Source organism: Corvus cornix, chromosome 14 (assembly GCF_000738735.6).
Source record: "Corvus cornix cornix isolate S_Up_H32 chromosome 14, ASM73873v5, whole genome shotgun sequence".
Lineage (NCBI taxonomy): Eukaryota > Metazoa > Chordata > Aves > Passeriformes > Corvidae > Corvus > Corvus cornix.
This window is the reverse complement of record NC_046344.1, coordinates 10098190-10216407: the sequence shown is the minus strand read 5'-3', so window position 1 is coordinate 10216407 and position 118218 is coordinate 10098190. Positions and strand designations below refer to the sequence as shown.

General features: G+C 40.1%; 2 protein-coding genes across 3 annotated transcripts; both read right to left on the bottom strand.

Moving 5' to 3' along the window:
- Window positions 1-2768: 2768 nt before the first annotated feature.
- On the bottom strand, window positions 2769-78106 carry LOC104684974. Its single transcript, XM_019281641.3, has 72 exons — window positions 78062-78106; window positions 77226-77386; window positions 76181-76251; window positions 74035-74200; window positions 72996-73133; window positions 71997-72186; window positions 70814-70941; window positions 65642-65745; window positions 63982-64147; window positions 63562-63744; window positions 62696-62848; window positions 61261-61405; window positions 59658-59816; window positions 58787-58905; window positions 57480-57761; window positions 56315-56470; window positions 55680-55864; window positions 54718-54900; window positions 53254-53345; window positions 52903-53072; window positions 52456-52615; window positions 51320-51399; window positions 50616-50796; window positions 49429-49584; window positions 48380-48513; window positions 48108-48266; window positions 47346-47526; window positions 46683-46894; window positions 45942-46130; window positions 44930-45069; window positions 43390-43552; window positions 43192-43278; window positions 42560-42694; window positions 42044-42163; window positions 41290-41507; window positions 39460-39653; window positions 37986-38288; window positions 37065-37285; window positions 35921-36082; window positions 35624-35701; window positions 34913-35263; window positions 33980-34336; window positions 32631-32981; window positions 31601-31732; window positions 30803-30952; window positions 30239-30355; window positions 29387-29560; window positions 28458-28665; window positions 27284-27450; window positions 25806-25918; window positions 24835-24916; window positions 24501-24638; window positions 23667-23829; window positions 22847-22968; window positions 21337-21477; window positions 20204-20317; window positions 19689-19817; window positions 19046-19207; window positions 17201-17365; window positions 15954-16119; window positions 14462-14646; window positions 13821-13913; window positions 13335-13539; window positions 12233-12420; window positions 11444-11541; window positions 10878-11062; window positions 9632-9834; window positions 9018-9207; window positions 8269-8378; window positions 6453-6572; window positions 5932-6071; window positions 2769-3763 (listed from the first exon to the last, which is right to left on the bottom strand). Exons 2-72 carry the CDS (start codon window positions 77235-77237, stop codon window positions 3748-3750), a joined length of 11310 nt encoding a protein of 3769 aa, XP_019137186.3. The 5' UTR covers window positions 77238-77386; window positions 78062-78106; the 3' UTR covers window positions 2769-3747.
- Window positions 78107-86252: 8146 nt separating this feature from the next.
- On the bottom strand, window positions 86253-96377 carry LITAF (lipopolysaccharide induced TNF factor). Of its 2 annotated transcripts, none has more exons than XM_010392215.3 (4): window positions 96065-96377; window positions 89793-89978; window positions 89240-89396; window positions 86253-88938 (listed from the first exon to the last, which is right to left on the bottom strand). In XM_010392215.3, exons 2-4 carry the CDS (start codon window positions 89971-89973, stop codon window positions 88830-88832), a joined length of 447 nt encoding a protein of 148 aa, XP_010390517.1. In that variant the 5' UTR covers window positions 89974-89978; window positions 96065-96377; the 3' UTR covers window positions 86253-88829. The 2 variants fall into 2 exon arrangements, with proteins under 2 accessions (XP_010390517.1, XP_039416249.1); XM_039560315.1 differs by lacking the exon at window positions 96065-96377 and adding an exon at window positions 93955-94062.
- Window positions 96378-118218: the final 21841 nt, after the last annotated feature.

Genomic DNA, 118218 nt, shown 5'->3' with positions numbered 1-118218 from the left:
AGGTTTTCAAAGCATGTGGAAACTAGCTAGTGTCCTTTAAAGATTGCAGACTAAAGACTGGATTTCAGAGTACAATTCCAGTCTTGACTTTGGTATTCCAAACCAGACCACATCACAGACAGCTGGGTAGTGGAAATCCTGTGCTCTGAGATCCTGCTGATGAAATGCCAAAACATACAGGGATAAAGAATTTTGGTAGTCTGGGTTAATGTGTTCTGGAAAAAATCCACTTGTGGAGTGCTGTAGCCTTTCAGAAATAATCCATGTGTTCAGCATATTGGTTGGCAGCTGGTTCATATTAAAAATTATTTTCCTAGGAATTCAAAGCAAAAGACACTTGTAACTGGCGTGAGTGTTGTGCTCTAAACAAAAGACTGCTGGAGATGGCTTTGACTCACAGCTCAGCTGTGCTTCACCTAATGAGAGGCTGCTTATGGATGTTGGTGGCTGTTTAAGGCTGGGCTGAAGGGTCTTCTCTCTGGATTTCCACAGTTTGGCATTGTAGGGCTCTACTGCGTACTGGAAATTCTCCCTTTTCCTCACCTTGTATCTCAACTTCTGCAGTAGAGCATGGGTTTGTGATTTTTGTTGCTATTGTACAGCAGAGCATGTAACTGAGAAGTTACAGGATAAGGGGCCTCTCTAGCCCTGTGTTGAGGAGGAGGAAGTCAAAGCTGGGCTCTTGTTACATCTGTTTTGGGGTTAATTTGGTGTAGTATGCAGAAATTCTGTGAACTTTATAGACCTTGGGGGTTCTGTATAAAGAACATGTTAGAGGTGAGTTGAAGGCACTAAAACTACACTGGGAAGAATGACTGAACTTACCTGTGCTCTGTGAGGACAGCTGATGTGGGCTGGTGTGTTCAAAGTGCTCTTACAGCAGGAGTTAAAGAGGGAGAAATTCCTGTGTGTTGTGTGATGGGAGATCTTGATACGTGAAATGGACATTATGTTATTTGCCATATGACAGCATAGTTTATATACTGCATTACCTGCATCTGAGGCATAAACATGTTGGATTACTTCAATAATGTGCTGCATTGTCAGTAGTTATGTACTAGAAGTTTAGCCCTGATAAAGCCAGGGCTAGTGCAGAGAAAAAAGCCAGTTTTGAAATACAGAAGCTGATGGACTGACCTGATAAATGCTTCAGTCAGATACTTTCAGGCTGTTTCTTTTCCAGAGGTTCACATCCATGAGAAATCACAAAGGTCTCAGTCAGCCTGAGGGATGTTTTGTGTACAGCTGGCACAGTGCCCTGCAGGGAGACTGCTGTCCCTCCCTCCAGGTACATCTGGAATGGGCTTCCCCACATCCCTGTCTGTCACTTGGCTGTTGTGTTTGCTGATAGGAGCTGCCATCTCTCCTCTGTTAGGTGGGAGGGTGATATGTTAGCTCCAGTTTTTAATTCCCAAGATGAGACATTACCATGCAGTAAATAAGACACACTTAAAAATTGTTTGGCTGGATCGTTTCATTGGTTCATTAAAGGTTTTACACAGTTCAGTTGAAGAACCCTGTGGCCTGTGACACTGCTGTGGTTGTGGGCAGGTATTGGGTGAACAACTGTGACAGAGCACTAGCCTTTACATTAACAGCAGCAGTCTGGCAGGGAGCAAAGGCACAGCTGCCAGTGCAGAAACATGGAGGTAAGACCTTGTTCATGGCAGCTATAAATCAGTGCTAAATTCCAATTATGAACATGATGTTGAACACTTCATTTAACTATGGGGTTGGTGGGGTTTTTTTCCTCCCTGGCCCCCAGGGGTGGCTCTGTTAGCCCTGCTCCATGTAAGTGGTGCCTTGTGCATGCCCTGTATGCAGGCAGGTGCCCTGCATCCGCAGGGTGTCTGGGCTGGCCCACAGGGTCAGCAGGGTCTCCAGCTGGCTCATGGCTCCAGGGTAGGAGTGGGGCTGGGTCTGGCCCCTGCAGAGCTTCAGGACTTGAGGTGTGTCTGGGGGCCTGTTAAAGTTCTTGCCTCTCTGGACTATCTAGACAGGAACTATGCACATCCAGAACCTGGGAACAGCTCAGAGATATGGAACAACTGGGCTGAGCGAAGTGGCTGTAGTTTAAAATGTTTATTCGTGGTTAAATGGATTCCTTATCACCAGTGATAAGTTATATGCAGCTTGTAGGAGACCTGGTGTCTGCATCCAGCTCAGTGTTGCTGTCTGCAGTATTTAGTTTAATTCCTGTATTTCTATATTGCTGACTGAGCTCTTCTGAATCCTTTCCTCTACTTGCTGATGTTTTTCTTTGTTCCTGAAGCTGTCACCTCAAGACTTTTCAGAGGTGTTTGGTGTGCTTAGTTGGGCAGTGAAGTGACATTCAGTGACTGGAGAGAAAATGATGTGGTTTTTTTAATCAGTAACTGGTATAAATATTTTTATAAATTATAGAAATATATGAAATATTTTAGGAATATTTCATACAATTTTGGTTTCATTACAAGGGCGCAGGTATAAAATTATTACAGAGGAAGACTTGATTTCTACTGTGTTTTATACAGCACCATCTGATGTGTGTGTGAATCCTAAAAATGGCAGGATTTTTTCCTGACTAGTGTAGGAATCGTGTTTTAATTTGTATCAAGCTAGAGAGTGAGTGTTCAGAAAGTGAGTGCAGCTGCAAGCAGTGTACATGAGGCAAGAGGCAGCTGCTGATTTTGTCTATGAGCCATTCAAACCCAGCCAGTCCCAACTCTCCAGGTCCGTACAACTTTGTTATTACGAATAATCAATAAAAATGTGTTCCAGCATAAAAATAAGGCAGTCAAATGTTTATTAGCATGATGTCATAGTTCAGAACACCATTATTTCAGTGTTTGCATATTATGCAAAGACATTGGATGGATTTTGCAGTGTTACCTTTTATCAAGGAATAGCTGCATTGCAGGCACTGTGTGGAGAAAGGTAATGCAATTTTTTGATCAAGTGACCTACAGTACAGAAAGTGATTTGACAGATGAGATGGCTGTAACACCTTAATGTTACTTTATGGGTGGGGTAGGTATTGGTCACCTTTTCCCAACACATCAACTGACTGCTGACAAGGGGGTTCTAAAGACACAAAGGGAACGTGTGAAACTGGTGCACAGAAACCAAGAAGGCTGTTTCTCATTTAACAGTGTATACATTAATAAGGGAAAAATCAACCAGCATAAAAATGAGAAAATTATTAACTGCTTTCCATTATTTAACCATCTTATTTCTATCTTAGCCTTCTTAAGTGTTGGAGCACTTGGAAAAAAAAAAAAAAAATGTAACTTTCTCCAGAACCACTGAACAGTGGAGTTTCATTTCTGGAGAAAAAAGAAGTCAGCATCTCTGCTGACTCAAAGCTGATAATGCTGCTTTTACAAAGTAGTCCACTTGTACTAATCTGAGCTGGAGGAGAGCTTGTCTCAGCTTTTCAGTGTATTTGTGCTATGGTTCAAGGCTTGTGGAGAGGCAGTTTTGCCACTGAATGGGAGAATTCTTTTAGAGTAACTGATACTTCATGTCCAGTTTGTTTTGGTTGATTATAGTTTCTGTACTGAAATAATTGCTCTTGCCCTCAGGGGTTCTGGGTGGAAGGCTTTCCTTTTATACTATATATACTTTATGATATTTACAGTTAACACTAATGCATTCCCACTTCTACTGTTCTCTCTCTATTCTTGCCTCTAGCTTGTCTACCTAAAATAACTGTTCTGCTTTGGGTGCTGAAAGGGTTCTTCCATCTTCAGAGCTGGTATCTGCTATTCAGAACTGGCTCAAGCTGAAAATGAAGAAGAGATGAAGTCCAGGTAAATAAAGTACAAGTCATGTGTAATGCAACCTCTCATTACAATGAAATGCAAAAAATCTATGAAGGGAAAAATAGCATCAGATATATTTATGATATCAAAAAACTGTGGGGAAAGTACTCCAGCATTTTTAGATATGGTTTTATCTTAGATCGCTGAACTGAAATAAAGATGTGAGGTTCTCTCATATTTGATAAATTCACATTTAGGAGGAAAAGGGCAGCATTATTTCTAAAGTTTATGAGGTCTGGGTAGTTCAGCTATTCAGTGGAACATCCTTGATAAGCATGAATTTCTAAGAAATAGTGCAAAGGAAATTTCTGCTGACAGCCACTTTCTGTTTTGCTCTCATGACCGTAGCTGGTTATCAGTTACTGTGCATGAGTAACCCAACCATTACAGACTCTTTCACTGTGTCAAAACTAATTCTCCCTTAGTTTGGTCTGTTCAACTTCCTTCTCTTTAGAGTGTTTACATATTTAGAGACTTAACTCATGTCTTTCCTCAGCCCTTCCATTTTTTCCCCAGGACTGTTCTCAACTCGTTCACAATTTAAGTAAAACATGATGTCCAAAACTGGATACATAAAATAAGCTAGATAGAGAAGAAGTATTTCTTATCTTAAATATGTTTATTCACATGTACATCCCCAATGTACTTTGCTTCTTTAATAGTGTGTTCTCATTAACTGAGCTTGTGATCCACCTTCATTCCAATCTTTTTCCTCAGAAATGAGATAATGTAAACTGGCAGCATTAGCTGACTTCAATCATTCAGCTACCAGGCTATTCCCAAACCTTATTGTCTGAATACTGAATATTGTGTTGATTCACATTTAACAAAATTTGTCTCTGTATTTCATATTTATATGTTGAGAGCTAAAACCACTCACTGCCTACAGGATGCTACCCAGAAATGTCCTGATCATCTACTGCTTAGGAGCTGAGTGAACTGAACAGCTCGGGCAGATACTGACATGCGGCGTTGTTGCAGCATGTGGGAGTGTGATGTGATGCACTTACACATACAGTGAGTGTTCTTTTTTTAGGTTTTTATTTTATGGCCAACAAATCCATCTACAAATACTACTCCCTTCCTCAATGGGTAAGAAATCAGCTAATAATTGTAGATTTTTAAGGCATACTACAAATGGGTTTGTAGGCATCAGCTCACTCTTTTGAGATAGTAGTGAGTTTACAAATGCAAATAAATAATGCTAAGTCTTAGCAAAGCATGGAGCATAAAAGGAGTAAACACAGAAGTGCTTCATTTCAAGCAAAAGCATAATTGGCTCTTCTGCATGATCCTTCCATTTATTTGGTGTAAATGTTCCCACTGCAGTCTTGTAAAAGTATGGAAAATATGGTAAGTTACTACTTGGGCAAGAGTATCAATAATGCAACTCCAGTTAGCAGCACACATGGCTCCAGTGACTTTTGGAGAAGGAACTGTGCTGTTCTGCAGCAATGTGCAGTGCAGCAGTGTGTGCACTTTCACTGAAACGTGAGGCTCTGTAATGAATTTGTACAATAACTACAGATGTGGGCAAGGATTGTAATGACAAAAATTTGAAGCAACTGCTACTGCTCCATTCAGGCTTTTCATCTTCCTTAGCTGTATTCTGGGAATCCACTTAAAACTGCAGTCTGGCTGACAGCTGCGTTAAAACACAAGTATTGATAATCTGGGTATTCGAGGTTGAAAACATAGACAAATTTCATTATTAGAAGCTGAAAAGTACAAAAATGTCTCTTGAGTATTTTGTGTCTGTATAATATGTATTGTTGTTAATGTGACTCCCAAATGCATTATTCAGACCAAAAAAAGATGGAACTAGAAATAGTATCCAAGAGGAGAAGCTCCTAGGGACATCACACAGTATTCTGCAGGTATCCTTCTGCCTCTTTTACACAGCAGATTGGGATGAAGTAAGAAAGGCAGTACAGAATGTGCAGTGGATGGGCTCTGGTGTGCTGCTGAGTGAACAGCAGGAAGGGGAGGTAGCCAAGAAGAACACTTTGGGAATAGGATCAGTTTTGCTCATGCCCACAGAGTCACATTCATTAGCTTTGTTTTCTCATGTGTTCTTGAATTGCAGACATGCAAGTACTGGAGCAATGCAGTCAGAAATGAAACTTACCACTGTGGAGGGATTTCCACAGGGACAAAATTCCGGTTGCACAAATGAACAAAAGCTGCTGCTATGGTGCAGGCAGCCCCCAAGGCTGGGGAGTCACAGGTGTCCTGTGTACACATGGTGTAGAATGGCTCGGGCTCCACCTGGGCAAAAAGGGATGAGTTAGGGGAGCAGGGGGACCTACAGGTAAATCCAGAGGTTGGGGTTGTGTCCCCTTGCTCCTGCCTACTTAGGACCATTCATAAACCTTTATTCCCTTCCTAGCAGTGAGGAGGTTATTTCTGTTTCCATATTCTAGACCTATATCCTAAAGAGTAGTGCAGTCATGCCACTACTCTGTGGATGTCAAAAACTTCCCTTTATATTTATGATGATAAAACCACCTTTTTTTCTATCTGGATTGCTGTTTGTTTACTTCTAAAGTTCTCTGCAACTAAACTTCCATATCCTTGCAATGGTTATGTGTCTTCCTTGGAAGAATGACACATAATTAAGACAGTGCTTCTAGCTGAAGTTCTACTTACAACTTTGAAGCAGTTCCTAAGAAGTGAATGTGGTTCTTCAAAAAACACTTTACAGATGTTTTGCTTCTCTGTAATTGGACATGGCTTCTCTTTCTTTGGTGCAAGACTGCACTTGTTCACCTGAGAAAACAGAATTACGGAAGTTGGTGGATTTGGGGTTTTTTTTACATACATCAGGGTCGTAGGACAAGTTCTTCAGATATCCAGTGTGAGCTGGTTTGAAGAAAGATATGGGCAGCTCAGTACTGTGCTCTAATGTTTATTGTTCATTACTGTTGAGAGGCACTTTGCAGATTAGCCAGTTTCCTTTTCCTATTGATTCTGTTACTCGCTGAAGGATTTTGCTGTGTAGTTGCTGACTTAGAAGGCAGTTGGCTAGTTCTCTTTTCAAAGTTGTGCTTTTACTAGCTCTTTCTGATGGAGAAAAAAAACTTCAGATCCTTGTTGGGTTGGTCAAAGGTAAAGGTGGCTTTCAAAAAAAAACAACAAAACTACACCACCAAAAAGTTTTAAGCAAGTGTAAATTGTAGTTACTTTAGTTACTAAGGAAAATGAACTGACCGTTTAATCTGTGCTAACCCTCATCCTGCAGAAGTGAGACACTCAGTCCCCTTCTGTTGTGCAGCCCTGGCCTTGTGATGGTGGAGCTCTGCTGATGTCCTTTGCAAGGTCACTGTGTGACAAAGGCTGGGATAAAGCTCCTAGGAGCCAGTCAGAGTTTACAGTTCAGTGTAAACCCTTCCAATCAGTAGTGCAAGTGCAGCCATTCTGCCCCGAACGAAGGGCACTCAGGACTGCCCTGCTTCTATATGACACTAAATTTCTTATGTATTGCTTTTAATGGATTATTTTGTTCAATGTCTCTGGGGAACTTTTCCATTTTTAGGAATATATTAGAAATTAATATTTCTAGCAATTAAGAAAATTGTGGCTATGGTCAGTCACATTGTGATCCTGCCTCATTATTAACAAACATAGGCTGCAAGCTCATGAACTGTATCTCTGCAACAGCAAGAAGTAGTACAAGATACTTGAAGCAATTATCTCTTTTACAGTAAAGCACTGACATAAAGCAGAAAATGAGATTTCTGTTCCCAAAACTCGGACATCTTCTGTGAAACAGGATAAATGGAACAGTCACAAAATCTTTGTGGTAATAAGATGCTGCTTCCTTTTCTTTTTGGTAATAGATTTGTACAAGGGATTTAGAGGATCCTGTCAACATGGCTTGAGAGCACGTTAAGGCTACTTTTCTTGGTTGGTTGCATTCACAAATGGTTCTGTACAACTGCACGTTTGTGTATTTAGATTATCTTCAGCTGATGACAGAGTACATGAAGTAAGCAGAGGTATAATGTTACTGGTATAAAATTGTTACAGCAAAACAAAGAGGCTCAACATACCCACCTAGAACTAACAGCTCTAAAGAAAACTTCAAATTGTGGCCTGAGTGATGAACATACAGATTTGGCCGAGACCTGATAGCACCGTCCCTGCATTCCAGGAAGAGGTGCTTTAAGGAGGAAAACATCAAAGATACTTGGCTCCAACTTCAGTTTCTTGTGAAAGCAGCAGCAGGAGCCACCTCTGTGTTTTACCTTACCACATAGGCCAAAAATATTCAATGCCTATTTATGGGGAATTCTTAAACAGTTTTTAGCAAATTTGTGCAACCTCTTCCCTGGTTAGACACAAAACAATACAGTGTGCTGCTGTTTTCACTATCGAGCTTTAGTTCATCTAAGCCAACCAAGTGTGTCAGACATTGCCCTCTGTGCTCAGCAGCTCTGCACACAGAAGCCCCTCAGTTCATTACCTGCCAGCTGTGTGTGAACTCCTGCACATTGTCAGTGAAGGAACCATTAGGCACCATCCATTCATTTCCAGCTTCATTATCATTGGTACCAAAAAGCCCAGCTGAAATACCTGGGAGGAAATTAAAATGGAATAAAATAGGAGTTGTCCAGAGTAGGTGCAGGAGAATTACAGCAGCTGTCTCTGGGCTCTGATTATTCTGTCCAGCAGGGCTCAGCTCTAGTGTGGAAGAGGGGAAGCTGCCCAGCCTGCATTGCCATCTCATGTCTCAGCTGGTCATGGGCTTCTCCTGAGCATACCAAGACATCAGATCCATTCTCTGGTAATCTTTGGGGGGTGAGTTTTAGAATAGTGTGGGGTACATGGATAGGAATGCATTCCAAGTATACCAAAAGGCCTGTGAGGTTTTAGGCGTCCCTCTGTAGCTGTCTTGCAGGTCTGGCAAGCTAAGCCTGCTCTAGAGCAGATCTCTCAGCCGGGGTTTGGGGCTGGGCTGACTGCAGTACCTCTGCCTCTGCTTTCTGTCTGCTTTATTGCATTGAATCAACAGTAAAATAGAACTTGTTGTTCTTACTGGAATGGTGCATTCCATGCTCTAGATGGCAATTACTGGGAATGCCTAGGGCCATTTCCAGGGTGTGTATAAATGGAGAAAAACAAGTGAAGGACTGCACAGATGCTGGTACTACTGATCATACAGATAATTCAGAGATAGCAAAAATTATGAACAGCTGTATGATTGATACTCACCGTGGTGCCACCCAGCCAGAGTGACAGTACAGAGATCATACTGAAAGTCACAAGAAACAGAAACTCCTTTGTGATTAGATATTTCTATTTTGTTGGTTCCTCGCCTTGAATTCATGGTACTATTTTCAAGGGATTGATCCAGTACTTGGCAGTTCTCTTCCGTAAAGGAGAAGTTATACATCTTGGATATCTGTTTTAAAATGAAAATGCAATTTCAAATCTGTCATAGTGTAAGTTCAGTCACAGGCAAACACAGTCTGGATTTGCATGTGGGATGAGGCCAACTTAGTCCAGAATTACGGGAATAAGAACGGGGTTGTGTTAAACTTCCGAAAGAGCAGAAAGCGCAAAGCCTCCCTCACTGCCATTCTTTTAGGCCATGTCAGAGGAAAGTTGAAAAGTTTCTTTCATACACAGAGAGCAAAGAGGCAGCCCTTGAGTTAAGGGTTTTGCTTTGACGAGGTATTTTCTTTTTAAGAAGTGGTTACTTTAAAGCCCTTGTCTGAGAGTGCTTCTGATCTATGTTTTGAGAATTAATATTTTAAAAACTTCTTTTTTGTCGGTTGAAGGAAATTTCTGCCAAAAATAAAAAATGTTTGACTTGCTCTTCCTACCTTTAGTCGTGGGTAGATACTCATCACAGTCTGGTTCATCTTCACATACAGTGATCTTGAGTTCCTAGTTTCCTCATTTAGTATTACAGTGAAAGCATTGTGAACAAAATCCTTGGCAAGAAGTACACTGCACTTTGATGCCAAATCATACATTTTTCCATCAAAAGTCACAAGATGCTTGGTCCCCACTAACATAGCATGATCTGGAGAATGGCATTTCAGAAGAAACATCAGTGAGTTTTCCACAGAGCAGTAAATGCTGTGCATACTGCAACACACACAGCTTCTTGCTGGCATATTCTTAAAATAATTTCTCAACTTATTATTACACCGACATTACTACACTTACATTTTAATTAGTTACACTGTAGTTGCTCTGCAACAAAACTTTCTCAGAAACAAAGCAATTTCATTATTTATTTTTTGTTATAGATTTAACTGAGTGCTGTAAAACTTCGATAAACTTGAATTGGTATTCAAAGCTCATCTTGATTTATCATTATACGACTTGATAGTCATATTTATAAACACACACACACTATACATTCTTATGCAGAAAAAACAAGAATATTGTCTCCAAAAACGACCCTTCCAAAACAGTGCATCAAACAGCTGCAGTCCAGGAAATTCTGCTGATCATCACTCCCCTGATTTGGTCACTAGGACCTACTCAGCCTGCTGTTGTGTCTCTGTCTCTGGGGAGGAAACCATTAAAAAGGGTTTTCTGGAAAAGCCATTCTCTTTAAGGGACAGTTGGGACTGTTAGTGCATTCCTTTAGCTTTTAGCAATACTTTTACAGGCAGTACTGTCTCTGAAGTTTTGGTAGGGCTGAGCTTGCTCATCCTAAAGGCAGCAGAGGTCAAGGCACCAGTTTCCAAGCTTCTCTGCCAGGACACAGAGCCAACAGGTATGACTGGCACTGAACCGTAGTATCAACTCACAGGAGCATATGGATAAGGCAATAAATGACACTTGCTGATTTCTAGTCTCGAGAGTAGAAGTGTAAGAAGTTGCAAAATTTGCATGAATATTAAGTAGAGCAGTGTTACTGCATGTCAGCTTTGCCCAGAGTGTTGCTCTTACACATACCATCACTGTCTTACAAGAAAGACTATGTAAGTTTATAGGAAAATTATTAATAACCATCTCTATGTAAACTACTATTCCAAATATGATTTTTAAAATAAAGAATTAAGTGGAAATAGACCCAGGTACAAAACAAAGCAGCACTTTGAAAGGGCTTACGTTCAAAGGGGCTCTCCATCATCCTCCGTTTGAATCTATAGTACTCTGCAAGGATGTTGAGATTGTAGAGGTCTTGCAGAGGCCTCATTAGTTTTTCTCCAATGAGGTAAGTAGTAACATTTGCCAGCTGCAGGGACAGGTCTGCTTTAGGCAGTACTGGCAGTTTTCCTGCCACGGAACAGTTCCTGTAGAATACGAAGAGAACACCCCTTACCTGCTGAACTGATGAAATGCTATTGCATTATTATTAGAAATGTGGAAGTGAAATATTCATAAGAACTGTAGTCTGCTTAGAACAGCAAAACACAACCCTACTCTGGCCAAGAGCTGCACTGCCCCAGGCCATCTCAGGCCACTTATCAGTTACTGATAGCCTGTTTGCTGCCCAGTAGGGCCTGGCAGCCAACAGAAATAAACATTAGGATGTGATGTGCCCAAAGCAAAGAGTGGTTGGGTGGCTGTCCAGAACCCTCAGCTGCAGACTGACAGGAAGACTAACTGTGCACATACCCATTTAGAACACTGCCCAGAGCAGGGATCCTGCAAAAACACCAGTTACCAGTTACCTGGGTGAAAAACTGTACAGGTTCAGCAAGGGCTTCCGAATCTTCCTCACAGCTCTGGAAAACATGGCCTCTGCCCACCTGAGCACCTGCTGCGTAGCCTGTTGAAGAGTCAAGAGATTATAAAACAAATTTCAGTATGGCTTCAGGGCAGGGTCAGTACTTGCAGGTGAGTTTTAAATAAATGTGAAATTCTGCTTTAGTCTCTCTTGCATTTGTCACCTGCCAACCAGCATCTTGTCATGTAGAGGTTAATATCCAGAGGACAGACTCTAGTCACAATACCAACAAATAATGGACAGAAATATATTCTTCCCAAATAACATTACTTAAAGTATACCAATGCTTCACTAAGTTAATGTGCTTCAGTAGCTTGGAAAAGACTGGTATCTTTATTAATATCAATTTACCTCATGATATATCTTTTTTGCTTTTCATTTCAACTAGAAGAGCCCAGATTTATTTGTACAGTTTATTGGAATCACAATTCCTCCTCTCTATTGAAGCAAAGTAAAAACTACATGGATGACAGATTACTGCTACTGTGATTTCAACCAGAACTAGTAAAACAACCTCTCCTCTAGCTGGAAAAGTACTCTTTGAAAGCAGGGACAAATATTGCAAGAACAGTAAATCAGCTGTGCACAGGCTTATTATGTGGCAAGATAACCATACTATTTCAATAAACAAAAATAGTTAACTTTTCTGTGTAGCCGTAGTTCAAATCTGAGACTTAAATTTGTGGGCCTTGTCTTTCAAACCATTAAAAATGGAGAACTGAGTTATACCAACCATATCCAAGCTTGCTTTCACAACCTTTAATGCCACCTGGATTGATTCCATTAGCCACACATCTTTTAAAATCTTGGGCAAGAAAGCCTGGATTTTCTTCATGTGCTCTTCTGTCTTCTCTTTCCAGACTTCATCCAGTGGCTTCAAGGTTACATCGTAGTAGGCGTCCTTCAAAGTTGCTAATGGCTCTGAAGCAAACACATTAATGAGACAAACCTTTCCTGGTTTGGTACAAAGTGGCTGTTTGCTTGTTTGTTTCCACCCAATTTCCAGCATAAGTGCAGGAGGGGCACAGAAAAATGGAAGAGGCAGCTGTGTTTCCATGGCAGTCAGGCACATTGCACAGCTGTGAACTCAAAGAGGCATTTAGCTCTAACCCTGACCCCCCTACAAATACATTGCTGCTGTCCAAAAGGAACATAAGGGATGCTCTGCAATGTGCCTCCATCAGAGCTGTACTGCACAAACTGCACCTGCTGAGCAACAGGACAGTTTGGTCACAACTGATTTCAAGCATGGTGTATCAACTAAATCCAGCCTTTGAGTGGGAAGTGCCTGAAGCTAAGTGGCTCAAAGTGAGTTTTTACCCTTGTGAGAAATGAAGGTTCTTGCAGCTAAATTCCAGCTGACCACCTTTCTCAAAAGTTTCCATATGGGCCACAGTCCAGCTGAACAGTGAATTAGTGGCTACTGGATAGGCTTGGAAAAAACCAGATCAAGTGAAATCCAATTAGTACAAGCATTAAAAACTCAAGGATGGATATGAACAGCCCTTTGGGAGGAAAGGCTTGCCAGGGGACTGTTAGCAGAAATACTTCAGCTTGGGAATTAAGGGCTCGGTTCTCATCATGTATAACTCAGCCTCCTATGACCAAGAAAAAGCCTCACCACTGATTTCATTAGAAAGGTGCTCACAGAGAGCCTTTTTAGAGCTTATTGCATCAAGGCTCACACTCTGTACACTGAGAGCCAAGGTCAGCACTTTTTCCTAAATCAAAATAGAAAACCTTGTGCTGTTCAGTATGTTTCATGGTTTACAGTCAAGTTTGGTTTGCCCTGCACTGACATTGCCCCTATTCTTGCTTTGCACTGTTTTGCTTACTTTGTAATTCATTCAGCATTTGCTGGACAATGTCTTGAATTTTCTCCAGATAAAGCGGGATCTTTCTTCTCAGAACGTGCCCAATGCCACTTTGCTTCCACGCCTGGGTGACAGCTCTACCCACACTGTGCAGGAATGCTGCTGCCCTTTGCAAGGCCGCTGAAGGCCAGCCAGCTGCTTCAGACAGGAAACCAACATGCTGCACCTACAGTGGTTCCAAAAAAGAAGCAATTTCAAAACACACAGTGATCTCAAGCAAAGCTTTGACTTCATTGCAAGGCAATTCTGACTCCACAGTGTTGGTGCAGAGATACAGGATCTCCACCATAAAACATGGGTTTTGTCTCTGTATAGTTACAGGTCAGCACAGGAGTAATCATTGAAATGTTTGAGCAAAACAAAACAGCCACAGGCAATATAACAATGTTTAATTAACACTGCATGAACACTTCATGGTGTTTTCACAGATTATGTACAGATACTTACTGATCTCCTGAATCTCCACAGGTTTCCATCAAACTTCTTTATCTTCTCTATCAGTTTGGCTTTCAAAAGGCTCCCAATTTCATTAAGCTTGTTCTGTGAGAAGATTATTAAAACCTTGAATTCATTAACTTAAAATTGCTTGTGCTGGATCCAAATCATTCAAAGTTTGTACTAGTTTAAATGCCAGTAAACAGCCACAGTAGCCTCGTCTTAAGGGAAACAACTTCTGCATTATGCAGTGGATAGACATGGGAACAGAAAAGTCAAACCATGAAAAGCAAAAAGCAACCCCCAAACAGAGTATGTGAAACCCTATTAAAAGTGAAAGTACATTCAGGATTCTAATCATTAGTTTTGTAACCAACACGCTGAGCAGTTACTGCTGCTCTCACTTTATTTCCTTACCCTCCTCAGAGGACTCACCCTTTAGAAGAGGGTCCTGTATTTTCTATCTCTAGGCATGGCTGAACTTCTTAATTCTCACCATCAACGTGAATAATTTAAAAATTGCATAATTTTTCCTGGTTACTCACCAAGATTCACACCTGAAGCCTACATGGAAGGTGCTCCACCAAAATGACAAAATCAAATAATATTCTGGGAAAATCACGCTGCAGTTAACAGCCACTCAAGGGTCTCACCTCAGCCTTAAGAACTGGATCTCCACATCCATGCACTAGAAAACTCAAGCTTCCATTAGCGGCTGCTAGAGCCACTTGTCCGACGTTTTCCTGCCTTTCACCATTGATGCTGAGATAGGTGTTAATGACAGCCATTTGTTGCCCATCAGAACAAGCACTGACTTCCATTCCTTCTTCCAAATCCCCTTAGGTAATGAAAAGAGCACTTCATTTACAGGAACAACGCTGACAGGCATTGTTTCAAAGCCAGCTTTTAATTACTTAGGTGATCAATCAGAATTGGAGTGTGTTAAGTGTGGAGGAAAAAAAACCAAAACACAAGAGATAAACAGGAGAAAATTAGATCAGTGTCAGGGTCTGATCCGCCTCTTCTGTGTGGCTTGTGAATGAATTACAAATACAGATTCTCTATTGCAAAGGAAGCACTGGATTAATGTAAATCTAAATCTCTCAGTCACACTGATTTACAGGCCTTTTTTTCTACTTTAGTCTTCACTGTCCCTTGTTGCAGATGTTTCAAAATTGCTCAGCCCTTAAATGAAGGCCTGTCAGTTCCACCCAGCACACACACAAGTAATTTCTACAGAAGCACTGATGAGCATAAACAAATGGTTGGCAAAGTGCACATAGAATCTGGGTTGAGAGAGCTGAGTTGAGTCATTTCTACAGACTTCTGACTTCAGTGATTCACAAACTAATGGTCCTAATCTCAAAAACCTCATAGCACTTACAGGTGAAGACATGAACATGAGAGAAACTCCCCTGCAGAAGTGTGGGATGGCAAATCCGTAAGTGAAACAACGGCTGGGATTGTCAGCAATACGAGTTTGAGACAACTGGGATGCCACCAAATCTACTTGGTTTGCACTCAACTGTAATGTAGCTGAAATGTGGATGAGCCCCACCTCTTGCAGCTCATTTCACCTAACTCACTAACACTAATTAGGCACAACTTGAACCAACAGCCGTTTTTACCTCTCTGTTGTCAGTCAGAGCTGACTGCTGTGAGACCATCCCCTGCAGCCAGTGGTTGCACACATCCCACTTCACACATCCCAGCTGTTCCAGCATGTGCTACAGTCAGTCTTGGGAGGTGCCTCCTCTCATTTCCTTTATTGAATATGGAATGTAATGATTGTCTTAAGGCATACAACTTTAAGATGGCTAAACCAAGAGGAAATTAATCCTATCTTTTGTTACCATCTATTGTAATCATATGAAAATGTCTCCCAAACTGACCTTTGTAACAAATTTTAAGCTTCAGCTTTTCTTTATCTGAAAGACCATAGCTTGAATGAACTGAGCTAGCTCAGCACTAGAGACAGGGCCTTTCTTCCTGTCTCTTCATAGCAATGACACACATAGCTGGGAGTCACAAAATAGCTCCAGTTGGAAGGGATGCATAAGGATCATCATGTCCAGCTCCCTGCTCTTTGCAGGATGACCTAAAACTAAGTCCTGTGGCTGAGAGCATTGTCAGTGAGATACGTACCTTTCAGATAGCCCATGTAGTACTGAAAACACTCCTTGTCTTTTGAAGCAGCTATTTTTACTTTCTCTTTCTGATCAATAATCCCCTCCACCAGGATTTGGCTCTGGACAGATGAGGAAGCAGCAGTTCCTGTCAGGCCTAGCGAAATATCTTCAAAGGCTCTTAACTGCAGCCATAAAGGAAAAACATTTATTCAAAGCCACTGTACAGAATTAATGATCGTTCAGAGATGGTGCTCAAATATCGTGCTTCCCACAAAAGGGTAAGTGGTGAGGGAAGTGTTTCCCAGTGCTTGTGCACTATGCCGGAGTTACACTAAGAGAGGCACAAGCATCAGAGTGACTGGCCCAGGAGCTGAATGACTGGATAGCACAAGGCTTGTGGACAAATTTTTAATGAAAGCAATGAAAGAAACATAATGTCCCAGTCAGCTTTCTGTGAGGTTGCTAATTTGTGCCGTTTATTCCAAAACACAGAATAAAGCAAGCTCATGCAGAGCGGCTGATACTTGTTTCATCTCCCTCCTCTCTAAAGAGAGAGACATGGAAAAATAATTTAGTATTTGTTACTGATTAAATCATCATAATAATTTTGTTAAGGGGTGGTCTATTGTCTCAGTGCCTGACTATCCACATTCCTGCTAATGAAAAGTTTGGATAGTGCTGACCCCATTAGTTTTCTGCCTCACTCTGTTGTCTCCATCTGCCTCTCCACCATATTGATTTCACAGGAAATTAAAAACAAATGCAAAATTGGGGGAAGGGGGTAGAGAAAAAGGAAGATATTTTTCTCGGAATGAGCATCATATGAGCTGTTCTGTGCCTTTTTTAGTTCTTTTTTTGCCAGTTCTTTTTTCTGGCAAATGATGCTTTGTGTAAGCATTGTATTTTGTTTCCCTCTTCTGACAAGGTGAAAACCCCATACCTCACACAACAGAGCAGTTACGCTGAAGGGAAGTTATAACAGCACACAGCCTCTTAAAATTGATACACTCCACTAGAAACACGCTTACTACATTTGTGACAGCTCTGCAAAGAACTAATGTTGGTGCTTTCCTTTGTATGTCGGTCACACCACATGGACACTGCCTAACTGCTGCTTTAGAGACAGCACTAAAGAAACCAGGAGTGTTTTGTGTTGCCTGCTGTTTTACAGTCACTGCCTGCACCTGATCCGTTTGGGAGATAGATGGCAGCAGGCCTTTAAAAACCAAACCCCAGTGCAAGTAAAATAAAATAGAAACTCACTTCAATTTCCAAAGAATAATTCTTCACATCAGCAGTGCTCTGATTCTTTATGGATACTCCAATCAACCCCTCATCTCTCCCGTGACCAGCAAGGTGGAATCTGCCCTCTGACTGCAAAATGATGTCATCTTTGTTGAGCTGGTGCTTTCCAGATAAAACAATTACCTAAGTATGCACAAAAAAGGTGTTAAAGATTCCAAATTCTTCCAGACAAATGGGCTCTACTTTGAGTACTGAGAAGTTGTACAGTGACAACATTTCTCATGAAATTACAGCATGAACAAAACTTGTAGTTTCAGAAACCAGCACATCCTCCTGCTCCTCACAGCACTGTCTTCATTACAGCTTCAGTTTCTGTGCTATAACAAAGCATGTTCTGTGATTACAGCTGAAGACCAGAGGAACAGTTGCAAGAGAACTGTATTTTGTTAAAATGTCCAATGTTTTTGCTCCTACATTTCTCAGCTACTCTAGCCAGACATTTTGATAAAGTTGGGGGTGCATGGGAGGTGAGGTGAATATTGTCCTGGTTTCAACTGGGATAGAGTTAATTTCTTCTCAATAGCTGGCACAGTGCTGAGTTTTGGATTTGGAATGGGAATGGGGTTGGTTATACACAGATATTTTGTGTTTTGCTCAGTTGTGTTTATCCTAAGTCAAGGAGACTGATGTGCGTTTGTCTCCTGCTCTGCCAGTGAGGAGGTGCACAAAAGCACAGCTGGGACAGATGACCCAACCTGGCCGAAGGTATATTCCACACCACAGAATATCATGTCCAGTACATAAACTGGGGGGAGTTACCCAGAAGGGGCAAATCTGGGTTTGGGAAGGGGGGTCTGGCATCAGGCAGCAGGTGATGAGCAATTGTGTTGTGCATCACTTTGTTTAGTGTTTTTCCTTTTTGTTATTACCACTACTACTACTACTGGTAGTAGTATTAACTATTATTATTGTATTTTACTTTGTTTTCAATTATTAAACTGTTCTTATCTCAACATACAAGTTTCACTTTTGATTGTCCTCCCCATTCCACAGGGAGGAGAGAGAGAGAGGGGGTTGAGTGAGTGTCTGTGGTGCTTAATTTCCAGCTGGGCCTAAACCATGATGCCTTTGAAGAGGTGGTCCAAAAATACAGAGGCACCTGCTTCTGGAGTGGCTTGCATATACATTCTTTGCATTATAGGCAGGTCCTATCACACCTTGGTCTGGGAAAAAGTTTTCCTGTTGCTAACAAAGTGTGACCTGCTCTGACAGTAAATAAGGAAACCAAGATGTGTTTCAGCCACTGGAAACTCGAGAGAAACATTTATTGCAAGTTCCAAGTTCTGTGTTTGTTGTGAGTCTCTACAAGCAGCTCTGAGGTCCAGCATGTGCCTAAGGAAGATCATAGATGGGCCTTCAGTTTATGTGTGTAATAGAAAAATAAGGTTATGTTACAGTTCAAAAATCCATCAACTACCAGCAGAGCAATCATAAAAACCAGCAAACTTTTACCCACAGGGGAAGGAAAGCACTTTACTCCTCTCTAGTTTTCTTTTTGATCACTTATGAGCCTGTTTTGGTATTCCCCAGAAACGTGAAATTAAAAGACTTCTGAAAGAGGAAGAGGAAAGAAAGAACATGGAGGAAGTGAGGTTTACAACCATAAAAGGACGTATAGAATACACTACAGTGGCAAACAGAGCCTTTCTGCCTCAGTCCCTCAAAAGACACTGTTTATTTATTTGTTTAAGTTACAGAAGTATGGTAATTCTTGTGAAGAGTTGCAGCTGAGGAAAACTAAGTCTCCAAATGAGCAATTACATTTAGAGTGAAGTAAGTTCAATGTGTTTATGTCAAACTTACATTTGGAAGGTCACAGAACTCAAAGCTTGTATAGTAATCCAGGCAAGAGCAGTAGTTTGTTTCTATTTTACTCAGAATCTTCTGTTTGGTACATGGGGTCAGGAAAATATTTTCCAGAACAGCTTCTAACTGAAACTTATCAGGATACAAGAGTTGATTTCTCTGCAATGAACCAAGAAAACAAAGTTAAAAGATGACAGCAGGATCTTAGACACTCCTTGGAACCCACTCATCCCATCCCCAGGCTGGCTTTTGTTATTCCAGTAGCTTCAGGATTTTAATGTAACATTTCCAAAACATAACATTTCCACTTGACAATGTTTTGGCTTATCAGCTTTGTTACTGGTCCCTGTCCTACAAGGTTTGCAAATTTACTGCACAGGTGAGGCCTCTAGTTTGTAAGAGCCCTTTCTTTCTTAACTATCCTCCATTTAGCTTTCTTCCTGTGTAGAGAGATATGTAAACGGTAAAGTGAAATAATGTATCTCACCGAAAATGGTGCTCTACAGAAGCTTTCTTAAAATCCACTCAACATTACCTCTAAAATCAAAATAATTTCTCATCTACTGAGAACAGCTTCCATGAAAATGGTGAGTCAACAGATACAAGTATCTGTCAGATACAAATAACTGCCTTCTCTTACCTCATATGTGAAATTGTGTTTGAATTTTTTGTCATCCCAGTTCAGATTGAGGTATTCATTAAATAATGTAGGTCTTTGCTCGAGAGACCCGCATGCATGCAGGTGTTCCACGCTTACTATTCTCTGAAGCTGGAAAAGTGGAAAAAATTGACACATATAAGTAATTTTTTAAAAGAAGTATTCAGTATATCCTAGGGCAATAGGTTTCCTGGGCAAAAACACACCCTGTGAGAACCTCTGGATGGTCTATACCCATAAAACACTGCTTCAGTCTCTCCCAAGAAACCTAAGGGGCTGACAGGTCTGTCCTCAGGGAAAGCTGCTGCCCAAGTACAACCATGTCTGACAACATGAAACAGAATTTTTCACAGGGTTTATTTTTCTTCCTCTGAGACACAAAATGGTTGACTTCAAGGCTTTCATATGGTAACAAGTACAGAAAAAAAGTCATTCTGTGAGGACTGAACACAGGAATTTGGCTACACTCATCCGTTCCAAGGCTGCAAAACTCATACCTGACCTGCAGTGAGTGTCACACAGCCACCCCAGGCAGTGATGTCCATCCTGGATTTATCCTCCAGGCTCAGCTGGAGGTGAGCAGGCTGCCCAGCATTTCCTGAGACCTGCAGCTGAAAGCAGAGAAAGATTTGTCCAGCAGCAAGACTAGAACCAGCAGAATGACCCCCATCCAGTGGAAGAAAACAGAGCCACAGTGAAAGCTGTGACAGATCCATGTTAAAACTCAGTGGAAATCTGTGGCCTGGAAGCTCCAAACCTGAGACAAACACAGGGAAGCTACACTTCCACAACCAAGGCCATGGAAGGCTTTTGTTACCCTCTCTGGAAGCTGCCTGGGGTCTGTCATGCAAAGCAATTAATGGCACAACTGCAATAATGACCCTACAAGAGAATTTATTCCTCTGAATACGATTCTGGAACCATCCTGAGTGTTGTGCAAACACCCCTGAGCACCAAAGGGCTTCAGATGAACAAACACTGCACTGCTGGCACAGCTTATTGCTGAAAGTCTTCAGCCTCAGCAGCTGCAATGATCCACACAGTGCAGTCAGATGGAAATTATACTGTAGTATTTGATCTTGAAGGATGGTTTGTGGAGTTCCTCCTCCTCTTTTTCCCTACATGTGCTTTGCAAGTGCACTTCACAACTATATTTTAAAGCCTCTCTAGCCATGTACATTTTCACATTTGTGTTGCAATTTCCTCTACATTCCTCCAAAAATTTACATTTTCTTCACAGGGGTATCAAAGGGTTTCTGGTTTGGTTTTGTTTGTTGTGGGGTTTTTTTGTTGTTGTTGTTTTTCTTGTGTGTGCAAACTAGGAGTTTGTTCATTGCTTTATGGACCAAATTTGCCTCATTTTCATCGCTTGGCTGGTTCCTGTGCACTTCTGTGTTCCTCCCATCCAAAATGGGTCAATGCTGAAAGTGCAAGACTGTCAGCTAGGAACAGTTATACTTAAAAAGGGAAACAGTGCTGGTGGTTTGGACACAAGGGAATAACAGCACTTGGTGCTCTTTACATTTTTCAGGATGATATCTGGTTCTGCAATTCTCAGGGGTGAAAGGCACACTCACAGTAAATGCAGCATCACAGCTGTGTATTTTGCAGCCCAGTCTCATGATCTCACCTGCTGGTTGTACTTTCTGCCCCTTCTTTCTGACAGAGAATGCACCTCCAGTTGCTTCAGAGTGTAATTAAATGGGTGCACAGCAGTGGCTCTGTAGCTTGTCCAGTGTCTTCCAAACTTCAGAGAAGACGACACTGATAGCTGATCAATATCAACAGATGGAAAAGGAACTTGTGAAATAAAACACGTCTCACATACTGACCTCAAACATGCAGCCAGTAAGATTTCCCTGTACCTTGTCCTCAGAATAATTATGTGCACAATAAAGACCTTTCTGAAGTAGTGAGGAAAGTTAATGTTCAAACTAGGACAATTCTTGCTACTTGAATTCTCTGCATAGCACAGCTCAAAGCAGAACTATTCTCTGTATTTTACTAAAATCACGAACAATGCTTAAGTTTGTTGGGGCTTAATTTTGGTCTTATCTTTAGGCACTGCAGGCTGCACTGCCACAGAGTCATTAAACACAGCTTACAAAGTTAAAGCACAAGAAAAAGACATTTGGTTCATTAGGAACTAAATTCTCTTATGTTGTTGAGAGCAAAATATTTTTGTGGTAATTTAGATAGTGGTGGCATTTAAATAGTTGTGGTAATTTAAGTAATAGTAAAAAAACCCTACTGCTAAAGTAAATTTTGGAATTTTAACACTTTTTAAAGAAATCAAGAAATTCTGTGCTCTTTGCAGGCACATTTATGTTTATGTATGGTAGCATATTTTATACATTGTCTTCTATCTTTCCACTATTCAGAAAATAATGTAATACTCAGCCAAGATGCTGTTAGCAGCAAGTCAGAAAACTGTCCCCACTTAACATCCGGAAATCAACCTACCCCAAGTTCTTCTAGTTCTGTCTTTTATATTTTTAAAGAATACTGCTGACTTACTTTAAGAAAACAAAGACTGGTTTCAACTGTTCCATATTTGTCAGTCTTGCTAATAAAGAGGAGAGTGAAAGAATGAAATACAAAAGAGTTTTGACTGAATTAGTAAAGTTGAAAATGCTAAGCAAGGTCTGTGTATGGTATGTACCCCCTTCTGTGCGGGTAAATATTATTCTGTGGGGGTAAATATTCTGTGGGGGTATTATACCCATGCAACAAGTTCTTTATCCTTTTTGATCTCAACTAATGCTCACACTCGCTCACTTGTCTTAGATTTTCTTTGTCCCTAAGCTGCTTTAAGCATGACATTTGTGCTGTTCTTTCCACCTACTCTCAGAGGCCTTTACCCAGTGCTTTGAAGTTTATGCATTTCATTACCTTTGGTTAAGCAGCAAGGTGTGGGGTTACTGCAAACAAAAAAATAGTATGGCCTGAAAATACTTCCTACAAGAATATCAGCTGCTCATCTTTCATAGTCAGAACTTTGTATATATCCAAGAAGGGGGATAGTTTGCCTTATAGTTGAATTCCCTGACTTGCTTAGTGCCTTTTTTAATTAAGAAAACCCCAAAACTCTTGAGATTCCTGTCATTCTCCTGACATTTATTTGCTCTGGGCCACTGTACCTTGTCCTTCTCATTCCAAACAACAGTAAGATCATCCCGGTGACTGCGTGCCGAATGTTTCACATATAAGTTGACCCTGGCATACCATGGAAAAGGGATGGAGAGAGGATGGAGAAGTTCCACTACAAGGAAAACAAACAAGTAAGATTTCCCACCAGGAATCATGACCATTCCCAGGACATTTTCCCACAGGCAGCAGGACATCCCTTGGTTCCCAGGGAAACACGGTCTCTGCTCATACACACACACCCCCCAACCCAGCAGCCACAATGACTTCAGTGTGCTGATATCTGCCCAACATGTAAGTGAAAACAGGAACCTTCTCCCTATTTACCAGCAAAACAGGAGTTACCTGCAATAATCAGAAGATTGACAGCTACACCCAGAGCAACTTCAGCAACAACAGCCAGGGAAGTAATTTGTGTAAAACTGAGATGGCCTCACATTGGAAGGGGAACAGCCTACAACACTCAAACCAGTAAGTGCAGTTATCTTCTCTGTTTTCAGATCATAAAGCCTCAACATAAGGGTTTAAAACCTCAAGGTAGCAGCCAGTGTGACCAGTGCTCCCTGCAGTACCCAGTACTTTAATTTTATGTTCCATATTCACAAAGCAGGAAGACTGTTCTGAAGTTGACATTTCTAACAGCCAGACCTATAATGAATTTAAAGCAAATAAGACCTTAGAAGCCCTAAATTGAAACCAGGATTGAAACCCTTTGAACGTGCATTTTGAATATGTATTTTGAAATCAGATTTATGTAGTTTATTTTATTTTATAGTCTGCTTTGAATACTTGTAAAAGAATTGAGAAACCTACCCTGAATGCCATGACCTCCAGGCAGCTTTGGGAAGAGTCCAGTGTAAGTGCCTGTTAGCTTTATCTCTTTGCCATCCCACAGGGCAATGTGCCTCAGCAGACGTGTTCTGTTGCCTTTTTGGTAAATTGTCATAAATACAAGTTGCCTTGGAAGAATTTTAAACTAAAAATAAAAGAGGGAAAACATTAAACCCCAAGTTCTCTGAGAAGTTGAAAACCTAAGTGTAATTTTGGTACCCCAAAGTCCTGTGGAGTCTGTAGGAATGTGTTTTTATAGGTTCTAGTACAATGATACTCTAAGCCCACTATTCTCATACAAGCAACTATTCATTTCTACTTGTCTTCATTTCTACAGAAAGTCATCTTTACAAATGATGGAATGTACATAAACAACTGAGTATTCCCTTTACAACAGTCTTTGATTATTATACAGTTTTTCTTTTATCTCACAGAACAATTCTTACAATATCAAGAGTCCCACTATTACAGAATAAATCCAGCAGACAGCACAAACAACAATAGGTATTGTGACATCTTTTCATATTTAGAAAAAGAAATGTGTGATACCTGTATAATAAAAACTGGCAATTGTTCAGTTTGTAACACATTATTTTTCTTATTCCCTATAAATCCTATATGTGTGCTCCATCTATAGGAGCAAACAAATATGAACTCAAACTAATCCACAATCAAATGTTTGCTCATGCTACTGGAGAAATCAAGGGCTGAACACCTCACACAGCAGGAGCTGCGTTTGCCCTTCACTGCTTGGCAGCCACCCCCTGAGTGCCCTCCTGTCACAGCCTGCCTTTGCCATCATTGGGTGGTACCAACCTGGGCCATGGTCTGTGCCACTTCAATGGCATTACTGTAGCTGGCTCCAGTGAAAGTTAGGTTTGCTGAAATATTGAAATCCCTTTTTTCCATCCTGAGGTGGAGTTTGCCTTTTGCTTCACTCATATCATAATTTACCTTTTCATGTTCCCATTAAATTTAAAAAAAAAAAAAAAAAGAAAAAAGAAAAAACTGGGATTGTTAACATCTTTAAATACAGGAACATCCTCAACAATAACGAAAATGTTAGAGACCCTAGTACTAGAAATAAAGCAGCTTGATTCCTAAAATACTTTGCAGTGATGTATGCAATGGATTACTTGCAGATAGTTACCTTAGAAGACACTTCTGCTGCACAGGGGAAGTACGGTAGAAAGAAGGGATGAGTCTGGAGTGCTTTTATATTCAACTCTTCACTAAAGGGAAGAAATGAACTTTTGTTCAACACTGTATCAGAAGGTCCACTCTGGCTGGCAGCACAAGTTCATCTGAGTTAGCTCCAAGTCTGCCACAGCTTTTAGAGTTACAAACAGCAGTGCCTTCCATTGAACACAGCCAGCTCCCAGTTTTTGATGCATTCACACAAAATTACCACCTCTGAGCTCAATAAAAAAATCTGTGTATGCATCCCAGGGACAAAATGTAGCCCACTGGAGCAGAAATTACTTTGCCATAGCAAATGCCTCAGCTTTTTAAAAATGAGAAAGGTATGTTGGAATCTGACTTTGGAAGCACTGTCATGGTTTACAAACTTAGAATTTACAATTCTCAGAGATTTTAACAGAACTTACAACACCTCTCAATGCAAAGGTTTTTTGCTAGAAACTTAAGAAATATCTGAAATACCCCAAGGCTGAAAATATCAACCTATTAAACACCCTTTAAAGCCTACAGTTTTGTGCAGATACAGCCATAATGATACCAACTTAGCAAACCAAGGCTCCATAATTTTACAAGTTTCAACTGTGCCAAAACAATTTAATCAATTATGTCAACTTAAGTTACATTTTTAAGTACTTGTCTGGCTCAGGCCTAGAGTTTTATGGACTCTTCCACTGTCTGCTCCGTGGATGCAGTGTGGGCAGGCAGAGAGACAGGCATGTCCCAAGCTGTGAGGGGAGGAATCTGTCTGCAGCCCTTTAGAAACTCCCTGAGGTTTACAGACTGTTTGGTGTGACTACTCACTTAACCCAGGTTTTGTTATCCATTTCACCAGTGATTTGGTGATTAATACAGTAACTGTTTTCCATGGAATCAAAGTGGCCTAATGACATTTTTTTATAGTGCTCAGAATGACCCTTTTACCCTTGCTGGTCTTTTTTTCTACTGATGGAAAAGGAGAAGTTTGTGTGTTGTTCATAGGTCAGCCTCAGAGCTCCTTCGGTTTCATTTTCAGTCATGACTTCTTGAATTGTTATCTGTGGAGGGGGAAAATAAACAAATCACATGCCATAACTTCTACCCATCATTTAACTTACTTAAAATCATTATCTTGACTGAAGTTTATCTTCCAGACAGGCCTTCTGGATGCTTCCTAGATGTAAACCAAAAGCCTCAAGAAAGGTTTTCCTTTTTTTTTTTTTTTTTTTGTATTTTTCCATAGCTACTCATTTGCATTATTGACAAATATTAGTGTTACTTTCAATGTACCCTTATCTGGTTTAAGTCTAAAGCTACTGGTTCTTGTTTACGTCTCCCCCACTCTCATTTTTCATATACTAGAAAGAAATTGCCTTTTCTCCTTCATTTTTTTTTCTTTTTAAAGAAACAGATGGGGCTCCACAATTTTTTTTTCTCCAGGGCATTTTCTTCCTCCCACAGCTGCTGCATCATCTACAGCTTTATCCTGAAAATGCTAAAGAATCCCTCTGGGAAAGATGAGGGCCGTCTACACCACTTCAATATCAACACTGTCTGTGGGAACAGTAATTTCTGAAGTCCCCTGGTTATACTCATACCTTATACATGAATAAGGCACCTCAAGAATTACCATCTCTGCTTTTATTTTTTTTTTTCATTCAAACATTTAGAGGATAAAAGACATTTCACTAAATATTAATGGAAAAGAAGCCGTGAAAGTGTCTTATACCTTTCAGTAAAATGCTAGCATTAAATATACCTTTGAAACACTGATACTTAATATTCAGGTTTAATATTGATCTAATGTTTATGTTCAGGAAAGTTGACCTTTACTCTTGCATCCTTAGCTACATGTCCTGTTATTTGAAGAGAAGGTGGTGGATCATTTGGAAGTGTTTTTCTGTGTACTACCCTTCAAAAGGGAAGGAAACATTTCAATTAATACTTCTTTCTCCCAAGGGATAAACAGGTACAGCCTTTGTTGATCCTATCAAGTAGTTTGGAATATACATCTACTTCTGTTTATTCAACACTGAAGCATTTTACATATTTGTGCTACGAGTGGTTTAACCAAGCCAAGGAGCTCTCTAGGTATGAAGGACAGCTGTTTTCTACCAAAAGTTCTTTCTACTTTTGTGAGCCCTTTTGGTTGCAAAGTGACAGTAAACATGTGCCTTCCTGAAAAGATTAACCCTGAAACCAGGGATTTCAGGTACCTGACCAGGTTCCTTGGAAACAGACCACTAGCTTTGTACTTAAGTTAAACTAGGATTCAGATAAATTGGGCCAGGTCAGCTCTCAGCTGCACTTGCATAAACCTGGAGTAATTTTACTGAGCCCACTGGAAGTGTTCTGGATTAATGCAAATGTACCTCAAGTGACAGCTTGAATCAAAGCACAGCAAAAGTTCTGTGGTGCGTTACCTTAAAAAAGAAGGGAAGTCCCAGGTGATGGAAAAGTGATACTGAGTGCTTTACCTCTGCCATGAACACAAATATACCAAAGAGTTCAGAGTCTGTGTCAACATCCACAGTCACAGCTACATCTTTCTCGTCATACTGGATTTCACAGATAGTCTTGGCTTTGTTTTCTATATAGAAGGGACAAAACAGTGCCAATTTGAGCAGCTAATTTTTGAGAAATTTCAGTTCTGCCTGCATAAAATCAATCCAGCCAGCTTTTGGGTTAATACATTCATCAAGACAGTCATCATTCAGCATTACAAAAACTTTGGCCTATGGTTGAAGAAGGGCAGAGTTTTTCTGGATGTCCTTGAATTTTGTCCTTACAAAGTCTTGTGGTAACAGAGCTTGTGTACCCACATCCAGTGTTAAGTGGCAAGTCATTTCCTGTCAGGAATGTGTTTGTGCAGCTAGAGCTGACTAATCCATACAGCCAACTGCATCCCTGGCCTGTAGCAGCCTCTTCCAGGGAAGAGCTCTGAGCTGTTCTGACCTCCACTGACTCCTTTGGTTCCAGCTACAGCAACTCAACAATGTCCAAAGAGCGTGACCTGAAGGCCTTCCCCCACTTTCCTACCAGCTTTTCATTTTTGAAAAGGAAAATATGAGACTGCTAAAAAGATAAAAATGAGATGAGAGATGTGAAACCCCCCCCAAATTCTTTATGATAAGACAAAACCCACAGAAATGAATGCAATCACATGGTGACTGTGGCTGTCCTGAGAGCAACCTCTCATCTTGCTGCTTTTTTTCTGAGTGGGTGCAAGGAGATGATGCCACTCACACTAGTATTGATTCAGTGCCTGCTAACCTCAGTAATTCCTGCCCTTTGGTGCTCTCACTGTTGTTGAGTTTTCTTCAAACATGAATGTATTCCCCTGGGGGCATTTAAGGTACCTGATCACAGTGTAAGAGGGATATGCAGGTAGGATTTATGCCAGGGCAAGCTTTGAGGGTAGACTGGCTTCATCAGCTAATCACAGATACACTTTCAGAATGACAATTTTACTTACAAACAAGATAAAACTTCTTTTTAGGTACTACCAGGAAATCTTAGTTTGTAGCTGTTGAAGGAACAGCTAAAACATCCTCAAAGAGCTATTATAGAATAAAAAAATTCCTGGCAGGTACCCACCTGATTTCTGTAAACTGAGAATCAAGTTGATTGCCTTAGGGTAGCCAGATGCTTGGAGAACCTCACTGCTGTGCACACTCTGGCAGAAGATATCCACTTGGTGGCCAACATAATAGGAGTTTATTACGTATGTCATTGATGTTTCTCCAGCTGCAATGTGCACATATCTCTCTTGAGTAGTGGTTCTCCCTTGAAAAACCACATCTACCTAGAAAATTACATGTAGATATAAGTTCTCAAAACAATATTTAAATACTATTTAATCTTGAGACAGGAGAAAATGGAAGTGAAAGAAAATTCTTTAGTCTATACTTATGTCAAAACCTGTCCATTAACAAAATGTATCTTGGCCTTTCATTAATCATCCTTGACTTTCCAGTATGAAGCTCATTCAACCGAATGAATGTCAAGCCATGCCAGCCTCACTGATCTATATCAAATTCTCATGAGGTTCTCTTTTATCCTACAAACACAACTTCCTTTATATAAAAGATACTTAACCTACACCTACTGACAGTATTTATCAGATAGTAGGTACTCCAATACTCCCCTGAAAATAGCACCCAAGGAAATACTTCTTTAAGTATAAAATTCCCATTAAAGAGCACAGGAGCACTATTCCAGTCCCTGGTGCAATGTGCTCAAGCTATTCTCCTGTAGAGTTACTGTATCAACAATACCCAGTCTACTAACCCTAATCAGAATGGAAGAACCTCATTCAGAAAGCAGTCAAGAAGAAATTTTCCATTTCAGTAGTTCAGGTTTTAGCCATCCACAGTTTTTAAATATCAGAAAATGTCAGCTTCCATCCTGTACCTTATGAAATGGTAGTTTTTATTCAAGCCACGGGCTTGAATTACATCATTATCCAGGACAATAATTGTAATTTTTAAAAAAACCAAAACAAAACAACAAAACCACCAAACTACCTGTAAAGTTGATGGGATTCTGGCTTGTAGCAGCCATGGCAAAGTGTGATGGAAGTTCCCTGTTATGTTGGTACTTGTTTCAAACTCCTGGATTTGTCCTTCAAGAGTTGTTAAGTGAGCGCCATAAAGTACTTTCAAACTAAAGCTCCTGGTCACTTTGAGGTTCAAGACAGTCTGTGTGCAACAAAAGTAGATTGTGAAAAGACAGAATTGTAAAACTTAAAGCTCCTGCTGGTCAGGATTCTTTCTTTGGTTGAGACAGTATCATCTCAAAGATGTGTCAAAAAATGCATCTTTTATCATTTTATAACACAACATAGTTACAAATGTCCCTTTTATTTTACAATTCAACCATTTAATGCATATTCTCCAGTATGGCCATGCCTTAGTGGTATTGAAGCAGCTACATGGTTAATAAACAGTAAGTGGTTTTTTGGAAGTCTTGTGTTTCTCAGATAAAAAAATGTGCCAGGTAGTCTGGGAGGGAAATACCATTTGGAAAGGATCCAGTGAAATCCCACCAATGCTCCCCTCTGCCCTGTGTGTCCAGGGGACATTGCAGCTCTGTCAGACACACAAATGCAGTGCCCTCCTCTCACTCCACACTGGGAGCCAAGCTCCAACCCCAGGCCTGTGGAAAGTCCTGATCTAAGCTATTCTCCCATGAGAACAAACTGAGCTTCTGCACTCCCCTCAAGAGCAAAGGGAGCATCTGGACTCCCCCTTCACCAAAACACCAAGCGCGTAAAGTCACATCTACAGCCGCTGGTCTTCGCCATCTCGCTTCCACAGCTGCTGCTCCCCGCGTGGCATGACTCCACAATCATGTCTCCCCAGCCATTGATAACCTACCTGAAACTCAATCCTGTCTTTTATTTGCAAAGTCTTCAATGTCTCTATGTTATGAGCAAGTTTGTAGTTAAGAGACACAACATCCAACTTCTGGACAAAATTCAGTTCTTCCGTAATCTGCTCAGTCCAAGTAAATATGACAAAAGTTAACTGTGGCACATCTCTGATACGGAGACTTCTCTGAATAATGTAATTATTGGGCTAATTACACATTAGAATAAAATTATGAAAACTGTGAAAACTTTATGGTGAAGGATTGTCTAATTTTTTTAGAAGTCACAACTTCGTACTATAAGAGGGAATATGCTGCACCAAGTGAAGATACCTGATAAGGAAGGTTTGATATAATTTACAAATGGGAGTCATGGATCATTGCTGATGTCAAATTTGTTGCACAGAAGGAGTGGCTGGAAGATACTGCCTTCATTTAATTAAGGTTGTTAGAAGCAAACCAGCCCCAGCAGAGTATTGCTTTTGGGTTGTTTGCAGAAACAATATTTAGCAAGCCAATTAGCTCACTTCAACCTCTATTTCACATATTACTGACATGGAGGAGACACTTACTTGCTTGCTGTTCACACAGAAATGAATAAATCCTTTATAGAAGTCAGTGTTTTTTTCTGATATCACATCAAGTAACACTCTCATGGGAATGCCAATGTCAGCAGCTCCTTGAATGTTATGGGTTAGCACCACATCCAACTCTTGCCTTTCCTGTTAATATTTCACAGCATAGATAGCAAAGCACGTGTAGAATCCAAAGCTTGCTGCAATACAGAGCTCAAACCAGAAATCTGTCTGTCCTACATTTAATATTAATTAAACTCCCACTAGCTATGTTGTTTGTCTATGGCACAGAAACATGCAAAAGTTACCAGTTGTGGCAGGAAAGTGAAATATCATGAGGAAACAGATACTTGTGTGTGTTCTCTACTCTCCTGCTCTGATGGCAAGAGAAGCCAAACTTGTAATTGTCAACAGAGAAGCCAGAGATTCACAGCCTTTCCTGTGCTGCTGTCTCACTGAATAAACAAACAGCTGTGTCTGAATAATCACTGCCTATTATTTTGCAGGGTAAATCACAGTGATATAAGGAACATCCAACAGTACAATACAAACAACAAAAATTTACACATAAAGAGCATGACAAGGAAATGATTCAGGAAGTGCCAGAGCCTGTATCCTATTATCCTATACATCGGTTACTGCACACTGAAGGTGCCAAATTTTCAAAGATTTTGTTATTTTATTTTTATTCCAGGATTTATTACTAAAGCTTGACTATTTGTTCCAAATAAAATAGGTTAGAGTACATTACTCAGTACTTTGTACACAAACTCCAACAGCCTGCAGGGTACTCACATTAGTGACTTTTAGTATAAGGAGTCCTCGGAATTTACTTTTATCAACAGTGATCAACGTCTGTGAATCTAGGTTCATTTTATCCATTAAAAGGTAGCCTGAACCATCAATTTTCACTGGTGCTCCAAGATCCTGTAAAAGAAGAAAAAAATTTTAAAAATTCACCACCACTTAACCACAAATACATCATACCCCTGAAACTTTTAATTCCTACTAGTAGCTTTAATAACACCTAGCTGTAAAATCAAATATATCAGGCAGCATAGCCACAGGATGTTCCACAAATCTTGACAGCTTTTTAATACATTTTATAAATTTTGTCTTTTTTATTTTGAATATGTCTGAATATTTTTGATAAATGAGTCAGCATAAATATAACACTGGGCAATGTGGCAGCTCTTCCCGCCTAAATGAAAAGTTAGTTAATCTTCTATGTTTGGCATTGTCCCAGTGGCCCAATGCATCCATAAATTCAATGAAACCAGACAGTATACATAAGGTTATTATGGCAGTTCTGGTTTTGGGAAAGGGCAGATGAATCATATCTTTGTATACTCAGATTTTCCTTGACTTGCATATTGAATTCACAGATCATACTGTGATAACATGTCTCTCAAACTTTCCACACACTGTATTTTAGAAGATTATCTATTTACTTCATATATTTTTAAACTATTTCAAAGTTTGTTTCTCAGACTGCTGAGAGGCTGTAACTGCTGATACAGCCAAAGACAACTTTGAATAATCATTATTTCTTGAATATAAAAACCCTGCAGAATTCTCAACCATGTTTTAGAAAACACATCAGAGCTAGTACAAGCAAGTGCATTATCTGCAGGTACTGATTAACAGAAAATTTGGCTTATGCCATATGAAAAAACCTATGAATGACTGGCTCCAAAAGTAAGATGCAGCATCAAAAGAGAATGTTTTTATTACTTCTCTGCTACAACCTTGAAATCCTTAGATTATTCTCTTTTGACTTTAGCAGGTACAATTCAACATCAAAGAAGGAAATTCTTTTCCATACCTGAATTGTTTGGCACTGGTTTTCTATAAGTATTTTCCACTGAAGGTTCTTTTCAGGGTCAAAGTCCCCATTCATTTGAATCTCACAGGCTCCCAATTTCATCCCAATTCCAATAAGATATTTTGAGTGTTTCCATGCAGTGATGGACAGCTCATTTTCCCTTGGGATTTCCTTCAGCTGGGGGACATCATGCCTGAATTGAACTTTCAGAGTAATCCTTGGCTTGCACTCTGCTCTCACTTCAAGATGGGCACTTTTGCCTTCTGTTTCCAGGACAGAGAGAAGCTCTGCCTGGCACTTGTCTTTCTGAATGGATCCTGTGAGCCGTGACTGAGTTGGGAAACTGAGATCCTATCAAGAATTAAACAAAAAATCCTTGACAAATATACAAACACTTTAAGACAAGTGTGTATTGCATTATACAGTATCAGAGACAAAACCTACAATCTCCATGCTGCCATTTTTCCCCCTCTCTACAAGAAAGGTTGTGATTTTTCCTGAATAGGACCTGATGGAAGATTTAAGGACTGTCCTGCAGAATTCACAATTTCTGTATCTTTACAAAGTTTTACATTTACAAAAATACAAAATACCTGTTTCTTCAGATTAGCAAAGTTTACTGAACATTCTATGCTTCATTCAGACTACACCAATCTCAGTTTTCAAACAAATTAACATACAAAAAAATCATAGGCCTAACAGACATTCTTGCATCTGGTTGTACAAGCTTTGGTTTTTTTAATAATTAAACTTCCAGCTTGTCTTGTGCAATATTCCAAATGAAATGTTTCTTCTCATTCTTTCAAAGGATTTCTAAAAGCACTGAAAATTCTACTATTTTTAATAGTTTAAGGGGTTTTCAGTCCCTCTTCACTACAACTTTCCTGTCATTTTTATTTTTATGTTGCCACATTGTAGTTGAGAAAGTTACTCAATTTGAGGATTTGAAAGCAAAATATAAATGCCTATGAACATCTAGAAAAAAACCCTAATTTTCCCATAGTAATTCTTTCTAATGTAGTCAGTGGGGCTAACTGGAAAAATCAAGGAAATTCTATTTTAATATAATCTACACAGACCAGGGAATTTGTTTTTGCCAGAGTTCAGGCTAAGATTGCTGTTCAGCCTTAGAGGGCAGTGTCGGCCTGTGAAGGCAACAGGCAGCAAAGGCTGAGCTAATCTCCAGAGAGCACCTGTGAGCAGGACGTGAGACACTGCCTCTGCCTAATGCTGTGAGACAGGTGTGCCTTTACAGTGCCTTTCCAACACTCCAGCACTGTTATTTAAGCTAAAAGCCTCATGGCCTTCATTTGATCCCAAAACTCTCTTTAAAAGCTTCCCAGAACTACCTGCAGAAGTTGACAGTCTGTTTCTGTTTCCAGTGTCCAGTCAGCTTTATTCTGAATAGAGAAATCCCCTCTAGCCCTCAGTGTGCATCTGCCAGCCTGCAGCAGGAAAATGCCCTCTGTGGTGGAGTCTGTGGCTGCAGAGAACAAGACAGAGTTTTCAAAAGGCAGCCCAAGCTGGCTGAGCCAGGGAAGTGAATGCTTGAGCATCCCTTGGAGTGTATATTCATGCTTGCAGGAGGTGTCTATCTGCACATCCACTGCTCTGCCATCACACTGCAGGTTCATTAACAAGCCCACGTTGCAGATGTTCTGTCGAAATGAGCCCCCCAAGACTGCAGCACGAGGCAATCCCATCCTCTGCAACAGAAAAGATTACACTGTTTGAAACACACAAGGTAAAGCAACTGTCTTCCTAATTTGTTTCTAATTCAAGAGAAAGCATTTCTTCTTTCTGAAACAATCTGCTTTTGGAAAGGACCATACAAGACAGGCTTGTTTCATAGAGAAATCAGAAATTTCTCTGTGAAAAACCTGAAAAAAAAATGGGGAGGAAAGGGCAGGGGGTGGGGAAGAAGAATAAATCCTACAATAGCCTTTTCATAAATAATATAGAAGAAACAAATCTTAACCTCCACAATTACAAAACAAAAGGACATGCTTTTCACTAGATTTTAGGAAAAAAGTTTGTTTTAATTAAAAAACTATTATTAAGCAACATTTTTATGGCAACAGTAACATCTACCATTGTATTACTCCAAATTATCATCTTCAAATACACTTCCCCCTGCAAGTGCTCTGACTCATTGTTCTGCCAGAACAATTTTAATGACCAAAATTGGCCTGTCCATAAATGTGTCAGGAGACAGCTTTCTGTGAGTCAGTGATGTGAAATACACAGACTGGAAGGGCATGCAGAAAACAAACTGGGCTTACCTCTAGACTGATGCACTTGTTTCTAAGAGCAAGTATCCATCCTGTCTCATTGCTTGCCAGGCTCACTTCTCCATCAACTTCCAAAGTGCAAGGCCCAAGGACAATACCAAGGATGCCCTTGTACTTGTCACTTATCATGGCTGACATCTTCAGTTGGTTCTCTCTGGCAATTCCCAAAGAATGAAGTGAAGGCAAAGAATGCTGGAAGTCGATTTCTAAATGAGGCTGGGTGTTAGTGGTGGCACAGAGTTGCAGGCAGGCAAACAGGTCATGAAAAGAAACATGTCCAAAGAAGATGACAGTAAAGTTGCTGGTAAATATTGACCCATTCAGTGAAACTCTTGCTGGAGTCTGAAAAATTACAGAAAACTGTTGTCAAGTTTGCTTTCCTGTCAGGTCACATACTGTTTTTAAAAGCCCATATTAATAGAAGAGAACTGTTCTCCTACACCATTTTGTATTCATCCTACGTAATTATAAATGCAGAAACAAATGGAGAAATGGCCTAAAGCCTTTAGAGTTCCATATTAGAAATAACAGGAAGAAAACCCAAACCAACAATTAAGGGAGTGAAAATATTTGAAAGTGCACACAAAACTTCCAGGTAGTTCAAGTTCATTTCTAAATGTCTACACTTTAATACTTAGATTCCCTTCATGGTAGTTAAGACATTGTGTTATTGAGAGCAAAGTTTACAAATTAAGCCAGTACCTCAAAATGATGAAATGCAATTGCACCATTGCAAAGGCCAGAAAGTTGTTTGTTAGCAGATTCTCCACTGCATGCAACCTGTTGACGTTGTCAACAAAGCACATTCAGAGCACGAAGAAAAGCAGGTAGGACTAAAATTCAAAGGAGCAAGTTACAGGGCTGCTTTAAGGATCAAATGGATGAAGGTTCCAAAACACAGATTTAAGATTAAAGGTTAAAGTTCAGTTTCAAAAAGATAAACAGTTCAGTGTTTAGTGCACTAAATATATTACAACATTCAGCAGGATTTCTGCAAACCTCCAGTACACGTGGAACAATGTCCATCAGTCCTCTCACATCATGGTGAAATGAAAGAGAAATTTCCATAGCAATGCCAGTGGTTTTCTTCTCTATTTCAATTTTGAGCTGCTCTGTCTCCACAGTGGTTGTTACCCCTGCAGCAATCTTTCTGGAGAAATTCTGTGCACAGAAGAAATCAAATCATGGAAAGAAACAAACAACAACATCCCAGCAACAAATGGGAAAGGCAGAGTCTGTTTCACTGTGCTTAAACATCACAGCTTGTGTCAGGGCACCAGCACTGGTAAAATAAAAGTGCAAATTCATCAAGGCAGCCTCATTTCTAATAGAGATTTTAGTGTTATGCCAGACCTTCAAAATTCAATGCACCACTAATTCTTCTGGCTCCAAAACAGATTGAGAACATTCAGTACCCTGAAGGATTTGAGCCCTCAGGCACAAACAATTAAAGCAGTAACACTACTAAAAAGCAAGGCAAAGGAATTTTAGAATTCTTTCTCTGCACACCTGTGTGTCTCACCCTACCATAGTGGTTGAACCCAGCCAAATATTAGCAAGTGACTTGATGTCTGAGATAGCAAAGGATTCTTTCATGGAAAGATAATCTGCAATACCAAAGAGCTGTAATGTTGTTCACAGATCTATAGCAGAAATGCAGATAGAGAGAGCACTGGCAAAGCAACACCATACCAAGAATCATGGTCCATAGTGCTTCAGTGGGTAGGAAGTTTCAAAGGGAAAGCCGTGCTAACCACCCTTCTCCTCTTTAGCAGCCATCCAAAGGATGACATCAGGACCAGTTAAATCCAGTACCAGATGCAATGCAGGCCTGAGGCTGACACCTGATGGCTGCACACCTTAGGCCTGCTGGTCCACATCCCATTTATAAGGGAAAGATAAATGAGAACTGAATGTAGTATCTCATTTAGTCTAGATTCAGCTCCAAGAGCTCAGATGACAGGTCAACAGTATGACAAGGAGCCAGACAACACCTTTCTTTCACACAGTAATTTAGTACAGCTCAAAAACGGAGCAGCTTTTAAAACAAATACACACAGTGCACAGGAAAAGCCTAGAGTTATTATATATACACAAATTGTCATCCCAGAAATGAAATTTTCACAGGCAGAACTCTTCTTACCTCATAATAGGCAGCAGCTTCTACAAAAAAAGGAATCCCATGTTTCTTTATCTTTGAGATGTTGTGCTCTAAGCTCACAGATAGCTGGGATTTTGGAGGCTCTGTGGCCAGTCCAAACACAGCAGCAATCCTTTCACTGCCACTCTGCAGGGCTATGGCAGTGGTGTGATTTCTTGTGCCATGCTCACATGTGGCAGTAAGGATGCCTTCCAATGGCAACCCTATTGACAGGGAGGGAGGGAAGGAAAATCAACACAGCACTTCCGGGTTGTCATTATCCAATACAGAGAATATGTATTACAGATCAAAAGAAGCCTTCTGTAGTTCTTCGTAAGAAAAGATACACCTTTATAAAAAAATGTGATCACTTTACTAATATTTATAGAAGGACATGATCTACCAGGTGAAAATTGTATTGAAATGGGACTGCTAAATTAAAATGTGGCATTCACTTTGGAAATCAGGGATTTTCCTTTTCTTAATAAAGGATATCTACCAATTGGTATTGTGTCCAGCTCCAGAAATCAGCTGTCCAAAAGATTCAGAACAGATTTATTCTGTCCAAAAGAACCCATGCAAAATTACTAATAATTCCAGTTCATGAAAACCCACTGCTTTGCTTAGGAAACAACACTTGGCATAAAACTATACTTAGAGGAACTGGTCAACTTAGATCCTGTGCAGGAGCACAGATATACAAAAGAGAAACAATTTACTCTGAAGTATTTCAAAACTCTTTGAATTATTTCTGTGTCCATTTTACTGTATTTTCTCAACAACATTAAAAAGAATGCTGCTAAGACTGGATCACATTTTGTTCTAGTGTGAGCAAACACAACTCATCTATTTCCACTGGTCAGCAGTCATTTAGATAAATTCACCTTGTTACACCACACCTTCAAGTCAGAGTTTTCTTCCTACCTGCATTTTTTAAAAAGTTGATATTATGTGTGAAAGTCCCACTGACTCTGCTGTGCCCACGATCCAAGACATTGAAAAAATCTACAGAAAGAGCCTTCTCATCCACCTGGAAGCTAGCTAGCCCCCTTTTCTTCTCTTTACTCAGTTCCAGGTGTCCTTTCAGTCTTGCCTCCACTGGGATTGCCTGACTGCCATTCTGAAACATGGCAACAGTGATATTGTGTACGGTGGTGTTCCCAAACACGTTCCTGTTCCTGACATGGAGTCCATATAGTCTTTTGTTGACCATCAGATTGATGTTACCTGAAACAGGCAGAAATTACTGTGGAGAGAGATTCTTGGGACAAAAATAACCAGAGTTTTAGAAGTAATATATAAATTAACCATCAATTTAATATTGGGAGGAAGCAGAAGAATTTCCATTTGTTATAATAGATAATTTTGCCTAATCAAGAGAGCAAATCAGTTTCACATTGAGGGTTTCTCTACTAGTGAGTGTCTGTGTTTAAAACAAATTACATAATAGTATTTCTAGCAGCTGTTCCTTTTTATTCACGAAGCTGCTTGTGCCCTTAGACCATGGACTATACTGCACTCCCTATGAAGGAAAATTTACAGAGGGACTGTGACCTATTACTAGTGTAATTGCAGGCGAAACAATCCCTCCAGAGCTCAGCAGTGACCTGCTCCACCCATGGAGCCATTCAAAGGAGTACGGGTTTCAAGTCAGCTCCCACATTTCAGAAGAGGAAAGAGGCCACCCACTATTTCCTTCAATCCATGAAAATATGAAAAATTATAAACTGTGTTTGTTCACTGAAAAGTACCCTCAACCCTATGACCCAAGGTTCATTTTGCATGCTAAATACTCTCCTCTGCATTATACAGAATCACAGAATAGTTTGGGCTGGAAGAGGCCTTAAAACCCATCTTGTTCCAACCCCTCTGCTATGGACAGGGACACCTTCCACCAGACCAGGTTGTTCAAAGCCCCATTCAACCTGGCCTTGAACAATTCCAGGGATGGAGCAGCCACAGCTTCTCAGGGCAACCTGTTCCATTTTCCCATCACCCTCATAATGAAGAATTTCTTCCTAGTATCCAATCTCACCCTGCCCTCTGTCAGTCTGAAGCCATTCCCTGTTGTCCTTTCACTCCAGGCCCTTGTCCAAGGTCCCTCTCCAGCTCTCTTGGAGCCTCATTAGGCACTGGAAGGGGCTCTAAAGTCTCCCGGGAACCTTCTCTTCTCCAGGCTGACAACCCCAGCCCTCCCAGCCCAGCTCCAGAGCAGAGGTGCTCCAGCCATCTGATCATCTCTGTGGTCTGCTCTGGACTTGCCCTGACAGGCACACGTTATTCTTCTGTTGGGGTACCAGAGCTGAATACATTGTGCAGCTCAGGAAGGATTACACTAAAATTAAGAAGCTTCCTTAGGTAGCTGCAGATTAGAAAAAAACACAAAGGAACAGAGTACCATCATGTTTGTTGTTTTTGCACTTCAGTAATCCATCCAGAGAAAGAAGATGAGGTATGGCCTGTAATCCAGTAAAAGTGTGTTGGACTCTTCCATTTAGGGACAAAACAAAACCAACTTTTCGCTCCCTGGCTCCCATGAAATCCATGTGAAGCCTATTTTCATTAAGATTCAACTCAGAAGACAACAGAAGTCTAAAAAGACAGACATAAAAATTGCTAGTAAGATATTATTATGGTTGATTCAGGATTGTCAAGACACCCCTCATTACTCAAAGCAGGATCAATGAGAGTAGGGTGCTCAGGAATGTGTGTGGTCAAGTTTGGAGTATCTCTGAGTATGGAGACTCCACAGACTTTCTGGGCACTTGTTCCAGTGTTGTGATGCCTTGCAGTCAGCACATGCTGTTCACAAGATGTTTCTAAAACTCCTCAGTAAAGCTTCAAAGACTGGCGGACTACTTTTTCTTTAAATTTCTTGAATGCTTTTGTTATGGTTCCTAATAAAAGAAAGAGTCGGACAGAGTTTGAGTTGGAAACTAGTCCCTCTCTGTCACAATACGAAATATCACTTTGGTGCTGATTTAAAACCAACATTAAGAATTCAGCTTAAAAAAATAATTCTAAGTGCCACCATCATTTGAGTTTGGTAAATGAACCAACAATATTTCTTTGTATCTTGGTCCTGAATTGAACAGTGTTAGAGAAACACATCACAGCTTTCTGGGGAAACCTGCTGGAACAACAAAAAGCTCCATTTTCAGTGTTTTAAGACTGAGACAGCTTTCACATTGCCTTCAACAAACTATCCACTGAACTATCTGACTTTCTAGACTCGAGTATACTACACAAAATACCTAAAAGTGAGGCAATTACTCCAGTTTTCATAGTGTTAGATTTCCCTCCTAGACACTGGAACCCTCTGAAACACTGATGATGAGTAAAACCTGAGTGAAAATCCACTCCATGGGAAGAACAAAACTAAAAGCTCAGGCAATTAAGATTCATTCCATCAGTCAGCAACTGAAGTCTGTACAGACTGCATCCTTTTAGCTGTTCCCCAGAAACATTCAACAGTTTATTTTTCTCTGTATTCTCCCTGTAAAACAAATCCTAAACAAATACTCGTTCCAAAAATTTTAAGTGTTCTGTTTTCCTTCCTGTGAAGTGAACTGTAATAAATTACTCTCGAACAGCTTACCCTGGTATTTAAACAAATTAGTGCAGTACTGGATGCCCAGAACCGTAAGCAAGCTGCAGAACCACATGAAATATCCTTCTTGGAATATTTTGTCTTATTTTTAGTGTTACTAGTAAATCTAATGTGCTTCATCTAAATTGGAGTAACTTCTGATTTCTTTAACTCTTATTTCCTCATTTTCCTTATCTCATCCAATTGGTAAACACTGGGACCTCTGCAGACACAAAATTCTTCCCTATACACTTCCTATTTGTAAAATTTGAAAAATCAGCTGAAACTTGGGAGGGCCAAATTTCTATTTCCCACCTCTGCCGCCTCAAAGCTTTCTACAATATCTTAAAAACCTTATAATAAACACTGGGAAGTGCCCTTTTCCACTGGCATAGCTTTCACCATCTGTTCATTCAAAGTTCTCTGTACAAAGTCCTAGGAAAGCAACTAGAACACATAAACGCAACTTACACCAACTTAGAAAGCATAAGGAGCAGAAGTATTTCAATGACAGGGATAACACATGAACTGGCATTTACTCAGTGGCCTTGCTGCAGCCATATGAAAGCAGTTACATTTAAATTTGTATCACAGAACACTCCTCAGTTCCTCAATTAACCAACATTCTGATTTCTCTACCTTGATGGAAATATTTTGCCCATGAGCCGGAACTGTACTGATTCTGGGTTTGTCAGGACTGTCTGATGGAGAAAAGCCCTCAGCTCAACAATTCTGGCATTCCTCCTGTTTTCATTGTTCACATCAACCTCCAGCATCAGCATGTCCTGTCCATTGGAATGAAGGTGAAGAGAGCCATTGACACTGTTTTCACCATAACTCTTCAGGACTGCCTGGGCCTGCACATACAGAAAAAGGAGAGCAGGACATTAAGGACCTCAGATTACAATACACAATTCTGAAACATCAGTTTGAGCAATGAGACTGCAGACAACAAGTTGGGACTGGACAAAAGCAGAGAGGGGAGTGAAGGGGGAAAGGAGTTTTTAATTCTCGTCTTTGTTTCTCATCATCTAACTCTAATTTGATTTAGCAATAAATTAAATTAATATTGCCCAAGTTGAGTCTGTTTTGTCTGCGAAGTTAATGGGTAAGTGATCTCCCTGTCTTTATCCTGTCACCATGCTAGAGCTTTCAACAAAAAAATGTGAGCTACATTGAATTTTAAGTACAATTTAACTCGATTTTAAGAGTTTTCTGAATTTCAGCCAAAACATAAGCCAACTATACCAACCACACGCAGCTATCTAGCCAGAACAAACTCTGAGTTAACTGTTTCCCTAACAATTTACACCTCTCCACTACAGTCATTGAGTATATGAATTGCAAAATCTTCAAGTTCAAGCAACAAGACTGTAATTACCAGGGGACTGACCTGTGAAGACATGTTCTTGTTGATGATGGCTTTTACACTTACACCACAGTCAAAGTGTTCCAGTTTAGTCTGCCTGGAAAACAGCTCCCCACTTAGGCCCATTGCTTGTGGAAATTCAAGCTATTTGACAAAGTAAAGTATCAGAACAGAACATTGCATTCCCACCAATTGCCTCATGTGATTTAATGTCTGAACTTCTAGCATGAAGTGGAGAATAAGTATAAACAAATATGTGTATAAAATGTTACCAATTTTATCCCAAGATACTGAAAAATAAATCAAATGCAGTAAAAAAAAGCATGAAAACAAAAGGTCAATGTATGTCTTATAAGGTATTATTGATACAAGTTATTGATCCATAATTGGACCTGCTGAGATACCTACAGTTCCTTGTCAGGACCAGGACTCAATTGGATTAGGACACTTACCAGCATCAATTACAGTTCTAAAGACAACACAGTAAAACAGTCACCAAGACATAAAAAATAAAATGCCAAAAATTAAAACCACCAATACCTGGAATGAGTGTGTCACATCCATGTGTAAAAGATGTCTAAAATCTGCCTCACTGGATTTGTCCTGATACCTCCCTAGAAAACTGAGAACATCTTCCTTATTCACCTTTAAGATAGTCTCAAGCTCATGCTTCACCTGTGTGTTAAGAATGGGAGTAAGCAAACTGCATTGAGTATTAACCCTGTGCATTATGAAAGATCACAGAAGTCATCCCTACACATCACGAGAAATGAAAGAGTTGCAAGATTTTATGTTTTGGCTCAGAATGAAAAACAAGAAAAGCAGAAAAAATAGCTACATTTGGTAAGAAAGATGAATAGATACAGCTAGATAAGGGTGAGAACCCTGAGTCCATTCTATCCCAGTACTGGTTATTATTAATAACATTCATGCATAATAATATTCTAAAAAAATAATGGATAGAGTATTCTTATCATAGATTACTACACAACATATTATTATACAAAATTAAGGAGGTCCAAGGACATAATCAACCTCTGAACATTTTGGTTGCAGCAGCTACGTGGTGAGGAACTAAAGACCTATAGCAAATTAGGTCTGAAAAGACAGTGAAGTGTAAATAAACAGGTAATTAACATCTCCTAATTGAATTTAATGGGAAATTTACTCACATTTTGATGACTTAGAGTTAAAATGCACATTTCAACATCTTTGGGGAACATCTTGTAGTTATAAGGATGAGTTAAGCCAGCACAAATCTAAACAGAAGTTTGAGAGGAAATGCAAGGAACATAAGATATATGCAGTAAATCACTCATTTGCAGGCTGTTTTGGTATGTCAGATTAAAGGAAGTTCTTGGATAACTCACATAAGGGTTTTCAGGTTGGTAACCAAGTATAAGAGTCTGAACTGTTTCCTCCATCCCATTTATCAAAACTTTTGTTTCCATGAAATAGTGCTTTTGCTTTTTGTCAACAGTAAATGTCTCCTGCAGAAGGAAGCTCTGCAGAAAGGGCACTTTAAAAGGATGCCTGGAAAAAAAACAAGAAAGAAACATAGTGTAAAAGATCTTAATAGACAACTACAAAAAGAAATCATGCAAAGATCAGCTTGAACTCCAAATGTATCATTTACGACCAGGGTGTCAGGTACAGAAGTAAAACACATAGGACCAGGACGTTTAAGAAACTACAAAGCATAATTACAACTTCAAAAAAACTCCACACACTTACCAGAATTTTTGATAGCGTTTCCATCCTTAATTTGCTAAAGGCCTGGAAGGGCAGAGGAGGTGCTGCTCTAAAATTCTGACATGTATAACCAGCACATACACCTTCTATACCTGCATGACCAAGACTTCAGTTCAAATAGGGATAGTGCCCAAAAGCTCCTGGCAGGTTTGAAAATCTCACCCACTCACATTTTATGCTTTTTGTACAAACAAAAATCTACATGCCAAGGATCCAGTGCAACAGATGTTCAGCACTACACAGCTCTTGGAGTGGTTTACTACTTCAGTGCAATGTTTTATGGACTTTATTAGATGTTTCTGCACATTTACTTAGACCTCTTGGAAACATGCACAAACTTTTATAAACTCAGACACTGGACTGCCTTTATACATGTTAGAATATCTGATACAGCTCTTCATTTACATAATTTTTTACTGAAAAGACACCTCACAGTGTTTTAGTTATCTCTGAGTTGCACAGTGGCTCCTAAGGCAGCCTGTGCACTCCTGTTGATCCTGCTATGCATTAAGAAAGCTGAGATTTCCCCAGAGGTGATCCAGATGTCTCTAGTCTGAGCATATATTTTTAAAAAGGCCTTCAGGCCTTTTTTAGTAATGGATAATGAAGAGAGAAATTTCAGGGACAGCCAATATGTAGAAGCAGTGCACTCCTTCTCATCAGAAAATGGAAACATATTCCAAAATCTAAACAAGACCATTTGTTAAATGTTTTAAGAGGATACCTTTGGCTTTAGAACGGCTATCTAATGCCTAAGGACCAGGAAAAAGGCACATGGATGGCACAGAGGATCAGATCTGGATTTTGGAACTTCTCACCACTTCCAAGTTTGGATACACCATAAATCCTGCTGTTTTCATGCAAGGAGGCTATATGACTGAGTTGCCAACAAATATGTCACAGCACACATGGCTTGTTGTCTTTGACAACTTTGTTCACTGTCATTTCAACAAAGAGACCAAAAGCTAATGGATGCAAATAACCAGCCCAGGAAGATGCTGTGCTTGAGCAAGTTCAGAGAGCCAGGCAGGACAAAGCACAGACTTAGTGCATGTGGCACTCTCACTTTGTAAAGCCCAGAACATTTCCTAAGAGCATCAAGATGCTCATTAAATTAGGCCAAAACATTCTTAAAAGATAGAAATAAGAATACTAAACCTGAAACGGAGGGTTGCACGTTTTTGATAGAGCATCTTCTCCTTCTTCAGCTCTTTTATCTGACCTTCACACTGCAGTATGACAGGCAGACTCTTATAATCTCTCCATACAATCTCCACAGAAAAGTTTGTCGTCTTAGGCTGCACTCAGATCATGAGACCAGAACAGGAAAGGACAGTTGCATCAGATTTACTGCATTCATATTCAGGAACATCAATATGGAAACCATATTGTTCAACAGGATGCAGCAAGGCTGTCATTTCACAGATCAAACCATTTCTGCTACAGTTTCAGTCCAGATCTCCATTAATTTCTCAGGGGATTAAAAGTGACATCAGTAGAAAACAGACTCCAGCAGAAGACAAATGTCCCCTAATGTATCACTTGAGTGTCACCTATTTGCAACATAAGCAAGCTCTGGTACGTGAAAAACCTAACTGGATTTTCAAAGTATAGAATGCTATGTTTAGAAAAATACTTTTTAAGACTTCCTGCAAGGTATGAATGGACCAAAGTAACTGATCAAAGTACCTCTTTCAAGGAGAAACTGCTGATTACCCTTCCTCTGCTGCAGACATCAAGCAAAGGAAAAATTATTTTAAGACTGGAAGGGATGTAGAGATTAAAACAGCATATAAACATGGGCTGTTACCATGCTCACTAGCAGGCAAGAGATTCTGATTCTCCAAGACAGCAGAATCTTCCACACCTGTCATATATCTGCATCAAATTGTGAGTAATCACATCTCCAGCTCCCTTTCTAGTCACACAGTCTCTGTTCACCCTCTCCTCCCTGACTGTCTGTAGCTGGCCTCCAAAATAGGTGAGAAGTACTCCAAACTATGCCACACAAGTTTTTGTTTTCTTTTTGAACCTAGTTTTACACTGCAGCCTGTCAAAACAGACAGAAATAGATGCAGGACTGGAAGGGTTTAAGTTTCAACACTAGCAATAACATCTTTCAGGAAGAGAGTGCTGAGTCAAAAAAATTGCTTTTGTTTTTTTTTCTCACCATTGGCAGACTCTGATAGCTGGCCGTGAAGTTAAATTCCTGTTTTGTACTTTTAATCTTAAAGCAGAGAAGTTTGGCTCGTTCATTATTTTCCAAATGAATTTCATTCTTCACAAGCTGATTCCACAGAGATATCATTTCACTATAGCTATGCAGAACATTCCTCCCAAGATGATTAAATGTGGATGCCTGAAAAACAAAGACATTAGTCAGGCTGAGCTAGGACAGACAGCATTCCATTGTGCAGCAGCACAGCACAGAGGTGACAGAATGATCATTTACAAGAACTATTAGAAATGTGTGCCACCTTTTCCATTATAAAAATATTCAAAATTGCCATACAGAGCTCAAAGTTCATTTTATCTCCTCTAAACAAGGAGAGACAAAGACCTAAATAGTTGAGAAGAAAATAGTTGATGACCCCTTTTTTCTCATTCAAGAATGTTTCTCACATTCCTCCATGCTGTGCCTGAAGCAGTAGTGACCTAAGGAGGAAAAGCTGATAAAAGAACACCTTAATCATAAACATAAGTCAAAGATTTAGACAATTGCATAATGACAGAAGTCTACCATATTGCTTAATGCACAGCAACCACGATGAAATTAGTTTTAAACCTCTACTGCATAACACAGTCTAAAATAAATTACGAGGAAGCTTAGAAACCATAGACTCAGGGCGTAGTGATGGCACAGAGCCCTGTCCCCAAAGCCATACACTCTGTGAAGCACCCTGTCACCAACCTGCAGGTATGTGGTAGCTGGTGTGTAAATGTGAACTTTTCCTTCCTTCTCATTGCCTTGATCTTTATAGAATAGTTCCAGTACAAGGTCTTTAATGGAGAGAGCTTTTCCAGTTGTCAGCTCAGATGTCAATAAATAAGCAGAATGCTGAGGCTGATGCAGTTTGTGAGCTGTGTACAGATAGAGCCATGGGCTGTCTATATTCAACCCACCTGCAAAGGACATACATTAAAGCTGACAGAAACGTGAGATTTCAAGCTACCTGGATTCTAACTCCACAACAAGGCTGATAAGATCCTGGGGTTTCAGAATGAAGCTAAAATGCTACTATCAACCTTTTCCAATTGCTAAAATCTCTGGGAGGTATATAATGAAATTAATGTCCTTCACTAGTGTAAATGGAACTGCTGGAAGAGACCAGCCAGCTAGGCTTGGAGATTTCAAAAACTTAGCTAGACAAATCCACAACAGATGTGACCTACTGCTAGAAACAGTCCTGATTGGAGCAGAAAGCTGGGCTGGACAACCTCCGGGTCTCTCTCTTCCAATAAAAATTCTTTATCATTCTGTTGCACTCACGCAAAACTGCTCAGAAAAACCTGGCAGCAGCTTCCAACACCTGCTTTTCTAATCACAGACTGGAAATGGTTTGTGGTACTTCACCTTCCCACTTCTTCAGGCCATTTCTGGATGCATCCTTCCACTGCAACCCAGCCACAAATGGTACATGGTCATTATACTGCACCTCAAAGTTGGTGCTGCTCTGCAAATACACCTGAGAGGTGTGCAAGTGCTGCAGCTGGGTTCTATAATTCACCTGTTTTTCCAGGACTTGCATGGTAAACTGGAAAAGAAGTGAAGCAAATTTAAATAAAAACAAGATTCCGTTTTTAGGAGTGTCTAAGTCAATACACACACAGTAGCAGGAAGGTCACAGCTTCTGCTTTTGCACATTTGCCATTCACTGTATAGATTTTCATGCGTGCTCACCAATTACAGACTGAGGTTTCTTTAAGATGCATTTGTTACAACTACAGGAGATTCAAAACGAAAAATGCTGTAATATTCTGAGTTATTACAACCTGCAACCTCCTTCCATATTGTGTCAAGCAAAGCAGCTTTTGTAAATCTCTACAATCATTTTATATGAGTTAACAGCGCAAAAACCTCAGACCAAATTACACTCAAACTTTTCCAGTATTTGCAAAATTTGTCTTCTAGCAAATGTCTGCAATCTCAGTGTCTCTGGGCTAAGACCTCACCTAACTCAAAATTATTAAGTCTGGGTACTTGCCCTATATTATTAGTACATATCATATTTACAAAAAAAAAGGTCATAATAAAAAAAAAAAAATCAAAATTTCTTCTTAGTTTGTCTATTAAATATTTGAAGTGGAGGTCTTACTTTTCAACCATCACTATTACCTCCATGAAATAGCTGACTACAGATGAACTGGAACTGTTCTTAAAGGCTTGGCTGATCAGCAGTTTCTTCTTGTTGTTTATTTCATCCCAGTGTTTCCCATAGTTCACTTCCATCTGGGAGGAAATCCAAGATGCACTCGCTTCATGTTCCAGGTGAACCTAAAGAAGAGAGCATCACCTTTTTGCTGTGAACTCTGCTTTCTGTCCATGTTGACAGCCCCGAGTACAAGTGGCACGGGCATCCAGCACAGAGTGCCTGGGGCTGTACCCACCCTGTGGCTGTAGGTGGGAGCCTGCACACAGTGGAACTCATGCCCCAGCTCCAGTCTGTACAAGCCCTGTGCACTCGTCTCCACCTGAACCTTCTGCTGCGTAGTGCACTTGTGGCAAGGGGTTTTTGCCTCTCCTGTTCAAGTTAAATCACAAAGTTACCTATTCAAATAAATCAGAAGTAATCTTTCAAAATGTTAATAGTATAAATCTGACACTGGCTTCAAGACTTCTGTTTTGCAAAATATCAAAGTTAGATTTGTCTATTTTTACAGCTATATACTTGTTGATTTATCCTACAAATGCAAAGGAAAGCACAAACTTCATTACTTAAACAGAATTTTACCTGGTTGAAGTAAAAGCACTACAAACTAATCCTGATCAACCTTTGCAGCTTTCTTGGTATAGCTCACAATATTTGATGATTTTCTGTTACCACCTACTCCCAACATCATGACATTACACGGTATTTCATTTGAAACAAAAAATAATAATGAACTTCCAGCCCTTCTGGAGACTGAGAAGGAAATTAAAATAAGGAATTTGAAGTTCCAACTAATGAGGAGGATAACTTTTTAAAACAAAAAATCCAGTACTTCTCCAAGGAAGTATTTGCTGACCACTTCGTGTGGAATAGATGTCAAACTGGGTTTATACCAAAGTGTAACTATGCTCCAAGTCTCTTATTTCACAATTACATAGCTATAGCCAGGCATCATAAGACACTGTTTAAGTCTTTTGATTGTTATTAAGTGTATGTATGCAAACATCTGAAAACACAAATTAATGAGGAGCAATTCTCACTGAAAAACTGATTTTTAATCAAATGTTGGACATGCTTGTGAAAAGCCCATTTTAAAAACGAATTGTTTTGATATGCAGACTCAAAGAGTAAAGTTTATCCAACTGAGAAGAGAAACTTGTCCCAGGTTACAGATCACAGTTTAAAAATGAACTGAAATCTTTCTATAGTGTTCTAAACACAGAGGCAAATCTTGTAGGAAAAATGAGTAATACAGAATACTTTTACTTTCCCTCTTTTTCAGTGTACCTAGGAGTCCATATTTTATCTGCAGACCATGAGCCCACAAACCCTCACGCTGCTGGAGAAGAGCGACGGCATGAACTCCAAGAACACCTGGAAGGTGAGTCTCCCCTTCTAGCGAGTATTGTCTCAGCTTATCATCAACCTTTTTCTCCAGAAAAGCTACAGAAAGAATAGAAGTGGTTATGCAGTGGTAGAACTTGAAGTTACTTCAGCTAGTCAAAGGAATACTACATACTCTCCCACCATGATGAACTCCCTGTGTAGTGAACAGATAAAAAGACACAGAGCTGGATGCTCAGACTCTCTCCTGCAGACCACACTTCCCACAACCTGCTTCAAGCTTACTGAAATGAATCCAGCCAAAGCTGCTTCTCAAAGGAAATAAATTTGACATACAGACCTTTTAATTAATTAAGGCCTAATGTGTGAACACATGGGTGGTTACCTCTACATAAAGTCAGAGCAAGGCTATGGCTTTGCAGCAGTAAAACTGGTGCAGCCAAGTTCTCAGGTGCTAGGAGTCTGAAATCAGACCAGAACTGGCTTTGATGTAGGCACTGGCAATCCACGTGAAAGCTAACAATGAAAATTGCACCAAAAGATCCTCTTCCAAAAGACAAACTGATCTTCTGCATTCCTTAAAAGTCAGTTCTATTTGAAAGTACTGTGTAACACTATGACACTTCAGTCAAAAATGAGATAAAATAAATTACGGGTTTATTCCACTGTATTATTTTAATTTTAATGTATTGATGTTATACAAATATTAAGGCTCTCTTTCTGATACTTTCTCTTGTATTTTCCTCAGCTTATTTGCGAGAAAAAAAGTCTTCAAGATGTTCAGAACAACAGGTCTTAAGAGACATTTAGCTACAAATATGTGTCTCTGCATTGTTTTGTACTAACAAAAGTGAAAAACAGCTGCTATTGTTTTGGTATGTTTTTGTTAAGTAATTCCTTATATCTTATTTTCTCCATCTTTTTCAGTAATTCAAAACAGACTTTTAAAAAAATTTCTTTTATTCTGAAATGTATATATTCATATTAATTTATGAAGAATAATAATTTTAAAATGCAGTCTTTATGGATTTGAAAGGAATTTTAGGACTAGGTGTCCAAAACCAGTCAATCCTAACAAATAAGTGCTCCAGAACTTGCATTTATATGGCAAATACTTACTGTCTTCTAACCTGAAATAAATGCAGCATCCTTCAACAAATTATTCAGAGATGCTGAAAAAGCTATCTTCTTGCCAAGCTGTTTAGTCATGTTTCCTGACAGAATGATAGGACTGCTTTGCTTTATCAGTTTTACCTCCAGCTGGGTCATGTATCTCTGCTCTCCATTCAGCATCTGAAAATCTGTCATTCCCTAGAATAAACAAATAAATCAAAAAGCCAACTCCAAGACCCTCAACAAGACAAGTTGATTGAGTTTTGAGAAAGCAGTAGGATAGACTTGGGTATTTCAGGAACGAGATGAGAGGAAGAAGAAAATGTATGTTTTTCTATACATCTAAAAACAAACCTTCCACACCACATTCATAAATAATGGGAAGGAAGGATGAATTTGTTTTTCCAGTTACACTGAACTGGTGCAAGATGCTACTTCCTTCAGCTTCTGCTGGTTTTAGGACTGGAATCACTATGAACATTGCAATACCAGGCCAGAAATTAATACGGTGTTACTGAAAATATTGGCAGTCTCACAGAGATTTAGGTTAAAATTTAGCACTGAGTCTATCTCAAAAATATGTAATAAGGAGAACTGGTAACTTCTCTGATGGATTGCTCACAAAACTGTTTTTCAATAGTTGTATTTTCATTGCCTTTCTTTTCTGTGCTTTTATGTAACTATTCGCCCTAGAATGAGAGCTCATTGAATACAAACATACCTTAATGTAATACACATCTTGGTCATCCACTATCAGCTCCAGGTGTCCAACTCGTGAACTTTTAGAAAACTCAATTCTCCCTTGGAGAAAAAGAAAACTCTTTACTTTTTCTTTACTGTTCAGTGATGCTTCATAAAACTGTACTTGAAATGATACTCGTTCTTGTTATGAACAATAGATAGAGAGATAGTAAAAATATAATAAATATTAGCTCAAAGCTAAAAAGTTAGGATCAGAATTTGCAAAGGTATATTGCAAAGTGTCCTCTGAATAAACTAGTAACTTTGAAAGGATTTTCTAAGGAGAACAATTGAGAAGAGGCAATGAAGCTGTCTCCAACAAAAACAGCTCCAACAAAATCTGGAACTGATTTATATACTTCCTTTAGGCCTGTGCTAAAATTTGTAAACTGTGTTGTGCTGTGAAGACATTTCAGGAGCTCAGAACACTGTGCACACAAAGCTTTGCACAGTGTGGGTAAATCTTCCTTGCAATCCATTTGGAAATAACCGGGATCAAAAAAAATAAAAATGGACTGGAAAATTCTAAATATGTGATACGGTAGAATACATCAGCCCAAAACATCACTTGACCAGCATGCCAAAGAAGCTGAAATACGTTGTCTATATTATTACCATGAATTTATCAGTTTGTATTTCCTCAACTAGACTTTGTGTTCTATATTAAACTGTGATTAAAATGTTATTTTTTATTATAATGCATGGCAATATCATAGTCAGTACTTAATTGATTTAGCAACACATAACTTCATATCATAACTAACAGAACACAGCAAACTGAAACAGCAAGGCAAGTTCAGCATATGTAAAAGTTGTCAGAACAATCCATGTCCTTTAGCCTTCATTTCATCAATCCTGGTAACAGCTTTCTTCTCTAACATGATTTTATGAACCAGGTACCGAACCTGTAACTGTGCAAAATATAGTCTTAACCTAGATGCAAACCCCATTGAGAATGGGTGCTACCTAAAGCAGTAAACTGAACAGCTATCACATCATAATGTAGTTTCAGCATTAGATTAGTGACTGAAATACACTGATATTTCTCAGTTAATTGTAACAAAGTTCTCCTAACTGATATTAGCTGACAATCAGGCTCTTAGTTGAAAAACCTACCATCAATCTCAATTTTTTTCTTAGGTTGTATAAATTGGATTCTGAATTTCTTCTGTGGGACACTAAAACTTAGGTCAACACCAACATCTCTTTTCAACGCTGACTTTGGAGTCCCAATGAAGAAGTGAAAGACAGCTTCACTTGGGATCCATGAATTATCCTGAAAGAAAGAAAAGATAAGCACGTTATTCATTGGCACACCATTTACAAAACAATCTCTCACACTGGGACAACAGATTGTGTGTGCTGTTTCATAGACAAAAAGAGTATATACCTACTATCAGCATCAGTAATTTTTGTTCAACATATCTTCCCCCTATATTGGGAATGGAATTAATAATAACGTAGACCTTGGAATCCAGAGGGTTGAATATGCAGTACTGAGATTCAGCACTCTGTCACCAGAATAACCAACTAAAAAGCCAAAGTCCAGTGTGCCAGTGGTACCTGAGCAATGTAGTTATAGGCAGCTTCCACCACGTACTGCTGCAGGCCTCTGTCTTGCTTAGCTAATGTCACAGCCACTCTCAAAGGTGCACTAAGGGGGAAAACCAAACCACTGTCTGGGTCAGGATAGGACATTTCAGAACACAGCTGCCAGCCAATAATCTCAGATACTGGTGGGAAGACAACAGTTGAACATTTAATTAGAACAGCAAACAAAGAAAACATGAAAATTAACATTGCATTGTAGACCTTTTAGAAATAACATGTGAAAAAAGAAACTACTGAATAAAAATGATCTGTCGCGGATATTTCAGAATGCATTTCTAAGACAAACATAATAGCTGAACTCACCGTCCTCCCTAGTGCAAGACCTGGTTTCTGTGTGGTCTTGGAAGACATCTATATCTTCTGTATCATTCACCACTCTGAAGTACAGTTTAGAGCTACAAACAAAAATTTTGAACAATAACTTAAAATCAATTATGCTAAAGTTATAGTAATATTTAAACAAAATTCTCAGTTATAAGCCACCTTCTCCCAGATGTGAAAAACAAGATGAAGTTCTGCAATGGTCAGTCTACATTTCTACTAATTATCACTGACTTTTATCCACAGTTTTCATGTTTAATCTGTCACTATCTTGAGATTCATCTGCCGTTCCTTACAGTCAGTATTAGATTTCTCTGTTCTGAGCAATTTGGTATAGTCAGCTTATAGCAACTCCACTCACTTCCTGGCTTCTAGATACATTTTCCCCCGTTAGGCTATGTAGGGACATCAGTTTTGTTCCAGTCTTGACATTCTTCCAGGACTTCATTAAACTGCTGATACAAAAATCATGGTCTCTGCACTTGATGGGAGCAAGAGAGTTAATGCAACATCTAACAGACTCTTCAGTCAGGCTTTTGTTCAAACAGTGCACAGTACAGGTTAGTGACTATTTTGACTTTCATTACGGTCTGTCATCCATCCTAGCTGACTGAACCTGACATCTGTAAGTTTCCCAGAGCCCAAAGGGAATGAATGGTTTAAATGTGAAGTCCAGAGACTTTCAGCACTTTTCTGAACTGCATATCCTGTGGCACCATGATGTCCCAAATCAAGAGAAACACGAAGAAGCAGCAATCCACAAACTGTAAATACTTCATCCGCTGTCATGTCCAAGACATGCTGACATGTCATTTACAATGTGTCTTCTCTTGGACTTCTATCAGAACTAAAAGTCCAAATGAAAGAGAAAGCCAGCAGAATAACATGAACTAAAAAGCCTAGATTGTATTAATACAAGCAATTAATCTGCTTAACACCTGACAGTTGTTGAGGTTGTATGTTACAATGCAACCTTTACCTAACATTAAGGAACCTAACTAAAAACCAAGCAGAAATGTTTGGGCATGTTTATTATTACTATATTCCAAATTACACCTGTGTTTTGCTAAATACCATCTCTGGAAGCAAAGCTAAACTTTTCCTCCACCATTTTAATATCCTGATCTAGAGTCTTTGGATACTGAAGTTCCAGAAACAGCACTGATGTTCAGTAGGAAAAAACAGGGTAATACAAAAAATTCATTTCCATCTTTTGTTATAAGGCTTTGATATGAATGTATGTTTTAATGGTAAAATAATAGAAAATTCAAAGAATAATCTCCCCTTCCTTTTCTTCTGAATGGCAGATTTGGACTATGAGTCAGACTGAAACAGCTTGTTTTCTGACAAAATCTATTTCTGCTCTATCAATCTACCTTTTAGTTAAGCTCTGATTCAAGAAAGTTAACAGTAACTGGTTTAGAAGATTCCCTTGCTTAATCTTACCTGAAATTAATTATGTCCATAGATTCTTCTGGAGTGTTCAAGAAAACTTTGAACTCTTTCCCTTTCTTCACCTGGATTCCCCCATCAAGACTAGTAGATGTCCTCATTCCTGTTAACCACTTTAGACCAGCTTGTCCCAGAGTCCCCACAGTTCCCATTTGGACAGAAAGCTGGACAAATGCACTGTTGAAAGATTCATGTACATATCCTTCTATGAAATGCAGTTTCTTTTTAAAGCACTTAATTTAAACCATTTCAATAAATACACAGCTCTTGATGCTGTAACACAGTATATTCTATGATTAAAATATATTTTGATAAATTGAACTATTTTGTTTCAGGAAATAACTGAAAAGATTGCACATACACCAACACACACTCTCTAACATGAATTAAAGTACAGTTTTACTGTATCTCCTCTAAGGAAGGGATTTGAACCCAGACTTCAGCATGAAATACTAAGAAAGGGAAAGCGATGAGAACTGAGTATCACAGGGCAAGTTTCTCTCTGTCTGTACAGCCCTTAGTGAAGTTTAGCAATGTATTCAGCACATACAAAAGCTACAACAGGCAGGAAAGGAAACAGCATTAAATCATTCACTGGTTTGTACATCCATAACCTGTAACAGCATGTTTGATCCTGAGAAAAATCCACTTGTAACAGGTAAAGCATCTGCATGCAAGCAGACTCCTAAAGGAGTTTGATTTAGAGATAGAGTGGAATAGTCAGCTTAAACCAGTACTGGAATAACACAGCAAGAGAGTTCAAAATCAGACAGGAAGGACAGCAAAGCACTGCTGCCCTTACACCATGGCAACCATTCAGCAGAAGGCTGATGACTGCTTTTGTTCTTCAGGAATCTCCTAATTAATTAGTAGGCATTCACACAAAACTTTCACTTCAGGAATTGCTACTTTACACCAGGAAGATGTGAAAGGGACACATTTGCAGCATTTATTACCTTGGCTTGATATATCCATTTAGAAAGAAATTGGACTGTTGTTTGAAATCTGCATTCCCTTTGATTTTCATGTTGATTGCTGCTGAGGCATTGACTGCCAGCTGAACAGGAAAGCCTGAAATTGCTGGAAACTGCAACTGTTCAGCAGCCAAACTCATCCTTTTATTAAACTGGACCTCCTGCCCCTGTGGTGAAAAAAACACAAACAAAAACCAGAATTCTATTTTGCATAACAAAATTCGAGCATTCGAGAACTTTTCCAGATATAACTTTTGACTGCATCTATCTATTGTGAAAGTGTTTTTACCTGAGCTGATTTGGGATATCAAGAAGAAAGCAGCCCAAAGCCTGCATATGGCCATGGCAGGAGTCAGACACCAGTCCTACCCCAGTTAAAAAAAGAATTTGCACTTAAGCATGAATGGATTTGAATGAGAGAAGCAAGAGTTAAGAACCATTAGACAAAAGAACAAGTCTGCCTAATGTACTGAATGCTGTTTAAACCAAATACACACTGGAGTCTTTTAGAGTTCACTTTAGAGAAAAAACAAGTAATATTTTGTATCTTTTACATATCTGTCAGAAAGCAGTTTCTCAAGATATTTACTTTCAAATAGAAAAAAGGTTCCTTTTACCTTCAGAAGTCTAACAGCCAACTCAGCCAGATTTAAGGAATAATGTTTCATCTGTTTTCTTAAATCTTCGCAATCTAAGAAACTAAGTTCATTTCCAAAGATTTTCATGCTTAGCTCACATTTCAGTGCCTCCTTTCTTACTGTTCTCTCAGTGAACTGCCATGATAAAGAAAGAAATCAAAGGGAATGGTGTTATAATTTCCTTTCAAACTCAAAATAAACAATTCCTCAATGCAGGCTATGCTATTAATAAAGAGACATTCAAATACTTTGGAGACCACTTAAGACCCTGGATTAGTAGCTGTTCTTTCCAGCTACACTTCAGCTCCACATCACACAAGCTGGATGTCACTATGAACACTGCTCATGTCCAGTCCTAAGATGGCAGGCAAAGGAGAAGTATTGCACTACACACCCACAAACAGAGGAAGCTTTTAAAAATACAATCTCAAAACAACATTAGGGATGTCTTGATTGCTAAATAAACTGCTAGGAAGTAAAAATTTTACATTTTCTCTCCTTATGATTCTATAATACCTCAGCAACACAACATGATCATGAGCTTACTCTCTAACAAGAAACCCTAGGAAGATGAGTCCCAAGAAGAGAGATGATCTAAGACAAACTAAATGAATCACAGTCCCTGAGTTTTCCAGCTAATACATCAACAATTGAAGTCAATTCTCAGAGCTTTCCTGTTGTGTGCATAAAACATAGTGCTCTCCAAAAATGGGTAAATTCACAAAGGGTCAATGTAACATCTGACATCAAACTGGGAAGTCAGACTGCAAACAACAGGACTCAGGAACTCAACATCAAGTGGCTGTTTACAGTGGCACAGCAGTCAATAGACAAAAGCACATCAGCATAAAGGGACCAGAGCTCAAAATAATGAGAGGAAGCCCAAAACACAGGCAACATAATCCCATGGCTGAATGTCATTGTTTTGAGACAATAAAACAATCTGAAAAATACTAAAGATCTGGCTCTTTGCTGCTCGGTATTTTCTGCAGCTGTTAAATTCTCTGCAAGTGAGCAGAATGAGTTAAATGTGTCTTATGCAAAGGAGTCACAGTAATCCAGAGCAGTTGTCCAGTGTGAGATGGGGCCCTATGTTTGACTGGGAAATGTCATTAATTTTTCCAAGATCTGCAGGTTCAGTTACCTTTTTGACTAACTCATTCATCTTACTGTATTTTCTACCAAGACAATTTTGGTTTGTTTTTCTCAGCTTTGGCTTGCCAAACTTTGTCACAAGATGATCAGCAGGGCTGTATCGCTTCAAATTCGAGTTCCTCTGCTTGACTTTCTCTGCTGTTTCCACTGGGGTTTCTGACTTGTGGTTTTCTTCATTAGTATTTCCAAAAAAATAGTCACTGAAAGTAGCAGATTTCGGCCCAAAACCCTTCTCTATGAGGGTTTCAGCATTCTCCAATCGCACACCAACCTAGTGAAAAGCATACAGCAGTGAAAAGCCTAACAGTGACACGTACAGGCCATGGCCAGTTCTAAAGCAGAAAATCAAATATACAACTAGATGCAACCAACAGAAAAGATTTACCAAGCAAGATCACAGTAGTCTACAAAGTTTAGCATTCTACCTCCTTCAGCATTCCATACTGGATACTTCAGTATTAGATCTTCCCATAAAAATTAGATATGTAAAGCTCAGTCCAAAATAAAAATCCTTTTTCATTCAGGTACTGTGGTTTATTTACACCATGAAGGGCCAGAAGGGGCTACTGCTATTTTGGCATGTTAAAAACAGTATTTTGGCTGGAAAACACTAACATACCCTTTTCATGCTCTGAAACAAGATTCTGTCTGGAAGCTTGCTTAAAACAGAATTACTAACACACATACATCCGTGGTATGTGACACTGAAAAAAATATTTTGTTCTCTTGCAAGCTTAAACTTGAGATCTGAAGGCTACGTTAAATTCTTTCTTTCACGTGCACATTGTTACCTTGGTACAGCAGAGGCACAGCTAAAGATTATGAGGTTGCAGGCAGGTCATTGAAATATCCCAAGCACTGGATGCTCAACGGCACTAGAACAGTGACTTCAGCTCAGTACAAATGAGTCTGTCTCCTATATTAAAGGAATGGTGTACCCAAGCCAATCCATTTTCCACTGTACATCAAGAAAAGGAGTCTCACTATCCTAAACAGGAGCCAGAGCAGTGTCTCAGGAAGCACTGACTTTAATGTTTCATTTGAATCAACAGGAGCTGAGTGTAAGTCACTTTCCTAGTGCATGGCACTAGCAGAATGGCAGTGCTTTTATTTTGACTAAGCCCATTGCACAGAGGACTCACCAGTCTGAGGCAACTGTGCTACAGCAGTGAAAAGCACACTTTGCTAAAGGAACTGCAACAGGAAAACAGAAAATGTTTTGTACTTCAATATACCAAATGTCATTTGAGGAGGGGAATAAAAAACCCCCACAATTAAAAAAATCCATAAACTTGCCTCCAGGAGATTTATAGCCTGTCCCATAAGGTGAACAGTCAAATTTGTCATGACTGATCGTGGTAGAAAAGATGCAGGAGAAAAGACCACTGATGCTTCCATATTTGCACCTGCACCAGCTGCAATGGAAAATACCAGATGTCTGTCAGCTGGGGATCAGCTGTTCTCATACACTGTGCAAAATTCATAATTCTTTGGAAAACTGTTACTCCACTCAATAAGAAGATGGTGAATGAAACATTGTCAATAGGTGAAACTCTTTAACTTTTTAATACAGCAAAGACATTACTGTAAGTAACTTCCATTTACTGGAATTCTGTATTTACTGGATATTACTGGGTATTATTTCACTAACATCAAAAAGGAAACTATTTATAATACATAAGATACATAAATGCACTGGAAGAAATGGACAGAAAATCAAAACGTGACTCTGAAAAACATCATCTAGCATTTTCACTGAAAACAAATGAACAGATAGTAAAACAGGAAGGAACTAGTTTGACTCTTTTCTTATACCAAGGACAGCACATGAATCAGGAGAACAAAAAAACATCCCAATCCCCTGTTGCTGCAAAGGAAGTTAACTAAGGAAGGAATTAAATGTTGATGCTCACAAAAATAATCTTAAATGTTCATTGGTTCTTAGTCTCCTCTCTCACAAGAGGCAAAGGTGTATGGTATCTGCTTTGCTGGAAATACATTTCATATACTCCAATTAAGGTCACAGCAGAATCAAGCTTACATTTGGATAGTATTAAAGTCATAAAAATCAAAGTTCTCTGGAGCAAGTCGTAAAGTGTCAGAAAAGCCATGTGGGATTTTAATAATCCTTATGCTACAAAGCATTAAGTTCTAAAACTGCACATACCTGAGTGAAATGTGACATCAGAATATGAGGAGTATTTCCATGTCTCCCGGTCAAAATCTTTGCTAAGGATTTCATCAGGAATAGAATCTCGAAGATGCTCCTTCAATGGATCATCTGTCTCCAGGAGCTGAGAGAGATGACTCCAAACAAAGGAGCCCACTAAAATTCAACGAAGAAATGCATTTGGAAATCAGAGAAAAATTACAAGAGTTTTAAAAACAGATGCAGGAAATATTTTTATTTATTTATACCACCATTAATTCTAAGCCATTCCCCTGGCCACAACAGAATTCATTCATTTTCAGCACGGTTAAAATCAGTCTGATGCACCTACTGCAACAGCACTTTAAACAAAAAAAAAAAAGGCACATACAATTGAACAATTGTGATTCAGAATTAGTATTCCTGCATGACACTGTGGAGTCCCAGTTTGGCCATGTATGTGCTGTGTTGTGGGGGGCAAATATTTCCCATATGTTCTGGAGTCTGGTTCTTAAATAGCAGCTTTGTTGTCTCCTGAAGATAAAAGGTAATAGGCTCCAGTGCTAGTTCAATGCACAGATACCGAATACGGATGTAACTGCATTTTTCTCAACACAATTTCTTTGTTTCAAATTTTGTTTTCTGAACGTTGGAATTGAAAACTAACATGTGCCCTATGCCTTCAAAAGCACTTGTTATTCAAACATTTATTATATAAATTATTTAGCTGCCACCTCAACAAAAGACAAGGGAAAGAAATTAAGAATATTCAGGAGTACTGCGTTAAATTGTTTAAAATACACAACATTTTGGATGGACTTATAGAGCTCCTTCATAAATCAGACAAATTAAATTTTCTGCATGGAGCCACAGGGAGGAATCCCTGAGGGTACACCTTGACAGGATTTTGGAGGTGCATGCAATTTCTCCGTGTCTGAACTCTGAACAGAGAGGAACGAGTGCCCTCCAAACCACAAGCCACATCAGCAGGCGAACACAATGCTGAGCCTGGACTCACCATCACTGCAGGATACACTGGTCCGGACATAACATCCTGGGAAAACAGGTACCAGCTCCAAGTCAGAGCTGGCCAGGATCCAGACACAGTGCAGACAGAGCCTGCTTTCATCTGCCTGCAAACAATCTTCTAGATACCCTTCTCATGTTTGCTTCTTCTTGACAGATGTAAATGCAAAGGATTAGTCTAGAGGTATTCTTCACTGAACGTGGTGAAATAATTTTAGAATATGGGAATATTTTTTTCTGCCACCTGCTTCTTTCTCACCTTAACAAAATGCAATTTACAGTTATCCATTTGTATTTCTAATGCACTCAGCATCAAAGCTGTTCCATACATCCTTCTCAAGAGCCTTCAGTGAATGAAATGCTGACAGTAGAAGGGATTAAATCTATGAAAAGTCAGTCCTTACTGACTATTGCTAAACTAACACTATCACAGTTTCAAAATAAAACTCATACAAACAATCATTTAGAAACCATCTACAAAGCATTGAGATGAAATAAAAATTGATATAGGTTGGTACCATTACACCTGCAAAGTAAATATCACATTGAAGTATCAGTTAGGAACATGTAAGACTTCAGTAGATGCTTGGCTGACCTTGGCTGGATGTTTCTTTCAGCAAAGTCTTTTGAACTTGTTTAAATAACTCTTCATGTGGACATTTCATTGCTATATAATAAGCAGCAATTCTTATTTCCACATCTTCACTGGTTGCTTGATACAACTGAAGTAATACAGCATTCTAAGAGAGAAAGATAAAAATATAAAGACAATTATGATTTACTCCCCTAAAATACCTCACGTGCACTTTCAGGCCCAGGTAGGTTTTTGTTCTCAAAGAGCTACTGCTATATTTACAGCTATTGCCTTATAACTGACAAAGTCCCTTTGTGTAACATGGATACAAATGTATGTACATATTGTCTATACTACCTTACCCACAAATTTCCTGAACAAACTGTCCTTATGACCTTGAACCCTATACTGACGAATCGATACAGGACTCTGCAATGCAGAGCGTCCCTTGCCAGCACAACTGTTAAGGATGGTTTTGTTCCACCACAGGGGAGACCTGTCTATCATATCTCTCACGTGCCACAGCCAATACACAGACAACAATGGCCATGGTTTTGTTCACAGGCTATTAAGATCATTACTTCTGGTCTCAATCAAAGAGCAGGACTGCAACAAATTTATTCTGTTCAATATTTCCCCAGTATCAACAAAGATGACTTTTTAGTGAACTGCCAGGAATTAAGAAACTGGTGACTGACACTACGAACATTTTTATTAGCATTTAGCAACCCCAGTCCACCCAGTTCAGCAGTTCATTTGCTAGACAATTATGTGGTATATAACATAGAGACTTGATACTTTGAACACGTCTAACGAGCAACACCAAGCTTCATAACTGCAGAACAAGTGACCAATCCATGCTGAAATTAAATTCTAGGAAGCCATAGAGAGATGCTTCTCCAAGTGCAAGTCCATGTGGAGCCTCTTGTTCTTCTGGAGCATCTCTGTCAGCTTTGCCCAGGCCAGCACTCCTGGCTTTGCCATTCTTTTAAACATCAAGGTATTAGAGATAAACAAGTTTTGAACTTTCTTCCATTAAAACATTTAACAAAATGTTGTAACTATGGCAGTGTTATTGCAAATCACAACAAGCTTCTCACATTAATACTTTATATATCAGAGAATGAAACAGTGAAACAGACTATGGGAAAAATCAAGTCCTGTGGGTTCTCAGCCATAATGCCCCCAGACATAAGGCAGCCAGCTGAAGTGACTAATTAGGAAGTCACAAACACTGCCCCAGTCACTGGATGTGTTACCTCAACCGCAGCAAAGCACATTATAGGACTGCTCATCTGGGTGGTTCTACCCTCTTCTCCAACAGCAGAGGGGGCTCTGCTGGAACACGTCTACACTTGTTCCTTATCTGTTTGCATGGTTTGTAACTATATCAAAACTCCCAAATCTCTAGCAGTGCCAGGAAGCCATCAGTCACCTCTGGCAGTAAACCACGTACCCTGACAGAGCAGGGAATGCGCCGGAAGGCTTGGACAGCAGCGAGGCGAATTTCCACGGGATGACTCTTCAGGGAAGCACACGAGCTCAAAGCAGGAGCCAGCGAAGCTGCTGCTAGCCCCGCATTTCCAATGGCTTTCAACACCAGCTGCATCTGTAAATGCAAATCAAGGTAGAACAGAAAGCTCTCCATGTGCTATCTGCTGTACATTGAATTTTATGGCACTAACATTTTCTGTGCAAAACTCTGTTTAAAATGATTACTGGTCATTTGGAGAGCTTACTGCAGCCCCTACTGTACCACCTATACTCTGGCTTTACTGGGAGGACAAGACACATATGGACCCCTGTTCTATTCTAATGCCATGTGGCACTTGTGAGAAGAACCTGACTTAGACCTGGGGGAATTAGAAAACATTTTTAAAAGCCTGCATTGCAACAGAAAAGAAAAAGTCACAAATTCTATGTACAGGAAAATTTTCTCAAGTTCTTTGATATTTTGTCCCTTTTGATCACAGGTATTTAGACCTTTTAGTGATTCAACATGGAGTTCTGCACACAACAGCTAAATTAAAATGGTAATTTGTCAACAGGTGGGTGTTCTTCATACTGATCAACAGTATGAAGTTTGCTTCATAAGGAAACCCAAGACTTTTCCTTATTTCCACACACAAGAACACCCATACTGATAGGTCATACTTGTTGGATTACAAAATTTTATCGGCCTGTTCTAGCAAGGAATATTCATTCACTGAGCTTGTATTCATAGCTTTCTGGAAATCCAATTAATACCATTTTCATCAAACACGTTCTAGATCATAAAGGGAACAGAAAGCACTATATCATATGCTTCTGTATAACCAATACCTTGCTGAGATGTTCTGAATCTTGCACAGTACAGTTTCCTCCCAAAAATTTCCCAAGAGTCCTCATCACACTCTGCACAGCAGGTACATGATCACAGGAGCTGTGAGCTGAACAAAACCTATGTACAAGAGCAGTTACTCCCAAGAAGCAGCTCTGGCTTGCTCTAGGTGATTTCAGCAAAGGCTGTAAACAAGTACAAAAAGAGCAAGGTGTTTCAGAAAAGTCATGAGAATGACTATTGTAACATACCACAGATAATAAATGTATCAAAATATTTACATACTAAAACTCAATCTCAACAAAGCTCTCTGGACAGAGCTTTGTACGAATCTGTGAAGAAGACTGTTACTGTAAAATACAAAAATTATGAGCCACCTAGATTCATTACAAATTAAAAAAGAAAAAGCAACATCCACTCACAGCAAGAGATTCAATCATGCCTGAGGTGGGAGTAGAAATGAATGTAAATGACCAGAAGAAATATTCTACTTTGTCTTCCTCAACTTCTGCAGAAGCTATGAGGTCTTTCATTAGGACAACACATGCCTCTGTAGCACAAGATGGGAGAGCATCTATTAATGGCTGCCTGTAACACAAGAAAAAAGTACAGCAAATCTAAAATGACCAAAATACTCAAGAATCACATAACAAATACATTGATGCTGGGCTTCTTTCAAAGTAAATAAAAGTCCAGTGGCTTAGCAAATGCCAGATTTCACAGAAATCAATGTTATCTTTTGGTTTAGTGGCCTTACGGAAATATGCCTCAGCCAGGATGTGATGGAAGTGCACTGGTGTTTCAAGAACTGTATCTAACCAGATTTTCAAGAAAATACTCAGTTGCTTTCTCTGAAAATGAAGCCACATCATATCCCAGGTTTGACTTCTAAAGACTGAGGTACCTTAAAGCCCTGATTTTTTATTAAGGTGGTTTATTTGTTTCATTTCACCTGTAACAAATTAAAATATTAAACCAGAATTGCCTAGCTTTTACTTCCTGTGCTTTTTTAGACCTTATCTAAGGGGAAAGCTTACACCAGCAGACCATACACATTTCGGCTCTTAAGAGTCCCTCTGTAAATATTCTATACCTGCCTTCTATACTGATGGAAGGACACTTTTGCATTATCTAGAAAGCAGTTAAAATAAATGGCATGAAAGCATCACAGAGTAGTCTGCATGGGATTCTTTTTCACTCCTAAACTTAACAACCATGTCCTGAGTAAAATCAGCCTAAAGTTAATACAAAAGAGGAAGAATAGTTTAATTACTGTCTAATACTGAAGAACATTAGCATGACTATTTGTCAAAGAATGAGAATAAACCTAACCCAAAACAAAATTTCCCCCTTTTGCATCAAGTAAAGATATTGTTGCAAACATAAAACCTGGCATTAGATTAATTTCAAACAAGCTGATGACATTTTGTACTGAAACCAAGTAAAAGAATTGTTTCATTGTTTTCATTTTTGTGAAGGGAGAAAAATTTAGTACTGATTTTAATAATACTGGATTAGTATTTCTGATAGTCTCAAACCACTGGATCAGAACTACTCCTGACTGCAGAGGAGTAGGGCCTTGATCTTTAAAGCCATGGTTCTACAGTCGGTATAAACCACCTTGAGATCCAGCTGCTACTGAAAGATGCAGCTCCACCACATCCATACTCCCAGCCTAACATCTGTCTCCTCTCATCCATGACTACTAAGGGCATTGAAGGTACAGATCCAGGTTAAGCTTCTTCATAACAAATGGCAACATAAGCTTAAAACCAGCAGAACTGATTTCCATCCAAGCCATGACTCAGGTTTCCCATTCACTTTGCTTTGGAAACAGGAAGTCTGGCAATGGGAATAGGCATGGGACAAGAAAGTCTATTTTGCACATAACATTCATTCCGTAAGGAGACAATATTATCCCTCTGCTACATAAACAAGATCTGCAATACAAATTATTCCTTTAAAATGCTCCAAATTTAAATCCAACATTTGGGCACAGACTTAAAACGTTTACTATTTTAAATATTTGCAAAACATTTTTTTCCTGTATATTTTTGAATGCAATTACTAAAGGAGCCTTACCAGTTGTCTCTGCACTTAAATGAAGATCTTTGCCATAGTGCTCTTAAGGCCTCAAGAGAAAGACGTCGAAGTTCAAACACGAGAGTCATGAAAAGGTCTGCAGTCTGTAAGTGCACAACCACAACTGTAATATTCCTGCTGTGTAGAAACCAGCTTCAGAGAACAGAGCACAAGAGGTTATACAGGCATTGCCACTGATTTACCATGTAACCTGGGACTAAACCCTCCTTTCTCCACCATGTCTTTACATTCCTTCCCTCACTTGCTTTTCTCTCCAGACTGCAAACACATATGGAGAAGGGCTTTTGCTTTACATGTCAGTCAGTCCCTCAGACAAGAGTGCTCAGCAACCACCATGCACACCACTGGCATACAAATGAATAATAAACCAAAATGCAGCACTGTGGGTACAATCCAGAAGAGAAAGTTATAATCTTCTGTGAATTTGTATAGCAAGATCCTGATTTATGACCAGAACTGCTGACATGGCTTTGACGCAAATGAAACAATAGTCAAGCTAACTGTATATTAATCTTAGGTTTATGCGAAAGATCATTTCACTGAAGTTTGGGCAACACTTAGAAGTTTCCCTTGAGAACCCTTGGGCTGTGAGAAATTATTGCATCTTACTGGAGAAAAGCCCAGGATAACTGCCCTTACCTCTGCAGGCAGCACAAGACTGGCTGGAAACATGGAGGCAGACGAGCTGTTCTCTCTCGCTAAGAGGAACTGCTACATCATACAGCAGCTGTTTTACCTGGTATTTTAAAGGCTATATAGCACATTAATGTGTTCCTCTGAGACCTGATCCAAAGTTCAAGAAAGAAGATAGGTCTCATTACTCGAAAAATTAGCAGAATGTTCAATACAGTATCTCGTATATTCATTTTAATCAAATTTTATAATGTGTAAGTTTTAAACATGGTCCATATGTCAGATTCACTTCAATGCTTTATTCACCTCAGATGTGAAAGGCTTAGATATAGGACTAAATTTCTGGTCCCAAAGAAAACATTTTTCTTCATGTAAAAATCATACAAAGTCCAATTCCACTAAGTCACATTTCCAAAGGTTTGGGGAGAGACCTACTTTGACTTCCTGACCTTCCTTCCAGGAGCTACTCCAAAAAACAACGAAAACATGGAATAACCCAGTGCCAGCATTTGATTTTAAGACTGCCAAGACATTTTCAGTAACAAGAAGCTGTCTTTCAGTAAGAAGTCTGAGTAATTTCTTACTGTTTTGTTTGACAGGCTGAGGGAGTAATTTGTCAGATCCAACACAGATACAGTTTATGTTTTTATTCTTTTGGGATTTATATTCTTTTTAGAAATAATACATTAATTTCATCAAATTAAAATTTGTTCTCGTATGTGAAGCCGCACTTATGTATTAATTCTGTTAAAATTTATAATTCCATAGCTAAAATTCAGATAGATCCACATGCATTCCCTTCTCTTCCATTCCATCCCATCATTACCATTAAGGTCTATTTTAAAAAGAAATTACAAACCTGGACATTATGGAGCTGGTGAAATATATTACATTTTATGGTCAATAAAATATTCAGAGAACTGTGCTTTATGTAATTTTTTAAAAGCCTTTCTAAAGTGTGGGCCTTATGTGCGTTTTTCCACAGGCAAATCCACTGTGGGCAGTATGACTGGGGGGCTGGGGACCCTCACAGATCTCATCACAAGGAGTTGTTTGTACAGCTGCTGCTGAGCCCAGGTGGCCCATCAGCTGGAGCCTGCAGCACAGTTCAAGATAAAACTGCCAGACTGATGTTCTTTCAGGTGATACAATTCTAGACTATAGACTGACTTCATTCTGCTTCACACCTGCTGACTAGACAAGCTCCGATCTAACAACTTCGTGCAAAATTTTGCAGAGAAACAGCTATTTTTACTTTCCAATAATAAAGCTTTAGAATGAACTGTCTGACCAGGTGGGCTGTTTTCATTTTTTTAAGGTCAGCTGCATTGAAATTGAGCTGTCATTGCAAATTCCTCTTTTGGAGTATCATAATAACAAACTACATTCAAATCTGACTTCCATGCCCACCTCTGAAAGAAACATAAGAAAGCCTGGCTTTTATTCTACATAGAAGCTTGCTTTTCCTTCTACCTGCAGGCCTGCCATATTTTAAAAAAAGCAACTAGGTAGAAGCAAGCAATTAGAATGCCTTGCCAGGAGAAAAAAAAACAACAAAACAACCAAAACATGAAAGATCATGCCCTGAAAGTAAACTTTTTTTGGGTCAGACTGGGGTTCAGGAGCAAGGCAAAGCAAATCTGACTCTTGCCCACATTGCTCAGTGTATACACAGCCACATTGACCAGAGCTACTGACCAAGCACCAAAACCCAACCAGCCACTGGAAATGCAGCCCCAGAAGAAGTGGTGTGACAGGCTTTTCTCCAGCCTCTCTCAAGAGAGGGTCCCTTCTCCCCATCCCTTTTTCCATTCTTTGTCAGTATGCAGCTTGTTCACTTAATGGTCCATTAGCTAATCTACATCCACATTGAAATTCAATCTTGTCTCATAATAGCATTAAAAAATTAAACAACAACTTTGCTTCCTTGGAAATGACACAGTCTCCACCTCCATTTTCTCATCCCTTCACTGTTTTCCCTGGAGTTGAAGATTTTCCCTTCCATTTATTCTTGGTTTTGTGTCCTGAAAGAAATGCATAATCTCACCTCATTCAGAGTCAAACAATAAGGGGACAAACAAGCTATACATGCAGAACAGCGCAGCAGTCTCCCAAGCAACGCTCTGGGCATTCCCATAACTTCTTTCCTGGCCCAAAGGACATTTTACTGGTTGAAATGAGGGATGATAAAGATTCTCTTTGAAATGTCTTGTCACACAGAAAGAACACTCTGAAACAGTGAAAATGGTTGACAACCAATCAAACCCTGGGATGGGATGGGCACATGATGAATAATTCACCTCTCTTTTAGGCAGTGGCACAGACAGCAGCCACTTGTGCTAATCTTAGTGATTTACAAAACAAATTTCCCACACATGAAGCCAGTAAGCCTCTTTGGAGGCAGAAGTGACATCCCACTGTTACTGGGAAAAATCATCTACCATTCTTTCAAAGACACTGAATTAAGAGTGTTCCATAGAAGGCAGGATTTAGAGAAAGTTTCTCAGGTCTGCTGCAGTAATTTCTTTTTTCAGCATTTTCCAGGCAGTATGTGGCCCTCTAGCCTGGGCCTAAATGCCATTTCATACTGCTGTAACACTGACAACCACATGGAGTTAAGAATTATCATTCCCAAAGAGGCTGCTTTTATTCTATATTAGCACCAACCATTATTATATGGCTCTCTTAGCCCTCCATAGCTGCAGTCCCCACAGCATGCAGCTAAAAGAAATGGCAGACCTGCTTATAACTCACAGACAGAAGTCTATCCCAAGTATTCCAGCACCCACAAAGGCCACCTACTGCTTTCTCCTCAGCCTGGTGCCAAGGCCTTTGTCAGGCTGTGGTACCAGGTCAGACTACGATCACGGTTTAACAGATTGGGAGTAAAGTCGGGGGTTGGAATTTATCACAGCTGACTGAAGGTGCTGGCTTCAGCAGCTGTGACTTATCCTGCTCCACCCTGTGCCTTCCCCTGAAGTCTCACACACAAAACATGAAGGCCCACCTGTGCTCATGAATCACAGGTGATGCTAAGAGAAAGGTGAACACACCCAAGATATCACTGCAGAGCTGGAATCCAGCACTGCACTTCTCTGCAGTCCCCATAAAGCCTCTACTCCATCCCCCAGTATCTATGTACAGCCCAGGGGAAAGACAGGCAGAGCTTCATTCTTTGACATGGGACTTAATCTAAACAAAGGAAGGTGAGTGCCTTCTATGCTGGGTCTGAAGTGTTCTGTTAACATCACTTGTACCTATGTGCATTTACAGGAGAGATCTCAGCCCCTCTGCACAGGAAATCACCTTGCTCCAAAGTACAAACAATCTAACAAGACATCAGAGGACAGGGAATATATCAGGAATGAGCTGATTAAACTCATCAGTGGCAAATTCAAGGAGGCACCAATGCCCTGTTTAGTGCCTTTCCCATTAGACCATACTTGTTTTCTAGTAATATCCTGACCAAAAATTACTTAAAGAGTGTGTTCTGTTTTCACATGAACTTTTTTTTTTTTTCCTTATTTTTCTCTGTAGGAACATCACTACCAGCAAGAATCACTCTATTTGAAGGATAATGGGATATGAAGTGTCCTCTCTTTGCCCTCGGTTGATCTCAGGTGAACAGTGGTTAAGCATAATCATCTGTTGATCTTTCTGTATTGCACATAACAGGTATTCTTGATAACCTCTGAATTTCACAGAGATAGGGATCTTCATTTCAAACACAGTGACAATTACTGATTCAGTTGCTGCCAGTATCAACAAAAAATACAAGACCTAAGTGAGCTAAGGAGACAGGCAGACCCTCATCTAAAATGATGGTCATCATAAAAAGTATTTAAGCCACTGCCTGTTCCACATGACCAGAAGATTCCACCCTATCTTAGCAGCCTTCATCAATGAAAATGGTCTAGGGGGCAGAGATTCCCTCTGGACTCAAGCAGCATCCCCAGAAAAGATGATGGTTATTAGCAGAGTCCATCAGAAGCACAAGGAACCTACCAGCCAAGACCCAGAGGCAAGGGTTTCACATGCAAACTGTTTTGAGGGGATGAGGCAATATAAGGACAGCAGAACTCCAATAAGCATGGAAACAACAGCACTACCAGCAGTAGTATCTCACACTAAAGCTGTAAAAATGGTGTTTTACAATAAAGTATCAAAACTGCCAGTGACAACCCAAACCAGACACTTTTTATGTTTTTGGTTTTTTCACAGCAAAATAAAAATTTGGGACATTTTCTTTCAGATTATTTTAGAATATAATTCAAAATTGCTTTTGCCTAATATTCAGGGGTTACAGGATGGTTTGACTCCTCAGTGTGATTTACTGCTTTTATAAGAAAACAACACCTCAAACCATTTTCTCTAATTCCACATTTTAAAATGCCCGAAACAATGGAAGGCTTCAGTGTTTCAAAATTGCTGCTCTCCTGGCCACCTCTTATCTGTGCAGGAGAATTCTCAGCCCCCACAGAGCCTCACAAGGAAGCAGAGGTTGTGTGTACAGCTTACCTCATAACTTGCACTGTGTGCTAAGCAAAGCTTCCACACCAGTTCAGTCACTTCTCCCCCAGTGATCTCCCTCTCAGTTACCTCCCTTTCATAGAGAATATTGGTCACATACAGATCCTCAGAGTCCCCTGGAGAAAGGAACATAAAGAAAAAATCAGATCTCTGGTGGTTGCTGGCCATTTGCTATGGCTCACCCTTATATGCAAGGGGAAAGTTTCTCTCTGAGGCTTTATTTCTCTCTTTAAGAGTCTCTCTAGGCTCAGTACAGCCAAGGGATAAATATGAATGCCTGCAGTCAGCTTGAATTTAAGAACATAACAGGATAAAGACAAGTGTGACCCAAAAGAAAGAGTCACAGAAACAAGACAAAGATACACATGAAAAAAAGCCCTATTTTCCATAGATATGTCTCTCAGGATGGCCCTGCTACTTTACATTCATCACCTTTTCCAATGTCATCTAATCACTTGTCCCACACTTCAACCACCCAAAAAATCAACAGGAGATCTAGGTGCCAAGAAAAATAAATGGCTTGGCTCTGAACCTCTTCCTCAGGAAGAATCCTATCATCTTATGTTGGTAGAATTATAAACAAAGTGTCCTGGAAATTTGGGGGTTCCTTTAAAAAAAGAACCAAACAACTACTTAGAAACAGACAAAGAAAAAAATGTTTCTCAGTATTTAGAGTTCAACTTTGAAATCATTCCTCAGGCAAGCCACCCGTTGACTTCAGTAAAATTGTTTTCCTAGAGAAACACACAGAGCAAAGAAGCAGCAAAAATTGAAACAGTTCTCAGACACGGCATGTCCTTAGTTCCATTAGGACTTGCAATTATTCAGGCTCCATTTGTATAAAAAGTAGGAATTGTCCACAGACATGGGAAGGCTGATGCTCTACATACAAGGGCACTAGGTATGTAAAGTAGATAAACAGGAGCTGGCCATTACGGATTGTCACTTTTGGAGACCCACCCAGTTTTGAAGATCCACACAGTTTTGTAATGGCAGGCCCAAGCCCTCGAAGAAGGGACAGCTCGGCCCAGCCTGTAAAAACACCTACTTTAAAACAATTTAATACATTAAAGGTACGAATCATAGGTGCAAAGAGTTCTCACAGGCAAGACAAAGCCACAACATTTTTCTAGGAAATAAATTTGCTTTGCTTTAGCAGAAACATAGTTACCTTTATTGTAGAGTGTCTCTGTTTGCACTTGCAAGAGTTTGAGAGAAGACTGTGTCTGCGTCTCTGCCCCGCTGCCCTGGTGAGGGAACAGCGTCACACGGTCGGACTCAGTGCATTTGGCCTCCTCCAGGACTCCATCCTTAATGCTCTGAACACATTCCAGCTGGGAAGACAGGATCTGCTGTTCAGACTGAGAAGAACAGATACTTCAGGAAGATTCTTGATGACCTATGCTAGCCTATCCAATCCTTGCTCTCCCAACTTCACAGACAATTCCAGTTCTGGGACAGTGAAAAGTCTCTTGTCTATTCCTCTGACAGTGCCCAGCCTGTGGTTAATGCACTCCTTATTTTGGCCTAGTTTTTCATCACAGAAAAACAATTGTTATTAACTGTCAGAGTCAAATAGTGTCAATTCATTTCAGTTCACAAAGCCTCAATGTTATGCAGATCTTTGGTAAGCAAAGTAGAAAAAAGCAAAAGGCTGGTAAATTACCACTATCTAGTACAATACAAGAAACAGGTAATATTCACCTAAAAAAATACCACAAGATACAAATATTGACTGTATTTGCTCTCAACAGTGGAAAGCTGTAAGTCTGGCAAAACTTCTATCTTTCCAAAGTTTTCTACAAATAATAATTTTATTTTCCTCATGTATTTTTTCTTACCCACATCTCGCTATTCCTCCCACAGTCTACCTTTGTTTACCTGTATAACATATTTTAATGAGTTTAATCCAGGTGCCTAAAAACCTCTTGCATTTATACTATAAATATATATATATATTTTTATATATATATATACTATATATAATCATACATATATATTATAATATATATAATAATACAAAGCAAATTTGAATTAAAACAGATACTATGAATAACAGGGAGAATAATATTCACCATTTCTTTCCTAAGAACTCAAGTTTGGGCAGATGCACTTTTCAAATAAGTCAAAAGGCCCTGTGGAAGAGTCAGTGTCATTCCCCAAAACTTACCGACACGTGAGGAAGAACAACCGACTGCACAGAAGTCAAACCAGAAGAGCGATGGGAGCAGAGGTTTAGGTCCTTTGTCTTTACAAGAATGGGCCCCTTTTGCTGATACCTAGTTGGGCATATTCCCAGGACATCCACCTAGTAACAAATATACACTCTTGAATCACACATGCACACATACAATACAAGGAGGTAGTATAGGTTATTGCAATTAGTTTTAATAATTACTGTTTTTGTAATAACAACAGAGACCTAAATTCTCCCTTGCAGAACACCGGCTTTGCCACAAAGCCATGAAAAGGCATATAATTTTAAAGACCTTGGTTGAACTTCATAGTAGCCAGGGTCTATTGGTTTGTGTAATTTCACTGTGTTATTCTGAATCAGACCATTTACAAACATACGCTTTTTCATTTAAGATTTTGTGGGCATGCAGGGAAGCATTAATTCAGAAGAGCATTACTAGGCAGAGTAACTTCAACTACAAATGGGTGTGCCAAGCCTTACTGCAGAACATCTCTTTAAGTACTGACATGCAGCAGTAGCCTGAGAATGAAGCAGTGCACATCACGCTGAAGGTCAGTCTAGAGACAGGTCTTCACAGCAGCCCCTGAGGTGTGTCAGCTGAACCCATGCAAACATACAGGTGACAGCAGGGTATGCTGGACTATTGTTTCAGTGTAACACAGCAGAAATTGAGTTTAATTGAAATAATTGCAAAGAGCTCTGAGAACCCTGATCTTAAAACCTCCTGAAATTAATGAAAAAAATAACAAAAAATAATCATGAATTGTGACTATTGTATTTCCTCCAGAGAACAGGTAAAGCCCTAGCAGTAGAACTCAGGTAACCAAGTAGTAGATTCCAAGCCTCAACAAGAATGCAAGTTATAGATAATTTTAGAACATTTACTACAAAAAGCAATCAGATCACTGCCACTGTCAGCTGAACCAAGTGGCAAAACCCTTTATTTATATGAAATAGACTTAACATGTACAAAGAGCTAAGAGTCACCTCAGAGCACGACTGACAGTCTCACCTCCTCAACGACAGCACCAGCAAGGAATTCTTGCACTGTCTGCAGGACACTGAGAATGCCTCGCTTGATGTTCAGTGCCCAGGTCTGTTCACTCCTCACAGGACAGAGCTTTAGAACTTTCCCATCGTGGAAAGAAAAATGAAGAGGATGCTGTTCTAGTATTTCCCTGCAATAAAAGAGTTTATAATTTCTTGCTTTAAAGAGTGCAAGTCACTTTAAGACTAGACTCAGATTCTCCTCAACAAAGCTGCTCCTCCACAATGGATCTAATTCTGTATCTCCACTCTTTATAGTAAGCCTCTATTCTTCATAAATTCCCCCTGACCCAAGAAGTCCTTACAAAAACCCTGTGAAACCCTAAAACCAAATCCTCTCAAGATAATCACAGCACCCTCAACATAACTGTAACACTTAATAAAAGCAGTCCTGGCAGATTATTTATAAGTAAATGTACTTAATGGCAATGATTCTTGTTTAATTAAGACAGAAATTCCATTTAAAGATTCAGGGTGCCTTTAGAATGTCTGAATTGCAAAGTAACTGCATCATGCCTCTTCAGCTGTGATGCACACAAGAACAACTGCTTTCCAATTAACCCATAATTTCCTGCTCTGCTAGGTGTGCATACTTGGGCTCTATCCCAGATTGATTCCCCAATCTCTGCTGTCACTACACTTCCTAATTGCTTTTGCTATCCCAGATTGAGAGTACAGCGTTTTCTACCTTTCCAAGAGATCACTTTTTAACATTGATTTTTGCTCCTAATATAACATACTTTAATCATATATTTTTCCTCTATATGGGGAAAAATAAACCATCCAAAGGAAGAATTCTGCAGTAGCCCAGTGGTCAGCTCCCATACAGGGAGCTAGTCAGTTCATCTGCACATTAACTGGAGAGCTAACTATTCATCTAATCAATCAGGTCACAAAGTAAGAGATAAGATTTTAATACACCAACATCTGGATTAAGTCTTTCCAGGAGAGACTGGGCGCATAGGATAAGGGTTTCTGAACTCCTAGGCAACTGTGCCTGGTTTTGCTACTATCTGTGGAAATTACATGCATGTTCAGAGGACAAGCTAGACTACTGTATATTCACAATAGGCTGAGGCAAATGCTAATAAGGCTTACTTGTCTGAATAGTTATTTTGAATAGCCAAGCTTCACTGAATGCTTTCTTTGCTACCTCTCTTTTTTGGCTTCTCTGCAAAGAACAATACACAACTGCTCTTACTGCTATGAAAATCCTACAAATAACTTCACAGAAGATGTGCCTGTACAATCATTTGAACTCTGATACCACTGTCCATAGAGAGAACACAAAGTTCTTCCTGATGAATATAAAAAGGAATGCATTTACTCCAAGCTTGCTCTGTTTGACCCTTTGAATTGAGTCAATTACCTCAGCTCTCAGTGTTGTTTAAAGGCTGAGAATCCAAGTGGCAGGACAAAGAGGAAGGTTACAAGGCTGAGCTTAATCAGACAACAGAACTGCTTTTTTTTTTGATGACACAAGAAGCATCAGCTCTCTGGGAAAATTCCAGACTTCCATAGTTTGAGGAGATCTTTTTGTATAGCCATCTACACTGGAGACTATACCTTGGCAAGTCAGTGAGAAACACACTGACATATGTTATGAATGAGCTACTAAACCCAAAAACATAAAAGGACAAAAATCTCATTGGACAAATAAATGCAATTCAAATATCCTGGAAGAAAAAACCACAATGTTTTGCCTTATGAGAATCTTCCAAACCAAGAACTTCTGAAATGTACTGCAAAAATCAAGAGTCTGTAGAAGTAACATCTGTAGCTCTAAGAGCTGTGATCCATACGTGCTGCTAGAGGCCTGGTGATTTGTACCCAGAATAATTTGAACTGTCTACTGTCCAAATGGTTTTACATACAAAGGGATGACAATTAGGTTGAAGAAAAACCTGTTTGGACCAAATATCTCTCATTTTTGCTTATGGTGCTTGTATCTGGATCCTTGCTTTTAAAAAAAAAAAAAAAAAAAAAAATCAAAAGAAACCCTAAAACTGAACAGAGTATGAAGCAGAGTGAACAATGTCCAGTCAAGCTGCTGCTAAGTCATATAGCTTCAAAAAAACTCAAAAACCAGGGCAGATTAGGAGGTTTTCTACCTTAGACTGTCCATTTCCTTCAGAGACTCCAGTCTGGATGCAAAACTTTTCTTAATCTGCACGTCTTTCACCTAGGAGCAAAGATTATAGGCAATATATTTCATTGTTAAGAGGAACTTGTGGACTTTATCACATCAGGATATCTACACAGAATGTCACAGACCATGAACAAAGGCTCGGTGTTGCAACAGAACTGCATTAGCCCCATCTTCAGGTGGCATATCTGAGGCAGTTCCCAGAAATTTCTTCTGTGTAGAAGTTTCACTTACTATTAAACTGATTTTATACAGCACTATTATATCCCTTTCATTGTCAAACCACTGACCAGTTAATTTTTATCCATGTCCTAGGACAAGGATAACTATCCTATTCTTTGTTGGCCTCAGGTATATGTGTATTTAGCAGATATGTGTCAACCCCCCCAGCAAAACCAATGAATCATCCCCTCTGTTAACCTGAAGGAAAAGCCAGGCAGCTGCGAAGTTTATTTTCCCTGCTGCCCCTGTAGTTCTAAAGTACTGTAATTCTCCACATGACCTACCACAGGGCTCACCCCAGGAGAAGCTCTGCAACTTGAAACTGCCCTGTTGCTCTTGTCACTGAGAGACAGATCTCCTGTTGTGATGAATGGAGTGTTACAAGACTGAATTTTACACTGGGCTAGGAATGGCACCAATCCAGCACATCATACAAGTTTCTCAAATTCTCTTTATAATGCTTGCTGGGAAGTGCTTTAAAATAAACCAAGTTCCTTTCAAGGACTGGCTTTATCTCCAGTTCTGCACTTCATGCAACAGAACAGTGAAACTGTTGTGCCACTTAGAAAACAATTATTTGCTTAACCTGGCTTTTAAAACAAGCAAATGCCTAATTTCAAGTTGTGGTGCATCAAAGCAATACTGCAACTCTAATGATGAGATCCAGAATTGAACTGGCTTTTAATTACAAGAAAAACAAATGTTTTAAATGTAGCAATAATCCCAAAGAAAAATATGATTCCACATCAGCTCATCCCAATCACTCAGAAAATTATGACAATACTTACTTTCAAAACCATCTGGCAATTCCCCAATACTTCAATAATCACTGTGCTCTCCAGAGAGATGCCACTGCTTTTGTAAATATTTCCCTGCAGGAATGTGTTGGTGACTGCTGAATACCTGTAGCTGTATCTAGCTCTTTTGGGGAAGTACGATGCATTGTGTCCTAGGAAAGAAACAAACAAAAAAATATGGTGGGGAGGAGCAGGGGGGAGGGGTTAGCCTACTAAACTTTCCCTTCTCTCTATTTTTTTTCTACCTTTTAATCTTTCAGCCACTGAAATCAGCTAAGCAAAGGGCTGGATATTCAGACTGTTCCCTTCCCACTTGGACTTAAAATTGAAAGAACTGGGTTTCTGAAAGCACCCTGCACACTGGCCATAGCTCCTGTAGGGAGGGTGAAAAGACTTCCCCCTCTCCCAAGCACATAACCTCACAATTTCCTTCAAGGCATGAGGTTAATTTCCGAGGGCAGAAAAGGAATGTAATGCATTTACAGCACAGTGCTCTTCTGACACCTTTCAGAGAGCAGCAAAGCAGGACCTTCACAACAGCAAAATGAAACAGATCTGCTCTTCATGCCCATAGCTGGGCTTAGTCCCACACTGGCTTAGTCCTCTGCTCAGCTCTAATGCTTCGGAGTTTTTCAGAGTTCACAGAATGTAAACTTCAGGCAGGTGTGGGCCTGCTAAACCTTAGTGGAACTTCTCTGCTACTTCCATGAATGCTGATACTCAGACATAAGTATCATTCTTCTCAGAATACGACATCCCTGTGGAAGTTTTCAAATTCCTCTTTCCTTATCATATAAAAAGCCTGAATACAGTCTTGTTTTACTCACCTGGACAGTCTGCAAAACAGGAAGCTCCATAACTTAAAGTCTCTGAGGACCCTGCAATGACAGGTAACAGAACAGAAAAGCACTGAAAACTTGTATGCAGCTCAGCACGGACCTGCTGCTTCTAAATTTCAGTGAAATTACTGAAATCAAAGCATGGTTCTCAAAACAAATAAATAAATCCATGAGAGTTTTTCTATCAAGTATACAGGGACAAGACTTTGCTCTTGCTCCTTTCCACACATCTATATCTCACAAACATATACATGAAGGAATGACCTACCTTAGTGTATTTATTGATGTAGGTATGGAAATTCCACAATACCATGGACTATGAAGCAACTTAAAATAATGGTTCTGAATCCAAGAAAGAAATATGTATTTTACATACTACACTTCTTCATATCCATAGTTTTTTAATTTTATTGCAGGTCAGGAAGATTTCTACATGGCTATGATTTATATTGCACATGGTCATTCAAAAGAAATCCTAAGCATCATTTAAAAAAGAACAAGAGCAAGCTTTACTGCCCAAGAAAAGCTTTTCCAGCAGCAGGAAGGATGTTAAAGAACATTTAAACATCACAACTTGAGGGAGGCAATTGGTTAAGATGTCCTTTAACACTGGAGAGTCTGTTCTCCAACAGGACTTTCATTCAGACTTTGACTGGGAGGGCAGTGAATTCAAGGGGATGCAGAACACCCCACACACAGATGGATTTGCTTTAGATTCACATTGGCATTAACAGGGGAAACAGCTGGGGCTGCTCATACAGAGCCTCCTTTCCTTCTCTTCAGTCTGTGCACACTGAACTAGCAAGACTTTCATTCTAATGCTGTGATGCTGAATGAGCTTAAATAAACCCGGCAGAATTACACGCAGCAGTTACTGAAAGCACTGCTGGAAAACACAATCATGTATGACATTATTTAATTAGTATTAAAAACATTCAGCCCTAACTTACTTTGAAAAAAGATTTATCAATAATGGCAACTCCCACAAGAGATTGAATAGTAAGTATAACCACCCCAACCTCTATGCTGTATCACAGGCTAATGAGCCTCCCTGTGAAGCAGTAACTAACACCCCTGTGTTGCTCAGCTTTGTCTCCTGCTGCAGACAGAAGAGTACCTCTCTTCTGTTTCTGGGCTTTTGGACGTTTTATGCCTGAAGGAAATGCTCTTGTCAAATTACAACATTTTAAAAAAATCCACATTTATATTATTCATTTGAAGCATATTTTCCCTTCTCTTAATCCCTTTTTTTTAATGTCAAAATTATTGGCAGAAGGAAAGAAGGAAATTCATTGGATTTGGAACAAAAACAAGAAAGTGTTTGTTTCCTTAGTCCCCCTTCAAGTTTACATACATTTTTATTACCAAGTTAAAATTTAAGTTTCTAGAGAGTAGAATTACATTTTTCTTGAAAACGTCTTACCCCACATTTATACCTCCTCCCAGTAAATGCTCCTTTTTAGTTTGCAGAACTAATTCTCTGTATGGAACTTCAGATTTTTACTTTTCAAAAATATGAATAGCATGTTATTTTCAAGCTAACTTGATCTAGTGCTAAAATATCTGCAAAATGAGAGAGCCTTCAAGCACAGAGAGACCAGGTCATGTAATATATGAGAATTATCACTCGACTATTAATTTTTATAAATAGACTTATCTATACATAAAACATACACAAGTTATTAAAGACCCTTAAAACAAATATGGTAAGACAAACATGGAAAATAAATCTGTTATGGAGCATCAGAAGGCTCGTGTGGTTACCGGAATGCTGAGCTCAGAACTAAGTGATAACTGTGGTAATCACAGACTGAGAGTGTGGTGGGTTGAGCAGCCTGGACAATCAGGCACTTGGTCAACTTTATTAGGGTGCCTAAACTTAGAGTCTCTGCTCTTCATTTGTTCTTTTAAAATTTTCTTCCATCATTTATTTTGGTTCTGGAAACAGCATGCACTCCTCTCTCTTCAGCTGACAAGAGTAACAAAGGACCACAGTATTGACAGTTCAAAATTTATTCACACTTTTCAAAATCCTTCATCTCCCAAATATCAAACTGAGCACAAATGTTGAACATGATACTAACATATTATTTTCAGGTAAGAATAATTAAATGGCTGACACAACCTCACTGTTTCTGTTGCTTTCCCTAGAATGCTGAAGGAAGATGCACTATTTAATGCCTCCTCTCCAGGTAGGGTGCTCTCCCACCTGCCCAGTACCACCCAAAGAGCTCAGTAAACCAAACTGCTACGCCACATTAAAAATCCAGACAAAGCTGCTTCAAAAATTACTACAAACTGTAACATAATTCTCTGAAGTTTTGCTAGTGAGAACATTTCTTAGCAGAAGTATTCTGCATTGAGAGAGATCAATCTTAGCAGAGGAAAAGTTTCTTCTACTTACTCCCTGAAGTTCCTGCCACAACAGCACTGAGTAAAATGATGGCGAGCAACCCCGGGGCCATCGAAATCACCTTCTCAGACCAGAAGTTAACACAAACACATCAGTTCTGCTCTCAAAGGCACCTCTGAGCAAGGCACTGAAAGAAAATTTCCTTCACAAAGCAGGAGCTCACTATTTCAACTCCCCTCTTCCAGCCAGAGGAGGGGCTCTGGCAGGACAGCCTGCAGAGGGGAGGGGGAGGTTGGAGTAAGGGGGAGAGACAGACACACACATAACCACTGACCCCATCTCCAACAGCATTTCAGCCTTTTTGCAAAAGAAGAGAAGGAGAAGTTAACCTATTAGAAATCCCACAAAACTGCAAGGATAAGAAATTAGGTATATGGCACCACAACAGAGCAAATGCTCAGAACAATCCCATGAAGTGAGTTTAAAACAAATAAATAAATGTACAAGTCACCCTAGTGATCATTCCTTGATGATTAATCAACCAAAAAGCACACAGGATGAAAGCCAAAGCTTTGGGACTAAAGGGAAGGTGTTTCCATTGGGAGCAAGCAAGTTCACAGGAGGCAGCCCATCCCATCAAGTCCCAAATCTCAAATGGGTGAAATTGTGTGTGAATAAGACACAAAACCACTAAACCACCATCCTTCTGGTACCAACCAGGTTTGTACAACACATCAGACACAGGCCTTCCAGGATTCACCAAACTTACAGACCCCTCATGCAGGCAGGCCCAGGACTCTTCCCACACTTCCCATGCAGACTGAGCCCATGTTTAGAGTCCACATGTAGCAGAATGAATGGATGGTCACTCACAGCACAGAGACATGGCCACAACTCAGCTGTTCCTGTGTGCCAACACCTCCCAAGGGAAGCTGCATGGGCAGGCAAATATTTCTTTACTCCCACTGCAAGCCCTCTGGTCTAGCCTGAGCTACTGTTTTCTCGAAGCAAGAGTCACAAGTAGAAATTTAGATAACAATCCCAGTCACTGGTACTACTCTCCCCCACTAGGTTTGTGCTGCTCCAGCCTCTTTCCTGAACTTACTTCCTCCCTCACATAACATATGCTCACTAAATGCTTACAAATACTAAAGGGAAAGCAACTTCTCATGTGTGCTTTGCAAACATCAATTACTAAAGAAGATGAGAGAGAGCAATTCCAGTCTAAAGAGTTAATAAAATACTCCACGATGTAAACAGACCCCTCTATCAAAATCCCTGACCTACCAAATGCTCAACTCGGAGTCAGGCCAGGTTTGAAACTGCATTAAAAAAAACCCCCAAAGCCTACATATTTCATACAGCAACTCAAATTTCCTAGAACTGACCCAAAGCAGTAACTGAGAAAGCCTTCTTCTGCCTTCACAGTGATTTTTCATAATATTCTAATTTTGAAACTGCTTCAGAGATTTCTTCGTGGAAAATTACTTGCTGAATTTGCCATTTTTACTCTGCTGAGCTACTCAGTCTGGTACTCATTCTAATTTTTCATTTAAGAGTACAGCTCATATGGGCATAGTATGTACTCTATGTAAGAAGTCACTTAGCTCTTGATCTACTATCATCAATATGGATAGAAGCAGGAAAGTCAACAGCTGGGCAGGAACATAAAAACATGATGAATTTACCAGAAAATTGATATATTGTCACAACTCTTTCAATTATTTTTTTCAATCACTACTATTGCCCACACCAGTCTGACTTTTAACTGTTTATATAATAAGATTTTTCAATATATTTCACACAGCTATTGAAAAAAAAAAAACTTAAAGCATAAAACTTACACCAAAGTCAGTAGGAACATCAACTCTGAAATTAGAGAGAATTTCTGCTTTATCAAGACACTGGTTCAAGTGGACCAGCATGTAACTTAGACTTCCTAAAAAAATCAAATTTGCATTTTAATCTCAAGTTTTAGCTTTGTGGCTTCCCATTTCTTAGGGAAGAAACTATACTAATAAAAAAGAAGAAAAATATCTTATGGTAGGAATATGAACATGCTCAAGAATTTATAAATCTGAGCTTGTTTGAATCTTGACAATGTCATAGACCCAAGAACAAAGAAGTTCATGAACAAAACTCTAGGGCTTTTTTCACTAAAAATATTTCAAACAGCTGTTTTCAGTATAGCACAGATTTGGGGCCGTTTTTATTGAAACTTCTAAATATGGAATTAAATGCCTGAATAGCACTTAGGTCTTAAATGCACACTGAAGCCAAACCTTTAAGAGAAAATATGACATAAAGTGTCCTCTGCACTTGACTCATGTGACTTCCCTCATGTAGTGGTTGGCAAGTGCAGGATGGAGCCCAAGACTCAACATCTTGTAAGCATTTTTTCCTACCTCACATCAGATGATCTTTTTCTAAAAAATCAAAACACCACTTCCAAAAGAGGGAGAAAAAGAACCTCCTGAAGAGAAATTTCCAGCACATTGCTGTCCTAGATAATCTTAAAATACTGAAGAAAATCTGGCACATGTGTTGCAAACACACTGGTTTAATGACACACAAGAGACCCCCACTGCCTGTAAGTCTCAGAAAAGTATTCATCCATTTTAATGGATACTGTACTCAAGTTTGGAAAATGAATTTAATAAAAATGACCATCTGTCACACAACAGGGTAAGCCTGTCCGTGGATACCTGAGAACTGGTCTCCAGTATTGCCAAGAAAGCATGAGCTTTTACAAACTGTCAAAGTCTGCTTTTTATAGGCCCCACAAATAATAAAATTAATATTATCGCGACACTGACGTCTCGCCCTAACAGCCGAAGGCAGGCGGGAAGTGCCCTTGGCCAAGGTTCCACACCCACCTGTGTGCTCGCCGCCCTTCCTCCTCCCTGTGCTCGCAGCCATCCCGCATCCGGAGCTCTGCCCGGTCGCGGGCCCGAATCGAGCCCGGGGGCCCCTCACAGCACCGAGCATCTCCCACAGCCCGCGGCCGGGGGGCCCCTCACAGCACCGAGCATCTCCCACAGCCCGCGGCCGGGGGGCCCCTCACAGCACCGAGCATCTCCCACAGCCCGCGGCCGGGGGGCCCCTCACAGCACCGAGCATCTCCCACAGCCCGCGGCCGGGCCCCCCGGGGGGGCCCCTCACAGCACCGAGCACCTCCCGGAGCGCCCCTCATAGCACCGGGCACCGTCCGGAGCCCGCGGTCAGAGGCTCCTCACAGCACCGGGCACCGCCCGGGGCAGCATTCCGGGCACAGTGGCCCGAACCCGCCGCATCTCTGAGGAAAACGCCGTGAGAGCGCTGCGAGACACCGACGCTTTCCAGGCCTTCTTCCCAGCGGGAATTAAGCTATGGAAGGGCCACCTGTCCGCCTCAGGGCTGTGGCGGCGGCCGCTCCCCGGCGGACCAGCCCCAAACTCGGCCTCCGGGCGCCAAGGGGCAGCCGGGGAACCTGCGGCACGGCCGGGGCGACGGCGGGGAGAGAGAAAGGGTCAGCGATGGCTGCAGTGAAACGGGGTGATGGGGTCGCACCTCCAATCCGGTATCTAGTCTTGGGCGCCTCGCGACGAGAAGGACATTAACCTGCAGCAGCGTGAGCACAGACATGCAATGGAGCTCCTCATCAAGCCTGATGAGCAACAGCTGAGGGAGCTGGGGGGCCTCAGCCTGGAGAAAAGGACTCTCAGAGGGCCCTTCCCTCTCAACTGCCCGAAAGAGTGGTCAGGCATTGGAACAGGCTGTTCGGGGAAGCGGTGGGATCACCATCCCTGGAAGCATTCAGAAAACACCTACACGTGGTGCTTAGGGACATGGTTGAAAGGTGAACCTAGCAGGTTGAGGGCAATGATCTTCAGAGGTCTTTTCCAACCGTAGTGACTCTATGATTCTGTTATCCTAGAGTAAAAAAAATATCTTCAGTGCTACTTTGTGAACAATAAAAGCTTTGTACGAGGCATGGGCCTGAGGTAACTTTTTCACAAGTTACCAAGACGCAGAGCACTCAGAGTAGCACCAGGAGAAGGTTCTTCAAAGGCTGTGGGGATTAAGAAATGGAAATTGCTTTGGGATAGTCTTTTTCCCCCCTCCAATGCTTTTGTGAGCTCCTTGCTGTCACATTCAGGTGCACGATGGCTTTAAGTCCTAGAGCAGTGTCATACACCCTGTTAATGCAATGGCCCCCTGGAACTCACTGAAGCTGCTTTTTGGGGGTATTTTTTTTGTTACAAAGAAAGAGCTGTAGCATGAAGCAAAACAGCCAGCCACAAAAGGACTTTCAAAAAGCTGCCTACTCTCTCTTGGTTTATTCTCAACTTGGGCACAACTACTTTCAGCACCTCCAGACCACAACACCTCCTCTTCAGACATTAAATTTTCAAGTTCTTACAGATAAAAATATTCAATTTTAAGTGGTAATAAGGAGCACTTCCTTTGAAGTCAGTAGGTTTCACATGCACCTTTTGTGTCTTGGTTTGAAAAGTACTAAGATGCTCATGGCAAATTTATTTCTGTACCGAATTCCCATCCAGCATATCATACCTGAGGGTATTCATCTCACAAAAATACATTAGAAGTCATCCTAAAGATAATAAACTTGTATCACATTGCAGGATCTTATGAAGCAAATGGAACACAAAAGTTAATTTGCTATAAAATACAATCACCTGAACTACAAAAACACACCTTTGTCACAGGACTTATACTTAGCTTTTACTCCTAGGATGACATTATTGTATACTCCATTACTGACCTGCTGCTTAGTTATGAATAATAATTAACTAGGTTGGAATAAACGAATCATTTCTTCAAATAACCCCTTGTGGTTAGACTGACAGAAGTGCTTTCACAAACACTGCAGTAAATAGCAGCTTTTCAAAACCACTCTGAACTTGCTCAACACTCCCTCTTGTAAGGCCATCAGCTGCCTTTTACCTGTTTTAACAACTTTTATTTTGGATTCTCTTTGCATGACAAAACAAATTTTATTTCCTTCTGGCTCAAGCCTCGCCAGAATTTGAAATTGTGCAAGTTCTGTCTATTAAAAACAGAAGCCTAATGAAAATAACACTGTCAAAATGTGACGGAAGGTAAAGTCATCCTGGAAAGCTCATGAAGGTGGAGGTAGGGAAGGTTTTACCTGAACTTGTAATGTGAGGCTGGAGGATTTCAGATGGCCTATGCTCCTTCCTTAGGTGAAAATACCTAGAGCCCATAAAGTCAGCATTGTTCCTTCTGTATCTATTACCAAGGAAAAACTATTCATACAACACTCATTTACTACCAAAATAACCCTAAGGTGCTTAATAAAAATAATAAATATCAGGGCATTAGAACAAACTTGTTTGAGGTACTAACCTTGCCTTCCTGTTCTTTCTGCACCTCAAAAAAACCAACCAAACAAAAATTTAGACATTAAAAGAAAGTAGGGTATTCTCATATGATTAATAGGGATCCTTTCCCACTGAATACAGCGGTATTTGATAGCTATTTTCTCTAGTGGTTCCTGGTATGTGAACATGGAGCTATATTTATATGTGTTTGTTTAGTTGCATTGCAAGTGAAAGTTTTACCCAACAGTTTTAACTGAAAAAATATTTATAGCACCCGAGTTGCAGGAAAACAACACATTTTCAGTGTGGCTCTCTGTTTGACAGATGGTCTGCCAGGCAGACAATCCCATTTATCAGACTTGGCCCAGGTGAGACTCTGAAAAATTTCTCCCTGTAATTACTTTTCTTCACTTAACATTTCAGCCATCCATGTATTTGGAAACATTCCAAATGCTATGATTTTCCAATTACAAGCACTAGATAGGAAAGACAAAGTTTTTTATTTTAAATAGAGTCAGTTTTAAAAACAAACAGTAATTTCAACACAATCAAACACAAAGCGCTTTCACACAAATCAAGTTATATCCTGCATTTGTTTGTCCAAGGTAGGTTTAACAAAGCAGTTTACTTTGGCAGTCTGTAGCTCATTCCATACACAAGAGAACAAGCACAGGCTTTGCATTTAAGAAAATATAACTATAGAAGAGGCAGCAGAAAGCTTTGCAGAATGGTGAATTCGAAGGAAGAGCTGCCAACATTGTGTGTCCTAATCTTAATCCATACATGGAACTTAAAGAGAATCAATGGACTATGCACATAAATCAAAACAAACACTTTTTTTTTTGGTCAGTGTTTTGCATTTTGGTGCCACCACCTCAGATTTTCCAACCATCACTTTGGGGAGAAAAGGGGAGATAAAGGAATAACAACTGGAAGACTCAGCAAATGAATATATGGCAGGACTATCCAGACGAGACTGACAGGGTACTAAAAGAATTAAAAATCCTCCCCACCATGCAAGCAAATCCCAAGCTTGGAAACGCTGCGAGCTTCATTGCTCCTTTCTGCTTCGCTCTGACAATAAACTGACAAGAAGCACATTTTCTGTCACTCAGTGGGGGAATTCTGCTTCCCAGTAAGGCACAGGACTTGCTTGTGTCACCAGAACAGAAAACACTGCAGCATCACCCAGGCCCTTGAAGAACAAAGAGAGCACTATGGTGGTGCACCAGCAGACAAAAGCATATGCTGGTACCACATCATCAGTGTGGAAAGCTATAAAGCTACCAGCTTTTTATCTCCATCATTCTCTTGCTAGTTAGTAGCTGCTCATGTAAATTCTTATGGTATGAGGAGACCAGAAACCTTTTCCAAACACACAAGGAAGCTCTTAAATCACTTGCAGACTGACTCACAAGCAGCAGCAGTTTACAAAACCTAATCAAAACCAGGCCTAGAGATTGTACGTGATCTACAAAATTACTGGATTTCAAACATAAAGTGTTGAAAGACTTGAAAAACTAACTTACACCAAATACTTACAGAAGGCACATTTGGCAAGAACAGGAAATGCAGTATTTTTTATTTGTATTTATTTTAGCTTTTTACTTTTACAGACATTAATACAGTGTTACCAACATAGCCCGGCTTAAACACCTGTCTGCCTTTTCTGGACAGGTATCATTTAGGTTGGATATTAGGAAGAAAATTTTTACAGAAAGGGTGATTAGACATTGGAATGGGCTGCCCAGGGAGACGGTGGAGTCACCGCCCCTGGAGGTATTTAAGAAAAGATTGGGTGTGGCACTCAGCGCCATGGTCTGGTTGATAAGGTGGCACTGGGACACAGGTTGGACATGATGATCTCAAAGGTCTTTTCCAACCCAGCTGGTTCTGTGATTCTGATTCTGTAATATGCATCAACATGTTGTTTGACCAAGTTGCTTATGACACAGAAATTACTTAAACCTTCAGAGCCTCATTCCCTAATTTTTTGTGATTATCATCCTAAATAAGTATATCCATCTTAAGTTTCTAAAAGCAAAACTCATCTTTCATTTAATTTAGAAAAATCAGAGAAACTCCCTAACAAACATTTTACCTTCTTAGTAAAGAAACAATAATTAACAAGCAGATCAACAACTAAAAGACCAGGTATTTTATTTATGTGTTTCAGGTGGAATTCAAGCTTTAAGATAAGGCTGGGGTTTGTTTATGATTGATCAGATGACTTACGTAAATGTACAACAAAGTTTTCCGATGTTCTTACCAAGGCTCTCTGGGCATTTCCACTGGGGTGAAGAGAACACTTCACAGACTTTCAATCAGCAGTAAGAAAACTCCCAGCAAAACAAAAAACACTAAACAAGTATCTTCTGTATGAACATACTCACTTCAGATTAGAGATATGACTAGACTTGAAACTGTCAATAAAATTCAGATACTAGATTCAATCAGTATTTTTACACAATAACCTGAGTTGTCGATTTGGAAAAGCTACCTCCAAGAAAGAAGAACCCTTTAGGTTTGGTTCTCTTCCAACTAAGAAAGTTTTAAAGTGAATTCTAGTGCTCATAAAAAGAAGACAACAAACCATTTCTTTTTTCAAAGAGGAGCACCTGTCTCTGAGGCAACTCCCTGCTGGTCTGTAAACAGTGCTGCTGCCAAAGCACGAGCCTAAATAGTTCTCCATACATATCCTCCTCTTATTCTGTGCTGAGATCTCACAGTCTGAATGCAAGCACAGTGTGCAACATGATTGAGACGAGATTAATTTAAGAACATCACCAAACTGTTATGTATAAAGCAAAAAGGGAAACACTCCATTGCTCTCCACTGGTGCTGGACTGAGTGGCCCATATGGATTAGGTATGCTTTTTACAGACCTAAGTGAAACTCCTCTCAAGCAAATGCATATTCAAACCATCTAGTAATAAACATTACTTTTTATTGGTTTCCAGTGATAGGATGCACAGAAAAAACAGCAAGTCTCCATGAAGCTTCAGAGAGGGCTTGTAGAGGTGCTAACTAACTTCATCCATCAGTGTTTAAACACTGCCTATAAACGTTTGTAAGAACCAAGAAGAGTATTGCATTTCGGACAGGTGTGATCCACATCCTTTAGGGCATCAATGCAGAAGGGAATTAAGCAGCAGCCTGCTATACACCTGCAAAGGCAAAAAAAGAGAAAAACACTGCTTTACACTTTTTATATACACAAGAAGGTAAAATGTATTTCATCCAAAAGCCATCAGTAAAACTGGTGCCATAAGCTTTAGGATGAACACACGTGGCTATGGAGTCCATTACTGTATGTTCCAGAACTGCTTTAAGGTCCTGTAGGATCAGATGTAGGCTGACTGAACCACTAAGGCTCAGGTCCCAGACAGAGAAAGCAAAGCTGAGAGCTCCATTACATGTTAGAGCTGTAAAAGGTCAAGGTAAGAGTGCAAATTGGAGTTGACCTACCCCAGCAGGCAGAGGCCACCACATGACAGCCAGGTCAAAGCTCCTGCGTCGTACGAGAGACGTGTCACTATCACCTGGTTACAGGAAGGGCAGGACATCTGAACCGGGCGGTCATAAAACAGCACTGGCTGCTGCACATACACCGTCTGAACAGTAACTGAGCAGAGAAATAGGCTGTTTACTCAATGAGTACAGAAGGAAAAAAGAGTAGTGATCAGCTTCCTCTGAACCAGGTATAACTTTGAAATATTCAGGGCTCAGAGGAACAAAATACACGACAACAGAGAGAAATCACCATGGTATTTCCTAATGCAGAAATACACTGTCTTAAAAATAAAGCTGCACTAAAAACTGCAGAAAGCCAAATGACGTTATTGACATCAGTACACACTTAGTGATTCACAAGAATTGATTCACCTTGTTCTCTTCAAAAGTATTTTTTGGCAGGTGGTGAACACCTGTGAACCACGATTTTTCATCTTCTGACAGCACCTATTACACAGCCACTTGACACCACCTTAAGGTGAGGTACAGAAGAGTTTTGGAGGCTTACTGGGGTTATTTGCTGGTGGAGGCTGTCCCATGCATGGGGGAGGGTTCATTCCCTTCCCATCTGGCTTCTTCTGTCCAGGGCCAGGGATGGGATAGGGGTGAGGATAGTTCACATTGATTCCTACGGTTTCCTCATAAGAAGGTGGTGCAGATGGGACAGAGTTGCCACTTGGAGCAGACATTATATCTAAAACATAAAAGAGAGAAAATCTTAACAAAAGGCATTATTTATTAAAGGAAAGTGACAAATAATTAGGCTCAATTCAGCAGCAAGAAGATAACTAGATTAAAATGGACTTTTACCAGCATAAAATTAATTTGCTAGTATTTGTTTCTGATAGTATGAAATGTTCATCTTGATTTCACTGTTGTTGTTGTGTGCTTCCCACTTCCTTTTCACAGGGTAGTTCTTACACTTTGTCCCAACACCAATTCTTCCTTTATAAATTAAATATACTAAAGCAGGGAGGTGAGGCATCTTTATTAGTATACTAAAATATCTGGCAGTCTCCTAATTCTCCAAGAACACTATTTCTAATCCCTCTTGTTCACCTGAAAAATTGAACAGTATGACAGGCCACATGGTAGTTGCTAACCAACATGAGCCTGGTTTGTGGTGAAGCTCAAATATTTAAAAAATACTATTTGCCTCTGCTGTAATTTGAAATAAGTATTTATATTGAAGGAAAAAGAAACCCAAACAATTAAGCATGTCCAACTCACTTCAAAACTTTTACAACTCTCAAATATGTCTAAGGTTGCCATTTTTGCTTCTTAGAAAAATTTTAATGAGTTTGTAGTACAACTTTTCCTCCACCAATTGTTATTTTGTTGCAGAGGATAGGAATGCTGACCACTGCCTTTTCCCAAAGAGGAAAGAAACAACTGCGGTTTCAATGCAGACTTCCTTTCCTCCTCCCCACCTACCCGCTTCAGACTCTACCCACCATTTTCTTTGTGGAACAAGCTCTCATGGCATCAGTGCTGACCAAGCATCTCCCTTTTCCCCCTCCTCCTAAGAACCATCAGACAGCTCTCCAAGAGCCACACTCCATTCTGCTGTTGCACATACAATCCCTCTATACATATGCAAGTCTTTTCACACAGTACTATCTGCAAAAGGCAAGCTGTACTTGGAACATTAATTCTATGATGCTATGATAGCTGTATAGGACTACTATGAATAAAAGAGGAGAAATTGCACCGATGCAATTTGCAGGTACAAAAGACAACGCACAAAGTAAAAGAATTTCAGACATAAGTATCTGTTTAGGGCTGGCATCACTCCACTCACACAAAGCTCGGGTGAGACCAGCATACAACTTTCCCAACAATGACACAAGCCTTTCCACTCTCCCAGAGCATGGAAAAGTCCTTGGAATACCGCTGATTATCTTCCTCACGCAACACAGCTTTCATCAAGATTTCAGTGAAGTCTATAAACACTTCCATGAAGAACTTGTCACAAGTCTGTTAACTCTTCCAGGTTACACAGGACTAATCTGCTGCACTGGAGGCATGGGAGATAAACCAGCAAACACCAGTGTTTATACATTCAGGAATCTTCCCAGCTGATTTAGCAGAAATGCAGAAAGGTGTGTTACAAAGGGAACTGTGTACTCAATCAAGTGTGGGTTTTACAGTAGCCCCATGGCCAGGACAAATACAGGAGCTGGTACAGAAGAACAGACATGGCTACAGGTGCAGGAGCAGTAACTGTGGTAACCCTGGAACAGACATTGCTCCTTCCCACCATTCTCATACTCACACCGCAGCTTTGGCAGAATGAAGAGGGAACAAGACAGCAGTCGAAGATGTTGAAACTCAGTAAGTTTTTGTAGTATCAAGTATTTCACAGCTATATTTTAAAAAACCACTGATGTCCTGTTTTCTTTAGAAAAGAGAAGTTTTCTCCCTGTGACTAAACTACAAAGCTGAATCACAATCTACTGCTCCCAGTCAGTGTGCTAGTCTTGGCTGGGGGTGCACAAGAAGCCAGGAGGGGCCACTGCCAGAACAGCTGACCCCAGCTGACCAAAGGGGTATTCCAGACCATAAAGCATCATCCTCAGCCATAACACCAGTAAGAAGGTTGTTGGGAGGGAAATGCTGCTCAGGGACTGGCTGGGCATCGGTTGGTTGGTAGTGAGCAATTATTCTCATTTGCTTCACTTGTTGGACTGTATTCTCCTCTGTTACTTTCCTTTTCATTACAATTATTTAATTATTGTTTTATTTCAATTATGAAACAGTTCTTATCTCAAGCCGTAAGTTTTCTCATGCCCTTCCAGTTTCTTCAGGGGTGCAGTGAGTGAGCAGCTCTGTAGTGTTCAGTTGCCAGGTGGGGTTAAACACAGCTCCTTCTGCTGCTCAGCTCTGCTTCACTGATGAGCAAGTTCTAAGAAATCAACACCCTTTCATAGATTTCAAAATGATAATAACTTCCAGCATGAACGCTTCTAGTCTTGATATTTACTTATTTTTAAATTATGTTGCTGTTCATTTCTTACCACCAAGTGGTTTTGAACAACCATTTCAATTAAAACATTATCACTACCCTTTTTCTGCACTTTCACTTTTTTTTTCGTTTTTCTGTAGACAAATGCAAACAGGTCTCAAGTCTTCACAGCACTTTGTGGCATCCCTTTTCATCTTCTAAAGTTTCAAAACTGTAGCACAAATAACATGTACAAAGTACTACAGTGAATGGTGTAAAACTAAAACTGTGTATGAATTCCTTTAAGTTATCTATCAAAACAAAAATTCCTAATAAACATCAAGATGAGATCAAGACTACAAAAAAGCCTCTTCAAAATCTGAGTATTGTGGATGTAACCACAACTTCAGCTTTTCAATTTCATTTTTCTAATGTCTCTCCTGCTTTAAATGTCAACTTTGAAGAGATATTTGAACCATCACTTCATACAGCCAGTGCGAATGTGTTTCACACTCCAGGTCTTGAATATTAGGCTGGGGACAAGGGAAATACCAGTCTCTGCTTGGTATGTAAAAAACCAAGCAACCAAAAACCCATCCAGTAAAAGAACTGCTTACAATTACAGCTATCCTAACCTGGTCTGGCCAAACAAATGTTTTTGCCCTTCCCTTAATCTCTTGCTAAAATTTGACACAACTTAACCCTCAAATTAAACAATTCCTATGCAGTCCTCTTCACTAGAAATCCCAAGTCGCCCTCCAACAACACAGGTGGTTTAGAACGGCTACCTTCACAGCAGAGTCTAAGACAGCTACTGATCAGCAACATCTGGAATGAAACACAGGTTGAAGACTAATTTTTTTTAACAACCTGTCAGGATATACAGGTTTATCAGAGCACTCAGTGCACAGCAAGTCCTAACACAGCAGCCTCTTGGACCACCAGCTTCATCTGAACTCTGGACAACAACTTTCTTGTTTACCAACCTGCTGAGGAATATTATCTCAAAGTTGTTTAAATTTCTCAGGCGTTTGTGAGAGAATAAAATCCAGTAATCACAACAAAAAAAAGACTTCGACATATTATTATTTCATTAAAAACCAATGGCATTGAGGTCACACTGAATTCTATACTGGCGAAGTAGAAATATTACCACACGGTGTGTTCTGCCGGGCAGGAGACATTTCAGAGGTTACTGTGTTACTTTTACCAAGTAATCAATAGTCTCGGAACATTCCTGAGTGGCCTCCTGTGAGTTACCCACTCCCCGGGGCAGCGCAGGGCCGGTCCGAGAGGAGCTGCTGCCGCGCGGCTCCCGAGCGCATTCCCTAAGGAAAGGGCCACCTTCCGCCTGCCACGCTCGGGGAGGCGAAACTCCGGCCTCGCTCGGCCCCCAGCCGGCATCGCCGAGGGCAGGAGCCGCCGCCCACGGTCTCTCCCGGACCGTCCCGGAACCAGGACTGGGACCGCGCCACTCGGGACACCGCTGGCCCGCCAAGCCCCGACCTTCCCCCGGTGCCCCGCGGGCTCCTGCGGAGAGGGATTGGCCCCGAGCCGAGGCTGCTCCCCCGCCCCGCAGTCGGGCCGGAGCACCGGGAGCGGCCCAGGGAGGGCAGCGCTCGGGGCCGGGAGCGGCCCCGGCGGAGGAACACAGCCTGCCCCCGCCGCCCCACTCTGCTCTGCCCGCGGCACCGCCAGGCTCCGGGCGGCGCGGCACAGCCCTTACCGACTCTCCTCTCCGCTCCGCTCCGTTTGCCCGGGCGCAACCACGGTCAGCACGGCTTGTCCTGTCCCGTCCCGTCCCGTCCCCACCCCACCCGCGTTTCCTCTTGCCCTTCCCCCTAGAACCGTGAGCAAGCGCCGCGGGCGCAGCTCGGGAGGGCGCTCCGCTGGCCTCGGACGGGCCGTGCCCTGGGAGCCGCCTCGGCCGCTCCCCCGGACCCACCGGCTCCCGGCAAAGGCGCGTCTGGGCGGGACGGGAAGGGAAAGGAAAGGGGGAAAACCTGTGGAAGTACAGGCACGCCTGACGCATTTCGCAGTCCCGGTGATCGGGAACTCCTCGGCTTTCGCCAAGAGCTCACAGCGATTAAACCAGTAATCTTCAACTTTCCCGTCTGCAGCGCAGCCAAGCACCGTGTTCTGTAACACTACAGGAAAATTACTTTCCTAATTCTACAATACCCCTTACGTTACCAGATCAGGTATTTCAGACAACATACAAGAACACATAAAATGATCAACAAAACTTTCAAGTTCAAGATTCAGTGATTTTACGTAGTGTCTTTACAAGCAATTGAATTGGATTCAGTCTTTAGAAAACACAAGAGTACATCACTCCTTCCTCTATTCAGCTCCAAGATAACACAAAATGTGAATTATGGCCAGATCCCTGAAAGGGCTTCAAGAGGGACTGCTTCACACGTTGGTTTGTGTGAATCTACCTTGGACTGAAGGGACTTGATAACCCCTGGGGGCTCAGCAGGGACAGTTCATAAAGCCTTTTGGCTGAAAGCATCTAAAATCTGTTAAAAGTCCAATTTTTGTATTTAAATCTTTTCTTGAACCTTGCCATAAGGAACACACAAAAAGCCTCAATTCAAACCCATCCTGGAGCAAGGAGTCAGGTTTTATAGGATGAAAGGGGGTCCTACCCCAAGTGATGATAAACCAGCATGAAGCTCTGCAGTCACAGTAACCTAAATCACCTGCAAGTATGGGTACTTGGGGATGTCATCAGATGTTGAGACTATTGAGGGCATGAATAGTCCCAGTCCCCCAATTTGGGGGGAACAGAGAGAGGAGTGTGGAGTGTGATCTATCAGCACTGAGATTAGAACTAAGAGGTGAATAAATTTATACCATTATCAAGAAATCACATTACAGATTATTTTTCTAAGGAGCAGAACATGAGTAATTTGGTCTTTGGTGCCCTGGATTAACTAAAATTGGAGTAATTGTTCTCTTACTAACTAAATCTCCTTCCCCAGATGGCTATGAGCAGCTTAGGAGCCACAGGAGAGAGAAGCCATGACTGAACACATCTCCCAGGGTAAAATAAGGCATGACCTTCAACTGAAAGCCTTCTTACTCTAACTGCCATCTCTCTCATGTGTAGTGTTTTGCATCTAGTCTAGGCTGGCTCGTGCTCCTCCTTGGGGACCCCAGTAACATTCCTCCTTTTTGCCCTACTACTGTTTCCACCAAATGTCCAAATAGGCGGTTTGGATCCATTTACTGGTACATGAGTGTATTTCCTCTCACTATCCATCCTTCTTCCCACCTAGCTCACCATTTGCTAGTTCCTGCCTTTCCAGTCCTTTTGCTGGATGGCACTGGGTGAAAGAAGCATCAGCTTCAGCCGGTCACCACAGCACCTGTGAGCTTGTGGAAAATTCCACAGAAGTCACAATTAATGGAATGTTATGTAGTGGTCAGTGGAACAAATTGGCCCAAGCCAGTTGAAGGGCTCTGTGGCCACCTTAAGTAACAAACTAACACTTTTCTGAGGAATACATATATCCTTGCTAACAAATACTTGTACCACCTTGAGCCAAGCATGCGCTTTAGGCAGAGTTATCCTGTCCTTAAAAGTAATGCCCTGCTTCTTAATACTACATTGCTGTTAAGGAGTTTTATTCCTGATTTTCAGTGACAAGCTTGTGGAAAATTGGCAAGTTTGGTGTGGAGAATTGATGAGGCTGGTTGAGCAAGGACATGAGTTGAGGTGCTTGCTTATCTTACACCTAACTTGAGTGAGGCTTAAGCACTGCATGGTGTCTGGGGTAAAGTGTAGGGCTCACAGCCCAGTGTCTCAGTAAAGTAGAGAGCGTGCTTACACTTTGGTATGGAGACAGGGCCTCAGCCCTCTTGTCCACGCACAGCAGGCCTTATTAGAAGTAGAAATCTGGTCCTGTGAGGAGATGTGTGGCCAGCAGGCCAAGAAAGTGGATTCTCTCTCTCTGCTCCACTCTCATGAAACTCCACCTGCAGGGCTGCATCCAGGTCTGTGGCCCCCAACATAACAAGGGCGTGGAGCTGCTGAAGCAAGTCCAGAGGTGGCCATGAAGATGTGCCAAGGGCTGCAGCACCTCTGCTATGGAAACAGGCTGGGAGAGTTGGGGTTGTTCAGGCTGGAGAAGAGAAGGCTCCAGGGTGACCATACTGCTCCTTTCAGTACTTGAAGGGGGCCTATAAGAAAAATGGAGACAAACTTTAGCAAGGCCTGTTGCAACAGGAGAAGGTATGATGGTTTTAAACTGAAGGAGAGATCAATTTAGACTAGATATAAAAAAGGAGGCTTTTACAATGTTGGTGGTAAACCATTGTCACAGCTTGCCCAGAGAGGTGGTGGATCCCCCTGGAAACATTCAAGGCCGGGTTGGACAGGGCTCTGAGAAACCTGGTCTACTGAAAGGTGTCTCTGCTCATTGCAGGGGCCTTGGACTAAATTATATTTAAAGGTCCCTTCCAACCCACACTGTTCTATGATTCTGTGATGATGATGTGCAGTTGTAAAATATTGATGGGCGTAAAGATGATCAAGCAAAGGTCAGATGGCCTGTACTGCTGCCTCAGCCAAGTGGAGGAGGAAGCGAGCCTGAAGTATCATGGTTCTGTTCTGCCTTTGATTCAACCATAAATCCTGACTCAGCCTGACCAAAGGTAACCAAAACCCTCATTATCCCTCGTTTACATATGAAACATACACCAATATGCAACTGAGAAAGTGTCTTCCCCCCCACTGTCTAAGATGGAAGTGACAGGTAACCAATTATATTTGACTACAGTCCCACCTCCATTTATCTGAAAGTATAAAATTGATATTTTCAATCCTCCATGTAGAGGATGAGAATATGACCCCATTTCAAGGACAAGTGGACTGTTCTGCTCCTCTCTCCTCCCCAAAACAGAGATGCCTCTTTAGTAAAATTTTCACCTCAGTGAAACTACAGTTAATTAACTGTGAAGTTATGTGTAATGAAAAACTGAGTTTTTAATTCAGCTTGAAACCACTGGCTGGTGCTAATGCAGTAACTGCATTTATCAACAGCAATTCCAAATCTGTATTCCTGTTGCTTCAGTAAGTAGCATTATTTGTGAATCTGTGATTAAGGGCATTCTTATTAAACACAACCAGACTACAGTGCCAAATTGACGATAACCAGAAATTAAGGCCAGCCACATTCAGCCCCTCTGATCTCCAACACAAGTGGGTTATTTTGTGCCAAATTTCATACTCTGATGGAACAGAGCTGCAGCCCGATAGCCTACCTGGGTTAGGCAGGGTGTTGCCCCAGCAAACCCACAGAGCTGCCCCGAAGCTGCCGCCTGCGCGTTGGCACCCACAGAGCTTCTCTTCCTGCAGCAGACCAGGTGACTGGGTGGGGACACAACCAGCGCCAGCTCGAGGCATGCATGAGGAAACGTGGCTAGAAACGGATACAGCTTTTTATCTCCCCCATCCCCCCAAGAGCTGCGTACCTGAAACTATAACTTGTTTTTAAAAAGTCATAAGAAAAAAGGGCCCCATGGCAGTTTCAGAAGCTTGGTGTAAGAATGCAGCAGGATGCAACCGGGAGAGCTCCACTCCATTTCCATCCCGTGGCACGGTGTGCTCAGCAGCCCCAGCTGCTCTCTTCACTGTTTGGCTTCTCTCTGCTCTACTCTACTGGGTCATCACCAGGGCTGCTAACAGCAGCATGGAAATGTACACAGAAAATAGTGGATGTTTTGTCATCACCCTGATTGTACACACAGTATTACAGAACACCAGCAGATGTCAGTTTAGCCCCAAAAATAATTGCATGTTGGATTTATTAGCTTCTGCTTTTACAGCAGTAGGCTTCTGTCAAAGAAGCTAAATGAAGTTCAAAAGTTGATGCACATTTAAAAGCCTGTTAGCCACATTTTACATACTGTAACATGTTCTCAATGTGTAAAATAAGTAAACTTTAATCTCACCTTAATTTTCTCCTGCCTGAAAATCACAGGACTTGCATGCATACAAATAGATATTTTTTTTATTTGTGTATGTCATTTTGCATATACTGATTTGTTGAAGCTAGGTAAGAATTTCTATGACTTTCAATCATTTCAGCAATACTAGATATGGATATAGATATAATGGGTCATGCCAGAATGCAGTTTCAGACCAATAACCAATGTACAGGTATAGATAGATAGTTTAAAGGTAGATACATTAAGCCAAATAATCTGAAAGAATGTTTGCTTTTTTCTTCACTGCTGCAATGGCTGATTCAAGTTGCTAAGCAAACAGAACAAGAACTTCAACACAATTTCAACAGTTAGTACAATGACACAAGTGTTGAGGTTCACACAAGAAACCTCAAAGATGACAACAAGATCCCACACTCAAGTATAAAAATGCATGTTCACATTGCTGAGGTGTCCTCAAAGCATTGGTTGATACTGGTGATACAGGATAAATTAATTTCAACTTCCACATGGTCATCTCCAACCCTGTAGGGCAGAAGAGCAATAGCTAAAGGGACCACTTGAGCCTCAGGGTTTTGTTGAGCTCAGAGTTTAAGGGTTTCATCAGCTTCCAGACCAACCCTCTGGTAACTTCAGCACTTTCCAACAATACAGTTTTATTCTCTAGGCTGCTTCTGAATGAATGCACATAAAACCTTCTGCAATAATTAAAACTAAGTACAACCATAATATACTTCCTCTTATGTATTATTACTGCAAAACTCCTGATCACAAAATACTTCAGAGCTAACAACACAATCATTAACAGCTTGCAGAGGCAGGCCTAGGTAACACTGCTGTATTGTTTCTGCTTGGGTGAGCTCTGTTCAATAGAACCAACTCTACCAACATGAGCAGTTATCAAACAGCCTGACATTAGAGATGCCAAATTCATGGGAAAGTGTGGTGCAGTTTCCTTGTGTGAACAAGAGCAGAGCCTGAAGTCAAAGCTGCCAGGAGGTGGGTTACCTTGAATGCTGGTTTCCAAACACTTGGCTTAAAAAATAGAAAAGCTGTGATAGAGGCTTTGCAGTGTTCCTTTGGGAGTTAATAACTTCAACTTAGACTATCCTCAAGTAAATTTTGTGATAGAGGGGGAAGAGGAAAAAGGAAAAAAAAAAAGAGAGAGAGTAGATAGACAACAAACACACCCTACCTTTCAGAAACTACTTAGTGAAGATAAATACCCAGTGTCTGACTGCATCATTGCTTACGTTTATACATCAAAACAAATCTATTGCTCCATACCAATACAGAAGTGGAAGAGGAAAAAAACCCCAAAAACCCCCTCATGACAGAAAAATGATGACTTCAAGTCAGCTTGCAGACACACGTTATCTTACGTTAAACCATCTTCTTTCTCAGCCCCCATTTCCTTCCAGTTTCTTCACCCCACCCCTTCACAACAGCCACTCAGACACATCTGCCCAAGTGCTCTCTGGTGAGCCCGGCTTGAAGCTGAGCTTTCCTGACCTATTTATTTCATCTGCAAAGGTTGGTAGTATGTGGGGTAATATGCTTGTGAAAGATTAGAATATTAATGAGTTTATCACATGAAACAGAAGCAGCATATCAAGTCTAAAACTGCAGATGATCCCCCAGGAATGCAACTGATTGACAGAATTGTGAAATTAATCCAAACCTAAATATTAGTACTTTGCAGTCCTTCTAGTATTGCTTCCTTCTTAATTACCAACTCCCGTAGTGTTATTTGATCATCATAACAACAGCAGCCAGACTGCAACACTGTGTCACACTACAGCAAAGTATTTAAGTATGTAAATCATATTATCTCCCCTACAGAGTGAGACAGAAGTGTGGTGTCAAAAGAGCTAATGATAGATTTCTTCTTCTCAGAACACTTGGCACTTCACATAAAGAATTACATGGAGAATAACCACTCACTGCCAGTAATGGGTCTCCTAGAATGAACAATCAAAAAGAAATAGTTATGATAGAAAAGCTTCACATTTAAAAACAGCAGATCTGTCCTGATTAAGTCATCCATTATTTGATGGATTATCTATTAATGCCATAACAAAACATATAGGAAAAATTATGATTCTCCAACCATTTACCCTTCATATTCATCTTCCTATTCCCTTGACAGGGTACAGGAAGGATGTGATTTTAAAAATAAAGCTGCCTGGTTATTTTTCCTGTAGACAGAACTGAAGTAAGATTTCCACTGCTTTGATGTCATTGCTGAATGAAGTGGTGCAAAAACCCCTTCTTCCTACCCTTCCTCCAGAATAATGCCTGACCTGCGTTTGGCCAAGCTGTGGTATAGTCTTGGCATAAATCAGCCTTGCCAGCTCTTGTTGTACCTGACCACTGAAATCACTGATCTGAATCTTGCAGTGAAGCTCCCTGCTATTTTGCTTAAGGCAGCAGCCAGACATGTTCTAATGAAGTGCTTTGATTCAACTCTGTGGATCTAAAGTGAGTAAGGAATGATACAGTATTCTGTCGTGCATAATTCTGATAGAATATTCACACAGCTGTCATCTGGACACCAGAATTATTGTAATCTAGTTGGGATATAGGGAAGAAATACAGAAATATGTGTAAAGATTAAGACCATATTACTAAAAATTCATAGTTATCTTATAAGGCTTTCCTTCAGGCCTCAAATAACCACTTCTCTTAAAGACTGTTTCTAGCATCATTCACACATTATGTGCAAAGCTAGATTCCAATAAGCATTTATTTTCTTATGTTCCTCTCACTTTATGAGCTATTGATATTGAATTCTGTATTGGTTTATAATCTCTAGGTTTTTTTACTTAGGTTGCATGATTTAAGAATAGACATAATGTTTAGCATTCCAGTTCCCTACCTCTGGCAGGACTGCCTTAATTGAAGACACTTCAGTGAATCTCTCAAGTCTCAGCTCAGAAGGGGTCAGTTCCTCTTTCAGAAACTCAGACATTATATGTCATATCTTGTCACTTGATACTGGTTGTCTGTAGGAAGCAGCAAGCCAGGAAGCTTATCATCTGGGCAAAAGTGTCATGGCTACAGAGCTAAAACAGCAGCAGCAATGTGAGCATTAACAGCCATTTACCAAACTGATGACTAATCATGGTGAAATGCAATCTCATCTGCCATTGCTACACACCAAGAAAACATTTCTCCAAATTTGCGTGCAGCCTTGAGTGGCTTGTTACACTGGATGCCAAATGTTTAGGAGACTCCTTGTTTGAAATGAAACCTTTGTCTTTTCAGACTGAGCCTTTGTGATAAGCAAAGCAATCAGTAAACAATTATGAATGTGCTTACAAAGACTAGTAATAAAGTGAACTAGAAAGCCTCACGTGGGCTTGTGAGAACTGACTGATCTGCTGGTTGCATAGATTCTGCAAGTCTTGATTGCATGCACAGCTCCTCCTGAATTTGCCCTGTAGCAAAATCATGTGTTCTGTGACACAATCACAACAGAATCTACCGTAACTAAAAATAAACTGTTTCTCTGCAAATTTATGACTCAGTTAGTCCAGCTCATAAATAACTGTCCAGTAATGGTCAGCAAATGCATTGATTATGTGCTTATGACTATCACATTGTGCACGACCTCATCAATTGTCATTAGAGCCAGCTATTTTAGTATCTTCAAATACCTGCAACACTTGGGTTTAGCCCCAGATGGTTGTTTAGTAAGTCATCAGTTCTCTGAGCAGCTTATGTTACCCTCATTTGTATATCTGACCCAGCTGCTTTACCACTTCCTTGATAGCTTTCAGCACTCCAGAGTTGCCTCACAAATCTATTTAAGAAGCTGCCACCTCTGTGGCACCAATTCTGCTACACCTGGATGGTGGGAGAGCTTGGTAATTGGCCACCTTTCCAGTATGTCTGTATGAGCAATTAAGAACACCTGCCCTAAAGCCAGGAGTGGCTCTGCCCACCTGTAGGGCAGACACAGCTACCAGCACAATGAACCTTAATGTTTCTTTAATCAGGTGGGAGTGACAATACTTTATTTGTCCACTAAATTTTATTAATTAAATCAAATTTAAATTAGAGTCTTCTTTATTTTAAACAAAAAATTGAGTCCAAATTAGAATTTAAGTCAGACCAACAGCTGAAGCTGTTTCATGTTAGAACTGTACTTTCAATGTAAGAGCAAAAATGTCACCTTTGTAACCATTTGTTTTAAGTTTTATATACTTGGTTTTGGGAACATTTACCATAAACTTTAGAAAAACAGGCAGTGGGCTGTCTCCAAAGACTTTTACAAAAGGGAAATTCTCATTCAGCAAGTATAATATTTTGACAAATATTGGGGGATTAAAGCCTTCATCATAAAATGAAGCCTTATTGCATTTGGAAAGGATTTTTCACTCACTAAAGAATGACATAAGAGTGGTCACTTGCATTCTACCAAGAAAGAATCAAGCTATTATAGGTCAATAAAGAATATAAAGAATATATACATCTTAACTTCAAATAAAAATATTTGTACAAGTCTGTTGTGTCTGTAATAAGAAGAGTATTTTTGCTTTAAGTTTTGAAGCAAAGGAATTTCTAAAATTATTTTCTCCCTATTGTTGGCATGTAGCAATTATGCTGCTTTGGCAGATTTCTCAGAATTACATCTGATTTGTACACAGATGAACATTTTGATTTAAACTTAATTAAGGTCATTGATTTAAACTTAATTAAATAGAAAACTGCAGAGAATTTTACATTTGATAGTTTTACAGCTGTTGACAAATGGAACAAAGGAAATCAAGCATCCTCAAAAGTAAGGGAACCAAGCAAACTGAAGTAACTTCAATTTAAAAATAAGTCCCCAAGAAGAAAGATTGTGTGCATTGAGCTACAAATAACTAAGCAATTTTATACACAAAATATTATGGTCTTTAAATATTTGTCTCAAGGATTCAGACATAGTGTGATTTGTCCACAAGATGGCACACACCGTATCCAGAAGGGACTGACACAGAAATGTGCTTTGTAACATCTGTGGGACAAAAAACCTTCATGGTAATTATCCTTCTTAATTTCCTTATCCTTCTAGGCAAGCACAGAAGAAAACCTGTCTGTAATTATTTTCTTGGTTTGCTTATATAATCCAAAAATCTGCTTGCGTCAGAGATAAGCAGACTTCAGTTCACATGGAAAACAGAAAATGTCTGTCATCCAGGGGAACTATTTTTTCTCTTTCAGATTTCAGGTGGCTGGAACCAAGTTAAGTCATACACAAGAGGCAAAGGTATTGCAGGGAGAAATATTATAACCTTACTGAACATCTGGTTTTTACCAGCCTGTTGCCTAGGAGAAGCAGGCAAGAGTGGAAAGGGCTGAGGGTTTAAAGAACTGACCAAACCTGAAAAACTCAGAGTGAAGGCAACAGTGCTTCATAGGAAGATAAAATTAGTAACAGTCTAGAAGAATTTATCCCTACATACTTGATAACTGAAAGACATCAGATTCTCAGAGCCCTCACAGGTCTGTTCAGATTAAAAATAAAACCCCTCAGTGTTCATTTTCCCCCCCATTCAGACTGACCTTGTTGTCACTGCCAACTGGAATTAGCCTAAACCAAGACAACTGGGCAGGTTTTCCCACCCGGCTGCTTTCAAGCAGTGTGAAGGAAGCTGTCCCTTGGTGGCTCTTCAGAAAACTGAAATGTGTTTGGTTTCTGTCCTATAGGCAAACTTTCAAGGGAGTGAAAAATTCCTGCTACAATGGGCAACTGAAGTCTCAGAGGCCAACAAGGGTTTGAGATGTCACTGAGGAGGGATTTTCAGCAATGTGTACATGAAGTGACTAAAATCCCTGGAATTATAAGTGCAGCAAATACAACAGGTGCAATAAGTACACCACTGCTCCCACAAAACAAGGTCATATTTCTGTTTGCTCTTGACCATTTCACAGAAAAGAGCAGAGAATCGCCCACGTGCTGCACGGCAAGGGTTGTTCTTGTGTTAGTGCTGAGTCCTCCACCTGCCACAGCTGAAGTTTTGAGCAGAAATCAGCTAAGTGATTGGACTGTTGAGAGTGAAAGGAGAAGGTTTCAAGTAGTGCCAAGAAGGGCATCTCTCAGCTCAGAGACACTCAGAAGTTAAAATGCACCAGTGAACAGGCAGTGCTCTGAGCTGTGAACTGGCTGGTAGTGAGTGTGAAGTGGAAAGGACACTTGGAAGAAATTTATTTTAAGGTTAACAGCTCTACAGAACTTGTGAAAGTGCTCAGAAGTGCTGTAAGAGAAACAGATACGCACTGGAGGCCTTTTCTTTTTAACATTTAAACTAAAGACACTGTGGAAACTTGGGGCTAAATTTCATTTTACACAAGGTAAAGCAGACTCTTTGTGAAAGTGAAGAAATATAACTGCATACAACTATCACTATTCCAACTCCTACTTTGCACTTTTGTGCTTTATTCCAGCTAGAAAGTGCTCTTAGGTATGCATCAGGTCTGCTTCCAGGCTTGGGGAAAACACCTGAACCCCGCTAAGTACTTGAGAATAAGAAAGCTGGGTGAGGGGACAGCTGATCAGTAGAATTAAATATTGGTAGTCTGAGTACCCAAGTTTCGTTTCCTACTTCCTTTACTGAATTGCTCTGTAAATAATTACAAAAGTAATTCCAATTCCACTGCACAGAGCTGCCACTGACAAAATGAGATTAATTGCTGTTACTCAGAGCTCACAAAGGCGACCTCCAGCAAAGTACATGGGAAAGCCACATCCACAGTGGCAAGATGAGGTGGATCAATAAGAACAGAACATGGAATTTCTTCTGTTGCAGATGATTAATATGGGGTTGTATTTTGAGCAAATTTAATGGACAGTCCATTACTTATTAGTGTTTGATGACAAAACAGAGGAGGAAAAATCAATTTAAAAATCAGCCAGGTGCAGAGGTAGAAGTTATACAAATTGTTCATTAAAAATAATAAAACCCAAAAAACTCACCCTGCCACCAATCCTCCCAAAAACCTTATATCACACACACACATATATATAAAAAAAAAAATCTGCATTAATTATTCCAGCTCTAAAGTGGGAGCTACATGTCCATGTAATGTCTCCTCTCCATTTCAAGCCCAGAGAGATTTACACAGTGTGTAATGGAAATCCCCATCAGAAAAATCTTTTATTCAGGCACACAACATTCTCTGTGGTATTCCTTCTTATTTGAAGTTATACTGCTCCATGAAGTTACTGGAGATTGATGGCAGCAGTATCAGTATGCTGCCTATCCTGAGAACTTGAAAAATTAGAGGAGAAGTTGGTCTAGCAAACCAGGCATTTTATCTTCTAATAAATCAGTTGGTGTGGACCACTAACTGTATATGATACTATTAACACATTTGCTATTCGTTTATTTCTGAGTTGGAATATGCCTACTTTGTTCCAGAATGCCCAAGCCATTCAATGTCCAGCCATTTCTGATTAGGTCAGACACTGGGTTTGGATACCCAGAGGAAAGACACAAATGTCAGCTGCAAAAGCGGCCTAGAGGAGCAATGTTAAATCAGTGTGAAATCAGCATCTAATTTCCCCATAGAGAGGAATGTGACATACCTTTTAATTAAATGTCAGCCTGTCGATATTTTTCAGATTAGTTATGAATGTGAAATAGACCCCAGAAAATGGAATTAAAATGGGCAAATTGGTTAAACTCCTGCTGACACATTAAATTTTTATTCTCAGTGCCCCACAATGAGCATTCTAAGAAATTACAGCTTATCTTTTTATTATAGTTATGAATCAACTTTCAGGTTCTGAATGCAAGGCAGAGAGCAAAATAGTGTATTTACTCCAGTTCAAGCCTATTCCCACAAAACATCTTTTGCAGTGGTATATAATAAAGTGTGGATTTAGGTCAGCCTTTATTACAGATTGAACTGTTTGCTTTTCTTGGAGGTAATGGAATGGGTCCCATTTAATGTGGATGAATTAGTTATTGTGGAGGAAAATGGAAATCAATTAAGTGTCTTTTAAACTAAGTCAGTGGGAACTGTGTTTCCTTACCACTATTCTTTGTGCCTTCCCCAAGAAAGAGCTCTGTATACCAGACTGGGATCAGAAATTTGTTTCTACATGGCTTCTGCCAGGTCTTACTGTTGCTACAGATTAAGGGGTTTGTGGTTTTTTCTGATTTTATAGTCTGTGTGCAAGAACTCAGTACATTTGGGATTACTATTTCAGAAATTGCACGAGATACATTCTTTGGGGGTTATCAGAAAGAATCTCCCAACACTTTGTACACATGGACTTCACTTACAGACATCTCTGAAAGTAGCTGAGTTCAGGAAGTTTCAGATCCGACTCTGTAAAGTGCTCAAAGACACAGACTGATTCCAGGAAACAACACATAACTGCAGCTCATGGTGCAACACCCCTCTCATGGTCAGCTGGTGTATTCTGGGTCAAGAATAGAGGACAAAAAGGAAAATTCAGGATAGGTATTATGAAATTATTACTTTCCCCTCCACAGTGGCGTTAGATTTTAGAAGTCCTAACAGCGTATTAAAACTGTCAAAGCAAGCAGTCAGCTTGCAATAACTTTAAGTCTCAGTTTAAAAATCACAGGGAAAAGAAGTATATATAATTTAATAACAGATATGAATTTACTCCAAAGACTTACTAATTTCCCAGATTCAGGCTAATGAGATTGAGGCAGATTTTGAGATGGCCACCAAGCTGAGTTCCACCACATTCAGGGTTTTACAGTAGTAGTCTGTCAGAGGGAGTGATGTTGTAGAGCAGGAGACAGCTGGCACGGATCAGGAAGAATCTATTCATGTGGTATCATTTACTTCCCCCCACACTATAGGTAGAAAATGGATACAGATATGAAATATTACAGAGATTGAAACATTTCTCCTTTTTTGAGAAAGCACTGATCAGTTTTGTCTGAGAGTAGGAGGGACTGCATTTATTTATTAATAAGCACACCACTGTGTTAATACACTGCTGCTGAACTATTTTAATTGGGTAAAGACAGCCCTGTGTAGAGGCTAGAATTTGTAGTGCTGTAATGTCAAACATTGAAGCTGCAATATCATCCTTCTGGAATTGAGGCTGTGTGTTCAACCATACATTATTATTCTGGAGACCACTGACCTGAAAAAAAGAGAAAAAACTACTTGTCTTTGCTTCAGTACAAGCACATTGGATGCTTTTAGCTGTGGTTATCTGAAGCACTTACGAAATCTCAGTGCAACTCAAAATCTCCAACTTTCTTCAACAAGAGCTGCACTGGATTCCCAGTTATACAGGGAAAGCTGGATGGGTGATAACAAGCCTGCCAGGATTGTAGCTGACAGTGCTGCAGTTGCAATTCTGCTCTTTCAGCAGCTGTGTAAAAGCAAATTGGGAAATACAAATGATTCCCTGGAAAAGGCAGGATATCCTAGTTAAAGCTGCCTTATTTGAATTTGCAGGATAATGCAAATAGGTCTCCCAGGTAACAATTAGAAATCACCATACAATCTTTTATTGCTTGAATTAGATAAAATTTGTGTCTGACAAATATGATAGTGCAAAAAGATAGAGCTGCAGCACTTCATCAGAACACTCTGTATCAGAATCCTACCAAAAGGACTTGAGCATCAGCTTTTAGGTTTTTCATTCATTTATGTGTGACACAGCATTGGATGTTGTCCTTTTAAGTGAAAGGCCAGAGTGCTGCTAGGGGCTAAACCCCCAGAAGATTACTAAAGCTCACAAGAGAAGTGTGAGATCAGCACTAAGTGGGTGAAAGATCCTGGAGAAAGCATGCTGCTAAAGGTAGGAAGTGCATGAGGCTCCCTCCCCATGGCAGGATTTCCCTGGGACTACTGCCCTGCATGGATGTACCTCCTGGGAGACCTCTAAGTAGCTTCAGACGTCCCAAGAATGTACCTGCACAATCCACAGCAGGATTTTCCTGTGACTTTAGAATGGTCCACAGGCAATGTCTGTGCAGTTGGGAAAGCAGACAAGAGGCCCTTAAACACCTGTGCCACAGTAGCCTTTGACAAGCCTCAGAAATGGTAAAGGTCACTTTTCACCATTTTTTCACATTTCACCATGCAAATACACAAGTCAGCAAGGTATCTATGCTCTCTCTTCTCACAATACGTGTCTACCTTCTATACAAGGGAAATGGAGAAGTAGTAAGTCATTTGCTTACATTCCAGACAAAGAGAGGCTGTACAAAGGATGTTAAATTGTATGTTAAGACATGCTGGTTGAAGGTCATCTTGATTAAAATAGCACCCTGCTACTTTCCTATCTCTCCATATTCCCTCTGAGGTCTCATGAAACAGGACTGCCTCTGTCTGTTAAGGAGGGACTCAGAAATAGCTTCTGAGATGTTTGCTGTCATTCTGATCATTTCTTGTACACTCTTGTATGGACTGTGCACCATCTGTTACCTTCCATGGCATATGTCAGAGCATATTCCTGCTGCAACATGCTGGTGCTGAAGGTTTAGTTACTGTGTGCCAGACCACAGGGTAAGGAACAGAAGGAGCCATGTCTGTAAAAAAGCCAAGTGACCACATTGCTGCCAGAAAGCACAACAGTTGGAAAAAGCTGTTTCTGCTGCTTATTCCACAATGAAAAGTGAACTCTGCTCAGCTCAAGAGGCTGGAATGCTGGCTCCCTTGTCCTCTCATTAGACTGGAACCTGTGTCCAGTACACAAGCATACAGTGTCCCTGACGGGCAGGTATACAGGATCTGTGAAGTTTTGCTACTCTGGCTGCAAGGTTACACAGCCCAGAGGAGCCAGTGTGTCCAGTCCTCGTGTATGCAGCAGTAAATATTGTTAGCCCTCTGAAAGACTGCAAGCAGGACAGATGCATCTGCAGCCTGAGCTGGAAAGCTAACTGAGCATTTTTATACCTTCTTCCCCAAAAGAAAAAAATGAAACCAAAACAAAAAACACCACCACCTTCAAGTCTGTTACATTAGAAGTATTTATTAAGTAATATAAGGTAAACAAATTTCTTGTCTCTGTTGAAGAGAATCACTACTAATGATTATGGACCAGCAGCACATATACAGCTGCAGATTCTCTTGGCTATTTTATTCTGTATGGATTGCCAAACAATAGCAGTGCTGCATGCAGGGCACACATCTCCTTGCCCTGTTTTAAACACAGCTCCACTTTCTAGCAAAGAATTTTCTTAGAACTGATACTTCTGCTTATGTGGAAAATGAGATTCCTTTACCCAAGATCCAGGTTTTTCAGGCTCACAAATAAAAGCACCAGGAAAGGGCGAAAGTTCATTTTGTAACAGCAACTTGCAGTTATTTTGCATTTGAAAATGTAACTTCCACAAGAAAGACAAACAAAATACTACCTATAGACAGCAAAGATTTATTAGGACAGGCAGTATTTCATTGGATTCCTGCAACTATTTCTTTACTACACACATTACTCTTAAAATCAGTTTCTCCATCCTTTCCAAGTTGAACAGGATCTACGTTTTTCCACAGCAGCAAGAGCAATTTACAGGTACCTACATAAACTACCTTGCTGCAAAACATTGTTCTTGTCCATATCACCCATGCTCCTTTTTTATCTTTTTAAACTTTTACAAATAGATTAAATCCAGATTATTAAAGCTATTCCCTATATGTGAACTCAGTTGTGTTTTTCTTCTTTCCATCTGCATCAGGATGGCAGAACTACCATCACCCTCTTTCCCTTTAGCTCCTTTATTAATCAGACACAAGTGTATAACAGCTATTAATAATTAGAGTATAGCAATAAAAGTGAACCTAATTCCACTTCAGTGTTTCACTATCCACGAGATACTATTCCTGCTCCTGACAAGACCTTTCATCAACTCTGGCTCCTCCAGTCATCTTTTTCTTCCACCTTGTGCTTCCATGCCATCACACCTCTGGAACCACAGCAGCTCTTCCCTGGCCTCCATCCCGCAGGACACAGCCCTGGCTGGCTGCCAGAGAGCCGTGGGACCCATGGCAGGGATGGCCTCCGGCCCTGCAGCCTTGTTCTGCTCCATCTCACAGCACCAATCCTCTGTTTCCATTACACATGGCCCGCCTGGAGCTCCACAAGGTGCTGTTGTTTCTTCAAACCATTAAATGAGTGTTCTGAAGGGAATTTATACTTTTTTTACTTTTTATAATTTTATACTCTTTATAGTCCTGCAAAGTAATTACTCTGACAGCTCCTCAATCTTCTCTCAAAGATTCTCAAATACACCGAAGTTCAAGACCTGCTTTAAGACCATGAAATAATATATATGAAATAAAAAAAGTAAACCCATGAAGGCATTCAAGATTGCCTGTAATACCGAATGTTATCCTCCAAAGTGGTTGAAGCTCATCAGATGCTTCTGAGTAATTCAGAATGCTGTTTGACCAATCTAATCTCAGTGCTAATTTATAGCCTTGCTTTTCTCTTGATTAACATATAACTGAACATTAATTCAGTGATTAACCTCCAGTAGATAAGAAGTAAATAGTTTGAAGGGGGATGTAACAGTCACAAGTGGATTTAAGCATGGTAATGTACAGTTGTTTACCAAGGGCATTCAATCTCAGTTTATTAAGCTTTTACTTAGAGTCTCCTGAAACCACATACAAAAATCTTCCTCCTTCTTCCCGTTTAGAAATCCGTAGGGTAATCTGGACACCACACCCACAGCAATTCGGAGGAACTTCATTGTAAAGAGATACTAAAAATACACATTCTCATAAACTAAACTTTTTGTCCAAAAGAAAAAAAAAGTTTTGCCAATGTTTTGAACCTTAAAACTATTATGGATGTCCCAAGTAACAGTAGCAGATGAAAGAGAAATCACCAGTTAAAATGAAGATGAAAAGAGATATTAATGAAAAAAAGGCAAGTTTTACCCAAAGAGATACAAGAAAGGATAAAGAAACATAGGGGTCAAAAATACTTAACTTTGCTTCTGCAGATTTTGCAGTTTAGGAAAGAAATTGTGTATCACACACAGATGGGTGTTTACCAAAGCCATTCAACAGTGAACAAAGTGGATGAAGCCCATGTATCAAAAGTAATGGAAGTAACATTTCATCACAGATCTTAACATAAGCCAGCTTTACACTCCAGTGGTGAGTCTTCAAAACAAATGACTGCAGGAGACATATTCTGAGTCATGAGAACACAGCATTCTACGAGACTTTGGTTATACAGCTATAAAGAATGGCTGCATAAAAACATCTTAGATTCTTAAAAATATGATATAAATACTTTTCTTCATAGCCACCTTGCCAGCATCACTAACAAGTCTGCTTCTCACCTCCAGCATGAATATGCCACTCACCCAGCATCCCAATCTATAGTCAAATACTGGAGTCTGTCCAGCCAGCCCCAGGAAAGGCACTCTGAGCTCTCCCAGAGCTGCAGGCCTGGGCAGCCCTTCAGAGGGAATGACATAATGGCTTGCAGCTGAAAGGATCCCTTTGAAACAAGCTGCTTTTTCAGAACTGTATACAGCCTATTTACTCAGATCCAGCTCATCTGGAAGAGATAATACAAATGTTCCCACTACTCTCCCATGAATTGCTTGAGTTATTGAAGTCCTAGACATCACAAAAAAATGGACTGTGTAATTTTAAGTGTTAGGATTGCATATATTAAAATATGTGCTTTTTAATCACAGAAAGAACCATGTAGAAAATTTAGGAGTTGAAAGCAGATCTCTTTATTAATTTTCTTTCTAGGGCATGTAATTCCCCATCAAACATGCCTAGAAAATGCCTTGCAGCCAGCAGCACCAAGACATTCTGAGCTTTGCAGTACATGTAAGGAGAGAACTGGGTAGTTTGTATCTAGGACATAATTGCTTGGCATTGTTTTAAGTAACATTTAAACCCTTCAATAAAGTGAAAACCAGGCTTAATGTATTAAAAGCGTCTTTAAACTTAAAAATTCTAGAGAGCCATAATCTCTTTTAAATTTAACAAAACACTTGCAAATATCTTTCCTCCAAATACCTTATAGTAAGTACGTTAAGTTTCAGACCCATTGCTTTCCTCCCACAGGAGACAACACTGGACTGAATGAGCTGTGCTAGCAAATCCCAGGGCAGCCATCTCCAGGATCTCAAGGTGTGTGGATGAGTCACCCCTACAGCAGAGCTGTCAGATCCTGTCCTTTGTCCCTACCTCACTGAAAGCAACACACCATGAGGAATCTCTGCTGTCATCAGTAGTCATAAAAATGTATACTGGATATATATTAGACTAGAAAAGCAACATCTGCTACTAGGTTTGCTTGGTAGTAGGAAAACTTGACAAAATTTTTAAAAAGAACTTCGAAGCCTTGAAAAGTTGTCTCTTTTCACACCTATTCGGCTAACACTTTCAAACATGAAACCAGAACACTACAGAGACATCTCATATACATCTCTTTTATGTTCCATACAACTAGGCTGGCTGTATACAGGTTAATACCTTACCCTTTCCAGACATTTAGCCATAAAATGGAAGTTTTCATATGCAGTTTCTGAACACAGGAGTTAGGGAACACTAATACTCCATGAAACAGCCCAACAAAACATTTGAAAGCAAAAGGAAGAGCTACACTTCCAAACCCAGTACCCAAGCCTAAATAGCTACAATAACCTGTTCTAATAACTTCTCCACTCTACTAAATGCTTGGTGACCATAGGGAATTATTAGCATATCTTTTTCAGTGATGCCCTAATAAAAACAGATGATTGCACTACAGCCTGGACTGTAGATGAATGAAATCAATTTAAGTCTTACAGATTTTTTTTTTTTTAATTATCAGGTTATTTGTATAAACCCACATCTTAGTTATGGCCTGCAAACATCTTTGATTCTGCACAAAATAGCTAGGCAACATGGAATATGATAGAATCACAAGGCTGCATTACTGGCTGAGTGGACTTTTTAGATTAAAGAAATTACTTAAGCTTTTCATAAACTGGGTTGAAATTTTTCTGCTGTCAGTCCCCATTCACACAACCACCACCATTGTATAGATAGAGTTCTGCTATAAGTACATGCACTTGTATGAAGTACTAGTACTTACTTATCTACTGACAAAACTCATGGTAATGGCAGGGCTCGGCTTCCCCTTCTCAGTCAGGTCAAGTACTTGTTCAGTCAGAACTCACTGTTCATTCTCCTTCCACAGCAACTAGCACTGACAGTACAGACCTTGCTGCCATGCCTACACTGCACCAGCCCTTGGACCTCAGGCAACGATCCAGCATGCAGGGAAAATTATAATAACTGTTTATTTTATATAAACCTTAAACACTGGCTTATTTGTTGGAGACTCTATCTTTGCTACAGTTATTTTTATGCACTGTTAGCTGCAGAAGCCATAGCAAATCAGGTAATTGCCTGAAACTGGTTTAGACCCCTATTCATCCCACCTAACTTCAGGCATCTAAGGCATTTGATCTGTTAATACAGTCACCCACACTGCACAAAACAGGTGCCCAAAGACAGCATCCTTTAGCAAGTGCTCAGCTTTGTAATTTATGATTTCCTTTAACAAACTCTGTACTTCTGTGTTTTGTTTAATAAAGGAGGGAAGCTACGCTTTTCTACAGCAGTTCCATTACTTGCAGTGGGAACTTAACTGCATCAGTGACTGGCAGGTTTGGAAAGTACTTGAATTCTGTGCTCCAACAAAACACAGATGCAAAGTGCCCTGAAGAGAGCACACCCAGCCTTAAGCTGAGAGCAGAGTTTTCTTCTTCAGGGAAAAATCGGAGTGTGTCTGGGAAGAAACAAAGGAAGACAGATGACACGGCCAGTTTAATTCCTGCCAGACTGTAGAGATGACTTAACCACGGGTCTTGTGTTGTGACTTGGCACTTCTTTAGCACCTCCTCATCCTATGAGAAGAAAGACGCAATTTAAAAACAAGTGATGTTGAATGTGCTGTGCTGGGCAAGACCTCATTCTAGAGTACCTTCAGTTCTGAGGCCTTGTTCACAAAGGAAAGCTACAGAGTATAAACTGCAGTTTAAATTAAAACAAAATGAATCATATGCAATCTAGTTAAATCAGTGGAAAACACTTCAAGGATACTAATTTAATTTACAGGTTGTCTCACTGCAGCTCAGCTACTGCAGATACTCATGGTTAAACATTAAAAGCTACTTCAGACTCTTAAGAAATTAATTTCAGTGTGATTTGAGTAATTTCAATATTCTATTTATTCTAAGCTATAAATGTCCATATACCTTCTGGTACTCTAAATGCTCAAAATTACAAGCTGAACAAGTGTAAACAGCTTGTTCCTTGTAATAACTAAAATCATAACTGGTGTTTATTCATTAAAAGATCTTCCAGTTTTTCTGACAACACTGGCTTAAACACATCTAGTGAAGCTGTGTCACTTGACTCACAGACATTCAGTATTTCCATTTACTGTGAAAGTGGAACTTTGCACCTGTAAGTATGGATGACATGAGTACAGAGACTCATGTACAGCATAACTGACAGAAGAATACCTGTTAAAATAGGAGAAGGTATCACAGAAACAGACACAGTCAACAGGAAATTAAAATATATATACAGATGACATAGGTAACTGCAGCTTGAACAGTGGGGACAAAGTTCCTCTGTCTCTCTTTCTCTGCTTCTCTCTCTTTCTCTCTCAATAATATAACCTTGCTTGTTTTCACCATGTTTTTGGTTATTACTTGATTCTGATTTTGTTTCTTTGTAGTAATTTCAAACTTGGTGAACTGGCTACAACAGAGGCTAAAAGGGATAGTGAGTACCTCCTTCCTTGCACCAGTGCCTTTGCAATAGTCACAGCAGATTGTGTCAGGATTCTTTTCTCTCCTCCCTTCATTTTGGGAATGAAGAGAAAGATTGTGCCTGATTGCATCAATGTAAATGACATTCTGCTAGTGCTAATGGCATTACTGCAGATTTCCGTCAGCAAGGCTCTCAAGACTAAAGTAATGCCAAAAAGACCTGCCTCTGTTTCCCTCCTTTGTGTCGTTACCCTTGCAGGGCTCATGCACAGCAGCAGCTGCCTGTCCCCCACCATAGGGGAATGAGGGCCAGACTGTCCCAGAGAGCTGCAAGGATTGAGGGAGGGAATGTAAGTTTGTACCTTATGAATCTGCTGCCACAAACAATAACTTACCCAACTGCAGTCTTCTTAGCTTGCATCAAGAAAAAGTGTGACAGAGAAGCCAACAAAGCATTTCTTCCAACTGTAACTGCAGTATACATATAGATATAGATATATATACAGAGAACTTGTGCTTTTAGAAAGGATGGCAAAAAAGACTGACTAAAGGAGTGGGAGTAAGTGGGTAGGAATGACATCACACAGAGGTGTAAAACCGGCCTAAAACAGTAACATGGAATAATTCAAGACCAAAGGAATTCAACAGTAACATACTAGACAGGATTATAAATTGGGAAGTGAGCAAATTGTGCCTTTTTCCAGAATGTACACAGGATTGATAGGAGGATTGTGCACATTCCTTAAGGCTCAAAGAATTTCACCCCAGAACTGGCAGGAAGTGTGGCATCCTTTATGTGATGTCCAAAATGCCTGGAGACACCTTGGGAATTGAAGGAAAATGTATAAATAAAACTCATTTCCCCTGTTAAGGGAGTTGCCCTTCAGCAACTCTTGCATCATATCTGTAGCACTTAATTTCCTTAAGCACCTTTGGATTCTCTGGCAGAAAGAGGGCAGCACAATAATGTTGGAGATCTAGAAGAAATGAGATCACTTTCAAAAACACTTCAGTGAGAAGTTTAAAGTCTTCTACTTCATACCCAAAAAGCATATGAAAATAGAGGGGGGGGGAAAAGAGATTACTAAATCCATAATGTACTGGTTTTGCTCCCTATCTGACAATTTATATCTTCTGTTGAGCCACCATGAGATCTGATGTTAGATGACAAGCTTCATTCATGCTCCCGAGATTCTAATGAGCTGCATTCCCAGCTTTCTGAATGAGGAACGAGATTCCTTTCCCATAGAAAATACTGGGGAGCAGAGAGGCAGCAGACACATGGCAGCAGTGGCAGAAGGACTGCATGGACTGACTGCAGCACCGACCAGGGAACTGGGAAGGCAGTGGAAGAGGAACATTGTTCCCCACACAAAAGAGGCCATTATAATGCCAGAAGTCTCACAAGTGAGGATTAGACATCCCCGCACTGCACACACAATGTTCCATTCATTCCTCTGGAAGGAATGAACTACTGTCACCCAAACACAAAACAAAAACTGGATTGCCTGCAAGAAAAGCTCAGTGTATGTCAAAGTCTACATCACTGCACTGTGATAACAAGCCTTGAAGTATCAAAAGGCACATACATTTTATTTTGCTGATGGATTGCATAAACATTTCACTTCCTACATGAAATGGTAAACAGGACTCTGTTTCCACCCACACATATACATTCATAAAGACTGGTATGTTGTGCTACCTCAACTCCACAGGAAACGGGCCAAATGCTATAAGAAAAGTTAAGATGTGTCAATTTATGGTAAAATCTTTTCTTTGTAGAGCTCTTCTTCAACTGTATAGAATACGGCCCTAGAAAGAAAAGTTGAGGAATAACATCCCTAGAAATTACAAATTAAGGAGGTCTCGTCTTACTGGTTTTTATACATAGACCATGGTCTTCCCTTGTCCATGAGCTGTGCCTACATTCCCTGCTTCCATAAAACTGAGCATGGTGGGTTTAGATCTGCGGGGATCTTACACAAGAGCTTGATTCCAGGTGTGTCGTGAGTTGAATGTATGTCACATTCTCTGGAGAAGCCTAATGCACAAACTGAACAAATAAAAGCTGACTGCACTAGACATTGGCTAAAATATTCTGTCTCCCTCTGTTTGTCACAGCTTGGCTGGGTAGTTCTGAATGTACAAACAGCTTAAAAACAAACAGGCATGGAATTTATGGAACAGTATTGCACATGATCTCAGAATTTCTTACACCTTCCAAATAGGGACTGTTCCTTAATTCTGCTGGGCAACATGGAAGGAAAGATACTGGAAATAAACTATGGACATTTTGTAATATCTCTACAGAGAGTGGAAGGGAGGCAGCAATACCTATTGCTATACCTACCCCAGAAAACAAGGGATGCCCATCAATGTGAATGAGTAGCCATCTTCCTTTTTTTTTCCTAATGTTCTGTAAGTCATTTCCAACACAGCCCACTGACTAGCAACAACAAATTCACTAGGAATTATTTTAAGGATGGACATTTCTGGTTTAAAAAAAATTTCTTTACCACAGCACTTATGCTAAGAAACAAATTAACTCATATCAGCATTAAATTGTAGGCTGTGGTAGTATTGTAACCCCTGCTGGAAAATCTGTATTGTGCAGTTCAGTTGCTAATCAGATCTTTAGTTTAATAAAATTGTTTCCATTTAAGGTTAATCACATTTGCAATTTGCTGCTGCCAGAGTCTCTAACTGCTGTTAGTAAGGGCTTTCAGGACACTGGGGAACTGCACATTCAGTTCTTGATCTGATCCTATTTTGTGTTCCATCATACAATGGATTGCTCAAATGATTATTTTTAAATAATTCTGTGACTATTCAGCTGGAGTTCTATTTCACAGGCTATAGGGAGATTGGATGCCCTTTGAATACAGATGCAAGACCAAGAACTCTATTTAGCTGCAAAAACATTTATGGGAAGTGAATTTCAAAGCAATTGCAGCATGCTGACAATCTGTGTGCAATCATTTAAATCACTGAAGTACCACCACAAGATGCTCAATTAAGCACTAGAGCCTAAATGTAAAGATTGTGATTGAAAAATTGGAGAAATAGCTTGGAGCTATTTCAAAATTGCAGAAATTTTGAATATGTACAAAATCACAGAAGTAAATAAATAAACACCAGTTCTGTGCAAGAAAGTTGCTATGCTGGGAACAGTTTTCTCAAATTGTTGTGTTTGGAACTCCACAAAAGTGCAACACGAGTTTTCCCCTTACACAAGAACTATGTGATGAATAGGACATACACAGCTCTCTTCTGATAGGGGTACTTTTGAATTCAGAAGAATT

What these genes read in the sequence shown, in the direction of transcription:
- LOC104684974 (XM_019281641.3), bottom strand. An exon ending in TGGCACAGACCATGGCCCAG is followed by an intron (nt 23,830 to 24,500) that starts GTTGGTACCACC and finishes TTTTATTTTTAG; the next exon opens with TTTAAAATTCTTCCAAGGCA. An exon ending in AATGCTGAATGAATTACAAA is followed by an intron (nt 12,421 to 13,334) that starts GTAAGCAAAACA and finishes TGTTTGCTTCAG; the next exon opens with AGCCATTAGCAACTTTGAAG.
- LITAF (XM_010392215.3), bottom strand. Translation starts at nt 89,973, where the DNA reads ATGTCTGCTCCAAGTGGCAACTCTGTCCCATCTGCACCACCTTCTTAT. An exon ending in TCCACCAGCAAATAACCCCA is followed by an intron (nt 89,397 to 89,792) that starts GTAAGCCTCCAA and finishes TTCTCTGCTCAG; the next exon opens with TTACTGTTCAGACGGTGTAT. An exon ending in GGTGGCCTCTGCCTGCTGGG is followed by an intron (nt 88,939 to 89,239) that starts GTAGGTCAACTC and finishes TTGCCTTTGCAG; the next exon opens with GTGTATAGCAGGCTGCTGCT.